This window comes from Pelodiscus sinensis, chromosome 3 (genome assembly GCF_049634645.1).
Source record: "Pelodiscus sinensis isolate JC-2024 chromosome 3, ASM4963464v1, whole genome shotgun sequence".
Lineage (NCBI taxonomy): Eukaryota > Metazoa > Chordata > Testudines > Trionychidae > Pelodiscus > Pelodiscus sinensis.
In genome coordinates this window covers 42,038,906-42,183,084 of record NC_134713.1, presented here as the reverse complement: position 1 = coordinate 42,183,084, position 144,179 = coordinate 42,038,906, and the positions used below count along the sequence as shown (strand labels likewise).

Here is a 144,179-nt window from a genome sequence, read left to right as displayed (position 1 = left end):
TTGCGCAAGAACAGTTGCACAAGAGGGCTTATTCCTAAGCGGGAGCATCAGAGTTCTTGTGCAAGAAAGCACTGATTTCATACATTAGAACGTCAGTGTACTTGCACAAGAACCCGTGGCCAGTGTAGACAGGCAGCAAGTTTTGCGCAAAAGCAGCTGCTTTTGCGCAAGATTGCGCTGATGTAGACACAGCCTCAGGGTGGTTAACCACTGGAATAAATTGCCTAGGAAGATTGTGGAATCTCCATCTCTGAAGATATTTAAAAGCAGGTTAGATAGACATCTACCAAGGATGGTCTAGTGATGCTTGGTCCTCCCTGTCCTTGGGCAGGGGACTGGACTCGATGATCCCTTAAGGTCCCTTCCAGTTCTAGGATTCTATGCGTCTATGATTGTAGAATCTGAACACCTCCCAGTCTCTAATGGATTTAACTTCACAACACTCAGGTAAAGTGGAAGTGGGGAAGTCAGGCACAGAGAGATTCAATGGCTTGCCCATTGTCACATGGGAAGCCTTTGGTAGAGCAATGAACTGAGTCGTAGGTAGTTCCCTAAGTATTAGCTTTCCTCTTGATGGGGTCTTTGCCACTGAGTTGAATGGAGTCAAGCTGTCCCTTAAATCTGTGAAGATGAGTGACTCTTCACAAAAAATGCTTGAGTTCATTGTATGCAGTGGATTTTTTAAAAGGTTAATTTAATTATAATGCAAATTGCTATACTTATATCTTTCATGCTTTAAATAAATATTAAGACAGGGATTTGGTTCAGTAAGAACTCAGGAAAGAGTACCATGTACCTAAACCAGTATTATGTTTGGATGTCTCCCATTTTGGACAGATTGGGATTATAGTAAGGCTATTGCTGATGAGTGTTGATGTACCTCAGGAGGCTCAATACAGAAATAAGACCAAGAGTGGCATTGCAAGCTCCCCTGAACAACTCCCTTCTCAACTGTATGAACCCTGCTCTGGAGATACTTCTTGTGGAAGTGCAAGAATTCTGTGTCCATTCATTATCTGAAAAATGTTAGCTGGTGACATTTGTTTTTGAGATGTGGAGCTGTTCTCTAGGAACGGAACTCAATTTACACAAGTCACTTATAGTAATTGTTCTTGGTCACCACTGCCATGAGGAAGAGATATGTTCCACTGTGAGGTTTGCAAAGAAATCTTCATGTTCTGAGTAAAACTCAGTGACAGAATCATGATCTATGTTTGAACCATTAATCAGTGAAGGGCTCATTATCCCATTACTAGTTCCCCCACCAGGATCCCTTGTCTTGTGGGGAGAAGGTTATTTATATATTTTTGGAATGTCAATACAGTTATGTTATGGGAGTCCACAACACTATTGTGATGACGACGACCTGTATTTACTTAAATTCTTAGTGGCAGAAAGAAACATACACTGTGGATGGTGGAGAGAGGCTGAATCAGGCTGTATTTTGTTCATCTGGGACAAATAATACAGTTATAAACAGTTTCTCTCAGAGAGGCTAGCATGAGGCTGGATGGATGAGAAAGCCCTTTCCAGGAGCTTGCCCAATATTTCCCTTGCACATCTGTGTTTACATTTAAGAGACAAGTTTGTTCCCTTAATTTTAAAAGTCAGGCAAGCAAAGGAAACCTAACCCCCTTAGATGGCAGAGAAAGAGAGAGAGAGGGGAGGAGGAGGAGGAGAAGGAGGGGTCACTTTAAAGGGCCTCAGAGCTCAGATACCAGCCTCTTTTATTCACTGTGACAGCAAAGGGTCACGCTGGAAACCTCACAATTGCTGGGACTTGTCAGGAGGCCTCTGATCTCTCTCTCTCACTCTCTCTTTCTCATTCTCTCTCTCCTCATTCTTCCTAGGAACCAACATTCCTACTAACACCTGGTTGGACAGCTGTAGACAGCGCATTGCTGAGGAAGGTAAGGTTGCTCCTGCTGCTGTACATGCTGGTCATATTCATAGTGTTTCTAAGATAGGGTTTTTTTCTGTATCTAGAACATTTGTCCATTTGGACCTGGACTGTCCTTTGGCGTGAATTATTCCTCAGCTAAACTCAATGTGACCTCTTCTGTCTATGGAAAGGCAAAATGCTGTAGAAAGCAAAGCATCTGAGGCTTGCAAAACTTATAAATAAAATTAGGATATTTTCATGGTATATTGGTTGATATGTTTCTTTGCTTTTACATTAGCTGTAACTTAACTCAGTAGCTGCTTATGAAATAAACTAACTCATTACATTTCTATTGATAGAAAAGTATATGGCAAGGAAAATTGGAGAATTATTTTAATAACAAGCGATATTTAAAATTATTGGATCTAAAATTATTTTCAATTGTTTTCATAAACCAAATGGCACATGTGTTAAAGTTTATGAAGTTTAAGTATCTCTGAAACTGTTTAAAGCAACAGTTATGGTAGCCAAGATAATATTGTCTAACCATCTATAAAGTTTGTGAATAGAGTATGTAAACATATCCAAAGTTTGGTATCTTTTTCAGTATGAAAGAATGAAATATAGAGAGTATTCTCTGTATTTAAATAGGTTGCAAACTGTCATTTGAAACAATAAAGTGTGTCCAAAATGGCAAATACACCTTAAATTGAACCTGTCTTAAAATGGCAAGCTGCTGTGTGAGTGTTACTATTCCTAGAACTGTCTCTGATAGGTTTCAACAGATGCAGCTCTTGGAATGCAGCCGGGTGGGCAGGGAGAAGGGGAGCAGCTGACCCCCCTCTTTGGCAAGGAGACATTTTGGAATCTCAGCTCATTCTGGCATGCAATGACACCGAGACACTGATGTTTTCAGCACACATGGGCCTCTCTCGCACTGCACACGATCATCACACAGCAGGGGGAAATAAGGCTAGTTCGTAGCAGAACTAACCATTGATTTCTATAATTAAAATGCTGACTTATTATAAACTGCACACTTTAGGGGAGTTGGATACAATGATATTTTACAAAGAAATATTATTGGAGAGGTTTAGTTATTTTAAAAAAATCTAGTAAATAATGTCATTTCTTATTTTATCATTACATAGCATTCCTCCATGTTCTGTCCTTGCCTGTGGGGTTAGGATCAGAATTTGAGGAAATTGTGTAAAAATGCAAGAAAATAATGTAACTTAGGTATAATGCTGTATTTCAGTGGTCCCCAACGCGGTGCCCGCGGGCGCCATGGCGCCCGCTGGGGCATTCGTGGGCGCCCGCCGACAACCTGGGCCAGCCCCGCCCCTGGCGCACGGGAGGCGCCATCCCCAGGTGCGCAACACGCACCAGTGCTGGGTGCGCTGCGCTCGGGCGGCCCCAGCCCCGGGGCACATGCAGGCGCTTGGGCGCGCGGTGCTCGAGCGGCGCCGGTGCCGGCCCCAGGCGTGTGAGTGGCCCCCACCTCCCGGGTGCCCGGCGCGTGAGTGGCCCCACCTCCCGGACGCCCGGGAGCCTCTGAAGGTTGGGGACCACTGCTGTATTTGTTTAGAGTCACTGGCTCTTCCGTTCTATTAATCAAGACCACAACCTTTCTTTAATAATGTCTATTTGCATATATTTTGTAACTGAAATAACTCCTCTGAAGGACACACAGGGCCTTCTCCCACTGAATTCTGCCAGAGTTTGAGCACTGACTCTAATGAGAGCAGGAATTTAGCCAAAGTTTATATGCATAATTTAAACAATCTACCATTATGTGAAAGTGAAGAATTATCTTTACACTGAGAAATGGCTTCTTAAAACTAATAATACCTGTTGCTAAATCTGTATCAATTTGCACATGTTCTTTTACAAAACAATGTTAGGCTTTTTTCAGAAAATCCTCAATAATTGATGCTGAAATTATAAGCACCGTAATTTCAAATTATGGACAATATAATATAGAGTTAGGAAAGCTTTCAAAATAAATTATATGTAGTGGGGTATTTGTGAAAATGACATGAAAATAGTATTCCACAAGCCTAATAAATCTAGAGTCCTAGTCCTGGAAGCACTTAGGTTCAAATCCTCAGTTTAAAAATACAGAAAACCATGCCTAAAATACAATTTCCACCAATAAATTTCATACTCTTTATTTGTGGAAAACTTTTCCCATTTTTAATTTCTGTGTGTCAGTCTGAACTCACATCACTCCTAAATTGGGAATAGCACTTCTGAAAGCAATAATAGAATCCGAACTGTGTTTTTTTCCTAAATATATTATAGCTCTGGGTCCTGTCTTTAAAATATTATTCTATTTTTTTAAAGTTTATACTTAGACAAACTCATTTTAGTTCTGAGAAATAGAAACTATTCTAAATTTGGATTTAGGGAACTCTTACAATGCCACTGAATATACCTCCTAAGCACATTATTGGAGAAATTTGATTTTTGTGATCTTGTTATGAACAACAGTTAATTTTAAATGCCTTCTTGATATATAACTATAATTCCAGAAGAATCATATTCAGATTCATTATTAGCAACCACACTCCAATGCAGACTAATAAAACACACAATTTTAAGTCTCCAAGCCGTAGTAAGATATGTTACGTTGTGTTCTGTTCTTAAAGAGGCTTCCATTATCAGTGGGATGTTAAATACTTATCACTGAAATGTAATGCTAAACTTTACCATTGTATTTTTTAGTGAGCACTTGGCTGTGATACTCCATTGCAGTCATGGCGCCTAAAAAGAAGAATGTCAAAAAGAACAAAGGCGATATCAATGAGATGACTATAATTGTGGAGGATGGTCCACTAAGTAAACTAAATGGCTTGAATGGCATCTTAGACGGAGGGAATGGTTTCAGCTGCATCTCAGCTGAGGTGTCTGATTCTTCATATAGCCCAAATCTCTTGGAAGGGCTAAGCAGAATGAGGCAGGAAAATTTTCTTTGTGACTTGATGATTGGTACCAAAACCAAATCGTTCAGTGTTCACAAGGTGGTAATGGCTTCATGCAGCAACTACTTTCATAACATCTTAAAAAAAGATCCATCTACTCAAAGAGTGGATCTCAATGATGTATCCCCATTGGGCCTAGCCACTGTTATCACCTATGCTTATACTGGAAAACTCACTCTCTCTCTCTACACAATAGGCAGTATCATTTCCACAGCAGTCTATCTTCAGGTTCACACCCTTGTAAAGATGTGCTCTGAGTTTTTGATGCAAGAAATCAGTGTTGAGAACTGCATGTATATTGCCAATATTGCAGAGACCTATGGACTAAAAAATACCAAGGAAGCAGCACAGAAATTTATTAGAGACAACTTCATTGAGTTTTCCGAAACAGATCAGTTCTTAAAACTTACTTTTGATCAGATCAATGAACTCCTTGCAGATGACGATTTGCAGTTGCCTTCTGAAATTGTTGCGTTCCAGATTGCAATAAAATGGCTGGAATTTGACCAAAAAAGAGCAAAGTATGCTGCAGATCTCTTGGGCAATATTCGTTTTGGTACCATCTCTGCTCAAGATCTAGTCAATTATGTTCAAAGTATACCAAGAATGATGCAAGATGCAGACTGCCATCGACTTCTGGTAGATGCCATGAACTACCACTTGCTTCCATTTAATCAGAATACACTGCAGTCTAGAAGAACAAGGATTCGAGGAGGTTTCAGAGTCCTAGTCACTGTTGGGGGCCGCCCAGCATTAACAGAAAAGTCCCTTAGCAGAGACATCTTATACAGAGATCCCGAAAATGGATGGAAGAAGCTTACTGAAATGCCTGCTAAAAGTTTTAATCAATGTGTGACTGTAATGGATGGATTTCTCTATGTTGCTGGTGGTGAAGACCAGAATGATGCCAGGAACCAGGCCAAGCATGCTGTCAGCAATTTTTGCAGGTAAATGATTATTTATAAGGGAAGAAGAAGCAGTTTCCTCATTGTGCAGGAGCAAATCCAAGCTTGAGTGCAAAATTTAGCAATACCAAATAGGATTATTAGCAGAGAAGAAAAAGGATGTTAGAGCTATTTAAAATTTTAACTGTTGCAAATGTGTGACTAACATCATGCAAAATTTCCATCCATAATCACAAATTTATAAAGAAAAACACCTCCAAATCAGAAAGTCTACCTCAAGCCAAAATTAAATGAATGATGGTTATTTAAAAATAAAAATACAGGAAAATTGTAAGTAGCATTAATGTTATGACAGAACAAATAAGGCAAGAATTCTTTAAGTTCAAGAGCTATTGATGAGTGTGGAAAACTTTGAAGAACATTTTAAAGAAATAATTCTGTTTCTTTTTTATGTTCAATATTTCATTTATTTTACTTTTTTCACAGCACAGGTTTAGAAGCAGTATCTTTATTTCTTAAATGCTATATTGTTCCTACCTGTGTCAAATACACAAAATACAGCATAGTTTCTAAAGAAGTGCAATTCCAGTGCATTGTCTTCCTAGAACTACATATGTGGCAGCAATGTAGAATACAGAGTTCAACCTAAAGTCCTGGGGTTAAATGATTTTGAAAAGGAATGTTCTACTGATATTAAAAGTGTTCTGCCTAAAAATTAATGGCACATTATAGCCCTATAAATGGACTGGTAATGGAAAAACTCATGGATCTCAGTGTATATCTAATACACTTTAAGCATAATTTGTGTGGCTGTCTTCTCTTTGAGCAGCTTCCCAGCACACACATTTGTTACTTTGCAGCTATCCACGACAGTCCTGACAGTCCCCACCCCCACATTAATGCCTAAATAATCCCTGGTAAGAGAGTGATCAGTGAGTGTACAGAGAGAACTAAATAAGCACTAATTTCCTCTGTTGTTTGGTTCATCATTTATGTGAATTTGCTAGAGCAGAATGTTGCATGTTCCCAACTCCTCCTCCTCATTATAGGCTCTGCCTGACCTTTACACAGCAGAACTCAGCCCACACGTATTTTATGTGGACTGCATGGTGGAAATTAAACAGTGCGATGAAATACCACCACATAGTCACAGGAGTCCGTGTGACCCAACCTGGGTTCTATTCCTAGCTCTGCCATTGACCTTGAGCAAGTCTCTTCACTTCTCTGCACTTGTATAATTGCTTTCAAAGATAAGGGTGAAAAGTATCAGACAAGAGCTAACTCTTATTATTTACATTTCCCCTCCAAGAGGCTATCCCCATCTCCTTCTCTATGTGAGCTCTGCCCATCTGCTGGTCTCTGTACACCTCTGAAGACAGGAACATGCAGGCCTAAGAATTTATCTGCTTCACCTTTTATCCTTCCAGAGAAGTCCTGGTTTTCTATTTGTGACCTCAAAAATTATTGTTGTGGTGATGTTTAAAATTTTGAACTTCCAGTTGGTGCTACCCTGTGTGACTAACTGGGGTGTTAAGAAACAAAGATTCTAATTTCACGTAAATCTTATTTAAACTGAATAGCAGTGAAAGGGAAATGCCTAAAAGATCATGCATATTAATAGGCAGAATCAATCATACATGGAATGTTATTTGGAGATTTTTCATAATGTGAAGCTCAAGCTCTTCCTTGTTTTCCCCTGTCATGGAAAATTAAATATAATATCATAAGTATAAAACAGATTATCATCCCTTGAAATACCCTGCTTTTTCCATCTACATCATGAGCCTAGAGTTATACATAGGGCCCTATCAAATTTATAGTCCATTTTGGTCAATTTCTAAGTCATAGGATTTTACAATTTTTAAATTTCATGATTTCAGATATTTAAATCTGAAATTTCACAGCATTGTAACAATAAGGATCCTGAAACAAAAGTGGGTTGTGGGGCACTCTCAAGACTATTGTGTGCAAGGGAAAGGGGTGTTAATGGTACTACCACCTTTACTTCTGTGCTGCTGCTGGCAGTGATACTTCCTGCAGAGCTGGGTGGCCAAAGACTGGCATCTGTTGGCTGGAAGCCCAGCTCTGAAAGCAGTACTGCTGCCAGCAGCAGTGCTAGGATGACCAGATAGAAAATGTGAAAAATCAGGACAGGGAGGGGGAGAAGAGTGTATAAGAGGTACCTATATAAGAAAAAGCCCCAAATATCAGGGCTATCCCTATAAAATCAGGACATCTGTTCACCTTAAGCAGACATCTATTCACCTTAAGCAGCACAGAAGTAAGAATGGCATGTATATCATTACTTCTGGGCTGCAGTTGGTAGGTCACTGCCTTTAGGGCTTGTAATCTGGCCAGCAGCCTGTGCTCTCCAGCTATCTAGCTCTGAAGGAAATGCAGACGTAAGGATAACAATACTATCACTCCCCTACAATAACTTTGTAATCCCCCTACACTTCCCTTATGGGTTGGGGCCTCCAGTTTGTGAAAAGCTGGTCTCCCATGTGAAATCTGTACAGAATAAGGTAAAAGCACACAAAAGACCAGTTTTCATGGGGGAAACGAACTTTCACAGTCTGAGAGGCATTTTTCATGACCATGAATTTGGTAGGATCCTAGTTATAAATACTTTCTGTGTTTGATCATGTGCAATGATGATTGATAGGCACAGGACTTGCATTGCAGATCAAAGTTACAGATGAGTAGCCGTGTTGGTCTGTATCTGCAAAAACAACGAGGAGTCCTGTGGCACCTTAAACACTAAAAGATTTATTTGAGTATACACTTTTGTGGGTAAAACAACTTCACTACAAGACAGAGCTGGGGGTTAGAGGTGCCTATATAAGTAAAAGACCCAAATATCATGACTGTCTCTATAAAATCAAAAAAGCAGGACTATGCAGCACTTTAAAGACTAACAAGATGGTTTATTAGGTGATGAGCTTTTGTGGGCCAGACCCACTTCCTCAGATCAAATTGTGGAAGAAAATTGGCATGACCATATATACCAAAGGGATACAATCAGAAAAAGTGAACACATATAAAATTGACAAATCAGATTTTAGAACAGAGGGAGGATTGGGGGGGGGGGGAGGTTAGTGTCTATGGGTATGTCTACACTACCACCCTAGTTCAAACTAGGGTAGTAATGTAGGCAACCGGAGTTGTAAATGAAGCCCGGGATTTGAATTTCCCGGGCTTCATTTGCATCTCGCCAGGCGTCGCCATTTTTAAATGTCTGCTAGTGCGGACTCCGTTCCGCGCGGCTACACACGGCACGGACTAGGTAGTTCGGACTAGGCTTCCTAGTCCGAACTACCATTACTCCTCGTTTCACGGACTATGTCGTTTCACGAGGAGTAACGGTAGTTCGGACTAGGAAGCCTAGTCCGAACTACCTAGTCCGTGCCGTGTGTAGCCACGCGGCACGGAGTCCGCACTAGCAGACATTTAAAAATGGCGGCGCCTGGCGAGATGCAAATGAAGCCCGGGAAATTAAAATCCCGGGCTTCATTTGCAACTCCGGTTGCCTACATTAACCACCCTAGTTTGAACTAGGGTGGTAGTGTAGGCATACCCTGTGAGATAATGATATTAGGAGTTAGTCTTTAAATTGCTGCATAGTCTTGTCTTTTGTTTGAGCAAGACCAGACTAACATGGCTACATCTCTACTACTATTTTATAAAATCAGGACATCTGGTGCGCGTCTACACAACAGGACTTAACTTGAAATAAGCTATGCAAATTGAGCTACGTCAATTGCATAACGTATTTTGAAATAGCTTATTTTGAGTTTTGGTGATGACCACACAGCACTTATTTCAAAATAAAACACTCTTCCTCCAACTTCCCTTACTCTTCATATAATGAAAGTTACAGGAGTCAGAGTAAGAAATCCTCCAGCTTGACAGTATTTTGACATTATGTCAAAATAACTGCCTGCTGCGTAGACACGGACTATGTTGTTTCCAAATAATGCTAGCTATTATGAAATAATGTTGCTTTGTAGACATAGCCCTGGTCACTTTAAGCAGTGCACAAGTAAGAATGGCATGTATATGGTACAGGCAGTCCCTGGGTTAAAATAATATAATGGAGATTGCTTATCTCCTAGAGCTGGAAGGGACATGGAGTCCAGCCTGCTGCCTTCACAGCAGGACCAAGTACCATCCCTGACAAATTTTTGCCCCAAATCCTCTGCAAGGATTGAACTCTCAACCCTGGGTTTAGCAGGCCAATGCTCAAACCACTGAGCTATCCCTCCCCCTTATGTTATGTACAAGATAGGGACTGTAGGTTTGTTCTTAAGTTGAATCTGTATGTAAGTCGAAACTGGCGTCCAGATTCAGCCGCTGCTGAAACTGACCAGCGGCTGACTACAGGAAGCCCGAGGCAGAGTTGCTCTGCCCCGGGCTTCCTGGACTCAGCCACTGATCAGTTTCAACAGGCTGAATCTGGACGCCAGTTCCGACTTACATACAGATTCAACTTAAGAACTCCAGGCATCCCCAAGTCAGCTGCTGCTGCTGAAACTGATCAGCGGCTGATTCCAGGAAGCCTGGGGCAGAGCAACTCTGCCTCGGGCTTCCTGTAGTCAGCGCTGGTCAGTTTCAGCAGCGGCTGACTTGGGGACGCCTGGGGCAGAGCAGCTGGGGTGCTGCTGGGTTGCTCCAGTAGCGCCGCTCCTCGGCTGAATCACCTGGGGCAGAGCAGCTTGGGTGCTGCCGGGTTGGTCCAGTAGCGCCCAGAATGGCGCTGAGGGACCAACCGGCAGCGCCCCGGCTGCTCTACCACAGGCCTCCGGAGAAAAGCCTGGTCTGCTGGGGGGGGCGGGGGGGAGGCACACTAGCTGCCCCCCCCCAGCAGACCAGGGAGATGCGGACAGCGGACTGAGATGCACCGTGGTCCCGCCGCCCAGGTCCTCTGCGGCTTTGCTCCGCATCTCCCTGGTCTGCTGGTCTCCAGCAGACCAGCAGACCAGGGAGACGCGGAGCAAAGCCGCGGAGCACGTGGGCAGCGGGACAGCCCAGACACGCCGTGGCTGTCCCGCTGCTGGTGTCCTCCAAGGCTTTGCTCCCCATGTCCCTGGTCTGCTGGAGACAGCAGACCAGGGAGACGGGGAGCAAAGACAGCCGCAGCGTGTCTGGGCTGTCCCGCTGCCCGCGTGCTCTGCGGCTTTGCTCAGCGTCTCCCTGGTCTGCTGGAGACAGCAGACCAGGGAGACGTGGAGCAGCTTTTCTCGGCCTGGAGGACGTGGGCGGCAGGACCGCAGCGCATCTGGGTGTCCCGCCGCTCCCGTCCTCCAGGGTGAGAAAAAACCCATTCGTAACTGCGGATCCGACATAAGTCGGATCCACGTAACTCGGGGACTGCCTGTATTATCATCCTTACTTCTGCACTGCTGCTGGCTGGGAAATTTGGTTTCATCCACAAAAGCTGAGCTGTAGTGTACTTTTACTTTATTCTGTACAGATTTCACAGGGGAGACCAGTGTTTCACAAACTGCGGTCCCAACCCAAAAGGGGAGTGAGAGGAGGAGAACACGGTTATTGTAGGGGAATCATGGTGTTGCTATCCTTACTTCTGTGCTGCCTTTATTGCTGGGTGGCAGGAAAGCACTGAAGTGGTTTTTACCCACTCTTATGAACTCTTATGCCCAAATAAATCTGTTATTCTTCAAGGTGCTACAGGACTCCTCTTTGTTTTTGAAGATCAAAATTAGTTTATGAGCTTTTATGCTTGGGTTTTCGTGTATTCATCAGATCCTTGACAATTTTTAAATACTCGTCTGCATCTTTAATATAATGCACTGTAAAAACTGGTTTGTACAATGACCTGATAGTATCAATAAGAATTTGCAGTAACAGTCAGAATGAAATTAATAAAACTTTCTCTTGAGTAAGGATTTTTTGCTTTAGCAAGTAGTTGCCAGGTTGGCCCTAAATATTTGAAATGCATCTTTTTACTGACATAGCAAATATACAGTTTAAAATGCTTGTATAGAACTCTGAAGATAGAAATACTTGCAAAGTGTCATATAAATTCTTAATTATTACTGCCAAAAGGCACAGTACTGCTTACACTGGCGTGTATGGCAAGATTCTAACTGACTTCAGTGGCGGCAATACTGACCTTAAACGACCACATGACCTTAAACAACCATATGTACAGTACAACATATATTGTGTGTGAACAAATTTAATAAATATATCATTGTATTTATTATGAAGGAGCCTTATGTCACCTTTAAAGGCCAGTCATGCAAAATTTTGAGATGTGTATTACAAGACACATTTGAGGTAAACATAAATAGTAAAAAAAAAAAACTTTTAAAAATATAGATGCTGTACTATAGACACACTAATCACTTTCCAAAGTTCTTAAGAGGTTGATTTTTTAAATTCAAATTACTGAAGGTAATTAGATCAAATTATGCTAGATTTTTTTGACAAAACTATTTTTGACACATTTCTTACCTTCTAAAGAATGAAACCTATTTTATTGAAAGCTAACAAGAACGACATCTTTCAGTTCAAATGAACTGTAATAGTCAGCTAATAAAAATCGACCAGTGATTTAGAAGCCCCACGATTTTAACTATATAGAGCGGCAGATGTGACATTGTAAGGGTAGACCTTCTCATGGAAATATTTGAGTATTTTGAATGCATTAGTTATTCTCTTTTCTTAATGCTTCCAGATATGATCCTCGTTTCAACACATGGATTCACCTGGCCAATATGAATCAGAAGCGCACCCATTTTAGCCTGAGTGTATTCAATGGCCTCCTTTTTGCAGTGGGTGGTCGCAATTCTGAAGGGTGTCTGTCCTCAGTTGAATGCTATGTGCCTGCAGTTAATCAGTGGCAAATGAAGGCACCACTGGAGGTGGCAAGGTGCTGTCATGCCAGTGCAGTCATTGATGGTAGAATCCTGGTCACTGGAGGTTACATAAATAATGCTTACTCCCGCTCTGTGTGTATGTATGACCCTACCATTGACAGCTGGCAGGACAAGTCCAGCCTTAGCACCCCAAGAGGATGGCACTGTGCTGTTTCCCTTGGTGAGAGGGTCTACATCATGGGTGGGTCCCAACTGGGAGGTCGGGGTGAAAGGGTTGATGTCCTCCCTGTTGAGTGCTACAATCCTCATGCTGGCCAGTGGAGCTATGCTGCTCCCCTGCCGACTGGAGTGAGCACTGCAGGTGCTTCAACTCTTAATGGGAAAATTTACTTGGTGGGTGGCTGGAATGAAATAGAAAAGAAATATAAGAAGTGCATTCAGTGCTATAATCCAGATCTTAATGAATGGATTGAGGAAGATGAGTTGCCTGAAGCCACTGTTGGAGTATCTTGTTGTACCATTGCCATGCCCAATAACAAAACAAGGGAATCCAGGGCTAGCTCAGTATCTTCTGTGCCAGTCAGTATCTAAACATTATAATTAGGTTATAACAAGAATAAATATAAAATATTTACTTGCACAGCTATGTGGTTAACCCTTTAAGTAGCCTTCTCTTCTCATGTGGGAGGGAGGGGAGAAATTACAATTGTAAAAAAAAATTATTTTACAAAACTGGCCAATTTTCATGATCTCTACAAGACATGGTATGAAAAAACATCTTTAAGATACAGTGAATTTACTTAGTGGAAATAGAATGTTATGCCACATTTAGAACAGGGACTCATTCCTGTTCCTAGCTTTGCCACAGACTTGCTGTGTTACCTTTTGCAAAACGCTTCCTCGTCCTCCTTTCATCATCTGCAAAATAGGGACAATAATCAGTTAATGTTTTTAAAATGCTTTAAGACCTTGGGATAAAAGGCACAAGGGAAAAGCCAAGTATTATTAATAAATCTCCACAAGTTAGTAATATGCCATAGCATCATAAACTTGGTCAGTTTTGTTCTATTTTATAGATTGTATATATTGCAAAAGATACTTAATGACAATTTATTGCACATATCAAATATGAAATATACATTTTTCCCTTCTGAGCTGTGATGTCCATAAACAAATCTTGAAAACACTCTCTCTCTCTCTCTCTCTCTCTCTCTCTCTCTCTCTTTCCGACACTAAATTAGGGGTGGACATTAAGCGGCCTGTGGGCTGTATGCATTTTGCCAGTCTTATCCCTCAGTGGGCCACCAGATGTTTTATTACCTGCACATCTGCAGGTACGGCCACTTCCAGCACCCATTGGCTGTGGACTGCTATTCCCAGCCAATGGGAGCTGCAGGAAGTGATGTCCTGGTCCATGGCACTTCCCACAGTTCCCATTGGCTGGAAACAGCAATCCACAGTCAATGGGAGCTGCGAGCAGCCATACTTGCAGATGCTCAGGTAAATAAAGCATCTGGAGGCCAACCAGGGGCTAACCCTGACAAACCGAGTCTGGCCCGTGGGCTGTTTATTGCCTGTCCCTGAATTAGATTCTCTGATTTACAATGCAGACATTAAATTATTTATAGGTAGGTCTGTGACAGGGATTTCAAGAGCCAAACTACAAATACATAAGCTTATATCCATTATGGGCCAGTCCTGAGGGCCTTGCTTAGGGCACCAGGCTACTCTGTCCCCCTCCACATACACAGGCAAGTCTATAGCTTCAGAAGGGGAGATTCCACTTCTGTTACATACTCACTGGAAACCACTCCGTGGGGACTCTGCAGGGTACAAGGTCAGCAGGAATGGAAGGGGCAAGCCTATCAATAGTCCTGCTTCTATACATCTCCACCAGCAGAAGAACACACTACACATTTGTATACTCCAAGTTTCACTGTCTTCTGTGCTGTAAAAGAAACCTAGCCTGGAGGGTCCCATATTAAGAACCTAAGGAAACAGAACACTTACTTGGAGCCAGCTGGAGCGACTGGTGTCAAAAGCAGAGTGGATACAAAAATCATCTTTTCTGCTCAGTCCAACAAATTTCCATTGGATTAAGAAATAAGGACTAAGAAGGTTACAGGATTTGGCTCAAAGCACAGATTTGGGTGGGGAACAGTGAGTGTTAAGGTAAAACTCTGGATTGAAATGGAATCCAGACTATTAATGATGGGATGTTTGGATGCCTCCATTACCAGGCACATGCACAGTATCCTGCTTTTCCTGGCCTTACCATTGTATATCATAGAAATATAGAACTGGAAAAGACCTCAATAGGTCATCTTATCCAGTCCCCTTCACTCAAGAGAGGGCTATGTAATAACTAGATCATTCCTAACACTCTCTGTGGTGTCTTGAACACAGCTCTTCTTGGAATGTGACTTTTTACTGCGTTTGGCCAAAGACTTAGGGTGAAATCTTGTGGAAGTCAATGAAGGTGTTGTCATAGGCTTCTGCAAGGCCAGAATTTCATCCTTACTCTCTACAAATTACTCTCAAATTGCTTTCTTAGTTGCATCACTGTGCATAGGCAAGTAAACATGCAACTGCTGTTAGTTTTCATTGCCAATGAGACATGCATACCCAATTTCCTCTGAAATATGCCTCTTATTGACATCTAGACATCCTGTTATTAATAAAGATTTATACACACTTCAGCTAAGATGAATAAGCAATTAAATGACCTAAAATTATTGGGTAAGAATTCACTCAAAACAAGAACACACTCTGTCCATGTCTACACTAGGAAAGTATTTTGAAGTTACTAAATTCAACTTAACTCCTGATTTAACAAATTTAAACTAGCATGTTCACACTAGAGGGAAGTCTCAAAAATTAGTCCAAGGTGGGCTTCATTAATGAGGTTGTACTACATAGGACTTAGAGTCCCAGGAAGCACTGGGAAGTGAGTAGTTCAAATTACTCTGTGAGCGTCCACATTACCTACCGTTAGTTTAAAATAACTATTTCGGAATTAGTGTTATTCCTGATGAAAAGCAGAAGTACAGATTTCAAATTCTGTGGCCCGTTATTTCAAAACAACGATAATGTGGCTGCTGCACTTATAAATTCAACCTTGGTGGGGTTATTTTGAAATAAAGTCCTAGGGTAGACCAGGGCACTTGTACAGATTATTACAGCCTTCACAGACAATTTTTTTCTCAATACAATAAACACCTCAATAGGGCAGTGTCCTTTAGAAAGGAAAGTCAACCAGAAAGCAAGGTTTACTGGTCACCCAAATGCTTTACCCCTATCAAAAAAGGAATCCTTTCAAACTATCTGCAAATGCAGGTGTTCTTCAGCCAAGCATTTGCAGCCCTCTCATAACCTGGGTGTTCTTTGGCAAGTATAGTTATATATTAAGCATTGGCAATTAACCTGATATTGTGTCAGAAATCTGAGTTACATCAAAGTGAGTCATCCAGTCAACTGAGATTAAACTGAGTTTTGCACAGTCTGGTTTTCCATTTGATCTAATACAGTTAAGAATCATGACTACATTTTAAGTAATTCCTAATCCCCACATTCTATTTTTGAGTATTATGCATTATTAGGATATACTGCATTGTACTGACTTAGAGTCAGAAGTCTTATTACAATAGCATTGTGTCTGTAGCACTTGTCACTGTGTTAGCATTGTATATCATTTTGTTTGTCTAATTTAAATATAATTACATTTACACTTTATATTGTATAATTTAAATAAATAACTCAGATCTATAGTGATTTAATCCAACATAATGTAAAATTGAGTAACTGAGTATAATTTTATTTTAATATAAAAATGCTGTTCTTTGCCCCTTTCAGTCAGCAGTAACATTATTTGATTATTTTGATTTTCTCCTGGACACACATTCCACATGAAACCATTTAAATGGCCTTTGTAAAATCTTTGCCTGCTCAATAATTCTCTGTAAAGACTACCATTATCCTTTCCTTTAAAGTGGGTGTTCAGCATCCATGCCAATGCATATAATAATATACACTTATGTATCTGTTAGGTATTTTCTTAAATATTCATAATCATTTTAGTATTCAAGTAAATAACTAAAAATACAAATAAATAATCTTTTTGGCCCCAAATTGTGTTTGAGAGAAAATTGTGCCATGGAAAATATAATTTCACTCTTTTTTCTTTTAGAATATCAATTCCAAAACTATATGTACAATAAAATGTAATGAATTGTTGCAAAGTTTTCTCTCATGAGCAGATTTTGCCATTTACACAAACAATGATCTGCTTTTATTTTGTAAACAAAGTTATTTATGAATTATGGGCTAGGTATATTGGAATTACTGTACGCTATTTGAAGGGTTAATCATTTGAGGTCAAATCTTTTTCATCTTGCTCACACAATTTTGAATAAGGTAAATAGGATTTGACCCGATGAGCCAAATTGTAGCCAAATACTGTGCACTGGTGCCTGACAAAATGATCCATGCCTAGAAGATGCAACATTATCGTAGTCAAAAGTCTGCCTCCACTCTTCCCACCCTCTACAAATCCATAAGTGTTCTGAGGCCTGGATTTTCCAACCCAGCTATGATCCCTATATATACCCCATCCTTGGAGATTATATATGCTGCAGGCCACAGTAAGAAATGCATGTGTGGGTGTGCAATGGCAGTTATCAACATAGAGGTGCACTGCAGTACTCCTTTTGCAGTGCGTACAGCCACTCCCCGAGTTACAACCACCTCCACATACAACCATCCACACTTACGACCAAAGCGGTCGTAAATGCGGATCCGAGTTACAAACGGCGAGCCGCGCTTACAAACAGCGCAGTCGCCATGTAACTCTATGGGATCCGAGTTACGAACACTTTGAGTTACAGACCAAGTGTTGGTCCGTAACTTGTTTGTAACTTGGGGAGCAGCTGTATATCTAAACCTGTTTTGGATACAACTACACACTGAACCTGGATTTGAATCCAAGGATGTGCAAGTATAAAGCTGAGCTTAATTTCATCTCCGTTACACCAAGTTACCTATTGCTTACATTTTGACATTTTTATATAAAATTAATTAGAACTGTGAAAATGATTTGTACATTTCATGTTGTGGAACAATTTTCTATCATTGTCCTGTTTGGTATTTTTAATACCAAAATATAGTAACATATTGAAACTGGAACTATTGTACATCCCTAAAAGGGATTTTAAAGAATTTAGTTCAGGAAATATAGAATAGGATAAAATTATTAAAAGTAATACAGATGATCTTCTGTTTAAATAAAATACAGATTGTTAACTTAATATACTATCAGAATTTGAATTTACTTTAATACTATAAAAGAAAAAAAGCAATTAAAGTAACCAGATGAATTAGAAACTTCTGTTATATGTACTTCCCAAGAATTTAAAAATAGAAATAAGTTTTTCTTCACAGTCTGTAAGGGTGTGTCTACACAGAAGGGCTTAACTCAAAATAAGCTATGCAAATTGTGCTATGTCAATTGCATAGCTTATTTCAAAATAGCTTATTTTGAGTTTTGGTGCTTTCTACACAGCACTTATTTCAAAATAGAGCACTCTTCCTCTGACTTCCCTTACTCCTCATACAATGATGGTTACAGGAGTCGGAGTAAGAAGTCCTCCAGCTTGACAGCATTTCAACATTATTTCAAAATAACTGTGTGTAGACACGGACTAAGTTATTTCAAAATAACACTAGTTATTTCAAAATAATGTGGCTGTGTAGATGTACCCTAAATGAAACAGTTTGATTGTTTTATAATGTTTTGATTAGTTTATCATTCTTCGTTTGCTTAGTTGTCTGTTTATATCTCTTTGAGTAAGTGTTATGGGCCTGTATGTGAGAAGAACTTACTGTGGGAAAACTAAATTAAAGAGGTAAATTTTGCTTTTAATTCTCATCATTATGAGGTCCCTAAGGTCAGATTATCTCTTCCTGGAGTGAGCTCTATATTCTACATTCAATTCCCATGAAACTTCTGTTTCCTGCAGTTCACACACCGCCCGGAATTAGCTAAGAATTTCATTGTTATGTTAGAACACATATGCCAACATCAGTCATGGTCCCAGAAGGAAGAAGAATTTCTGAAGTAGCAGGACTAGTTCTCAGATAGTTAAAGGGCTTGTGTACACTGGCAAGTTTTGTCAAGGAAAAGTGCCTTTTATCAACAAAACTGCATTCATGTTCACACTGCAGTGTGACTTTTATCTTAACAAATGTCCATTTTTGTCAACAAAAAACATCCAGCTCCACAAGGGACTTTTATCTTTTCCCCTCCCTGTGTTATCAACAAACATGCAGTGTGGACACCTCAGAGTGATTTGTCACTGATTCTGTCCTCCAGGAAGTGACTCACAATTCCCAATCAGCTGCTCTAGCCAGCATTTTGAACTCTGCTGCCCTTTAGTCAGGTGATCAGCTACTCACCCTGCCCCCTTGCAAGCCCTACAAAATTAAAAATCCTTTTCCTGCTGCCTGAGCACCTGGAACCTCCCACCCCCCCGTCCACCAATTCCTCCGTGGGATGACTCAGCATGCAGTGCTCTCATGGCATGTTCCCAGGTGCCAGGCCATCAACTCCCCTGCTTGGACTGCCACAAAACAATTGGATCTAACCAATGTATGGGGAGAGGGGTCCCAGCTGCGAGTGACTCACAGGAACTGGGACATGTATGGGCACATTTCCTGAATCTTGTATGAAAGGGATATGAGAGAGACTTGCTGCAGTGCAGAGCAAAGATTAAAGGACTGAGACAAGCCTATCGTAAGTCTCATGAGGCAAACCAACACTTCAGTACTTCACCAAGGACCTGCTGTTTCTATGAGGAACTGAACGCAGTCCTCACACACACACACACACACACACACACACCACCTCTACTGCCAAGAGCCTCATGGATACTTTGAAGGGCAGGGAGGCAGCACATGAAGGACCTAACACAGAGGATGAAATTGTAGATGAAGACCAGGGACTCCTCTGGGGGTCGCCAGTTGTGTCTGGCAGCCAGGAACTGTTCTCCACTGCTGCTGGACGTAGCCAGTCTGATCAGCTGCTTTCCAGGGAACAGGACACAGGGATAAGACGCAGGGTAAATCTGTGTGGCTTGTGGAGTGCAGGGCTGAGGGCATGGAAAAGGGGGAGGCTGGTTGTGTTTCTGTGAGCTGCATGTATCCCTGGGTAGCTAATCCATATGGCCAAAGAGCATGTTGATGCTTGCCATGATCTCAATGGAATCCTGCAGAGATTCCATCCTGTCCATAGCATGAAGTGGGGCAGTTGCCTCAGGCCCCACACGTTTGGGGTCCCGCAGTGGCTGTTCCAACTGTTCTATGAATGGGAGAGACTGGAGGATTACCGGCACTGGTGTAGTGGCAACAGCAGGGGTCACCTCCCAGAAACACTCCCCACATGGGTGGCAGGAACCGAAGCAATCCAATAGCCTGCTCCGCTCCACCCTGCTGTTCTCTCCTGGCCCCTTGTGCAACTATATAATGCACATTAAACTACACATAGCCAAGGCAATGTCTACACTAGCCCCCTAGTTCGATCTAGGGAGGCTAATGAGGGTGACCGAAATTGCAAGTGAAGCGCGGGATTTAAATATCCTGCGCTTCATTAGCATGTTCCCAGCTGGTCGCCATTTTAGAAATTGACTAGCCCAAAGTAACTGCCCGCGTCTACACGCGGCAGTAAAACGGGATTCCGAATTAAAGCCCTAACTCGAATTAGCTGTTATTCCTTCTGCAGTGAGGTTTACCAGCTAATTCGATTTAGGGCTTTAATTCGGAATCTCATTTCACTGCCGTGTGTAGACACGGGCAGTTACTTCGAGATAGTCAATTTCTAAAATGGCGACCGGCTGAGAACATGCTAATGAAGCACAGGATATTTAAATCCCGCGCTTCATTTGCAATTTCAGTTGCCCTCATTAGCCTCCCTAGATCGAACCAGGGGGCTAGTGTAGACATACCCTAACTGTTGTTCTAAATACTTAAGAATTTTTATTTATTTTACTTACTGCTTAACAGTTTCCCATTTAATAATTGTTATATACACTGCTTAAACAAATAGATTAACAAAATACAAATACTGTCAGGGTGGAATGTGATAATTACAAGGGAACACATTTCAGTAAGAAAAGATTGTACAAACTTAATGTGATAATTTTATTACTGGAAAATATAAAAATGTGTAATATGGTGGATGCTAGAAGGAAGAATAGAGTAGTATGTTAATCATTTTTCATTGTTTACTTATAAATTAAGACAGTTAACATACAGAGAAAAGATTGTTCTTATTGTGAAGTCAGTTTCATATGAAACTCAAATGTTCTAATATGGTTAATCTATGACTGAAGTGCAAATGTTTTTTTTTAAATCCCTTGTTAGTTCTATATTTCATACAAAATAATTGGAACATTCATTCAATGTTAATAACTGTAAATTCACCATTGAATTAAATTGTATTGCAAGACAATAGGGGCCAATCATGTCCTACCTTTTCATTTCTTTTCTAACAGAATTTCTTCCCAGTTTTATTTTGTAAATTGCACACACTAACTTATAATACCCAGCATGCCTGACCGAAGATGGCAAATTTCGCTGGATTATAAATTTCAAATGAGAAATATTAGCAATGCATTAGGAATTAAAAATCTAAATTGCCAGAAGATCTGCAGAGCAAATCCAGGAGTCAGTAGAACGTTGCCATTGGTTATTATACATAGTGCCAAAAAAGTATGGTTGGTGCTTTAAAACTAAAATACTTCTGGAATATTTGGCACCTTTGTATTTCAAAGTAGCCTATTTTACTGCCAGTGGCAATTCATTCCTTATTGGATTGAGATTCCATAGTTGGATTTTTAAGCAATGGAAAATGTTAATAAAAGCATTGAGGCCCTAATTCAACAATTGGGGTATGTCTACACAGCAAGCCATTATTTCAAAATAATGTTGAGATGAAGGACTTCTTACTCCAACTCCTGCAATCCTCATTTTACGATGAGTAAGGGAAGTTGAAGGAAGAGTGTTCTTCCTTTGACTTTCTGCTGTGTAGACAGCGCCAAAAGCTGAATTAAGCTATTTCAACTTCAGCTACGCAATTGAAGTAACTAAAGTTACATCAGCATATGTATTTCAGCATATGCATAACTTTGAGACTGTGTAAAGTGTTATGCTGTAAAGACTAACCTGTCTGTTAGATCTCGATGATAAAGTTCAAACTTACTTCTTCTCAATCTGTAAGAAAGTCAAATTCCTAAAATGTAAATATGTAAAATGGCTGTAGGGCCAGTCCTAAATTCTTTTTCCAGCAAAACCAACAGAAGTTTTACCATCGTTGGGCTCATGATCTGACTGTGCATACTCTAGTCTGGTCTGATCTGGTCTATATAGCTTCTGTCATTGATAAATTATTGGCCATCTACTGAACTGCGATGCAATAAGTCCATCCAAAAATTGACAGAGGTACCAAATGAGGAGTTAAAGAATTTTTTATGCTGTAGAAAAAGGACTGATATTAGGAATTTATTTAAATCTAATTTATTTATTTTTTTAAGAGAATCATAGAATAATAGGACTGGAAGGGACCTCGAGAGGTCATCGAGTCCAGCCCCCCGCCCTCAAGGCAGGACCAAGCTCCGTCTACACCATCCCTGACAGATGTCTATCTATCCTGTTCTTAAATATCTCCAGAGAGATATTCCACCACCTCCCTTGGCAATTTATTCCAATATTTGACCACCCTGACAGTTAGGAATTTTTTCCTAATGTCCAATCTAAACCTCCCCTGCTGCACTTTAAGCCCATTACTCCTTGTCCTGTCCTCAGAAACCAAGAGGAACAAATTTTCTCCTTCCTCCTTGTGACACCCTTTTAGATATTTGAAAACCGCTATCATGTCCCCCCTTAATCTTCTTTTTTCCAAACTAAACAAGCCCAGTTCATGAAGCCTGGCTTCATAGGTCATGTTCTCTAAACCTTTAATCATTCTTGTCGCTCTTCTCTGTACCCTTTCCAATTTCTCCACATCTTTCTTGAAATGTGGCACCCAGAACTGGACACAGTACTCCAGCTGAGGCCTAACTAGTGCAGAGCAGAGCGGCAGAATGACTTCACAAGTTTTGCTTACAACACACTTGTTGATACAACCTAGAATCGTATTTGCGCAACAGCATCACACCGTTGACTCATATCCAACTTGTGGTCCACTATGACCCCCAGATCCCTTTCCGCCATGCTCCTTCCTAGAAAGTCGCTTCCCATCTTGTATGTATGGAACTGATTGTTCCTTCCTAAGTGGAGCACTTTGCATTTCTCTTTATTAAACCTCATCCTGTTTACCTCTAACCATTTCTCTAACTTGCTATGGTCATTTTGAATTATGTCCCTATCCTCCAAAGAAGTTGCAACCCCACTCAGTTTGGTATCATCTGCAAACTTAATAAGCGTATTCTCTATCCCAATATCTACATCATTGATGAAGATATTGGACAGTACGGGTCCCAAAACAGACCCTTGAGGAACTCCACTTGTTATCCCTTTCCAGCAGGATTTAGAACCGTTAACAACAACTCTCTGACTACGGTTATTCAGCCAATTATGCACCCACCTTATCGTGGCCCTATCTAAGTTATATTTGCCTAGTTTATCAATAAGAACATCATGCGAGACCGTATCAAATGCCTTACTAAAGTCTAGGTATATGACATCCACCGCTTCTCCCTTATCCACAAGGCTCGTTATCCTATCAAAGAAAGCTATCAGATTAGTTTGGCATGACTTGTTCTTCACAAACCCATGCTGGCTATTCCCTATCACTTTATTACCTTCCAAGTGTTTGCATATGATTTCCTTAATTACCTGCTCCATTATCTTCCCTGGGACATTCGTTAAACTGACCGGTCTGTAGTTTCCTGGGTTGTTCTTATTCCCCTTTTTATAGATGGGCACAATATTTGCCCTTTTCCAGTCTTCTGGAATCTCCCCTGTCTGCCATGATTTTTCAAAGATCATAGCTAAAGGCTCAGATACCTCCTCTATCAGCTCCTTGAGTATCCTGGGATGCATTTCATCAGAATGTTATGGATTTATTTGTAACTGAAGCCATAGGAGTTAGAGGAGAACAACTGAGGTTTAGTGATATTTTTAATACAGGCATTTTTGTAATTATGAGTGTAAATAAGTATGTTTCCCCCTAGAAAGATAAGCGAAAAAAAGAAACATCTTTCTCTATGCACTGACCAATAGTGCTTTTAGACTTCCTTAAACACAAAATTTTTTAGAAAGAATGTTAGAAACCTGTTAAGGCATGTGATGGGTGTGTATATGACTAATATACAAGTATGTATATGTGTTCCGGTTAGATTGTAGAAAATTGGTGTCTGTATATTTCTACAAGGAGAGAAAACTGCAAAGAAAAAAAAATCTTTCAAAGAAACAGAGGGACAAACTCTGCAGTCTTTATTCAGGCAGAATTCCTACAAAAGTCAGTGAAAGTGATGACACAAAGTAAAGAAACAAAACTTGCCAGGGCCTGGACAGAGACAGCCCAAAGGGGCCCGCAGAACCTAACTTGCCATCGCTGTGGGCAACGAGGCCACAAGAGGACTCTTCGCTGGAGTCACTTTCCCCCCCGGTCCAGCAGGCCGAGATCTGAGAGGTGCTGCACTCCCGCCAGCAGCTGTTCTCCGACAAGCCTAGTCTCACCACCCTCTCCACCGAGCACCGACCCAGGACCCTATCAGTGGCAGGCGGCTCCCACCACTGGCTCGGTGCAGGTTCCTTCCCGCAACACGCCGAGCCCGCCAGGGCCTTTCCAGCTCCGTGCCCTGGGTTGCTTCCTACCCCCGTCCCCAGGTCTGCAGCGGCCCCACCTGTTGGCGCGAGTTGGGTGGCTGTAGCGGCACCTCACAAGCCAGCGTCTGGGGTAGCGGTGGCAGGTCCGGCGCCTGGGTCCCGGGTGGCTGGCTGGCTGGCGGCTCTGGCGTTGGGGTCGAGCCCGGCTTGGGCCTGGCAGTGGTGGGTCCAGCAGGCCTGGCGACTCCCTTTCTGGCTGTCGGATCTGTGACTCTGGAGGTTGGGCCCTACCTCCAGCTCCGACGGCTGTCTGCCCCAACTGAGCAGGTCTGCAGCCCTTTATGCCTTGGGTCTCCTGGGAGCATGCCCAGTAGGGCTGCGTGGGTGCGGCCCTTTCAGCCCCCTGAGCCAGGTGGTTTCCCCGGGCTTGAGTGCAGGGCGGGACCGCCCTGTCACAATATGCAAGAGGCATTTTTCAAATGCCCATAGCTTGGTTATTTTTAAACCAAATTGCACCAAATGTCAAAACTACTCCTGCAAGAAAATAAATCTCTCTTAAAGTAGACAGACTCATGATCAGATCATTTAAAAATGGCATAACAGAGTTTTACCAGCTTTCTAAACCAAAACCAAACCAACCCAACCACTACCACCATTTCTCTGCATATTAAAGTGTCACCAATTCTTTTTTCAAGAAGCATAATGCTTGTGAGCAGGGGCACATAGTGAAAACACCTTGTGGACCATAACTACAGTGCCTCTACTCAGATATAGAGTGTTCCTTTTATTAATGTGATACCAAACTGAGAAGCAGATTTTTCTCAATTTAGGTTAACAATAGTTGGAAGCATAAATCCTTTGCTACTGAGGGGAGCATACACCACTTTGTCTAGTGAAAACCACTTTTCCCTAGTCCCAGTATGGTTTTAAGTTAATTTCAGCATTGTTCTAAATATAGTGGTTAATTGTTTTGTTTTGAAGTAGTGCAGAGTTTGATCCTCATTGTTTCCAGACAATGGAATGTTACTTGTGCTATATGTATGTGATCTTTTCCCCCCTTTGCTGCTTTGTTCTACTCAATCATTACCAATATTAAACACTAGAGGACAGAGTGGAATTAATCATGCTCTCTCAAGGCTCTATCTGCTTGTGGGTGGGGAAGGCATGTTCCTATTTTGGATTAGCTAACATGGGTTAAAATATCAGTGAAGACAAGGCAATTCAGTTTTGAATTTAGGAGAGCAGCTCAAATTTAATTCCAGGCAGCCCTATGAGCTTAAATTTGAGCTGTTAACCTGATTAAAAGCCAAGTTGCTGTGTCTTTCCTGCTATTTTATCCAGGGGCGGATGAGAGTTTTGTGGGGCCCAGGCCCCAGGGCCTATTGAAGTGCGGGGCCCGGGGCAGCACAATTTCGTGCATGCGCCACAGCCAACAGGTAGTAGCGTGTGCGGGTCCTATTGAAGTGCGGGGCCTGGAGTAGCCACCCCGCTCACTCTACCCTATATCTGCCACTGATTTTATCCCAAGTTAGCCAATTCGTGTTCTTACGGACATCCTTTTGTGTGGGGGCAGTGTACCTATATTCTAAAGAAAGGAACTTTGGGCCATACTGCAGCTATGGTCTGACTGTATTGGACATGTGAGTCAAGAAATAAGTCTCATGATACTGCATATGAACCAAGATTTCCTCTTTTGATCATGTACTACAGAAACAGAGCAGACTACAAGTTCACCTCTCCATACAATGCCATGTATGGCTGGTGAAAGAACTGGGTTTGTATTTCAACAGAACTTTGATGATAGCACAATGAAGGGGGTTATCCCAAAGCAAAGAGAAAAACATTCTGCTGCCATTTATGTTTCTTTTGAATAGATTAGGGATTTTTTTCTTTCTTCAGATGTCCAGAACAACTCAGAATACAGAAAATCCTGTAAATGCCATACATCAGTATAGCACATCTACACTATAGTTTTTCCAGGATACCCGGGATACCCAGAAAAACTGTTCTGTGTCCAGGGAACATGCTTGCTCTTCTGCTTTTTTTTTTTGCGGAAGAGCAAACAGGCTCTTTCGAAAGCCCCTTATTCCTTGTTTCATGAAGAATAAGGGAGCTTCTGAAAGAGGGTTTTTTTCCGACATTTGGCCCAGTCTAGATGGATCTAGATAAAAAAGGATTGTTTAAAAAAGTGGAATTTAAATCCTAATCTGCAAGCTTCTTTCGGAAGAAGCTTTTCTGGAAGAGATCATTGGATGTTACCTCACATTTAAGTTGTGATTAGTATGGACGGAGTGACCACCAGGACACCTGTGTTATTTCCTGGAGGCATCTTCTTTCGAAAGAAATCCCTCTTCTGCAACCACACATGTCTTCTTCTGAAAAAGTTTTTTTGGAAAAAAGTTTCTTCCTCGTAGAAAGACGTTTACCGTTGTTGGAAAAACCCCTCCGTTCTTTCGACTTTTTGATAAAAGAATGCAATAGCAGTATGGACATAACGGCCATTTTTCCGGAAAAATGCTGCAGTGTAGACATTCCCATAGTGAGGAAAATAGAAAGGAGCATATACTCTGTCAAATGAAATGTAAAAATATTATTAGGAAGGCCGAAAAAAAATTATGAAGAACAGCTAGCCAAAAACTTGAAAATAGCAAACCTTTTGTTTAAAGTACATCAGAAGCAAGAAGCCTGCTAAACAACTAGTGGGGCCATGGGACAATCAAGATGCTAAAGGAGCACTCAAGGACAATAAGATCATTGCAGAGAAATTAAATGAATTCTTTGCATCATTCTTCATGGCTGAGAAAGTTAGGAAGATTTTCAAATCTGAGCCATTCTTTTTTGGTAACAAGTATGTAGACAAGGGGGATCCAATGGATTAGATTTCCAGAAAACCTTTGGCAAGGTCCTTCACCAAAGACTCTTAAGTAAAGTAAGTTGTCATGGGATAAAAGGGAAGGTCCTTTCATGGACTGATAGCTAGTTAAAAGACAGAAAATAAAGCATAGGAATAAACAGTCAGTTTTCAATTTTCAGAAAAGGGCAACAAAAATGATTAGGGGTTTGGAACGGGTCCCATATGAAGAGAGATTAAAAAGTCTTGGACTTTTCATCTTAGAAAAGAGGAGACTAAGGGGGACTATAATAGAGGTCTATAAAAGCATGACTGGTGTGGAGAAAGTGAATAAGGAAAAGTTATTTTCTTTTTCCCATAACTTAAGAACTTGGGGCCACCAAATGAAATTAATAGGTAGCAAGTTTAAAACAAAAGGAAGTATTTATTCATGCAATGCAGAGTCAACCCATGGAACTCCTTGCCAGAGGATGTTGTGAAGACCAGACCTTTAACAGGATTCATAAAAGAACTGGATACATTCATAGAGGATAGATCTATCAATGCTTATTAGCTAAGATAGGTAGGAATGGTGTCCCTGGCCTCTGTTTCTCAGAGGCTGGGAATGGGTGTCAGGGGAGGGATCACTTGATTACCTGCTCTGTTCATTCCCTCTGGGGCACCTTTAATTGGTCACCGTTGGAAGACAGGATACTAGGCTAGATGGACCTTAGGTCTGACCCAGTATAGATGTTATGTTCTTATAGAAAGGTAGAGTTGTGAAGCCATCAAGTCCAGCCCCCTTTGCTAAAGCAGGACAAAGTAAATATTGTTCATCTAGAGTCATGCAGGTTTCTTTAGGATCCACCATTTTGCTTTAACATAGTATCAAGAATGGCTAAACAATCATTATGAAAGAACTAAGACATTTACTGAAGTGTGTTATTGGGCAGTGGCACAGCTGCATACATGCATAACATATGGGCATATGAAGTTTAATCAGTGAATTATAGTTTGCTATAATAAGGATGTTTAGTTTTCCACTGGATCACAATTATTGTAACAGGAGTTAGTACATTGAACCTGCTGGAGCAGCAGTAACTGACATTTTAGTTTCCTCTCTCTGACTTTTTCAGCAAAAGGACACTCGCTCATGTTGGTGGAACTTCACAGCTCACTGTGACGGAGGGAATGAGACATTTAAGGCCAGACTGGTAGCAAGTGCCGTAGGATTTGTCTACGAGAGGAGTTAATCCAGAATAAATATTCCTGATTAAGTCCATGTGAGGGTACGCTTATTCTAGAATAATAACATCCACACAATGGGGAGCTGACAGCTTTCATGGGCCTCTGGGCAAGGTGGTGGGGGTCTGGTTCTGTGCTCTGTAAGGGATGGAGCCTCAGGCGGAAGGGGCAGGGGCAGCTGGCCCTCTGCAGTGCCCGGAGCACGGCATGCCCTACCCTCAGCCCTCACACCCACACGGAGTACACCACTTGGCGCTCCAGCAGTGATTTAAAGGGCCCGGGGCTCCGGCCAGCACTGTTGCCTCAATAGCAGTGGCAGCGTTTGGGAGCCCCAGGTTCCTCTGAATCACTGAGCTCTGGGGCAACTGCCACTTTTGTCCCCTTTTCCCACTAGTAGGCCTGTCCACACACGAAGTTAATCAGAGACGGTTCATACTTTTAAATTCACAGCCTACCTTATTCCAGATTACAGTTCACGTGTAGATAAATGTAAGGAGGAAAAGCAGCTCAGCAGGGGCAGGTCTCACAAGAGAAATAGGGAGTGGTGCACTGTGGAAGCTCTCTCTCAGAAGTTCTGAGTTGAGGCCTGTGGGAGATGAGCCTTAACAACCACTGAGAAATCACCAGAGATGTGGAGGCTCTGCAAGAGGAGCACAGGAGTTGGGGGACAGAAGGGTTGTTGACTTTGTGGGTCTCTGGCGGTGGCGTGGGAAATATTTTTAGGGAGGGAGTGCTGAGCTTATTTGTACAACTTATTTGTACTCCTCACCACTCCACACTGGCGACACACTTAGGGCTGCCAACTCTCCCTGACTGGACAAACCAGATGCCATTTCCATAAATGGCATCTGGTCAGAGAGTTGGCAAACGCAGCCACGGCTGGAGGCAGCTGCAGAGCCCAGGGCAGGACCTGGAACAGCAGCGCAGCCTCCTGGACTCTGGGAGTAATGTACCGCAGGGCTAATGGGGCCAGTGAGGGGGATGCCAAAGCTGGTGCGGCCAGCAGGGCCCCAGAGGGGATGCCCAAAGACCAGCCCTTAGGTTCACGGAAGCCAGGTGGAAAACCTGAGGGGACTGCAGCACCCCCCACACTCCTACTTCCTATAGCTATGGTCAGTGGCCTGGAGATGGTAACCCTGGAGTGGGAAAGAAGAACTTTTGCATTTTAACCTGCCATACTTCTGGGTGGGCAGCAGGGATGACAATGGTCTGACTTTGAGAACTCTGCTGAAGGCTGCACTTATGCTAATACATTTTGCCTGGAAGCAGGGCTTGACTTGGACCCAGTGGAACCACATTCCTTTCTCAGGTGGGGCAGGCAGGGTGATCATCTCTCTGAGCAGTGGTGGAGAAGATGGACAACTCACTTGGGCCTGGGGAATGTACTGTGAGGCAGGATTTGCCTGTCTTGCTATGATCAGCTGCAGGAGAGTATCTGGCCCTGTGCCAAACCCCTTTATGCCACTCTGGCCCTCTTAACAGGTGTAAAGTAGCCCAAATGGGAGTGAGGATCTAAAATTCTTATAACTTTTGTTCTTGTTTTTTTCTTAACAGACATAAAAACATAACAAATAGACACTTTTAAACACTGCACTGTTAAGGTCACCCTTCCAGAACTACAGTGACAAAGCATCTGACAACATGGTTTTTAACCACCAAAACTTAGGCCCAAATAAATCTGTTAGTCTATAAGGGCACATCTACACAGCAGTGTTATTTTAAAATAACTCATGTTATTTCGAAATAACAAAGTGAGCATCTACACAGCAAGCCTGTCTTATTCGGAATTCTGTAGCCCTCATTTTATGAGAAATATGCCTATTTTAAAATAGTTATTTTGAAATAGGATGTGTGTAGATGGGACAACTGGAGTTATTTTGAAATAAGTGGTCTCTAGAGCTTCCCACGGGTGCTCAGGTGGCCACTCTATCCACACTCATCAGAAATTTATAAATCCCCTTCCCCTGCAGCCCTTAAAGCCACAGAGTCAGGGGAAATGGTTAGTGGCACAATGAGAGACCTGTTCACACTGTGCCACACAGCAGCACCCAGCTCTGCATTCCCTGCTGCCATGACAGATCCCAGCACACCACCAGAGCCTCCCCTGGCTTCAAGCACAGCTGCAGACAGCTCCCAAGCACCTGCCTGAAGTTGGAGAGGGGCTCCCTCCTGGACTGGTGTGAAGATCCTGCATCTCCTGGAGATCTGGGGAGATGTGACAAACCTCCAGGATCTCCACACCAGGCACTGGAACGCCGAGATCTATGGCCGGATTGCTGACAGCCTGTGCCAGGGGGGACACATGCACACCCAGGAGCAGATGCACATGAAAGGCATGGAGCTCAGGCAGTCCTATACTAAGGGCAAGGAGTGCAGTTTCTGCTCATGGGTGGCACCCCAGCCTACCCCTACTTTGGCCAGCTCCACCGCATCCTGGGGAGAAGGGTGTCAGTCCCTCCTGCCCCCCTTGTTGTGGACTCTGGGCAGGAGATGCCCATTGTCACCCTACTGGAGGGCATGCCTGTGGCCAAAGAGGAGGAGGAGGAGCAGGCCAGTGAAGCCACAATGTCTGTCAGCCAGGAGCTCAGCCATTCCCTGGAGCTGGTACCACCCTCCCAGGATGTCACCTGTGGATCAGGCAAAGCCAGGGAAGGCCCATCAGGTGAGTTCCATTACTCTCCCTAGACACACACAGTGGGGAGCAATGGGCTGCGTGTTCTTTGCTCCACTTTCTTAGCCTGGGGATCACACAGCAGCCTGTACATGTGGAGCACCAGTCCAAAGCAGACAGCTCCAATGAGGCTGCCTCAGAGGACCCTTGTGTTCCTGCTCACAGGGTTTCTGGAGACGCCTCCTTTACTCCCGACTCTGTGGTGGGACACGCTCCCACCAGAAGGCACCACTAAGGAGGGTGGGATCAGGGACACATACACACACACACACAGCAGTGTCATGCATGGCACACGGGCATGCCCACTCTCTCGAGGATGCATGCACTCCCAAGCAAGTGCAGAGAGGCAGAGGACACTGAGCACCTGCTAAGTTTGCCTGCTGGGAGGGGAAAGAAGTGAAGGGCACCCCACTAGCACCCTCCCCAGCAAGTGGCATCTGCCACTCATACGCATCTCCCCCAGCACCGTCCCCCCCTCCAGCGGGCATGGATAGAAGTCCTCTCCTTGTGGGATGCCACCACTGCCGGACCCAGCATGTGTGTGGCATGGAGGGAAGCTGAGCCGTCCAATTGCCTCCTTACCACCACAGGCTCCTGGCCTGGCTGGCATGCCTGCTTGTTCCCGGGACATTGGGGTAGCGAGGCTCCCCCATGGGACGTCTGTGCCCCTGCAAATAGGGGCCCATTGTGTAGGCCACTGATGGCCTTACTCCAAGCACATCACCTTTGTCAGACCCAAGACCTTTTGGTGTCTCCTCAAAGATGAGGGCTAGGCTTCATACATCCTGTCTCCTGGGATGACTGCCCTTCTCTTTGTTCTTTACAGATGGACGAGCTGCAAGTGAGGCACCTGCAACACCTCCAGTGCCGGCCTCCCAACGCCGAGGGAGCCACCACCACAGACGAACCTGTGAGGACCTAGAGAGGGAAGATGTTGCCTGCTTGCACGGCCTCCGGCAGTCTCTGAAGTGGCAGGACCAACGGTGGGAAGCAGACACTTTATTCTGGTGCTCCAGCCCCATGGGGTGGAGAAGAGGGACAGAGAGGAATAAGGTTCAGGGGGTTCCCATGAGCCAGATTTAATCTTCTGGGATTCTGGGGTTAGTGGATTTTGTGGATCCCCCGGGCTCCGGGGTGAGAACAAAAGTGAGGGGTTAAGTGTGTCGGACAGGGCTGCCAGCGAGTAGGATAGGGATGGGGGTGCAGGATATGGGCGGGAGGTGGAGTGCAGGAGGGGATGAGGGTGCAAAGTCTGGGTGAGAGATGAGATACAGGGAGGATGAGGATGCAAGGTCTGAGTGGGAGGTAGGATGCGGGAGCAGGCTGGGGGAAAGGGTGTCTAATTGGGGGAGGGTGCAAGGGCAAGAGAGGGTGCAGGAGCAGGCTGGACGTGGGTTGTCTGGTCGGGGGGGAGGATGCAGGAGCAGGCTGGATGTGCAGGATCTCAGTGTGGGGCAGGGTCTGGACACGAGGGGGGTGCAGGAGCCACTTACTTGCTTTCGTACCCCATGCCGCTCCCAGGCATCATGCCTCAGGCACAGTCTCCCACCAATGGGAGCAGCAGGGAAAGCCTCCGGGTGGCACATCCATGTGCTGCTGTTTCCCCAGCCAGAGGAGGGAGGAGTTGGCAGCATGCGGAGCCACTTCTAGCTCTGCTTCTTCCATGCGAGCCAGATCCAGCAGAGAGGCTTGGAGCTCCCCACCCCACTCCAGAGGCAGGGAGAGGGAAGGTGGAAGGGAGGGGGGCAGAGCTCAAGCCACAAACCACCTGGAAGGCAGCAGACTACAGTTTGCGAAACACTGGTCTCTAAGGTGCTACAGGACTCTTTGTTGTTCTGGCAGATACAGATTAATACAACTAGCCATCTGACTCCTGTAATTTTGACTCTTCCTTCTCTTTTCTCAATGTATTGTTGTGAAGACTATTCACTTCCCCATTATTCCATTCTTTCTGTACCATCCAGTCACAAGACTGCCATATAGTGCAATACCAACAGGTGGAACCAAACCAGGAATTTCCGGAGCTTAGTGCATGAGCCTCTATCGCATGAAGATAGAGCAAACTCATTCTTCCTCTTTGGAAGTGATCCAAGTGCCACTACATGGGATAGTGAACCACATCCAGTAGGTCTGAGAGTTACAAAAGCACAGCTGGTATTGAACCTGGGCTCCTAGATAACTTCCTTAGCCTTAGTGCCATGGTGTCACATTGACAGCCTTATTGACAAATACCCTTAGTGATAAAGAGAGCACTACCAAATTCATAGCCCATTTTGGTCAATTTCACAGCTGGGTGGGAGGGGATTAAAATTAGACAATTTATAGTTTTCATATGTTTATAAAATTTCATCTGAAATGTTATGGTGACATAACCGTGGGGGTACCAACCCTAAAGGCGGTCAGAGTGAGAGGCCACAAGACTACTGTGGTTAGCACACCTATGACCCCCCCTTACATCTGCGCCACTGCAGTGGATGTTAGGAGTGGATTACCATGTCTGGTTTTCCCATAGGGATGTGAATGTCTCATCAATTAACTGATAAGTAACACCCTTAACGGGTGATGCTTACTGATTCCAGTAAGTTCATTGGGGGGTGGGAGGTCTGGACCAGCTCCCTGCCCACAGCAGACAGGGGGCTGCTGTGGACAAGAGTGCTCCAACTGGGCTGGAGCAGCCCTGCTTGCGGTGCAGGAGCTGCTGCAGCCTGGCCGTGGTGGGTGGGAGAACCAGTCCAGCCCATCCGAACTGGAGCGGCCTCCCTGTCCACTCCTCCTTTAATCCATTAGCCTGTTAAACCATACGCTTAACTGGTTAAACAGTTGAATAGGATTTTACTTCCCTATTTTCCCAGCTGTCTCCTGCCCCATGGGGGATTTTAAAGTTGCAGCCACAGCCTTCCAGCACAGTGCTGGCATTGTAGCAGTTGGGGGAGATCCTGGAGATGGGTTTGACCCACCCTGGGAGCAGCACCTACAGGGGAAGAGGAAGTCGTATCCCTCCCCATCCCCAGCTGGTACTAGCAGCTGGATCCCTGTGCAGGCTAGGAGCCCCCAGCTGTGTGCCAGATTCCACAGTCTGAGACACCTTTTTCACAGTTGTGAATCTGGTAGGTCACTAGTGATAAAGGCTTGCACATTCATAGCAGCCACATCCTAGGTACTGGATTGCTGTCTGTCCAGCAATTCTTTCTGTAGTCCACGTATCCTATAAGACCACAATAGGAAAAGCAAATTGTGGGAGCAAAAGATAGTTACCTGCTGGTTTCTGCCTAGTCTGCCATGCCCAGCATCACCTCCCCTACCCATTGGATTGGATCTTCCAGCTACAGACCCCTCTGAGAACACTGGTCATTGCCCTGGACTGCCTTTGATACCAACTGACCTCCTGGCTGCCTAATGATCTGCACAACCTTGACTACTACTCTGGACTACCTCCTCGCTCTCCTTGGCCATAGGCATCACACACCAGCACAAAGCAGCTCTGCTTCACAGGCTTACATTTGGATTCACTCAATCACGTAAGAATAAATATTATATGAGAGTTGTGCTTCCTTATCCAGTGCTTGTTACTCTTTGTTCAGTTCAAACGTTAGAGGGCTTGTTTCCAGAGTTTAGGCACTTCTGTTCACTTTTTGACACAATGGACAAATCATGCCTTTGCCCATGTGGAACTGCACAGTGCCTTATGGCCTTTCAGCATAAGACTTTTGTTCAGATTCTCAGCAGTGTGACCACCGAATCCCATGGTCCTACTCAACTGTTCTAAGCACTGTTTGGGATTTTGGCTTTTATGTAGAGCAGTGTTTCCCAAATGGTGTTCCGCAGAACCCTGGAGTAAAAATAGGGGTTCTGTGAGAGAATTCCATTATAACCTGAATTATTGTAATGGAATGGAATTTTCATTCATTTATCAATGTTATTGAAAATTTTCATTTGTTTGCCACAATAAGTGTCCCTGTGTAATGCCAGCTTAGCCAGAGAGTAGAGACGATGATGTCATTACTCAGCACTGTGCACCATCAGTCAGTCAGTGGTTCCGCAAAATTATTTCGAGTTCAAAAGGGTTCCATGGCCAAATAAAATTGGGAAACACTGATACAGAGAAATCAAAACTTAAGCAGGCATTTGAACAAATTGGTGCATTGATTACTAGTTCTAATCTCTGCTGAGTCACTGACTTCCTCTTCTGCCATGAGCAAGTAATTTGACCCCACTGCCCTCTAACTTACTTTAGAAACTGGGAAATCATAAGCTACACTTTACTGAGAAGGAACAGAGTGAGTTTGAATGGAATTATCCTCAGAAAATAAATTACAAAACAAGTTAAGAGGAATCTTAAGATGTTTATTGTTAACATTTATGGGAGCAGCTGTATTCTAAGTAAGCCAGGGACTGCAGAAGTCACATGTCACAATGACTAGGTAGTTGATAATGAGTCAAGGCACAAAAAGCTGGGTGACTATGAAGAATTTGCTGTGTCAGTGACAGGGTTTATTAAGAGTCCAGGGGGCCTCAGCTGCTTTCTGAATTTTAGGGCCTCAGTCTCTTGGTTTTGCAAGAGAAAACATGAGGCATGTCTGAACAAAGTGCCTTCAAGTTCCTGAGCTTTATTGACATAGCTTGGTGGAAAGCCCATTTTGACGTCATTCGCACAAGATTTCCCAGGCTCCTAATTTTAAATCCCCACATGAGTCAGAGGAGCAGCACTTGTACACCCATTCAGTCAGGGAACAGAAACCAATTCTTATTTGAACAATACCAGCACAGCTTGAATTTCAAATAGCTACCAATCCACAGAGTAAAAAACGTTACGTATTGACAATGTAACAAAATCACATTATGCTTGCAGATACCTCTAAAGAAAGAGGCTAAATTCTCTGAATAAACTATTCGTTGTGAATTCACTTCTCTAGTTGCTCGTTGTGCTGTTGAACAGATGTGCCTGATTCAAGGCCAGCAGGGACTACTGTCATCATCTAGTCCGAGCTGTTTGACACAGGTCATAGATTTATGGAGTGAAATTCCTTTATCAAATCAAATTAACTTATATCTCTTTGTATAAATGTAAGCTTGACTTTAAGTTTCCTCACTAAAGCAGGTTTTCGACACCTCAAAACATTGTTGTGGCTCTTTCTGAAAGCACCAATACCTCCATGTCCTTTTAAAAGTACAGACACCTAAGCAGAACTCAACATTGCAGTTGTATCACCAATATCTTGCACAGAGGTAGTATCGCCTTCCTGCTTAATCAATACTCCTCATGTGCAAGGATCACGTTGGCCCTCAGACAGTATCACACTATGGCTAGTGCTCCGTAGATTATCTGCTGTGACCCCAAGGACCTTTCCAGAGTCAGGGCTTTCCAAGACACCATCCTCAACTGACATGCATTTCTTACTAGAAATATGAACTTACCTTTGGGCTGCTGAAAACTGACATTGGCTGGTTGCACCCAATTTACCATGTGATCAAGATCACTCTGTATAAATGACCTGTCTTCATTGCTACATAATTAATTGATCTTTATGTCATTTGCTGTCGATGGTAGTAATGTTCTTACAGATCATTGATAATGAAAGGAGCTGAAGGAACCAAGTGAGGCCCTAAACTAACAGGCTAGATCTCCCAGCAGAAGTGCTCTCCTGCTTGTTGTCCAAAGACAATGTAAAGCACCTGATTGATCCCAGGAATGATCTATGCAACCATGTGGCTCTTCCCGTTCTATCTTCTGCCTCCCTGCCCCATCAGCTTTACTGTCCAAACTTCCAGCAAGTAATTGTACACTACATGGCCTACAGCTCCCTTCTCATTGCCACTTCCTCCCTTTATACAAGCCCAATCTACTCCTCCTCAGCTGAACTTCATCTTCCATTTGGGTTTATCAATCTTTGGCTTTTTTTTTTAAGTGGCTATAAGATCAATTGGCCTGATTTAAATGACTCCACCTTGTGTGTGGCATATACATCCTCACAGATCAAACAAGTCAATTGTTTTTAGAGAAAGGTTATATCATGCAAGATAGAATCAGGCCAGAGGGCTACAGGAGAGCGATAGAAGGGAAATATATTAGCCACAAATTAAATTGGTCTCTGTTCCCACAGTAGACTAACAAGGGCTGACCCAAAACCAGCAAGAACCTGCTAGAATCAGGCAGAGCAATCAGGCCAATTAAGAGGCTTCTAGACTGAAGGGAGCCAGGCTAATCAGAACACCTCTGGGCCGATTAGGAACCAGTGTCTGCTACTTCACTGTTTCCTGGGCCACTTCCCCAGGATACTACTCCAGCTGGTCATCTCACAGTTCTGAGGCTAGGTTCTTCATAGACTCTGTCCAGAGTGCTATCAGTTCTCATAGTCAGCTTGAGGCTAGTATTCAGCCACTGGACCTAGGCCTCACCTGGGTCTAAAATTCAGCTTGCACTCAGAGCTGTCTGCAGTGCTCCTATTCTCCCAATCAGTGCATAGGTCCATCTGGGCCAAGCTTTTCTGAGGAACTACCAGACCTTAGCCCCGCCACTTCTTTATTACTGGTCTAATGAGCCCTGATTGGCTGTTGTGGAGGCAGCCACTCTATCCTGCCTGGAGGACTTCTCTTCTGCTCCTCTCATTGGGGTGGGGTGTGGCAAGGTCTCCAGCCTCCTGTAGGGGCATCAGGGCTTGGTCCACCCCATCACACAGAGACATTACAGATAGCTGTTATCAGAGGGTTCCTGAGCTGGGATTGGAATAGTGGGTGGGCCTAGGTTCCCCCCATTGCAGATTCCCTATTTCAGTATTAGAAAGAGACTGGCTTTGGTACAAGGGTTTGTCCTAGCCTATATCACTTGGAGAGACCACAAAGACTATGAAGTTTGGTTTCCCCTCTTTTTCCCATGCTGGCTAATGATGAGAGTAGCTCAACAAACAGCAAGCTGGTGTCTAAATTGAGGGCTGCTGTGAGCCTCTGATGCAAGTAATCCCTCTGAAAGTGCAGGACCCACCAAGGTTGAGAAGGAGCTTTGTCACACCTGGTGGGGTTTTTTCTTTTTTGATTTTTGCACTCCCTTTGCTGACTCCCAGTTCATGTGTGTGACAATTAGTATTTCCAGTGTTCCCAAATTAAGGTAATTTTGGCCCCCACTGCAGAATCTCTCATCTCTACAACTGCTTATCTGCCTGCCCAGCATCTATTCTGTCCTTCAATCTTCCCATCAATTCTGGCCCATATTTGCCCAGCCTGCCCTCTGCAAAAGAAAATGTTGTGGTGCACCTGGCCCATTCATTGTCACAACTGGGGTTCTTTGTTTGTCTTTCTATTCATTAATCCCTGCTCCAGAGTAAATGGCCTGCAAAGAAACAAACATGATGGCAGAAACATGATCTTTGTAAAGTTAGTTTAGGCCAAGCAATTGTGATACCTTAAGGACAGCATTATAAAAGGTCACTAAGTGAGTTTTTGGATTGTTTACCTGTTTACCGTAAGATTTCTGAACTAGACTCAGGTGGTGAGTGAAAGGCTATTCTGCCATTGTTTTAAACAGAGGGAAGTTAATTTTCTAAAACAAGCTGACAGAGTCATAAATAATGAAGTAACTTAACGTAACTGAAGTGAAAAGTTGGCAGAGTGGTGATTCTCCTACATGTTGTCATTAGTGCAAAGACTTCTCACTGACTGAGGAGCACAGAGAAAAGTAGAATTAAAAAGAATGTCCACACATGAAAAAGTTGACCCAGTTTATAAATATTAACACTAATTAATGAAGAGGAAAGTCTGGACTCTTAACAGCTCCTAACTGATGTAGCTGTTCAGTGGATGTCTTGCCTTTGTCTACAATGGAAGAATGAATGGAATAAACCTGAGAAGATCTTCAAAAGGGTGATTTACTCTCTGCTAATAACATTTAGCTTCTTATCTTTCTCCTGCTAACTCATGATTTTGCCTTGCCTCTTTCAGAGAAAGAACACTTCAGCACCATATATTTATTTGCTGCTTAGTGGAGCCATTATACCAGGAATGAGTAGGAAAGCTTCTCCAAAGCCTTTGAAGCTGTCAGAGAAGAAAAGATAAAATCTTTTTCTTGAGAAATTATGGTGCAAAGGTTTCAGATTTAAAGAAGTCTACCATGGCCTCAGTGGGAAGAAGGTAAAATGGAGTTAGATTAATTGTGACAATTTTTGGTCTTATGACATTTTTGCTTGACTCTAGGCATCTGACATGGAACTGTACCTATGCAGAAACTGAAGGTAGAGTAGAATGTTCTAGCTTGCTCCTAAAAGTCTGGTGTACACTACAAAGTTAGAGTGATGCAAGGCAGCTTATGGCGACTTATGGTGCGTGTGTTTGTGTCAGGTCAGATCACAGAATTCCCCTTGGGGATGTACCTGGTGTGCTGATAATGCTATTGAGCCCACCCATCTGCTCTCTGGAGAGCCCCACCACCCTGTCCTGCTGGGCTAGGAGCTTTAGTCTCCCCCATCAAGACATGGGGTTGCAGTAAGAATCCCCGAGCAGAGCAACAGAGACACTGAACCAGCTCTGCTCTCGGAGGGCTCAGCTACAGGGCCTTGACAACATCCAGGAACACAACTCTCAAAAGGCACCAAAATACCAAATAAATCCACCTTACGTTGTAGAAAGTCTTACACAGAGAGAGCTTGTAAGGCTCACTCTCTTTATCCAAGAAAGAGATGCACAGCTGTGGTTTCCCCCACCATCGCCTCCATGTAACAATTGTTTACACTGGCTTGATAATAAGCAAAAGTGTTTTTATTTTATTAATATTATTATTATTTAAGTGATTGCAAGAGAAAACAGACAGATCACAGTGAGTTACTAAGCCAAAATTAACAAAATTCACCAGCTAATCCTAATACACTAAGAGACTTGTTACATAGACATTTTTACCGTAACAGTTGTTCTAATCATCTCTATCACAAGTTAGGAAGCCTCCTTGATTGGGGCCAATTCTTCCTCCTGTTCAGACTTAGATGTTTCCAGCAGGCATCTTGGGTGGTATGTGGGGTTGTCTGGCAACTGCCCCATTGTTTTGTTTCCTACCTTTATATCTGCTTTGCCCAAGGTGGGAATCCTTTGCATTCACTTCATACTTTTCTCACCCTGAGTGGAAAATTACAAGATCCAAAATGGGTTCTAGCACCCAGTGGCCTGGCCACATGTCCTGGCATGGCCAAACACGATCCAGGATAACAGGAAAAAGACTAGTCACAGGTCATTGTTTGAGTACTGAGCCATTATTATATTTCTGGAATTCACTAATGGCCTTTATTAGCACATATAGATTTTTTTAAAACAGATTCATACTCTTATTTCTAACTTTACACATGTACCAAACTAGACTATACACATTCAGAAGATTGTAACTTTAAAAATGACATATCACAGGATGCATTTTTCTCAAAGTGTCTTTGAGTTATGCATATTCATAAGTCAATGTTCATGTAGCATGGGGGGGGGGGCATGTCACTGTCTACACTTAAATTGGTCTCCCACATCTGTAAGGCACTGTTATGTCAACACAGTAACACCACCTTCCTGTGTGCGTAGATACACATTGTATTTAGGTCAATGCAGTGCATGCATAGACTCTATGTCACTTATGTTGCCCCAAACTATCCTCCAGTAGCTGTCCCACAATGCCCCATGCTGCTCTGGTCTCCATTGTGAAGTCCCCTACACAGGGCTCCCAGAGACTTAAAACCCTGTGAATTTTTGCAATTCCTTCCCCTGATTGCCTATTTGTCAAGAATACCTAGCAACTCTTTACTGATGAGGGCAACTGATCAGACCAACTTCATGCTCCAGATATCTACTGAAGTAGACGGGAGATATTAGATCTCTTAGGCCTGTTGGGAGAAATACTATGCAGACACAACTCTGAACCTCCCATAGAAACATCAACATTTATAAAAAGATAGGGTATGACTAGTACACAGCAACAGAACTTCATGAAAGTTAAGGAGCCGCAGTTGGCATACCAGAAAACCAGGAAGGCCAACAATAATCTGATGCTGAGCAGCAGATCTGTCGCTTTTATCTAAGTGTTGCCATATACCATGGAGATATTTCCCACACACACACCCTGACACCTCCCCCCCCCCACCCATGGATACCTACAAGGAGACAAAGTCACAGGTGCTGCCATGAAAATCAAGGATGGGGAGGTGGAAATGAGGAGTATGGGGGACAGATGACTGGAAGATCCAGCTGCTCAGTGAGCCAAGACCTGTCTGCAGTGCACCCAGTCTCACAAGTTGAACATCAGTGAGTCCAGTGCAGAGGAAGGAACCTCAGGTAAGTATCCAGATAAATGTTCAGTTTTAGGGATGGCACCCCTTGAATATCAGGTCACATCTTCTGATTCTTCATGAATTTACTCATACTAGAAAAGAGTGATACAACCAAGAGAAATAGAGTCGCTAGCTGAGTTAAGCAGTGGGGTGGAGGAGAGGAGTCCCTTGAACCCTCTTGAGTGGTGTCAATGAAAATTTCATGGACATATGCCAATCCTCTGATGGAGGGATGCTTTATTTCTTTTCCCCCCCTCCACCGGTAGGTCACTTTCCCACCCCCGTCCACACCTGCAGAATGCCTGAGCCAGATGAGGAAGAAAAGGAAGGCTCTGGATGACATGTCCAGTAAGATACTTTAAGCCAGTTCTGCATTAGACCATTCATTCTTCAGCACAGGGCTAGAAGAATGAACATGGTGGAAACCTTAAGAAAGAAAGAGTGGAGAGTAGAACGGCCCAGGAATTCCAACAAGAGAAGGAGGAAATGTACCAAGAGAAGGAGCGTGTTGTCAACCTGTGGAACTCCTTGCCAGAGGAGGCTGTGAAGGCTAGGACTATAATAGAGTTTAAAGAGAAGCTGGATAAATTCATGGAGGTTAGGTCCATAAAAGGCTATTAGCCAGGGGATAAAATGGTGTCCTTGGCCTCTGTTTGTCAGAGGCTGGAGAGGGATGGCAGGAGACAAATCGCTTGATCATTGTCTTCGGTCCACCCTCTCTGGGGCACCTGGTGCTGGCCACTGTTGGCAGACAGGATACTGGGCTAGATGGACCTTTGGTCTGACCCAGTACGGCTGTTCTTATGTTCTTATGTACCAGGACATAACAGGGCTTTTCTGGCAGCAAACACAGAGGCTACGTCTACACTGGCCCCTTTTCCGGAAGGGGCATGTAAATTTCACGAGTCGTCGTAGGGAAATCCGCGGGGGATTTAAATATCCCCCGCGGCATTTAAATAAAAATGTCCGCCGCTTTTTTCCGGCTTTTAAAAAAGCCGGAAAAGAGCGTCTAGACTGGCCCCGATCCTCCGGAAAAAGTGCCCTTTTCCGGAGGCTCTTATTCCTACTTCAAAGTAAGAATAAGAGCCTCCGGAAAAGGGCACTTTTTCCGGAGGATCGGGGCCAGTCTAGACGCTCTTTTCCGGCTTTTTTAAAAGCCGGAAAAAAGCGGCGGACATTTTTATTTAAATGCCGCGGGGGATATTTAAATCCCCCGCGGATTTCCCTACGACGACTCGTGAAATTTACATGCCCCTTCCGGAAGAGGGGCCAGTGTAGACGTAGCCAGAGCCTGCAAACTCTGGTGGACCTACAGGTTCAACATTCCCAGGATCACTTCTTTCTGCAGCCCACTGGGAACTCAATATCAGAACCTCCCTCTACTTTTCAACATTCCATGTGGTATCAGAGGTTGCTGCAATACTTCCACTTCTGCCTTCTACCCCAGCAGAAACTTTTCTCTCTTTGCTTCACATACATAATGTATGTCATAGCAGGCAGCAATAACCAGTGGGAGATTTTTCTCACTGAGATTCAGTCTTGTGAATAAGGAATGCCAGAAATCCTTCAGACAATTGTTAACAGATATGCTTATTACTTCGGGGTATGCTCATTTATTAGGGCTACTCTTTGGGGGGGGGGAGTGCGATGGACTCAATAATTATATTAATGTACTGCTTATATCATTTGTGTTTTCAAACAGATCTTTACTTTTCTCTTCTGCAAGTTCCCTCCCAATGGAGCTATTCTGGAGGACCTAAGATCCCCAGGGCAGGGTCCTTCCTGCCCCAGAATTAGATAAAATGCACAAACACTTTAACAGAGCACATCTGAGAGGACCAGGTTAATCAGCACTCACAAACTAACTCCTTATATGTCCCTGAACTCAGTAGGATAGGTTAAACAGCACCTCAAATTGTTACCCTTATATGCACCAAGTTTCAGCATGTTTCTGCCCCTGCTATCATTTGTTACAATTGTTCTAGTAAAATCCCAGTTGATGAGCAAACCCCACAGGAGTTTTGGGTGCTGCAGGGATCTTTAGCTTAAGTACAAGAATTGTTGTTGCAGAGCGAATGGGGAAGCCAAAAACACCCACTAGGGAAGAGAGAGATCTTACTACTCTGTGGTGCTTGCATAGATTGGCGTTCCCAGATGTCTTGGTTCCGCAAGAACACAGAAGTTAATAAGTAACACAATCAAAAGTATATTCAACTGTTATTCTGCACTTGAACCAGTAACTGAATCATTATTTGGTGCTGTGCAAGTTGCCAGTGTGTTGCTTCAAGAGCCATGGGAGCAAAGTTTAGGCTGGGTCACTACTGAAATTTCAACATTTCACTACTGAAATTTCAGGATCACTACTGAAATTTCAACATTCCTAATGGCAATCTACTAGTCAGGAAGAAATTCTCTACTCACAGCTTTCTCAAAAGTCCTGTGTTCTTAAAGATGTGAAGGTTATGCACTTTCCCTTAGCAGGAAAACAGTGGTGTCAGTGAAGCATCCCTGGTGATCCACCAATGCTTGCATAACCATAGAAAAGTAGCTCTTTCTATTGATGTACTCAGTAGCAAGGTAGTCTGGTGCCAAAAGAGGGATATTCTTGCCAACTGTCTTTCTGCTGCAGTCTGGAAACTCCATTGCTACAAATTCATCCACTTTTCATACACATCACAAAGAGTAACAGGAGGTAGCAAGAGGTGATTAATGGCGCAGCATATTTGCATAACAACAGCCCCAGTAATGGATTTGCTGACACCAAACTAATTCAGGACTGACCAGTAACAACCTGGTACTGCAAGTTTCCATAGTGCAATTTCCATGTGTTTCTCTGCAGGCAATGCAGGTCTCCTTCTGGTGTCCCTGTGCTGAGGGGTGGGGTGAGCCTAGTGCAAAGATCCAGGAATGTGGCCTTGCACATCTGAAAGTTGTGCAGCCACTGCTCATCATCCCAAACCTGCATTATGATGCAATTCCATCAGTCAGTGCTCGTTTCTCAGGCCCAGAAGCAGCACTCCATCATCTGCAGTTGCTTCATGAATGCCACCAAATCCTTGAATTAATTCTCACTATGTCCCACAGCAATCTGACCTCCAAGAGTCCTCACTCATTTGGGTCCTTTTGAGACTCTGCAAATACTCCAGGATCACATGTCCTGTGCTTACAATATTCATGACAATAGTGCAGAGCTGTGCAGGCTACATGCTTCCACAGAGATGGTGGACAGCAAAGAAGGCCACATGGGCCCATGGGATTTAGGGGGGAAAAAAGACACAAAAACTATGAAATATAGATAACTTCATGAGATGGAGACAGTGGCAGAAAGGGAATTTGACACTATGCTCTCCGTCACCATTGTGTGACTCATTTTGGTCCCATCATGTATTGCCAAAACAGCCAAAAGACAGTACACTGAATGATAGTATCTTACCTGGTGATGGCAGGATGCCTGCATGTGGTGCATCACACTCTGCAACAATGCTAGCACTCTTGGTTAGTATGTGCATTGCTGATATGAAAAGCCAAGTGTGCACACACATAAGCAATGTACTAACTGCAGTGGCTATATGGCAACATAATTTGAGTCGACATAATTTTATTGTGTAGACATATCCTAAATTGGGGGTGGGCAAATTCTAGCCCACTGGCCAGATCTGGTCCACAGGGTAAATCCCTAGTGAACCTCTACCACTAAGTTTATCTGGGCTTCTGTGGGTAGTGGACAATTGCAGCTCTCATTGGCTGTGGATTGCTGTTTGAGGTCAAAGCAAGTGGCGGGAAAGGACGTGGACCAGGACATTGCTTCCTGCCACTCGCATTGGCTGCGAATGGTAATCCGTGACCAAGGCAAGCTGCAATCATCTGATACTTGCAGAGGCACAGGTAAACATAGTGGCAGTGGCCTGCCAGGGACTAGCCCTGATGGGCTGCTGGTTTTTTATTGCCCACACCTGTCCTAAGTGGTACATCACATGGAGTTGCAGTATCACTACATGACAGCATTTCGCCACATGCTGACTGCCTTCTGGATTCTCAGGTTCTTTGGAAGAAATGTGCTTTAGGAAAGGATATGAAGGAAAGGAGGACATGGCATAACGGGTTGTAAAGAAAGGAGGCTACATAGAAAGGTATAAAGGTAAGAGTGGGAGGACATGAAGGAGAGCTCTTGCAAGGAAGAAAGGGGTAAAATAGGAGAGAAGAGACATGGATGCAGAGAAATAATTAGGAGCTAAACTGTTCAGGGACCTGAAAACAAGGAGAAGGATTTTAAATTAGTACCTAGAGTTGCTTTATAAAAAGATAGCTTAGGAAAGTGACTGAAATAACTTGTGAGAGCCCAAAAGCATCAAAGCTGAACACTATCTAAAAGGTTCAAGTGACCTAAAAATAGTCAGAATGTTTGTTTATTAAAGGGACACTAAAACAAGAACAGATTAACTGGGTAAAACATTATTTTTAGGAAATCCTGGCTCATGCTTTGCTGTTCTGAAGAATGCAATCGACATCATGAGCCAAACTCTGCCAGTCAGTACTTGCACAGAAACTGCAATTGCTTCAATAGGCACTGTGTGCACAAACCTGAGGGTAGGCTTTGGCTCCCAGTTTACAATTCCAGATAACAGAGTTTCCCACTTCAATACAGTGCATAAATTACAAAATCAAGGGACATGAAAAAATTGGAGTTATCAGATAAAAAGCAGGCTACAGGGCAGGAAATACCGTGTGCAGATGAAACAGAGCTTTCTCTTTCGATTGGTGTTCCCGTGGGTACTCCACTCTGGGTGCTGGTGCATCCTCGTGCCGGCAACCGGAGACTTTTCCAGCAGTTTCCACCATGCCGCGCACCTGTCGTGGTGCCCCCTTGTGCCATTGGTGTCCGTTAGGTGCGCACGTGGCGCAGCCCCTCACTTCCTTCTCTACCGTCCTCAGCAGCAGATGGAGCCTCTCTTTCTCTTCGTATTCTATCAAAAAAAAAAAAAAACCATCAAAACCCAGTTAATCCCATCAGTTACCTCCACCCCAATCTAAAAAAGTTAAAAAAAAATTTTTTTTTCATTACGGCTTGCCACCTTTCCCCCTGTGCCTCATGCTGGGATCTCTCGACTTTAAAAGGTGCGAGTCATGCCAAGATGCTATGCCCATTTCAGACGGGCATTCTAAGTGTATAAAGTGCTTGCGGGAGTCGCATCAGACACAAAAGTGCCCCCACTGCTCTAAACTCATGGCTAGAGCATGCCATGATAGAGCCAACAGGCCTGAAGACACTCAGCTATGAAAAATCGCTTCAACCGTCATCAGAGGACATGCCAGTGGTCACAAAACTGGCCTCTCAGAGCAAGGGTATGGATAAATCTCGTCCCTCTGCCCCCTTCGGCTCTACGGTCTTGAAAACGGGTCCCTCTCCAGCCCATTCGCTACCTTCTGCACCAACAGCTACAAAGGTCAGCACTGTGGATAGGCCTGGCACTTGTGGTACGGCACCGTCCAAGACACCAGCACCGCAGAAGAGGGCCCACTCGGAACCGAAACAGAAATAATCGGCACTGCCTGAACCAACAGCACTGACCTCACCAAAGGCACTGGCCGCACTGGTGGGCCATCACAGGGACCGCTTGGCACCAACATACCAACCTCAAGCGGCCTCCGTGCCTAAGAGGCCAGATCACACGGCACCAGCTGCACCATTGGTACCGAGCAAACCACACACCTCAGCACCATCCCAGGAACACACACGCTACCAATAACGGCACTGATTTCACCAAGATCCTCTATTCAGTCAGTGCACTCGCGCAGATCATCAAACATCTCCCCATCTCCGAGCGCGGTGGGCACTGAACCCAGGAGTAGATTCTATTCGCAACACTCCAGTCCTGCTCACAGACCTCCCTCTTGGCAACCTGGCCCCATGGCATACACATACCCCCCACCTCCACCTCCACAGAAACAGCCCGACACACATCTCGAAGAACCACTGCACAAGGTGAATAACTCCTTTTACACTTAGAATTATCTTCTGTATCTATCCTTGGCTCAAGGCTCTTTGCAATAATTAAAATATGCCAGACAAATCACATTTAAATCCTTAAAACATTTATTAGCATCCCCATCCCTACCATAAAAATACTGGCCTTCCATAATGAATATCGCTCCACAATATGTCAAGCTACATTCTTTTGCATCCCACTATTCAAATGCCTGGGTGAAATGTGCATTGCAACATGTCTGGAAGATTAACAAAAACAGATTGTAATAGATTAAGACTGCAGCCAAGGATTCTGTGCTGGCAACATCTTCCCTTTTAAATCAGAACCATGAGTCCCTCCACAGACCGCTAGTGCAAGTGCGAGAGGTTATCACTAAGGTAACCAAAGCATTTAGATCTCTATTTGTTAAAATGAACCCCTGATAACGTATCGGTCGCAAGTACAAATTGTAGAGCCCCAGTGTACTATGTGTTCTGCTTATGGCTCTGCTTACTAAATGGATAGCTGCATTTTGTATTAGCTTCACCTTTAAAATTAACTCAAGAAGAATTAACCAGCATACAGTAATCAAGTGGCAAAGGCATGGATAACAACAACAACAACAGTCAGAGCCATGGCTGCTTCCTAACCATCACCAGTGTAAAAGACACTTCCTGCCTTTGTTACAAATTGCAGAGGCACTCCCCTCAGTTAGGGTGCCAGTAAAATGGCCCCTTTCTGGTTGCTAGGGAAGGCAGGGAGGAACTTTAGAGGAACTTCCAACCGCACATAGGTTGGAAAACGGGAACATGATGGCAAATAAAGTTCAGTATTGACAATGCAAAGGCACTGGTCATTGAAAGGATAACATTAATTACTCATACACCTTCCAGGGTTCTAAATCAACTGAGGAGAGGATCCTGTGAATCACTGTAGACAGCTCAGTGAAGACCTCAGATCACTATACAGCTATGACTTTAAAATAAAAATCAAACAAGATACTAGGATCATAAAGAAAGGAAGGGTGAATATTCTAATGTCATTATATCAATCAGCAGGGTGGCCTCCTCTGGAGTGCAGTTAACCCCCCCACCCCACCGCCCAATAAAAAGTATACTGCAGAGGCAGGCATAGAGGGGAGCATATGCTGCCCCTCTCAGGAAATGATGTAAACACTCCAGCTCTTTATGCTTTATTCTTCTCCCTCCCTGTCCCTGCCTTTGCCCTGTGAAGTATCCTGATTACATCTGTCCCCCTCCCATGAAAAGAATGACTATCTCAAGGCAAACCTGCAGCTGTGCACCTCCCTGTGTGCCTCAAAGGGGAGCAAAAGCACAATTAGCCCCTATGATTCTATGAAAATCTGTACTCACTCAGGTTTATGCCGGTAATGGCACAGCTAGTTAATAACTGCCAAGCTAGTGAGCAAGATATCAACAACACTGATGTCAGGACCTCTACACATGAAAGCAGTGGGATTTGGCAGGGAAAGCCGTTTCCTTTTTACACAACAGTGCAAAGTACAGTTCAGTGTGACAGAAGCTGATGGCGGTTCCTAACAGGTTGTTAGGAGCAAGGGTCAGATTTGCTTTGGTCTTATCTACGTTTGGCATACACAGGAATGCACTGGCAATTGTGAGAATTTGGACAAAGATTAAATAGGATGTAAATGTGAATAAGTGAGATGACCATGTGGACCATTATTCCCAGGGCAAAACAGATGTATTAGTTGGCATTAGACTCGGAAGCAAATAATCATTTGGCAGCAATGAGAAGACATAGGACTTTGTTAAAACCCTAAATACTAGAACAATGATGCCAAATTAGGGAGTTAATAATGCAGTGCAGGGTTTGGTTTCAAACCTTTACCTACCATATTAAGTTTAGCCCATTTCAATACACTGCAGGGGAAAAAAATTCCATATCCATGGCTTCTACTTAAAGGGCACTATAGCAGGGCAGCTGCCCTACCTGGACATGGAAGGGGTTAAAGCAGACTAGAGAGGCTGCACAGAGCTCTAGTCAACCAGGAAATGGTTTATTAAGAGCCATAAAGTGGAGGCTTGAAAGCTGCCAGTCAGGGCAGAGTTGGGTCCTACTACAAGAAGGCTTCAGGGTAGTGAGGAATTCAGTCTCTCCTCAGAGAGGAAAGAGAGAAGAACTGGCTCTTAGAGATGCATCCAGGACAGGACAGGATCAGGTCGGGCCGGGTTGGGTCAGGTCAGATCAGCAGAGTCTGGGAGAGCTCTAGGCTGATGACCGCCAGACAGGGCCCTGACTCAAAGGGCAGAGAAGGTGCTGAGGCTGTGGGGAAGTGCCCCCGGGAAGCAGGCAGTAGAGGGAAGTTGGAGGCGGGTAGTAAGTGGTTGCTGCTAGAGAGTTTATGGGTCAGGGCCCAGATTAGTAGACCAACCTGGGACCTCCTTTCCCTTCTTCTCTCCCCCCACTTGCCAGTGATGAGAGCGGCTAAGCCAGACTTCAGTTTACCTTGAAGGAAGGAGCTAGATCAAGGACTGCAATGAGCCACTGAGGCAAGTGATAGAACAGGACACCTATGGTTCCCCAGAAGGGAGGAGAGAAGAGCCATAGGAGTGGGCACAACCAGAGTGGAGGCTCCAGAAGTGGACACCGCAGTTCAGGAGTGAGGTGAATCTGACTGTGAGGACAAGGTGATCGAGGGAATGTAATGGTGAGCAAGACACCACTAGCAAAGGCGCACTGCTGAAAACTAATTCCTAAAACAAGGAGCAGGAGATGCTGCTGTGGCGAGTTTGACCCATTATAGGCGCATATAAATTTTATGAGAGTCAGAGCTTACCTAGTGACCCTTGTAACATGCACAGTAAACACATTACCCAGAAAGCAACCGTGAAAAAAGTGGACTTCCCGTGGAGTGTCTCGTCATGAGTGCATGTGGTATATCAACTGTCGCCCCTTCTGGCTCATCTCATCCACCTGTGGTCCACCCCTTCCTGTGACCCTGCTCTCTGGCCCAGTCACAATTTTGGTCACCAAAATGTCCCAAAATAGAAGAACACTATGAAGTCAAGATGAGGGCTGTCCAAGGAGTCTATGGTAGGATCCCATCTTTCTACTCAGGGCATGCCTATGTGAAGCCAGTCCTTTTAGTCAGACTTCCTGGACTGAGTCTTTCCATTCACCCAGAAGCCCTAAGCTCATTCAGACAGCAAACTGACTCAGACTCTTGGTTGAAATCAAGCTTCCCTCACTGAATGAGAAACAGCTCTATTCTCCTCTTTAGTCAGCCCAAAACTGACCCGGATCTCTTTCGTTTAACTCCATTGTCTGCTCCTGCCATCTGCTACAGGTGTAACAGGGTGGAGACTATTGGGTCCTCAAGCCCTCACTAACCCCCTGCATGCTAGTGTGGAGCCTATATGCCCCATCATATGCCCTCCTGCTCAAGACTGGGCTTGGGGTATCCCACCCCATCAGCTCCCCTCCATCTTATAGATGAGGGAAATTGCTGTTGTGATGAGCAGTCTTTGGCCTATGCTGATTTCAGAATGAGAGGGATTGCAGGTTCCTTCGCATTGAGTCAGTGGTTGGTGCCTTCCTGACTTTAAGCCATGATAAAGGGCATAGTCAGTAACCAGAGTAAATGCCTCAAGAAGATAGTGCCAGAGTGCCTCCACAGATCACTTTACTCTCTCAGGGAAGGTTTCCACTCAGTCCCAGAAGCCTCCTGGGACAAAAGAGCTCCCATCCCAACTTCCAGGGCATCTATTTGGAGGATAGCTCTTCTGTAAAGTCTGGGCTGTATAAAACAGATTCCCTGCAGAGGTGAGCCTTAAGGGTTAGGGAGAGCTTTTCACAGGCTTCCACCCACTACACCTTTCTATTGACGCTGTCTTTAAGATCTGGGAGAGGGTTTCAATTAATGAGAACTTAGATACAAATCAATGTATTTAGGGGACCCACTTCGAAGACCTGGTTGTTATGGGAGGCCTCAAGAGGACCACCACTCAATATACAAATTGCTGTTGCAACAGTCACTGTTGAACAAACCATTTGAATTTTGTCCATCACAATGACACTGTTATTATTGTTATTATTATTTATTAATTTGTTTTCAGTAAGCAGCTGTTGCAGGACTGCATTTAACAGAAACATTCTGCCCCTTAGCAGGCTACTTTTTGTGTATGGAGCATCAACTTACAGAATTCTAGGGTGCCCAGGACAGTAATTTCTGAGAACCTTTTAAAGTCTTTTGCTGTCCTTGGTGTCCTCTTGAGGTGGTGGCATCTGTAATGTAACCATAGCAACCACTGCATTCACAGTCTACACACTGTTGCAATATTTATACAAAATATGCCTTATGAGGTATCATTTGAAATAGCCGTCACTCTAGTCAAAAGATATAATTGTGTTGAATGACGAGCATCAACAATTTTCTTCAACTGGGTTGTGAGGAAACAAGTTTGAAAACCACTGGTTAATTTCTAGCAAAGCTCACTCTTGCTGTGGCAAAGAGGTAACACGGTGGCTCACAGTTCTGGGTGCTCCCAGCATGTACACACTGTCATTTCAGCCCTTTTCCTCTTTGGTTGGTTGGTTTGTGATTGACAATCTAAACCCAAGAGAGCTTATGAGCATTAACAGTCCCCACTGCAAACTATTCTCAAATGTAAACCACAGTAAGACTATTAAAAGGCTAAAGGAGACAAACTGCAAAACACAAAAGGCTGTTACATAAATGAATTAAATAAACACAAAGGAAAACAACAGAGCAAATCCCAGCTCTCAGGAAGTCTCTATTTCAGACTACACAGGAAATTCCCTATCGCTTTAGATACAACACCATCTTGATTTGGAACTGACCCATATCCACACACATCAGAACTCTGGGGCTGGGGAGAGGCCTGAAACTGAGTTCCAAATATGATCTCTCTAACATCCCCCAAAGTATACAAAAGTTACTCCATCTTCTTCACTTCTGTTGTCATTTTCTGATTTTATTCACAAAGGCAGGAAAATTAACAGTTGCCCCAACAGTTAAATGATCAGTTAATCCCCTGAAACAGGCACCTGGAATTTGAGAATATATTCTCATCCTAGTAGCAATGCAGATGAGGAGAAAAGAAATATTAAACAGTTTCTTCAGTGCAACTTCCAAAACACAGGTATTGTCTCCTATCTTGGAAAATGATTAGATTGAGACAGAGCTGGAGTTGAGAACCTGAGAACTAATTAGCACAATTAGTAATGTCCCTTTATTCTGCATTTAACATTAGCACTTTTTCATGCTGTTTGTTTAAACTTCTTTCTGAAATCACCTTGTACAAAATAAATGTCACAATATAGTTAGTTAGTGTGTGTGTGTGTGTGTGTGTGTGTGTGTGTGTGTGTGTGTGTGTGTGTGTGTGTAAGGTAGAGCAAATGGAACATTTACTATACAGAAAAAACATGCATTCTGTATACAGCTGCACAAGTATTGTCTTGAAGCAGGTGGATGGTTTTCAAGAATCCTGTCTGGAGTTCTAAAGAAGCCATCTCATGCAGGAACTTTCTTCACTGCAAGTTTTTATTAACACACAAAGGGCCAGATCATGAAGTCAATGCCCGTTGAATGAATGCATCACATTGAAAGAGGTGGATAAATCTATGCATGATTGAGCCTGAAGAGTCCAGTAAACAACAAAGGGCCCATTGACATTAATGGGAGTTTTGTCTGAATAGGGATGGCAGAATCAGGCCACAAGTAGATTAAAGCCAAAACCACATAATATCTCAGGCACCAGGCTGCCTCTTAGTGTCCTTGAAGAGTTGTGAGCCTTATGCTGCTCTGAATTCTCTCTGTAATGGAGCAACAGAACTTTGCAAGTGTAAAGTGAAATGGCAGCATAACAATCCAACTTCTATTAGACTTTAATTCCTGTCATAATCAAACATCTCTCTTTGCATGGTATAGGGACTCTTTAAAGTTAACACATTTATCCCAAACTTGGTCTAAATAAAAAATCAGACCTAAAAATCACATACTTACCAGTATCAGATGATGAAATAATTAAAATAAATGATTGAACAATAAGGCCAAAGTTCAGCCTGTTTAACTCAGTTTCCTAATACAGTACTTCTTTCATTGAAGATTTAGAGTGTGCATGGATTTCAGTGATCTCTCAGAGTCACAGGGCTTCTGCCCTACCTCTTAGCCTCCTAGAAAGTACAGTTCCTGCTGAAGACATGCTTCCAGGGTGGGTCTTCCCTGACTGAAGACACTCCCTCTGATGGGGCTTTCCAGTGACTTGGGAAAGCTGACCCCATTGGCCTGGGAAGTGAATCTGCCCCTCTCAACTTGAAGAACTGGAACCCTCCAGCACCTCTGCAAGCAGGGCTATGCAGGTGTGGGGCCTGAGGCAATCCCCCCTCTGCCTTGGGTCCCAACCCTGCCCCATCTCTTCCCACCACTGCCCCCACTCCATGCCTTTCCCCAGGTTCTGCCTCTGCTCTGCCCCCATTCCACCTCTGCTCTGCCCTCTTCTCTCCATTGCACCCATTCCCCAAAGCCTCCTCCTACGAGTGACAACTCAGATGGATTAGCAAGGGGCCTAGTGGGTAGTGACAGCAGGGGTAGGAACAGCCCCCCTGCACTCACCATGGCAGCAAGAGCTGTGGGAAGTGGGGTGATGCACAGCCTGCTCCTTTCTCCCTACTGGGTTGCTCTGCTTCACCTTGGAGTGTAAAGCGGAGTGAGCCGACCCCAGCCAACTCCACTCCCCAAAGCCCTGTGTCACTCAGAACAAGCAGTGAGCTGGGGCCAGGTCACTCTGCTTCCTGTCACTGTGGTGAAGTGAAGTGACCCAGCTGGAAGATGGCAGAGTGGATCAGGCTGCTGCATCACTCTGCTGCCCACGGAGCCTACTATTGTAATAAGTGCAGGGAGCAGGAGGAGCAGCAGCAACCCCTGCTGCTGGCCCAAGGTAATCCCCCAAGCTGGGCCCTGAGGCTAGCCTAATACAGGGGAGCATCCTGTCCATAGGATGGTTTGGGCAGCCACCACGGGGCTCCCCGAAGTCTGGGTTCTGGGATGGCTGCCTTGAACTGTTCTACAGATTCTGCCTGCGACATACTTTGTGTTGACTAGTCAAAGAGAGGGTATGTCTACACTACAGCGCTAATTCGAACTAACTTAGTTCGAATTAGTTAATTCGAACTAAGCTAATTCGAACTAACGCATCTAGAACTAAAAACTAGTTCGAATTAGCGTTTTGCTAATTCGAACTAGCGCATCCACATTAAGTGGACCCTGAAGCGGGCTTAAGGATGGCCGGAAGCAGTGCCGGCAGGGCATCAGAGGAGGACTTAGAGCGTGGAGCTGCTGTCTCAGGCTAGCCGAGGGCTGTGCTTAAAGGGTCCCGACCCCCACCCCGGACAGACAGTTCTCAGGGGTGCCCCGCTTGCAAAGCAGTCCTGGCTTGGATTGCCCGGAGTACCCACACTGGGCACATCACAACACTCGGCCATCAGCCCGGCTGCACTTGCCGCAGGCTGCCATCTGGGGAGAGAGGGCAATTGGGGGGCTGCAGGAGAGCTTCCACCCCCAGAAGCCCGCAGAGCCAGCCCAGTCCTCCCCATCGGGGGCGCGTACCCCATTCCTCCCTCACCTCCTTCCACTTACCCTTCCCTAGCCCCTCTTCTTGATGTACAAAATAAAGATAATGTGTCTTCCAAAATGGAATCTGTCTTTATTGAACAAAACTGGGGGAGACTGGGAAAAGGAGGTGGAAGAGGGGAAGAGAGAGGCTGGGAGAGGGGAGGGCAACTAAAATGATCAGGGGTTGAGAACAGGTCCCATATGAAGAGAGGCTAAAGAGACTGGGACTTTTCAGCTTAGAAAAGAGGAGACGGATGGGGGACAGGATAGAGGCTTCTAAAAGCAGGAGTTGGGTGGAGAGGGTGCATACAGAAAAGTTCTTCATTAATTCCCATAAAGAAGGACTAGAGGACACCAAAGGAAAGGAATGGGTAGCAGGCTTCAAACTAATAACAGAAAGTTGTTTTTCACAAAGCAAAGAGTCAACCTGTGGAACTCCTTGCTGCAGGAGGCTGTGAAGGCTAGAACTAGAACAGAGTTTAAAGAGAAGTGAGATCAAGTCATGGAGGTTGGGTCCATGGAGTGGTATTAGCCAGGGGGTAGGAGTGGTGTCCCTGCCCAAGGTTTGTGGAAGGCTGGAGAGGGATGGCACGAGACAAATGGCTTGGTCACTGTCTTCGGTCCATCCCCTCCAGGGTCCCTAGGGTTGGCTGCTGTCGGCAGACAGGCTACTGGGCTAGATGGACCTTTGGTCTGATCCAGGATGGCCATTGTAAGCTCAGGGCTTAGGGTCGGGGGTCTCAGTGGACCCCCTTGATTCTCTTGCACACCTGTTCCTGGGTGGCCAGGCTGGCAGCTCTCCTGCCCAAGCCGGCCACTTTCCTGTGCCTAGTGCGGAGGTCGTGGACGAGGTCCACGATGTCCACACTAGCCCAGGCGGGTGCCCGCCTCTTGCGGTCCCGGGCAAGCTCCCGGGAGCCGCCAGCCTGGTCCTGGGAAGAGGGGGAGGGCTGAGGGGCATCGGGTGGGTGGCTCGATCCATGCCAGATGCAGGGTCTGCTGGCTGGGTGCTGGCAGGCTTGCACCTGGCACGGGCACCGTAGCCAGCCCGTGCCCCTTTAAGGGGTCCAGGGCCGGGAGGGGGGCAGTAGAGTTTCCCTGGTGTTGGCCAGAGTGGCCACCAGGGAAACCTGGGGAGGGCTAGCCTCCCACTAGTTCGAATTAAGGGGCTACACACCCCTTAATTCGAACTAGCTAGTTCGAACTAGGCTTAATCCTCGTGGAATGAGGTTTTCCTAGTTCGAAGTAAGCGCTAGTGTAGCACCTATGAAAGTTAGTTCGAACTAATGTCCATTAGTTCGAACTAACTTTGTAGTGTAGACATACCCTCACTGACTCTGTGGGTGGAGGTGATAGCGAGTAGGAACACCAACTTCTTGGTTAGCAGCTGAAGAAGTATTGGGGCTAGCGGCTTGAAAGGTGGGGCCGTAAGAGTTCATAGGACTAGGTCCAAATCCTATAGTAGGGGGAGGGTTCAAATTTATTAGCCCCTTGAAGAATCTTTTTGTGAGGGGATGAGCAAATACAGAGAATCCTTCAATTGGTTGTTGAAAAGCTGCCATTGCCGTGAGATGTACTCTAAGCGATGCTAAGGCCAGTCCTGTTTGTTTCGGCTCCATGATATAGTCCAGTATGTTGTGGATAGGGGTAGTGAGAGGGTTGATGCAGTGTTCAGAGCACCAGCTGGTGAACCTTCTCCATTTTGCGTGGTAGGTATTTCTTGTATTTTGTCATCTACTGTGTATCAGGACATCTTTGACATGATCCGAGCATAATGTTTTGGCAGCATTTAGCCAGCGAGGTACCACACTGTGAGATGCAGTATTTGAAGTTGTGGGTGAAGGTGGTGGCCGTCGTCCTGAGTGGCTAGATCCGGGAACAGTGGTAACTGATTTGAAGGATACCAGGACAGTTGTAGGAAGAGAGGGAACCGGTGTTTCCTCACCCATGCTGGAGCTACCAATATTATTGTGGCCTGGTCCATCGTGACCTTCTGAAGCACTCTTGGAATGAGTGGTATGAGGGGGAAGGTGTACATCAGGGGACCATTCCAGCTAACAAGAAATGCATCTCCAGGGGAGTGGCAACCATGACCTGCTCTGGAACAATAACTGCAACATTTCCTGTTGTTGTAGGTCGCAAATAGGTCGATGAGTGGCGAGCCCCATCAGTAAAAAAGGGAGTGGAGGACTTCGCGGTGAAGCTCCCATTCATAATCTGGCGCAAAGTTCCTGCTGAGGGAATCCGCTGTTGTGTTGTTGATGCCAGGTAAGTATGATACCACAAGAGTGCTGCAGTTGGTGATGCACCAATTCCAGAGTCAGACTGCCTCTGCACATAGAGATTGTGAACGTGCACCTCCTTGACGAGTCACGTAGTACACTGTTGTTACATTGTCTGTCAGGATCTTTACTATGCAGTTGCGTATGTGGTTGTGGAAATGATTGCAAGCATTGGCGATGGCCTTGAGCTTGAGAAGATTTATGTGAAGTAATGTCTCTTGGGGTGCCCAGCGGCCCTGTATCGAGACTCCATCCATGTGTGCGCCCCAGCCATAAGGGAAGTGTCTGTAGTAATCTGATATCGTGGCAGTTGTTGGTGGAAGGGCACGCCTGACAGCAAATGCTTGTCTATGGTCCACCACTGTAGGGAGGCGATGACCTTGAGTGGAACACTCACTATTCTGTGCATGTCTCGAGTGGTATGATTGTGAACACTGGCCAACGAATGTTGTAGGGTGCAGAAATGTAGTGTGGAGTGAGAGACTATGAAAATGGTCGCGGCCATATAACCCATAAAGTTGAGAGCTGTAAGTACCTGTAACATGCGCTTGGCTCAGAAGGTATCTATCAATAGCTGGATTGAATGAAATCTGGCCAATGGTAGAAATGCTCTTGCTACCATGTATCAGAGGGGTAGCCATGTTCGTCTGAATCTGCAAAAGTGGCAAGGAGTCCTGTGGCACCTTATAGGCTAACCGAACTTCGATTAGTCTATAAGGTGCCACAGGACTCCTTGCTACCATGGAGTCTAGTCACGCTCCAATGAACTCCTAGTCTTGGGTAGGCTGTAGTGTGGATTTGTCCTCATTCATGAGTAGGCCTAGGGACTGGAAAGTTTGTCTGGTGATGTTGAGCATCGTGCATACTTGCAGGAGGTCAGACCTTTTATGAGGCAGTCATCTAGATAGGGGAATATAACAACTCCATTGCGTCAGAGATGAGCGGCTACTACTGAGAGCGTTTTCATAAATACTCTGTGCGCAGCGGCGAGCCCGAATGGTAGGACGCGATATTGGTAGTGGTCTTTGCCAACAGTGAATCGGAGAAACCGTCTATGCATGGGATGGATTGTAATATGAAAATATGCATCCTGCAAGTCGAGAGCAGCAAACCAGTCACTTTGATCCAAGGATGGAATTATTGATGCCAGGATTACCATCTTGAAACGTTGTTTTTGGAGGTATTTGTTTAATTGCCTGAGGTCCAATATCGGTCTCCATCCCCTAGTTTTCTTCTGCACCCGGAAATAATGGGAGTAAAACCCTTTCCCTCTGAAGTCGTCCGGTACTCTTTCCACTGTACTGATCTGTAGTAGATGGTTGATCTCGGTATGGAGTAAATCTTCGTGAGGGAGGTCCCTGAAGAGGGATGGGTTTGGTGGGGTTATAGGTGGAATGGATTGGAAGGGTATGGCATAACCGAGTTGGATTATCTCCAGCACCCATTTGTCATTTGTGATATCTTCCCATTGAGGGTAAAATGGGCGCAGGCGATGATGAAACAAAAGGGTGGTAATGAGTGGTTGAGGAGTTGGTGAGACTGGTTGCTTACTCCTGACCAAACAGTCAAACCTGCTGTTTGGCATTGGTTTGGTTCTGTGGGCGATTATTTTGGTTGCGGCATGTAGGAGGCCGGTGATGTTGGTCTGACTGGTCTAAAGGCCGATGCTGTTGCTGCCCCTGTTGCCTGGTGTGGGTGTAGTTGTAGCGCCTCTAGAATGAATTGTAGCGCCTTCTCCTATATGGCGGAGTGTACATCCTGAGCATTTGGAGAGTTGACCTGGAGTCTTTACTGAAATGTAAAACCGTGTCAGTCTTTTCTGCAAACAGGTTATATTTCTCGAAAGGTGAGTCCTCTACTTTTGCTTTCAGGTCTTTGGGGACTGTTGCCAACTGAATGTATAAAGCCCTTCTCATGATGACCACAGTGGCTGTGGCTCGCGCTGCAGTGTCTGCTATGCCCATTGCTATCTGCAAGCTGGTCCTGATGGAAGCATAATGCTCTTGGACAACAGCTTTTAAGATGGGCCTTTTGGACTCGGGTAACGACTCCATAAGAGTTATAAGTTTAGTATAATTATTGAAGTTGTGGTTAGATAAATGTGCCAAATAGTTGTCTATTCAGAGAAGCAGCGTTGATGATGTGTAGACATTCTTTCCAAATAAATCAAGTCTTTTTGAGTCCTTGTCCGATGTTTGATTCCTGTATTGTGGCATTCTTGCTCTTTGTTGCGCCGCATCCACTACCAGTGAATTGGTATGCGGGTGGATGAATAAAAATTCTGATCCTTTAGGTGGCACAAAATATTTCTTCTCAGCTCATTTATTGGTTGGGAGTGCGGATGCTGGAGTTTGCCATAATTTGCTGGTGACCTCTAATATGGTCTCATCCAAGGAGATGACCAGTTTAGAAGTATGAGGTGTCTGGAGATTCTTGAGGAGACAATGTTGTTTCTCCTTTATCTCAGTGAGCTGAATCTCCTGGGAGACTGCCACTCTTTTAAAAAAAATCTTGAAATTGCCTGAGATTGTCTTGGGGAGAAGTATCCCCCAGAATGACAGCCTCATCCGACGAGGATGATGATGGGTCTGTAGGCAATCTCTCAGGCTGGTGTACCTTCACTACAACGGGCTGTTCCTCCTCCAGCTCTGATTGGGAAGAGGGTGGAGACGTCTGCCCCTGAACCGAATGAGGTAGATTGGTTACAGGTGAGTGTCTAGAAGACGAGTAGTCCACCACCGACTTACGGGCTGAGCTGGCAGTGTGATGGTAAGAAAGGTGGTATGGTGAATATCCCTTGTAGTATGTGCGACTGTCATAATGGTCATGGTAGTAATATGAAGAGATGGATGGGGAGCGATCATAATGGTGCAATCTGCTATATCCTGCACTGTAAGAGTAATCCAGAGAGCGAGGTGATAGTGATGGATAGTAAGATCTCTGTGGTAGAGGGGAAGGAGAGGCAGAGAAACGCTGATGGTAATGGTGGTGTTGCTCCTTTGGTGGATTAAGGAAGGGAGATGGAAGGTGCTCCAGAGATGAGAAGCGTCTGACTGGTGATTGTCTGGGTGACTGAGGTGGAAGTGGAGACGAAGGCACCGGTGAAAACTTTGGGAATGGGGAGTGTAGTGACAGGCTCCGATGTCAGCATGTTTTGGCACTAGCTTTTCCAAGCTTTGACCACCACGGTGCTGTGTTCAGTGCCGGCACATCCAAAGCGAGAGTCGGTGCTGTTGGGATTGGTGCTGAAGGCGGTGCTGCTGGAATCGGTGCCGCGTGATCTGGCTGTTCTTCAGACCAGTCTGGCACTCAAATCAGTGCTGGGTGAAGCTCGGTGAACTTCAGTGCCGGCTTTGGAGTCGGTGCCGATGGTGCCGAAGGGTTGCAGATGGAGCTTGTCAGTACCAGGGCCGTCATCGGTGCCGATGAATGATGTGCAGACAGCACTGTGGAGGCTGGTTTTCTTGGTCTGGATGGTGCCATTACAGTAGTGCGCACTGTAGACACTCCAGATGTGCCTGGTTTGCTGCCTACACTCAATCTGCTGTGTGAAGTAGCTGGCAGAGAGTGGGTTGGAGACGGTTTACTTTTTCTTGGAGGGGCTGCAGTCGGAGAAGAGGCTCTTTGTTTCTGAGTCTGTTGTGACGGCTGCAGGGTGCGGGGAGGCTGATTCTTCAGGCTGAAGAGCCTTATCAAAGAGGATCATGCAGAGCCTCATTTCTCTGTCTCATGGAGCTCTAGCTGTGAGCTTAGAGCAGTGAGGGCACTTTTGTGTAACATGGTTGAATGCAGGCCGAATGGCCTTCAGAGGCAGGCTTGACCTCACGGCAGGCCTCGCATTTTTGGAACCCTGGCGATCCTGGCATTTTGACAGGTTGAAAGTTGTTTTCGTCTTTTTTTTTTTTTTTTTAAAAGAGAGGGGTGTTAACTATATACAATTGGGGAGTTAACAGAAATTTATATAACTCTAAGCTAAATAAGTATTTATGAAACAATATCTTTAACTTTTTTTTTAACAGGAGAATGAACTAACGATAGCAGAAAGAAGACTATATATATATATATATATATATATATATATATATAAACAGGATTATGTAGCACTTAGTTTTTTGTTTCAGCTACACCAGACTAACACGGCTACATTTCTATCATATATATATAGAGAGAGAGAGAGAGCAAACAACTATTAAACAAGAACGACTTTGAATTGTCTCATGAACAAGACGATCTGAGGAAACCAGTTCACTCCATCTGCAGCCTGAGGTGGTTAAGAGGAACTGGCTGAAACCGGACCGAGCAGCACGAAAGGGCGTGAATGCCGCAAGATGCTCTCTGAGCATGCGCGGTCCGGCCAAACTGCTGCTGTGAAAAATCTCCATACTGCGGCACCAGGGCAAGCCCAGCCTATAGTGGAGCACCCACGGAGACATCACTCGAAGAAGAATCTGTATTTATTCATTTCAAAGGTAATGGGTGGGCCTTATAAGAAACTAGAAGTACAAGTTCTCTGCTGAATGAACATGTTAATTTGAGACAATTATACTGAAAAATCTTCTTAATACTTATCTTGTACATACATGTATATGACTTTTATGAATTGAAATGCTTGGCTTAATTTTTGGTTATACCTAGAATAAAAAACAAACAAACAAAAATCCTCAATAGCAACAATAACAAATAACACTATTTTCTTCTAATTCTTCATACCCTTTGAAAAAAACTGAGCCTGCTGCTGACTTTATCCTGGAGCGAATCAGCTATAACTACTGAATGTATTAGAGTTACAGCCCTCTAGAACTGTCTTAAGATCAGAATCAGACCTGTCTCCAAGGACCTAATCCAAAGACAACTGATGTCAATGATTTCAGTTCAGGCCCTCGGGGTATGTCTACACTACAGAGTTATTTTGAAATAACTCATGTTATTTTGAAATAAAAAGATGTGCATCCACACAGCAAGCCCATTATTTCTCTGTTATTTCAAAACAACAGGCTTCTTATTCTGAAAGAGTAAACCCTCATTTCACAAGGAATAATGCCTATTTCGAAATAGGGTGTGTGTGGAAGGCGCAGCTGTAATTGTTCCAAAATAATTGGCCTCCAAGGCTTCTCACAGCTGCCTTGGTGGCCACTCTGTCCACCCCCCTCAAAACTCTACAGTTTCCTTTCCCCTGCAGCCTTCTGAGGTACAGGCAGAAGGGGAAAATGCTTGTGTGCTCACACCATGCCACACAGAAGCACCCTGCCCAATGTTCCCTACTGCCATGGCAGAGCCCAGCACTCCCACTGAAACCCCACAGCTGCAAGCATGTCTGCAGCCAGCTCTTAAGAGGCAGGCACCCTGGTGGACTGATGCAGAGATTCTGGATCTGATCGAGGTCGGGGGGGGGGGGGGGGCGGGAATCAAACCTCCAGGATCTCCAAACCAGAGAGCACTGTGGGGCCTATTAGTAGACATCAATAGAAAAGGGTACTTTTCCACGGACCACCAGGGCCGCTACACAGGTATTAACATTGGGCGGTTATGGAAGGTGCACAATGTCCAGGGCTGGCCTTAAGCCGATTCGGCTGATTCAGGCCCCGCGCCTCAGGGGGCCCCATGCCCCTGAACCCGGAAGTGCCGGTGAGTTACAGAGCCAGGGGCCCTGCTCCACCAATATGTGGAGCTGGGTCTCTCCCCCGGCTCTGCCTGAAGCTGGCCCCAGCCCCCTCCCCCCCCCTGCCGGCCTCCCCCGTGCATCCTCCCACTCCACCCCCAGAACGTCCCCCTCGGCCCCGGTCTGTCCCTGGCGTGCGCGGCTCAGCACGGCTCCCCCTTGCTGGCTGCTGCTGCTGCTTCCATGTGCATTGCGGGTGGGCAGGGTGGACTCCCGGGCGTGACGTGATGTCACGGCCCGGGATTTTAAAACTCTTCGGAGGCACGTTGAGGGGCTGCCTCCGGGTTCGGCCTCCGGGACCTGAGCGCAGACTCTGGTCCTGCAATGTGGAAGGCAGAAGGTAGGGAAGGGGAAGGGGGCGGGGGCCAGAGTGAGGGTGCAGGGAAGGGGAAAGGAAAGGAAGGGGCTGATGGGGAGGGGAAGGTGAAGGTGCTTGGGGAAAGGTGCTTGGAGGGAGGGGGAAGAAAGGAGAAAGGTATCAAGAAACAGGGTGGAGGAGAGACAAATGGCAGGGGGCCAAGTGCAGACAATGAGGGAAAGGACAGGAGGAGAGGTGTCAGTGGGAGGGGGGACAGGGTGATGCTGGGAGAGGAGAGGGGAAGGGCATTGGGAGCTGGAGGGGGGAGGTGCTGGGAGAAGGCTTGAAAGAAGGGATGGGCATGAGAAAGATGGGGATGGAGCAAGTCATGTGTGAGGGCACAGAGGGGCAGGAGGGGAATGGGACAGAGAGTGGTGAGGGGGTGGGCATCAGGGAAAAAGAGGGCAAAGGGGGCAGGGGCAGTAAGGGAAGGGGGAGGCACCAGAAGGGTGCAGGGATAAGGGAAGGTGCAGGTGCCAGGGGATTCTGGGGTGAAGCAGAAGGGCAGACACCTGCAGGGGAGGGACCAGCACCAGAGGAGAGAGGCAGGGCAGGTGTGTAGAGGGAGGTGTTAGGAGAGGGGACAAGGAGGGGTAGCTCACATGATCAGAGTGGGGTTACTGGAGGAGTGGACACAGGGGGGAGAGAACGGCTGATGGAGGGGGGCAGGTCGCAGGAGGGCTGAGGGCAGTGAGAAAGGCAGGAGTCAGGACAGCAGAGGAGGGTGAGGAGTTGGGGGGCAGCAGGCACCAGGGGAGATGATAGAGCAAGGGGAGGAGACATGGCAGCAGAGAGAAAAGGTAATGGTTTATAAAATATTTATTAATATCTTGGTATGCTGCCCATGGCCAGTTTGAGCCCCGTGGTGCTGTTTGGGTTTATGTGGGGATCAACACATGGCCGGCAAGTATGAGCCAAAACAAAAAAGTAGTCAGTGTAATGATCCTCTGTTGATATGTGTTTGAATAGTTAAATTCTTGGACTGTCATTGCTCATAAAAAGTGCTGTCACATGGGTAGAAATTGGGTAAATATTGCATGTTATTAATATCAGCAGAACTGACTTAAATGGGGCCTGTGTGTTGTGTAGTCTTGCCTTAATCTTTGTATTCATGCCTGTCAGTGTGAGAGAAGCTATTTGTATATAGTTGCTTGCATATGCAACCACACTTAAGTTGAGGCCCTCAGCATGTTCTGTAAGTATCAGTGTGGCCCCTGGGGCTTCCAAAGTTGAGTTGCCCTAGCTCATTGCTGACAGGTGACTGTCTAACCTGGTCTTAAATATCTCCAGTGATGGAGATTCCACAATCTCCCTAGGCAATTTATTCCAGTGTTTAACCACCCTGACAGGCAGGAAGTTTTTCCTAATGTCCAATCTAAACCTCCCTTGCTGCAATTTAAGCCCATTGCTTCTCATCCTAACCTCAGAGGCTAAGCAGAACAATTTTTCTTTTTCTTCCTTTTGATACTCTTTTAGATACAGTACTTGAAAGCTGTTCTCATGTCCCTTTTTGGTCTTCTCTTTTCCAAGGTAAACAAGGCCAATTTCTTCAGCCTGGCCTCGTATCTCATGTTCCCTGAACCTTTCATCATTTGTGTTGATCTTCTCTGGACTTTCTCTAGTTTCTCCACGTTTCCTGAAATGTGGTGCCCAGAACTGGACATGATACTCCAGCTGGGGCCTAATGTAGATGGCTCATTCCCTGCCTAGGGGACGTAAGACTGGGTGGGTTAATTTCCAATATTCCTGTTTATTCTTTTCCTAAGCCAGGAGGGCATGGTAGTTCTGATGGGGGCTCTGTAGGAAGGCAGCCCGCACTGCCCCCTGCCTGAAACCTTGTGCAGGTGTTAAACAGCTGTCCAGCCCACCCTAGAAGTGACTGCATTTCAGCGTGTGTGAAGCAACACTGCACCAGCTATGGACAGGAGAATGGCTCCCAGGCATGGCTTGCTCATGACAGTTTCAGTCCCTTTGATGGGCCTCAGCCTCTTTCCTTCCACTCCCCCGCTTTGCAATGGGGCTGTAGACTCTGGGAGAGTGGGGTGGAGGCAGGAAGAGGTGTCTCCCTATAGCAGATGTAGACATGTCTCTGTATTAATCGTTCTCTCATTGAAGTTTTTAAGCTTTGTAGTGAGTCCTTTTACATGGAAACTTTGTATTACGTCTTGGTAGAATAGTCCCTAGGACAAGTGAGGCAGAGACTGTCCCTGTGGGGTGAATGAGGTGGGAATGGATAAGATGGAACATGAGCACCTCTGGGCAGTTGCAAAGGTTGGAGAGCGGATGGAAGCCAGATCCAAGATCAATGAGCCCGGGGAAGTGGGCCCATTGAAAGGAGACTGGATCCATGGACGTCTTGGGGGTCTGCAGCAAGGGCCTGCTCTGGGAAACCCCCTCTTTGGAGGTGAATGTGGCAGCATTGAGAGAACACCCAGAAGCAGGCACCACAGACACTAACTGCAGATTCATGGGACAGCTCTCACAGGTCTTGCACATGCATAAGATGATAGATCTGCAGGGAAGTGGGGGGGACGGTGTAGTGAGGGGGCCGGAGGGGTCAGTTGCCCCTGGGAGAAAAACAATATAAAATTTAGTTAAAAATAGATGTCATACATTTTTTAAAGGAATACCATATCTCCTGCCTTTTGTCTATTTTTGTCTCCTTAGGCCCCCAATTAAAATTTTCAAAAGCACTTGAGTGACTAAAGTCATTTTTGAAAATTGGACTTGGAAATCTAAGCTCAGATTTTCAAAGGTAATTAAGCTCCTAAAGAGACAGTTGCCAACTCGGATCTTCAAAGATATCCATCTGATCTTCACACACCTTTGAAAATCTGGTCATAGTCAGTTCTGAACATGAGATGTAGGAGCCCAGTCCTAATTCCTTCAGGCTTTTTTTTTTTCTTTAATTTGAACATTTATCTATACTAATTCCCCTCCTTTCTCTTTCACTATCCAATAAATGCATGGATCAAAATTATAGGTGCTTTGTGAATATGCTGATTTGAGAGTGGAAAGATTTCATATTGTCTTGTATGATTCCTGGTAACCCATGTCAAATGTGAAAAACTAGGTTGATACCTGTTCATATCAGGAGGTGTTGAATTCCGTTCACCATTTGAAGTATCTCATTAGGATGTTTAGTGGAGAAGATATTGTGTTTTTTTTATTTATACTGTGGGCAAAGCAAGAGCTCACAAGAATTCCTCCATTGTTTTACCATGAGTCTCAAAATATTTAGTGTTTTTCTAAAGGCCTGAAGTCAGTTGATTATGTAGGAATCTCAGCTTTCATTTAAAAAAAGTTCTCTATACTTCTGGGCCTTACAGCTAAGGAGGAAAGCTTTAAAACATGATCCCTAAATACTCAAGAAACAAAAGGCCAATAAAAATCCAACATGTTTTATTTTTAAAAAATCTTATGATTTGTAGACCATTATCATAACTTTGTGTAGGTGTTCCTTGTGATGTTTGGGTTGGCAATACTGCTCTTTGGTGAATTTAGAGAGGTCTCTCCCTTCAGTTTCCCTTTCTACCTTCCTTTTTTGTCACAGGTGATCAGAGAATCATAGAGACAATGGAGAGTGGGGTGAGTCCATGACTATGGTTAATGATTGGTCAGGGTGACTAGCTATTATCAGCCAGTGGTCTGAATGAGCTAACTACTGCCGTCTGTTAATCAACTGTAGGAAAAGGCTTCACGAGCAGACCTTATTTATATAGACATACCTACTTTGCCACAGAGATCAGTAGACACACTTGCTGTGTTAAGGTGATCAATTTTGGCTCTTTTGGGTTGAAATTCACTTAAGACTTGGAGCTGGGAGAATGAAATGTTATCCATATTGTATGATTAAAAGGTAAAAGACCTGAACTTAATATGACCTGGCTTAGGATCTACCATAACTTGAACACTAAGCAGAGGATAGTGAGTCACATCTAACTGAAAGTCACAGAAGATGGAAACAGGTTTTATTTCTGGTGGTGTAGAGTCTATTTGGGAGTCCTCAATTATATCTGACACTTTACTTTAAGGCTGTGTCTACATGGGCAAGATTTTGCGCAAAAGCACGTGCTTTTGCACAAAAACTTGCCACCTGTCTACACTGGCCACGAGTTCTTGTGCAAGGACACTGACATTCTAATATAAGAAATCAGTGCTTCTTGTGCAAGACCTATGACGCTCCCACTCAGGAATAAGCCCTCTTGCGCAAGTGTTCTTGCGCAAGAGGCCAGTGTAGACAGGCAAAATGAATTTCTTGTGCAAGAAAGCCCGATGGCTAAAATGGCCATCGGAGCTTTCTTGCGCAAGACAGCGTCTACACTGGCATGGATGCTTTTGCGCAAAAGCACATGCCAGTTTAGATGCGCTCTTGCGCAAATACTTTAACGCAAAAACTCTTGTGTTAAAAGTATTTGCGCAAAATCTTGCCAATGTAGACGTAGCCCCAGTGTTTAAAGGTAGAGCTGACTAGAATCAATTGAGAGTCCTTGTAATGTCTCAAAAGCGGCGAGGAGTCCTGTAGCACCTTATAGACTAACTGAAGTGTAGGAGCATAAGCTTTCATGGACAAAGACCCACTTCGTCAGATGCATGACGAAGATAGACTTCAGTTAATCTATAAGGCGCCACAGGACTCCTCACCGCTTTTGCAGATTCAGACTAACACAGCTACCTCGCTGAAACTTGTAATGTCTCAGTGATTGCTAGAGCAAAAATCATTGATAAAATCTTGTGTAGACTGACCTTGGACTCAACATGCAGGCAGTGTGTTGAAGGGCAGTGCAAAGGAGGCAATGGTGGTGAGGTACCATATTACCTAGTGAAATCATTGGTGCTGAAATCACTAGGGACTGGAAGTAGACCACAGAACTGACACTTTCTTAACAAAGACTCCATTTTTGCTATTTAAAAAGTAAATCAATGTAACAGAAAACTGCAACGCTCTCAGGTAACTTTTTAAAAATCAAACTTTAAACTTTATTGAAAAAATTGGATAGTTTGCAATTGAAAATATTTGACCTACACTTAAGGCAACTGATTTAATTTTGTGTAAAATTTTGCATAAAATTTTGCATAATAAAGGATGGCATTTTTTGAAAACGTTCAACTATATTGATATACATTTTGATCAGATCTACTTCTGATGTGATATTTGTGTGTGGTTGTAGTTTGTTGTGTGGGTATTTTTTTTTTCTTGCTCAACAAAAAATCCTGGGGACCGGGGGGGGGGGCACCAAAATGGTTTGAATTGGGCCCCGCACTTCCTAAAGCCGCCCCTGGTGCTGCATCATGGTGGAGGGTGCCTTTGGCTACCGCAAAGGAAGGTTCCATTGTCTCCTCACCCACCTGGACTTCGGTGAGCAGAATAGCCCTGTGGTGGCAGTGGCCTGCTGTGTCCTACACAACCTTTGCGAAAATAAGAGGGAGACTTTCCTGCCAGGGTTGGGGGCAGAGGCTGAGCAGCTGGCAAGGACTTCTGAGCAGCCATATACCGCTGCCATCCGGCAAGCCCATCAGGGGCTGTGTGCATCCGGGAGGCCCTGTGGGAGAGTTTTTTCGGACAAGGCCAGCTGTGTGACTCCCTGGGCCTCCCCACAAGGGACCTCTGCATAGCCCCTGTGTGCCTTTCTTCCCCCACCTCTCCCTTCCCCATTCCCCTGCAGACCAAATAAACCAGACTTTTTGTTTGAAACAATAAATTCTCTGATGGGGGGGGGGGGAGGAATCTAGAACTGGGGAGGGACTGGAGAAAGAACCCAGGAGGGGAGAGGTGGGGGAAGGAGGGGCTTAGGGTTGGGGCTAGGAGTTGTGTTTGCCTAGGATGGTCCCATGTGCGGGGTCCTCAGCAGCCCCAGGAGGCTGGGTGGCTAGGAGGAGAAGCCCAGGGGCTAGGGGTAGGGGAGGGTGCTGGGAGGTCTTGGGAAAGAGCATATGCAGGGGGGTGGCTGCTGGACCACTGCATGGCAGCGACCATGTGCTCGACAGCATTGGTATAAGCCATACACATACTTTTATGCTGCCGTAACAGCTGCTCCCAGATGGTGCAGCGTAGCTCCTGGTCAGCATAGCACTCCTGGCAGCCCTTCTCAAAATTTCAGTTAAGGGAATGGATGCTTCTGGGCATCCCCACCCCCAGACCATGATTGGTCTGGGGGTGGGGGAGCCACTTTGTCCCCACTTCCCACTAAGCACCCATGACCCTGGCAGTGGGAGAAGACTTCCCATGCTCCCCCCCCCCTCTCCCAGGCCAATGAGGGAGTGGGGGCGGGGAAGCACACGAAGTCTCCTCCCACCCTTCCAGGAGCAAGCCAGACTTCTAAGTGCCGCGTGTTTCTCACAGGGTGGGGGCAGGGCGGAGGAAACTGCGTGTTGTCCCACACCCAGGCCCTGATTGGCTTGGGGGAAGGGGAGCATGGAAAGCCTCCTCCCATACAGTCAGGAGCGCGGGGCACTTCAAAGCACTGCTCCAGGCAGGGTGGAGGAAAATTTGTGCGCTTCCCCCCCACTCCCAGGCCCTAATTGGCCTCGGAGCAGAGGAGCAGCAGGGCCTCCGCAGGCTAGATCAACCCACTTGGTGGGCTGGATCTGGCCCACAGAAGCCCTTTCGCCCACCCCTGTACTATGCTATATTTGCTTGTACATATGTTTTGTAGACCTATTTAATATTGTGCTAAAATTGGTCACTCACGAAAAAACTCTAAGTATAGACAAAGTGGCACAATTTAGTAACATAAATGTAACTAAGAAATAGGATGTGTTTTCCAGAGATCTAAATTAACCTTATATTTAGTATTTAAAATCATCTAAGTAACTAGGGATGTTATAATGTATTCATTTACACGATTAACCCTAACAACTACATGGACTCCCCCCTTGCTGTATCAGAGGCAGCAAGCAGGGGAGGGAAGGTGGGAGCCAGTGCCTGTGGGGAGCTGGCTTTTAAGCTGCCTCCCTGCTACCCCCCCCCACCCTCCACTTCCACAGATGCAGCAGCGCATTGGGAGGGAAATAGGAGCCAGTCCCCCGCAAGGACCAAGAAGAGCTCCCACAGAGCTGCCTTCCCGACTTAAAAGCTGGCTCCACATGAGCACCGGCTCCTGCCTGTTCCCCTGCATATAAATGTGCAAACAGTGAAAAATTCAGCGGATACACGTTTACAAAAATAAACATTTGGTAACATGGGTAAGTAGCCCATTTGGAGTACCAAATTTAGGAGGGTTTTTTTTTTCTACATAACAAAGAACATGTTGTAACTAAGTCTAAACAACAGATGAATAAGCAGATGCAGGGTAACTGTACCTGTAACCCTGCCTCTGTTGTTAACACCAGCAGTGCCCAGTCAGGTCTCAGGTCTACAGATATCACCTGTCTCTGGACAAGAAGCCTTCTACTACTCCCTTGTGACAGGGTTTTTTAAGGCTGCATAGGTCCTTCTTTAAATAATAATATCCCTAGCTAGTCATCCTCTCAGCCAAATGACCAGTACTTGTGTGCTGCTTTCTCTCTGAGGTCTAAATATGATGTCTCACCAGCAGTTTCAAGTTATCACACAACTCTTTCTAAGCAAGCTCATTTATTCATAAGGTAAAACCATGTCAGCCGATGTTCAGGGCAGTGTGTGTGTGTGTGTGTGTTACACCCAAGTCTTCAAATGCTGGGACGCAAGGTCCCGTCACAGCAGGCAGTCTAGGAGAGACTGACGGGCACCCTGAGGAGTTTAACGTCCATGTCTTAGTCTGCTAGGATCGGGATCCCTTCGCGGAGGGCAGCCAAACAGCTGACAGATGCCCCAGAGTTTATAGGAAGAGCTTATTACATCTCAGATTTTAACTGCTAGGACACAGGACCTCTTTGCAGTGGGCAGCCTAGGGAAGACTGAGACATGACCCTATGGATCTGTCCTCTGGAAGTGACACAATCCAAATGTCCAAGCTCTCCCTATACCTGTCCCTTATGACCGGCTGAAGTTCTTTTAAATTGTGCTTGGTTCTGTTTCAGCAACTGAAGGAGTCAGGTTAAAGCTTAAACAGTTACAGGTTTATTAAAGAAGCTTATAAATCATATGGTTACAATGGCTATTGCTCTATTTCTTAACTGCTAGCAAATATAGATCTTAAAAATGGTTACAAAGAAAATAAAGATAGAAAATAGAAATAATGGTACCAAGTGACAACTTAATCTTTAAAGAGCTCTAAGTCTATGTATACACTTAAGACAAAGGACCACATCCAGGTACAATTTTTACCCCTTCTGTGCCTCTCGACTCCAGAGTATCAGGCCAGGGCCGGTCCCTCAATTTGTAGGAAAGACGAATACGAGGTGGGCGTCCCCGTGGAATCTCGGGAGGCCAATCACCTAACCCGACCAGCAGATAGATGGTAGATTGACACTCAGAGGAAGTGTGCTACTGGACCCATCTTTATACCCATAGGGGCCAGTATCCGCTTTCTTATCTAAGATGCCAAATTGTGTTGGTCTGTCTTTGTGTCGCCAGTTATTACAAGGGAGTTTCAAGTTAATTTACACTTGCAAGAGAGATAACTAAATTGTTAGTACTGGACATTTTTTTACTGGGCGGGAGATTCCTCCCCCCCGGACAATGTGTGTTCATATCAATATAGGTTTCAGTCAAGGGCACTCCTTGGCAGCCTCTTGATTAGCAATTGGCGTATCTCTGTTTACAGCCATCCAGGGTCACTAGGTGAGCTAGCATATCTGGGTCTCCTGTTCAAGGCTTACTGCTCTGTGTACCCTGTATGCTCCAGGCAAGCAAAAATGGATGTTACAGGGGGGTTCCTGTCTGGCTACAAACCACTGCAGAGAAAATATAGGAAATCATTTCCTGTACATGGGCTAAAAGCTTGCCCATACAAGACCCTAACAGACCAACATTTTTTCAACTCTACCACAAGGCTGCAAACCTGCTTAGACAAGTCCTGTCCATTTGCTGGATCAGAAAGAAGGCCATGAGTCAGTGAAAGCAAAAATACTGTGGGGGTTGCAATGTCTGTCGCAGCTAAGGCTGTGTCTACGCTGCAGGGAAAAGTCGGAAAAGGACTTTTCCCCCTTTTCTTCTGAAAGAGGCTTTTCTGACATTTGGCCCATCTACATGGGGCCAAACGTTGGAAAAAAACTCTTTGGATCGTCCCTTCTTCCTCATAGAATGAGGTTTACAGGAATGCCGAAAAACGCATCTGCGTTTCCGATTTTTTTTTTCAGAAAAGCAGACACATTTGTTGGATGTGACAGAGCTTTTCCGGGCTAACAGTGTAGACATAGCCTTAGTCTAAAGAAAGAGAGGAACAAGTAAATGCAATGCATAGGCACCCTGCAGTTTAATAGCTCCAGGTGCCACTTAATTCTTCTCTGTCTGGTTTTAAACTTCTGCAGAGTTGACAAGGAAAATGGAAGTCCTAGTTTACCAGAATGATCACAGAATGAAGAGGAGTAGCATATCCTACAGATCCAACATAAATAACACTAGTTGGCTCTCCAATATGAAGCAGAAAAAATAAAGATGGTGACATGTAATTTTTGGTTAGGCAGAAGCACAGAAGTCTCAAGTCGCCTTTACATGATTCTCTTCTCACCTTAATCAATATTACCAGGACCTTTTTCAGATTGTGGCAGGCGTCTGCCAGATGGTTTTTGCTGAGCTTCATTCTTGGGGATAGCAAGTTTGGCATGTGGAGAACCATGAAGTATGTTTGTCAACTTGTGCTGGGTCTCTGGCATGGCTGAAAGAGAGATTTCTAAAGTGTCCACCATTCTCTGAAAAAGCTCTTGGAATGACTTAAAATCATCCCGATGTTGGAGGTGAGAACATGATTGTGTCATATGGAGACAATGATGATATATGGGTGGGTGGGGGTGACTCAAGTGTCTGGTCATTACCGGTTACATCAAGGGTGGGAAATAATTTTTGGTGGGAGGCCACTCCAAGAGTATGTCTACACTACAGCGCTAATTCGAACTAACTTAGTTCAAATTAGTTAATTCGAAGTAAGCTAATTCGAACTAGTGCATCTAGAAATAAAAACTAGTTTGAATTAGCGTTTTGCTAATTCGAACTAGCGCGTCCACACTGATTGGACGCAGGGGGGCATTTAAAGGCGGCTGAAACCGGTTCCAGCAGGGCATCAGGTCAGTAGTTGCTTTATGTGGCTGCTGTCTGAGGCTATCTGAGGCTCGTGCTTAAAGGGACCCCCCTGGACAGCCGGTTCTCAGTTTTTCCGCTTGCTTGCCTACCTCGCCGCGGGACAGCAAAGCGTTTTTCTCTGCACCCGTCTGTGTTGGTGCTTCCCTTCGGGGACACCACCGCAGGTAGCAACATGGAGCCAGAGCTCGCCCTGCACTTTCTGGTGCAGTTTATGGACTTGCTGCTGCAAGCCTGCCAGCAATGGCTGGAGGCTGCCAGGTGCACGTCAGCCCCCTGCCTCTCCGCCTGGCCACCCTGGGGGCCATGGAGCAGCTGCGGCGGCGCCCGGGCATTGCGTGCCCCGCCGCATCTGGCATCTGGACACCAGCAGCGACTGGTGGGACCACATCGTCCTGGAGCGCTGGGGAGACCAACAGTGGACCCAGAACTTCAGGATGAAGAGGGACGCCTTCCTGGAACTCTGCGAGTGGCTCACCCCTGCTCTGCGCAGAAGGGACACTTGCATGAGGCCCGCCATCCCCCTCCAGAAGCGTGTGGCCATCGCACTCTGGAAGCTCTCCACGCCAGACAGCTACTGATCCGTCGGGAACCAGTTCGGCGTGGGGAGATCCACCGTCGGGAGCGGTGCTCATGCAGGTACGGCACTCACCGGCCACTGGGCCGGGGGTGAGGGGTGCTGCAAGGAGGGGATGGGCCGCCCCAGGGAAAACGGGGGATCGGGGGGGAGGCACCACACTGGGGACCACTGGTATAAACAATAATAAAGTCCTCTTCATCAGCTCTATTACTCTGGACTCCTCTGCAAACACCATGAAACAATGAATTACTTTAAAACCAAGCAATATGCAAAGATAGGATGTAACCATTCACAGGTGTAAATTCTTATTTATCAGCAAATAGTGTAAGTGCCTTCTCAATTATATGCTTTACTCAGACTACATTTTCCCTTACATAATTAAAAAACCTAAGAAGTAGACTGTAGCAATATGCCTACACACCATTTTGCTGTTTAGCAAGGGTAGCAACGAAAAAAAGACAGTGTAGCTACACACAATGTTCACAGACTACATACACATTACCTGTGCATCTTCTTCACCTAGTCCTTTTACACTTGTTCCTTCTATTCTGGTGATACTGAGATTGATGTTACAGGTGACTCTTCAATGTGTCTGCTGGAGGGCTTTGCAGCGCATATTAAACACCCATTTCCTTATTATTCAATCTAACCTATCAACCAACCATGAAGCTTTGACAGTCAACCAATTAAGTTATGAATTGGCACATCATTATTAACTTATTTCTTCTGATACAATATATAACCTATGCTATGTGTAGGTAAACAGTAGGATGGGAATTAATTTCATATAAATATCTCCCATTCTACTGTTTACTTATGCATAGCAAAGTTTCTCTCTCTTCTTGGAACAAACAAGTGCACTGCCCATGCCGCAGGGACACTGCGCCTGTCAGCCCGGGGAGGCTCTTTATTTAAGAACGTTTTAAATTTTGCTTCCAGGAGGGCTTGTGGGAGCCGTGCCCTAGTCAAGCTAAGATCAGTGGGCGGGGGGCGCACCCCAGAGCGCGCTGGCTCGACGGGGGCAGGTGAAGAAACCCATTTTCCCGAGGAGGGGGACGGGCGACACTGGAAACCTGTTAACTCCCGTGACCCCAGGGGGGACGCCCCAGCCCAGCGGGTGACTTGCAGAGGCGCCCCCACCTGCAGGGCAGCAGCCTAGGGCTCGGCTGCGAAGCGGGGGCGGGAAGCTCTGAGGGCAGCAGGTGCCCGCCGCCAAGGCCCAGGCCCCTCCCTCCCGGCGGGGGCGGGGCTGGCCCGGCGGAAAGTGCTGAGTCACGGCCTGACGCGCCGCCGCCCGCCCCCGTCACGTGCTACGCCGGGACCCTGACTCCTGCGGCCGCCGGCGCTTCCGCGCAGTGCGTCCGCCGCCGAGCCCCGTCCGTCTGGGGGCATCTGCCGCTGGGCTGCGTCGGCATCGGCATGGGGCTGCTGTCGCAGGGCTCCCCGCTGGGCTGGGGGGAGACGCAGCGGCACGCGGAGCACGTGCGCAGACACGGCATCCTCCAGTTCCTGCACATCTACCGCGCCGTGGCCGAGCGCCACAAGGACGTGCTCAAGTGGGGGGACGAGGTGAGCCGCGGCCGCGCGCCGCCTGGCAGCTTCCCCCTGCGCCCTTGGCCAGCGGCGTGGGGCGGGCTTGGCGCCGGCGGCCCCGCGTGGGGCCATGGCACGTCGCCCGGTGCCTGCTTCCCGTGTGGGGCGCCCCGGAGGAGGTGGGGCGGGAGCGCGGGGCTGCCGGCCGGGGAGAGCGTGTGGAGCGGCCGGTGGGAGAAACTCTTCCTCGATGTTTTCACAGCTTCTGTCTGCGGCGTGGGTCCGGACGCAGCCCGCTGTTTAACCGCTGGCCTATGGCATCCCGAGTAACTAGGGATGGCTGGGGCGCTCCTGCCTCCCAGCAACTGCTGCTGGTCGCTTCTCAGTCCTTGCGGAGCCCAAGCCCTGTCTGCTCAGGACTTGCTGTATGTGCTTTAGACATGTGCATCTGTCTCTCTGAGTGATTCCTAAGCAGTAAGAGCTAGGACCACCAAATCGGGTAGGCAGCTGCTTCTTACCCTCACTTAAAACAAGGCAAGGGTTTGGTGGTGTCAGGACAATGGGATGTGCTGGAGTTGAATTGTTTCTCATAAAATGGAAAGGGGAGGGGTCTGGCCAGAGAAATACTTATACTGTGCAATGATCACAGGGGGGCAGCTAGTGCCCCAGCCAGAAGCCACTGGCCAGCAGCATCTGACATCCCAGCCTCCCCTGGGGAGCAGCTACAGGTGGTTGTATGGCCCTTGCCACCCATGGGCCAGCTTGAGGAGCACCTGCATGAGGTCTGTGCCCCAGGCCAGGCCTGGGGAGCACTGGTAGGAGGATTGCCTGCCCCTGGATTGGCCCAGTGACCCTCCTTCTATATTCCATGCCCTGCCTTCCCACCCACACATTTTGTCCTGACCGGGTGAGAAGCTGGTAATCAGGGTTACTAGTAGGTTACAGTTTGAACTAAGATATTATCTATAGTTCTTTAGTACACTTCCATGTGAGATAGCTTTAGAAGACCCAGAGATCCCAGCAGGCAGCAAGATAAACAAGGCACTCTTGTGTTACACTTCAAGGTCCGTTCATGGATCATTTTCAGACTTGGGAGATCACATCTGCAATTAAGAATAGAGTTTCAAAAACTTTTCTTTCGAAGCACAGTAACTACAAGTATATCCAAACTGGGAGGTTCTCCATTATGAAAGAACTTAGTCTTTAACAGCTTATAAATGCTCTGGAGATGAGGGCAACCCTGTTAACTCTTGAGAGGAGATGGGGGCCTGATACCCAAAAAGGTGGCCATGGAGCAAATGCAGTTTTGGATCTTCATGTTCTATACAAACAGTCCAGGAAGGCTTTTGATTGAGATCTCTGTTTGGGAAACTCTGAAAATATGGGAGTGAGCTCTTCAGCCCTGTGAAGGTAGTTGGGCAAAGACATTGCCCTCTCTGCTGAGGAATGTAGGTCTCTTCTTTTCTCTAATCTTGGCTGTAGCTCTTCTTAAATATTCTTTCTCTGATGACCAGGCCCAAGGTACACAATTTGACCTGAAAAGAGAGCACTACTGCAAGACAGACTTTGAATCCTTTTGAGCAGTCTTAGGATCAAGGATTGGCAAAGCAGAACTCCTGCCCTTCTTAGTATGAAAATTAACTCTTTAAAATTGTCTTGTACGTCGTGTGTGTGTGTCTTAAATTGGCTTTTCCTTCTGGTGGTAGTTCTTTGTGGGAGAGGAAACTGACTATAACATTTTTTTTACTTGGCAGAGGCAATGTGTGGTGACCAATAGAGGGAATGGCTTGCCCTCTTCTTGACTCCTGATATTTTCAAGGGTCAGAATCATAAAATCTAGAATTCTACCAACTTCATGCTAAAATGCAGGTGTGAGAAGCCTCTATACCTTCAGAGAAGGAGATTTAGTGATATCACCAGTGAGTATCATCTTATTGCGTGATGGTTATTGATTAACTGGTGGCCCAGCTGGGCAGGAGGTTGCTACAGCCCAGTCTCTCACCCACAAGACCCTATTCTGTCAGTTAACTGGTTAAATGTAATGTTTAGCCGGTTAACTGATTAAATGGGGTATTACATCTCTAAGCAGACGACCTGGCCATGTTTCCAAAATTAGGGCAGTGCAGTGTAAACTCTATTTTTCATCACATTTGTGGACAAGCTTCTGTCCTCCCTATGATCCATGGAGTGCTCCTGCCCACAAGGAGATTTTTACATTGCTACTTGCCTTGGCAAAACTTTTTTGGGGCAAGACAGAGAAGTGTTTAAGCACCTGTGAATGACAAAAGTTATGCAATTGACAATGTAAACAAAGCCTTGTTGGCAACAAACTTTCCCTCCCTTTTTTTTTAAACTGGCCTGTTGCCTCAGATGTAGTAATATAGATTTGTGTATTGTATTATCCTTGTACCTTTCAGAGAGCAGATTAACACTTGCAACTCTTAAAAATGTTTTTATAGAGTAAGCAGGAGTTGTCTCAACTCAGTCAGAAAACATGATTCATTATTTCATTTTTGCTGTTTCCCATTGCTACATAATGCATTGCATTGACACTGACTCTTTTGCTTGTCAGACTAGTATCAGTCTATGTTGAGAGTCCTATCTTGACGTATAGTAAGTTGCTATTTCAGTGCGTCTTAGGGGCTGTCAAACGTCAGTTGGTGAAATTTGTGATTGGGACATGTTGTACACCCACAGAACAGTAACTTATATTGCTTCCATATTTTTCTTCAACCTGTAAAACAGTTCATTTGTATTAGAAACTGACTAGTTGAAAAAGATATTTGACTTGGATTTTTCTAATCACATAGCTAGAAGGATTGTGGAAAGCATTGTGTTATGAGTTTAATTCAGAATTAACCCTGTATTAAATTAACACCCCTCCCCCCAAACAAACAAAAACCCTGCTGTGGACTTGGACTTTATATATCAAGTTATGAATTGAAGAAAAAATTATTGACTTGGATGTAAAGGCTTAAAGATTAGAAATTAATAATGGAGAAGGTAATTCTCAGTTACACTAGTCCTGACTCTCACTAGAGTTAATAAAACTGATACAAAATACATTTCTGAGATAGTCGGGTAATAGGTTTTGGGGTTTTTTTTGTTTGACAGTATTCTTAAAAACAAAGTTGTATTTGCTTGCCCAGCTCTGTCTGGAACTCTGAGCGTGCATCTACACTGTGGGCTAAAGTCAAGTTGAAATGATCTGCAGTTTCAGTTATGTTAATTGCATTGCTAAAATCAAAGTACTTTAACTTGACTTTTGCTGCTGTCTATGGAGCAGGAAGTCAAAGGAAAAACAGTGATAGAAATGTAGCCGTGTTAGTCTGGGGTAGTTGAAGCAAAATGCAGGACAATATAGCACTTTAAAGACTAACAAGATGGTTTATTAGATGATGAGCTTTCGTGGGCCAGACCCACTTCCTCAGATCTCTTCTTTTGACTTCCCTTAGTCCTGGTGAAATGAGGGTTACAGAAGTCAGAGTAAGAAGCCCATTATTTTGAAGTTACTTTGAAATAACGGGGTTGTTGTGTAGACACACACTCTGTTATTTCAAAATAGCATGACTTATTTCAAAATAAGTGTGCAGTGTACACAGCCTCAGGTGGCTATACCGTGAGATGCTTACCTACAGATCTTCTGTTCTGGTCCACAGGCAGATGGAAATATTTAAAAGATGCTTTCTCCCTTCACCTCGCAAATTTCTTTTCACAAAGTGGAGTCACTGTGTTTGCCTTGTACATGCAGAGAGAAGTTGTAGCCTGGGGTTGTAGAGCTCTCCAGTATCTTTTCCATTCTTAGAACGTTGTCATAATAATCCTCTGACAAAGCATCCCCTGAAGTCAGCTCCCCTGACCTCACCTGGCACCGCAAGTGATTTCTACCTGTGAAAATCAAGCAGAAGGTATTCGGACATGAAACAGTGTTCAGACTACCATTGTGATCCAAGGCTTTATCTATGGTTGGAAGTTTAAAGTGCATCTGTGGCAAGCGCTTTAAGGTGGCAGTATAGTAATAGTGCTGCCTTATATGCCAGTGGGCATGAAGGACAATGACGACGATAATGGTAATAGCACCAGCACTGGGAAAGAGCTAGAAAACTACCATACAATAAAGTGGAAGTGTAGATAAGCCCCAAGTATTAGGCTCAAAGCTAAGCGTACTTAATGTAGTTTTATATCCCTCCCAGTGTAATTCTACAGCAGCTGTGGCCAACCCGTGGCTCGTGAGCTGCGTGTGACTCTTCCTCCTCCAGGGTGTGCCTTGCAAAGCCCTCTTGCCCCGTGGCTCGTAAAGCCGCACCCACACCCCCAAACACGGCCTTCTCCTCCCAGCTCCCTGTGCTGACCTGGGCGGGGGAGCTGTCTGGCATGGCTGTTAAAGATGGTGTCGGCCAGCAGGGGCCTGATGTGGCCAAAAAGCCTCTAAACGTGTTTTCTTAAAGGGGGAGAGCATTTTTGTTTTTGTTTTGGCTCGACAACTTTGCCCCAGCTCTTCACCCTGGATCCCCTGATATCTTGGCTCTTTGCCCAGAATGGGTTGGCCACCCCTGTTCTATAGTGTTCCTGCCTGCCTTTAAGTAGCAAGTTTGAAAGATCAAAACATTGGCTCTGTGACTCCTTGGCTACGTCTACACTGGCCCATTCTTCGGAAGGGGCATGCTAATTTTGAACTTGTGAATAGGGAAATCCACGGGGGATTTAAATATCCCCCGCGGGATTTAAATAAACATGACCGTCGCTTTTTTCCCGGCTTGGGGAAAAGCCGGAAAAAAGCGTCTAGACTGGCGCGATCCTCCGGAATAAAGCCCTTTTCCGGAGGATCTCTTATTCCTTCCTTGGAAGTAGGAATAAGAGATCCTCCGGAAAAGGGCTTTATTCCGGAGGATCGGGCCAGTCTAAATGCTTTTTTCCGGCTTTTCCCCAAGCCGGAAAAAAAGCGGCGGCCATGTTTATTTAAATCCCGCAGGGGATATTTAAATCCCCTGCGGATTTCCCTATTCTGAAGTTCAAAATTAGCATGCCCCTTCCGAAGAAGGGGCCAGTGTAGATGTAGCCCTTGAGTCGCTAATCTACTATCTTGCCCACAAGTGTGGGAGATGCTAAGATAATACTTAGTTATGTCTTTACGATGCTGCTCCTCTTTTATTGCTCCATCTTTCCCAAAAATCCCATTGCTTCAGTAGCCGAGCCCCCACAATATCAAAGATATACACACAAGAATAACCATAAATACAACTTTTTATTTAGAATGGCAGAAACAAACTTAATATATGTGTGTGGGGGGGGGGAGGCACTGAAAGAGAGGGGTGTGTACAAGAGAGGCGTTTGTGTAAGGTGCACTTGGGGTAACATTTTTCATCAAAACGAAAGCTGCAGAAAAATAATCTACTATATAGTTGAGAGAGGTAGGGTTGAACTAGTCCTCTCTCCTCTGGGCAGCCTGCATACTTAACCTCCTCCAGTCCTCACCCCAGTACAGAGATTAAAATGAAGGACATAAGTTTTCATTTTATTTTTCCAAAAACAAAATTGAGATGACCTAGCACTGCCAGTAAATCTTGTAGTCATTTTATCTACAACAGTGTGAATGGCATGGCAATCTACCTTATAATTTTTATTCTGTCCTTGTTTTGTGAAATTAGACACTGTGACCCTCTTTATTGAATACAAGTTATGCTACTGTCAGTTGAGGCATACAATACAATGAGTGGATTCAGTTTTCACAGGATCATTTTCCTTTAAGAAAAGATGAAGGAATTTTCATGGCTTGAAAACTTGACTCTCATCTAAGTATATTATCCACAGTGAAGCTCCTTAAAATTTAATAAATCTGCTATATATTTGAGAGAGATGCCAGTCTGAGAGTCTTTTTGTTCAAGAACTCCTCAACAGTAACAGCTAGACCACCAAATTTGGTATGTAGCTTCTTATCATAACTTAAAGCAAGGTCAGGGGTTGGTTGTACTGGGGCAATGGGATATGTATGGAATGCAATTGTTTCCTGTCACATGGAAAGGCTAGCATGGACAATTACACTCACTAATGCCCATAGGGGGATGGTTACACCTTGGAATGGCTACTGGGGGCAGCAAGCACCCTGGCTTATCCTGGTGAGCAGCTGTGGGCTAGCCAATATGGGCCCTCCTGCCCCAAGCCAATTCCAGGGAGAAGCTAGTGGGTGGGTTGTGTGGCTCCTCCCCCTCATGCTGGCTCTGGGGAGAACCCCCCCTCCCGGCCAGGTCCCCTGCCCTCACTCCTGCACCCTTCCCACCTCCTGCCCCCAATAACTCGAACAATGCTGGTTAAGTCTTCTAGTGAATAATAAACAGTTGTGTATTCTTTGTGCATTGCACCTAATTATAATGTTATCAGCCAACTCTTTTTAAGCTGTAAAAAAGTAGTGTGCTCTTCTGATTTTGTTGTACCCCTCTCTTCTTCATGGTATGTTTTTTCCTACCTGGTCTTTCATCTTAATCCTTATTTTTTCTCTGCAACTTCATCTATTTCTTCTGTACCAGATGACTGGGGAAGCTAATGTGGCATCAGTGGGTTTGTGTGGCTTGTTTGTTTGTTTTTGTTTTAAAGCTTCAGAGGCAATCTTGGCAATTACAGGATAAGTCTAACTTCAGCTCCAGGCAGATCCATGGGAATGGTAGTAAAGAACAGAATTATCAGATAACTAGATGAAAATGATTTATTGGGGAAGAGTTTACATGAGTTTTGTGAGGGGAGGCATGATTTCCCCCACTGATTAGAATTTTTTGAGGAGGTGGTCAAGCATATGGGCAATGGTGATCCACTATGTATAGATTACTTAGATTTTCAGAAAACCTTTAACAAGGTCCCCTCAACAAAAGTTGTTAGCAAAGCAAGCTGTCATGGGATAAGAGGGAAGGTCCTTTCGTGGATCAATAACTAGCTGGATGATAGCAAATAAAGGGTAGGAATAAATGGTCAGTTTTCAGAGTGGAGAAGGATACTGTTGTTCCTCATGGGTCTGTACTGGGACCGGTACTGTTGAACATATTCATAATGATCTGAAATAAAAAATAAATTTTGCAGTGAGTCTGCAAAATTAGCAAATAATACAAAATTACTCAAGATACTTAAGTCCCAAGCAGTATGCTAAGTGTTACAAGGAGATCGTGCAAAATTAGGTGATTGGGCAACAAAAATGGCAGATTGAATTCCATGTTTATAACTGCAAAGTAATGCACGTTGGAAATATCCCAACTAAACCTATAAAATGAAAGGATCTAAATTAGTTGATACCACTCAAGAAATATCGGCCTGGTTGTGGATGAGTCTCTGAAAACATCTGCTCAATATTCAATTGTAATAAAAATGCTAACAGTATTTGGAGTCATTAGGAAAGGGATAGATAAAATAGAAAACATGTTGCCTCTACATAAATCCATGATATGACCACATCTTGAATACTGTGGGCAGATACCCTGGGAAACTGTAACAAATTATTAGGGGTATGGATCAGCTTCCATGTGAGGAGGGATAAGACTGGGACTTTGCATCTTGGAAAAACAGTGACTGACAGGGAGGATGTGCTAGAGGTGTATAAAATCATGTCTGGTGTGGAAAAGTAAATAAGGGAGTGCTATTTACTCCTCACCACAAGAATTAGGGGTCACCAAATTAATTTGAAGAGGCAGCAGTTTTAAGATGAAAGGTTTTTGTTTTTTTTTTCCCCACCCAATGAACACCTGAATTGTGGAACTTAATCAGCGTGTTGGGAAGGCCAAGAGTGTTATAGGGTTTAAAAACAGAACTAGGTAAGTTCATGGGGATTATTAGCCAGGATGGTCAGGAATGCAAAACCGTGCTCTGAAGTGCCTTTTGCCTGTGTGTTTCAGTACCTGGGAATATGACATTGCATGGATGAATTGATTACCTGTTCTATTCATTTCCCCTGAAGCACCTGGTATTGGCCACTGCTGAAAGACAGGATACTGGGCTTAGAGGGGACCATAGGTTTGACTGAGTATGGTTGCTGTTATGCTAGGACCTTACCTGGTGATGCTTACCAATTACTGTTAACTGGCTGCTCTGACCTGACTGGTGCCTGGCCTAGCTGGAACAGCCCAGAGCAGCCTGCACTTGTGGCAGGCGCAGAGAGCAGCCTTTACCCATGGTGGAGAGGCTGCCAGGCTGCTCCTGTCCCTGTTTAAGCTGTTAAACATGTTTAAGTAGTTAACTGATTAAATGGGATTTTACATCCCTAAATCATACAAAAAGGTTATTCCATAATGGTGACCTGCAGAGTGTCTTTAATGTTCCTCTGGAGCATCTGGTACTCTTGGTTGTCAAAAACCATGTATGAATGGTTGCGTATGTGAACTGTTATCTAATCTGGTATAGCATAGGTTACTAGCAACATAGGCAATCTCTTTAAAACTTCAGCCAGGTGAAGATGCAGATTGATACTGTCACCTTAAATGTGTTGGTTTTTTATCCATCAAGTATCAGAGGGGTAGCTCTGTTAGTCTGAATCTGCAAAAGTGACGAGGAGTCCTGTGGTACCTTATAGACTAACCGAAGTGTAGGAGCATAAGCTTTCGTGGGCAAAGACCCACTTCGTCAGATGCATGTGACATGCATCTGACGAAGTGGGTCTTTGCCCACGAAAGCTTATGCTCCTACACTTCGGTTAGTCTATAAGGTGCCACAGGACTCCTTGTCACTTTTTTATCCATGTTACTAATGCTACTAGAAGTGAGCATTGTAAAAATTCAGTGTTTATCACTGGTATGCTCTTTATTTTTTGTGTATTTTTTCTCAATGTGGAGAATGATGATGAATGAACTGACTCTGTAGTCTACTTATTGCTGCAGTGCATTGGTTTCATATGCTACAGAAGAATGCCATTTTAAATCATTTCCTTGGCATCTAAATTTGTAGAAATGCTTATATTGCTTTCAGTTTTGTAAAAGCTTGTTTTTTAACAAAACTTAAACATAGGTTCAGGTAAACTTTGTCCCTTTTTAATCCTATGCAAATTTATCCTTCCAGATAGTAAAATTCCGAAAATAAGGCTGTATTTTTAAAAACTTTTCCTTCATGCAAAATTTCACTGTATTGGCCCCCAGCCAAATTTAGCATGACTGGCTGCATTTGAATGATGGTTGGATTTGAATAGTGTTTGAATGGGGGCTGTTTTAATCACTACTTGCCTGTGTGACACATGAGAAAAGCAGCACTCATGAATGATTAGGTTAATTGCCACAGGACTGCTTGTTCATGCTTTTTCCTGAGAGTACAATTTGACTGAATACAAAAAGTAGGACAGTGGCATTATTTGATACAAACAGAAGATTTGACATGTCCGTAACATTTGTATAGTTGTATTGATCATGTTGCCCTCTTTTAGGCCAGGATGTGTTAGCTGGTGTTTTGAAAAACCTAAGGTCTTTTTTTTTTTTTTTTTTTTTTAAATGCATGATAGTATTATTACAACTTAAATCTTAATCTAGACATGGCTACTATTTTGCTTGCCTTGTGGTGTTTCCAAGTCCATCTCTCTGCCTTAATGTGACTTTCAGGCTCATCAATTCCTTTCTGTCTTTAATATCCTTACCAAAACCCACTTCAGAGGAGAGCTTAAACTAAATAGTTCACATAATTTTTTTAAAAAGCTTCAATCCTCAAGATGGGTATATAATAATCTTTCAAATGACTCTGTGATCACCTAGCCTCTGCCTCCATCTTTCCCTTCATTTCCTCTGTGGGCCTTGTCTTATGCTAAGTGCTTTGAAGGATAGGTGTCATAATCTAAAATGATCTGCAGAAATGGTCTGAGGTCAATAGGATGAAATTCAATAAGAATGAATGCAAGTACTACACTTAGGAAGGAACAATCAATTTTACACATACAAAATGGGAAGTGACTGTCTAGGAAGGTGTACTGCAGAAACGGATCTAGGGGTCATATAAGTCAGCAGGGTGACACTATTACAAAAGGAAGTAAACATTCTAGGATATATTAACATGAGTGTTGTAAAACACGAGACATAATTTCTTCTACACTACTCTATGCTGATTAAGCCTCAACTGGATTGTTGTTCAGTTCTGGGCACCACATTTCAGGGAAGATGACAAATTAGAGAGGATCCAGAGAAGAGAAACAAAAATGATTAAAGGTCTAGAAAATATGACCTATGAGAGAGGACTGAAAGAATTGGATTTGTTTAGTTTTGGAAGAGAAGACATGATAGGTACTTGAAAGCTGCTAAAACATCTTAACATCTGTCTGGGATGATAGGTGGTGCATGGTCCCTCCGTGGGGACGGAGGACTGGACTGATGAGCTCTTGAAGTCTCTTCCAGTTCTTTGATTCTATGTCTACACTAAAGACCTCACTGCATGACAGTTGTACCAGTGCCACTGGCACTGCATTGCTGTCTTATATGGCTTCTGTCTGAGCGGGAGAGAGCTCTCATGCCTACTTAACACTGAGCACACTACCACTGGTTCTGACTAAACTTCAGTTGACTTGCATGGACACCTCCTGGGCGACAAGTTCTGTTGACTTATGGCAGTGTAAATAGGGCCTTACACTGTGAGCTCCTGGGGGATGGCACTCTGTCTTGATAGATATAGCCAGGGCTCAACAAATCGCTGAGGCAAGTAGATTTCAGCTGGTTGCTCTGTTCACGGGCATTGCACACATGCACAGTGCCAGTCTGGCGCAGCGCAGTGCGGGACTGGCAGGTAGATCTCACCATGGTTTGTCGAGCCTTGGATATAGGTATAATTTTTGTAAGATTCAGTGCGCACTTGTTGTGTTTATAGACGTAGTTCATCAAATGGAAATAACATCTTATTACTGTACAAGGTGGAAACTTTGAGGTTGCTGATCTTTGCTATATTTCTGTATTGCCAGTCCACTGCAGAGTTTTAGGTTGGTATAAATTGCCTCCTGAACTCTAAACTGTCAGGCCAGTTTTGAAGTATTTACTAGATACCTGATATACGGAAGATTTGAGCTATTAGGTGGTTGAAGATATGAAAGATGGTGGTTGAGTCAGGGACGCCAAAGGCCATGGCAATGCCTTCATGCGAAGCCCAGCCCTTCATTACCATGTGAGGGGAAGCTGCCACTTTTGAATCTTGCTTGGGAGATGGAAGGAGGTTCTGAATCTCATAGCAGCTTCTTGTTAGGAGATTATAATTTTGATATGATAAATTTGATACTGTTTCCCTTCTGCCTTCTTGGTATCCACTCAAGTACTGGAAGAGAAAAAGGGTGGCTTATCTCTTCTCCCATTGAGAGCCTCTTCACTGATAGGAAAAGAAAGGGGTTCATTACTTTTTCTTTTCTCATCTGTACTATTTTGGGTTCCCCCTGTGCTTGCTTTTGCTCCTGATTTTATGCTGCTGCTTTTTGGGAGAGCGGAAGGAACAAAAACTCTGATTCCTGAGGCTTTCACTGATGTCCACATGGCTGTGAATGACATCAATGAAATTGACGAGTTTTGTTAATTTCTGAGTGCTGCTGCTTGTCTTGGATAAGAGCTTCAGCAGGTGAATGGTTTATAATGGTTCACTTCTAAACAGTTATTTTTGCAAGCCATAAAGGTTATAACTTTTTAGCTCTCATTGGAGAAAAAAAATGATCAAAAATGGATGTAGGTTCTCTAACCAATGAATGGCTTTTTCAAGTCTTGCTCAGACTTTAATGGTAGGTTTGACTATCCAATATTTGAGGCTCTTGTGGTAATGGACCATTCTGATTACTGAACTTCCTTGCTGTAAAATTTAATATTGAATAAGACTTTATTTGAAAAAGGAATCAGAGTTATGACATTCTATGGCACTCTACCCATGTCAGTGCTATGAAGAGCTTTTATCACAAAATAGGATGCTTTTACTCTGTTTTTCCCTGTGGAAAAGGTTGCTTCCTCTACTTTTCACTGTTCAGATATATAATTCTTTAGTAGTGTTTTCTTAGTAAATAGTATTTAGCAAAAGTTTGAGCAAGGAAGATAAGCATGGTGGTGCCCCATATCCCCACTGTGTGATGTAAAGGGCAATTTCAGAGTCCTCCACTTCTTTCATTGCAATCCAACAATAAACATTTTTTGTAAGAAAGACCTAGTGTAAACCCAATGCAATTCATAGGTAAGGTCTTTTATGTTAGACTTGTAAATGTAACTGGTATCTTTTTATGGTATCGAACCTATCTATATGGTACAAAGTCAAAAAAGGAATTCTTTATTTTTAATGTTCCACATTTTTTCTATACCTGTATACAAATTACAGTAAACTTCCGATAGGACCTTTAGGACCCAGGGGGTGCTGGATTATCAGATATGCCGGACTATCAGAAGGGGGGGCTATGAGGGGTGTGGGGTGGGAGGGAATGCCACCCCAGACCCCTCATAGCCCCTCCTTACAATAGTCCGGCTCTGCCCCAGGCGTCCCTGATTCAGCCGCTGCTGGTCAGTTTCAGCAGCAGCTGAATCGGGGATGCCTGCAATAGAGCAGCTGGGGTGCTGCCGGGTTGGTCCCGTAGTGCTGCCCCTCGGGGCTGCGGGACCAACCCGGCAACACCCCCGCTGCTCTTGGGGACGCCTGGGGCAGAGCAGCGGGAGTGCTGCCGGGTTAGTCCCACAGCGCCAAAGGACGGCGCTGTGGGCCAACCCAGCAGGACCGCAGCTGCTCTGTCCCAAAGGTCCCCAATTCAGACGCTGCTCAAACAGATCAGCAGCTGATTCCAGGATGCCCAGCCGCTGATCTGTTTCAGCAGCGGCTGACTTGGGGACCCCTGGGGCAGAGCAGCTGGAGTGCTGCCGGGTTGGTCCCGCAGCGCCGAGGGGCGGCACTACGAGACCAACCCGGCAGCACCCCAGCTGCTCTGCTCCCGGCTTCCCCGATTCAGCTGCTGGTCAGTTTTTCAGCAGCAGCTGAATGGGGGAAGCCTGTCCGGCTGCCCCAGCACTTCCGGGTTCCTGATGGTGCCGGACCATCAGGAGTCCCGGAGCATTGGATGCCGGACTAATGGAGTTTTACTGTACCATCATCTCTAGTTTAGAGTTCAATAATCCTTCTTCCAGGTTTGTGGGATGTGCATCACAGGACATCCTTTAGCCATATAACGCCACTTGCAAAAGATAAATACTCTGTACTGGTTTGTCTAGAGAGAGGGAGGCAAACAAGCACAACTGAGTTTGGTTTTTGTTATCTAAAACATGAACTGCCCCACAGCCCCCTGCATTATCACTTGAATTTTGTCTGCAGTGGCATGAACTCGAAAATACCAACATATTTTTTTCTCATTTTATTTGTGAACCTAAATTGGGGTCTGTCTAAAACCTTTCACAGGTGCTTTTTTGGGGAGTTTAGCACTTATCATTTAGAAGTTTATATTAATGTAAATGAAGAAACCCAGGGAATTAATGTAAGCAGTTTGTTTTACAACTGCAAGTTTTTATTACTTTAGACCAAAGCTATGCATCTTTGGATATACATGAGAATGTTGCTTTCAAAATATCATTCCCCATATTGCTCTGATCCAATAGATGCAAGCAATTCTATAGTAGGATGTTCTCTTCTGAGCTCTCATAAGCATAGATACCACTTGTGTGAATAAAATCGTTTGTTCTTACTCTATGCTGGAATTTCAATAACTAAAGCTGGAAAAACTACTCATGCTCTGCTTCCACACAAAGGATATGTCTGCATTGCAGTAAAACACCCAGAGCTGGCCTACATCAGGTGCCTTGGATTTCGCGGGTATGGAGGTATAAAATTGCAATGTAAATGGTTGGGCTCAGGTTGGTGCCCAGATTCTGGGATGCTGCAAGAGGGGAGGGTCTCAGATTCACAATCTACCATTAAATCCACACTACTCACTGAGCATTACTGTGACCCATTACACACCTTCCCTGGCATGCTTACATTCAGCATAGAAATGACGGCAAAACAGTTGAATTAAAAACATGCTGATCACCACAAAATGTTAGCATGAAGGATAATTTTTATATTTTCATTCATTATTTACAATAGGTGGAATATATGTTGGTAGCTTTTGATCATGAACATAAGAAAGTACGTTTGTCCCTAACTGGAGAAGAAGTTCTTCATATGCTTCAAGAGAAGGGGGAAAGAGTAAATCCCAAGTAAGTCATAGCTGTTTGTTTGTTTTTTGTTTTGTTTTTAATCCCCTTGCACAGTCTTTAATTACATAATTATGTAAGGTTTTTTTGTTCTTGTTTGTTTTTTTTAATACCCTGTTCTCCCTCTTCCCCCAGAACAACTGCCCTGTTCATTACACAGGATGAGTGGTACTATGGTCAGGAATCAAGTTTGCATATGATCGATTTTGCCTATAGGACTGCTGTGTTAGTAGTTTCAGAAGTTGGAGGTTGTGTAATTAATTAGGCAGGGTGTTGCAAGAAGGGGAAAGAAAAGGTAACAGTTTGGTGTTACCCTGGAAAACTGGATTCTGTCTCTGTGTAAGGATGTTAAGAGGTGGGTAATTGACTAATCGTGTAGTCAATACAATTTGTATCGACTACACAATTAGTTGATAAGGGAAGGCGCTCTGTTGCGGCTTGCGCTGGTTCAGGAGATGCCCCCGCTGCAGCTCTGCAGTTTAAATGTAGTAGGAGCTGGGTGCATAGGCAGCCCTGCTCCTACTACATTTAAACTGCAGAGCCGCCGTGGGTGGTGAGCCCTGGATTGGTGCAAGCTGCGACAGAGCACTTTCCATTATTGGCTAATTGTGCAAGAGTCAAGTGGCTCTTACTACATTTAAAATGCAGAGCCGCAGCAGTCCCTAACCAGAGCGAGCCAGAACTGAGCCGGGCTTGCTTGGTTGGTTATGGCTCGCACCGGCCAGCCCCTGCTGCCGAGAACAGGTGCTGCTACCAGAGCAGGCTCTGCCCACAGCCGACCCTAGCCAGCTGTGGACTGGGGCTGCTTTGTGACAGCTTCTGATAGCAGCTTTGTGGGGGGGCACCAGGTGCCACAGCAGAGACGGTGCTGAGGGGAACTGGTTTTTAAGCTGTCTCCTTCCAGCATTGGTTCCTCCTTTCCCTGTCCCTTGCTGCCTCTGATAAAACTTTGGGGTGGGGAGCGAGTAGTGGAGTACTCAACTCAACTACCCAATAAGCTTAGGCTTTTTGGGTAGTTAACTATTTGCTTACATCCCTATTTCTGCCTTGGCATTTCTATGATACTGGGGCAGTCATTTACCTTTTCTGGTAAACAGAAGATTTCGGCATGTGTATACATTTCCCTTCTCTTCCCCCCTCATCCCCCCCAAGAAAAAAATCTCCCTAAACTCTGTGGCAATGAGTTTCAGAGCCTAGGTCTGTAGGGTTGAATTTATGCTATAGCACTTAAAAATCATTTAGACTTTGAGACTTGGTCTCTGAAGCTTTGGGGACAAGAGGAGTTTCAGAGCCCAAGCTCTAGCCTGAGTCCGAACATCTATATAGCTCTTTTTAGTTCCATAGTGAGCCTCATGAGCTCATGTCTGAAGCTCTAGATCTGTGTTCTGAGATTCACTGCTACAGGTATGGGTTTTTATTTGGGTGCCTTTTTGCCATGTGAACATGCTCATAAGTGCATGTACCCTGTCTTCTCAGTGACCTCTGAGATCCTGTGGCTGACAAAGGGGAGGAGGGATAGCTCAGTGGTTTGAGAATTGGCCAGCTTAAAACTAGGGTTGTGAGTTCAATCCTTGAGGGGGCCATTTAGGGATCTGGGGCAAATCTGTCGGGGTGGTACTTGGTCCTGCTGTAAGGGCAGGGGACTGGACTTGATGATCTCTCAAGGTCCCTACCAGTTCTATGAGAGAGGTATAACTATAGTCACTGGGAGTTGTCTTGAACATAAGTGCTATAAAAATGCTAAGTGCTCTGACACATCAGGCTTTGTGTGTGTCAAGTTGGGCACCTAAAATTAGTGGACACTTGACAATTTTGGCTTTTTAGGGAAACTGCTGTGCCTTCGTTCTCCATCTGTAATAGTGAGGATAACACCTAATTCCAGAGGTGTTGTGAAGACGAGTATTTGAAACGTTCAGATACTGTAAGAGCACAAGACATGCCTGTGAGAAAATCAGATAATTTTGTGTTCATAGAAAATATATATGGTATGTATTAAATTGGGTCTGGGGGCTCATGCTGAGTGAGGATGAGAAGGAATATTGAATGATTGTTCACTGAATGAGGCAGAGGTCTTGGGATCGGCTGGAGGAGAGAATTATCTTTAAAAGACTGCATCATATGCATACGTGACAAGGGGCTCAAATTACAGCTATATATGCAACCTTAATTCTGACACTTCCTGTCTTTTTTTGAGTGCTTAACTTGCAACATTGTTCTTTTTAATAAATGTTTAATGTATTTTCCTGTGGGGGGTGGGTGGGAAAGCAGAGAACTATTGTATATTCAAACTACATGGATCCCACCAGTATGAGCTGTCAGATTTGGTCCTTTACAGTTATAGCCTCTACCACTTGAGCTAAGAGTAACTGCTAGTAAGTATAAGAATACACTCTAGGTTCTGGAGCGAGATGTTTTCTAATGTTTACAGATCCTCACACCCCGACTCCCTTCACCCCTTTCCCCCCCACTTTCCACCCATGCCCTGTTGCACAGTTTGCTACTCTCTGCGTTTTAGTCAGGTGTTATGCTCCCTGTCTGGGTGCCAGAAGGGGGATATTAGAAGGCACAAAAGAGAGTCTCCCTGTTCTTTGTTCTGTGCCCAGGAACTTGTGAACCAGAAGAAGCAATTGCAAGCAAAGTCCTGGCCATGCATACCTGGGAGCATAATCGGTAGATGGGCGCCTTTGGATAATATAGTTGCAATACTCAGTTATCTTTGTGCATGTGCAAATGGATGTTCTCAAAGGCTTAGAACTTGTCCAGATTGCGTCAAATTTTCACAGGAAAGGTATCATGGAATGTCACTGGGATGGATTAAAGTAAAACTCGGGTGGTCCAAGTGATCTGGTCTTCCTAGTTACCACAGCAGCCCTGGCATTGCTTAATGGTTAGTGTGACATAGTGCGGGTGCTGTCTACTTTTATAATCCTGTGTTCACTCTTTACTCTGGTGTTATGTGGAATTCGTGATGACTCGCTGCAGATGTGTATTGGGCCCAGACACCTGAAGGTCAGACTTGGATCACAACTCCTGCCCAGGAAGAGAGACGAAAGGAGAGGTGGGGATGCACCAGGCTGGGGGGCTAGGGCCTGTGGGAAGAGTCAGTCTCAGTCTGGGCTAGGATGAATGAAGAGGCTGAGAGCAAGAAAAGAGGATAAGGGGCCCAGGAGCCCCTTCCCCCTGAGAGGAATAATATTGTCTGCTCTGGCTCCTGTGTTAACATGGATCCTAAGCTATGCTGTGTGTCTGAACAAATAAACCTTCTGTTCTACCTGCCGGCTTAATCACATCTGGCTGCAGATGGGGGTGCAGGGTCAGGGACCCCCTGACACACCGTCAGTATAAGTGCGGCAGCCCTCCATGTGCTGGTAGCTCTACATGTAAGAGTCCCTTAGTCAAATAGCAAGTATGTTATTCCAAAAGGTAATAGTCTTCCATGTAATTCATACTGAATAATCCATCTTTTGTAGTTGTATAAACATATTTAAACTACATTGTTCTTTCATTTCAGCCACCCAACACTTTGGCGCCCAGAATATGGAAGTTATATGATTGAAGGGACACCTGGGCAGCCATATGGAGGAACCATGTCTGAATTTAACACTGTACAAGACAACATGAGGAAACGACGGCAGGAGGCTGCTTCTGAACTGAAAGAAAATGAAGCTGTTTGTACTGTGACATCATTTCCAAGGTTAGTGCTGTATATTGTTTTGAGGAGTACATATGTAAGACTGTGGGCTGAGTGGCCTCCTGTTTTACTGTGCAATAAGATTTTTTTTTACCCATTATTTAACACAATTCTCCCATTACTGACTTGATGTGTTAACTAAAGTTAATAGGCTGTTAATTAAATTTAATATGCTAATTTTCCACGTGAAAATATCATTTCTCTCCTTGGAAGATTATGAAGCATGAATGTTTCTTCTGGTTGAAAATTCTGTCGCTCTATTTCCACTTATTGGCGTACTTAAATTTGTTATGTCTGCACTAATATGAAGTGTATAAATTCATGCACTTCATCTGTCCAGTGCATTATAGTCTTGTTAAAAGGTTACATAAATTTACAGCTTAATTAAAAAATCTGCAGTCCCACCCTCATCATGAAGAATTAAAATACAATTTTAATCCTAGGAAAGCAGGCAAAATAGAATTGGGCAAGGCTTGGATAGTATGAGGCAGAGTTTGTTGAATTTAGCACTGTTCTAGCATAGTATAAATTACTTAGACTGGTTTGGTCCATTTAAGCTGATATTTCTTAACACCTTTAAAGTCTTATTTGGTGGAACAAAGTCCAGATAATTTTTTGTTGATGAGGTGTTATACATTGGGTGCAGCCCTTAAACTGCAGACACTTGTAAAGTTTGAGAAACAATAAAAGCTGTTATACATCTCCCAGGCAGAAATAGTACGGTGTATGTGTATGGAGGGGTGGTGTTATAGAAATGTGTTCATTAAAATAAATGAGTGGTGCTTGTAGGATAGTCCAATTGTAAATCTCAAAACACTTGTGAAAAGTGAGTATGCGTTATTACGCCCATTTTACAGATCCTGAAACACAGATTAGAATTTGACTGAAGTTTCACAGCAAATCATTGGCCAAGCTAAAAATAAACCGGAATAGTTTTTGGTCAGATCAGTAGGCTTCTCTCAAGGATCAGAGTAGTGATGTTTGTTTGGTCATGTAGATTTTATGTGACTTATGCCAGTTAGTGAGAAATGTTATATTTTTTATCTAATAAGGCAGCATATAATGTCTTGAAGTTAATTGTAACAAATGCTACGTTACATGAAATATACCAAAACATCCAAAAATATTTTCTTTGAGTGTCTTGGGGTATGCTGACTTGCTTGCTTTTGTATTCAGCCAGATTTTATTTTACAATACTGGTGGTTGCTCTAACGAGCATAGCCTTCCTTGATCATACATAGCATGTGATGTGGTGTAAGTCACTCATTCACTTTTCACTACTGTTTGACTTTATTAAAAACTAGAAATGTATTTTTAACAATTTCTGATAGTGTAAAAAAGCATTAGTAGAGTATATAGAGATGGTCATATAAAATATGTACATATCATTGGCTTTAAGAGTTGCTATTAGAATACTAAACATGAAATGTAGGTTTCCCTAGAGCAGTACAAATGTCAAATTCAAAAAATGAATATACCATTGCTAAGGTATATGGAATGCACATAGACACATCAAAGGCATCTGTAAAGAAGACCTGTTCAGCTACCAAAAGGGCAAGACAGTGATGCAGGCAAGACTCGGATACCTTTTTACAAAGGAGTTAGGACAACAATGCCTGAGCCATCAGTTGGTAAAAGAACTGCTACTTTCTGAAACTGACTAGTTTTTTCAGGTTGACTTTATACTTTTAACAATGACAAGTAAAATATTGTGAGCACTATTGGACATATCCCTGAAGTAATCTAAATTAAACAGCACCATAAAAAGGAGCAATTGAGGGTAGCGAATGTCATTGTGTTTCCCTTTTAATATTCAGTAGTTTTAATGCATGCTAAGACATACACGAGGACTATTTTCTAAAGCTTCTTCTAGCATTTGCCGTTAAAATGCAAGCATTTGCTATCCATTGACATACAGTGGTATGAAATTCCTTTTTACTGTAACCACAGTCCTAAAACTATTCTAATTGTTGGCAAATGCTGACCTTTTAATAGTGATTGCCATAAGGCCCCTCTCTGTGTCAATGACTACAGGGCTGCATCTAGACTGGCTGCTTGATTTTGCGCAAAAGCGCTGACATTCTACTGTCTGAAATCAGTGCTTCTTGCGCAAATGCTTTGACGTTCCCATTCGGGCAAATGCCCTTTTCCGGAAATGTTTTTGCTCAAGAGGGCCAGTGTAGACAGCTAAAAACTGTTTTGCGCAAAAAAGCCCTGAAGGCGAAAATGGCGATCGGGGCTTTCTTGTGCAAAATCACGTCTAGATTGGCACGGATGCTTTTCCGCAAAAAGTGCTTTTGCGGAAAAGCGTATATGCCAATCTAGCTGCTCTTTTCCGCAAATGCATTTAACAGTAAAACTTTTCTGTTTAAAAGCTTTTGAGGAAAATCATGCCAGTCTAGACGTAACCCTGGTGTTTAAGTTACACTGAAAAGTGTCTTAGAAATACTGATTCATTTTTTTCACTTTTTTTATTCCTTTGTCTTTTAAGACCATAGTCTAACGCTGACATTTAATAACAAACTTATCTGTTTAATTTATAACTTATATTGTTATCGCTAGATTAGGGTGTCCAGGCTTTACGCTGCCAGAATGTGAGCCAACGCCCGTAGAAGGAGGAGCTTCAAAGTCTCTCTTCTTTCCAGATGAAGCCATCAACAAACATCCTAGATTTAGGTAAGAGTGAGTGTGGAGGAAGGAGAGCAACTCTTGTTCGTGCATAATTTAATATACTATGATAAAGTTGTATAAGTGGTATGCAAAGCTGCATGAATAATTGCTGTACAAGTCCCTGGGACATAGACAAAGAGGTAATGTTGCATATTAACTATAAAGGTGACCAGTAAAGTTGTATAATGCAATTTCAACAAGTTTAGATTGATACTGGCATAACCCATCACATAATCAATTTTAAGGTAATGTACTCAATATTAACTGCTTCCCTTAAGTGCTGGTGTAACCAACACACCTAGCGGGTATGGATCACTATCCCGTGTATTAAGCATATAGACCACTTACAGTGAGAGACAGAATGAGTTTTCTCTACAGGGTTAGCTGAGAGCCAGCTGGCTTTTGGCTCATGCCGCAGAGGCACATGCACTAAGCTCCAGAGGTTCCAGCTTTGATTCCTCCTGTTGGTGTTACACTGACTCAGTCATCCAATTTCTGCTGCAAATGATGTTGCAGCATTTGTTTGGGAAATATCACAACCATCCTGGAGTTGAGCTGGAGCCTAGCCTATTTGAGGTGGATAATGTTGTCTAGCTTCCAGAAGCTTTTATTACAGTATGAGATTTAACCTTTGTAAAACTATATCGTGTACTTATTTTTCCAATATAACTTCTTGTCCCATTCTAGATTATGGGCTTTTTTTGTTCTGCTTGTGATATGTAACACCTTGCAACAAAAAATAAATTGACTTCAGTGAAGGACCAAATCTGCTACAGTACAAATGAGAGGGGCTAAATGGACAAATATTTAGAAGTTTCTCCTAGTAAAAGCATTTCATCCTAAACTCTTTACGTTCTAGTACTCTGACAAGAAACATTCGACACCGAAGAGGAGAGAAAGTGGTGATAAATGTACCAAGTGAGTAAATGCCAGTGGTTTCTTCAAGTAATCAATGTCTGGTACTTTACTTATTGAATTCTTGTATCTTCCTTACAGTATTTAAAGATAAGAATACTCCATCGCCATTTGTAGAAACATTTCCTAAGGATGATGGAGAAGCAGCAAAAGCAGCCAAACCAGACCATATATATATGGATGCCATGGGTTTTGGAATGGGCAACTGCTGCCTTCAGGTAAAATGCATCTGAGTCTCAGAATGATCAAAGATAAATGCAATTACATTCTCTATTCTAAATTGCTCTATTCTTTAGATATGCTGTCCTTAAAGAAATCTATTTCTCTATTTCCTCAGGGCTAGGTCTTTTAATCAACTCATAAAGCTTATTAAAACAGTGTGATGTTTTCTCAAAATGCAGTTGAGGCTTGTCAGCAATTCACCATTGTCTAATTTTATGTTATAACATGATAATTTGCCAATATTTAACTTATTTACAAAAGGCTATATTAAATTTATCACTGGTATGGCCTACTGTTGGCCTTCATTGGTAGGGAGAGCAAGATTTGGAGGCCAGGGTTTAAATGTCTTGTGAACTGTGCTGAACAGGACCCTTTATTTGGCCAAGCACCTTGTCTTAGAACTGCATGTTAAGATGTGGAAGACCTGCAAATAAGGACTGACTTATATTTTTGGACTGGTGAAAAATCTTAAGCAGAATTTCACTTTAGTCCATAGCAGGCCACACTTTGTGGAAATAGGTGAGGTTCGTTACCAGGTTATCTAGCCTGCAGGTAGGCTTTTCAGAGAGGGATCAAAGAAATAAGAACAGTGTTAGGGAAAACTCTCAAACATCTTAAATTACTGAGCACCTTTTAAATAGTGCCATTTAAAAATTGAAAACAATGAAAACTTCAGATATATTTTGGTGTATTCTTTTCTTAGTTCATCCTATGAACTTCCTAATTAATTCTGCTGTTTACTGATGGGCACATAATCCCTGCAAAAGCAGATCTTCCCCTCTGTATCTTTCTGTCTCTCTTCCCTACTTACTAATTGATTTTACGTAAGATACTATAACCGTTTGACATTCCACAAGGCCTAAGTATCTGGTTATTCTGAGTGTCACTCTACGGTAGCAATTTTGTATAAGGGGCAGATGGCTGAGGTAGTTCCTGTGTGTTTGACTTTGTGATGATAGCTTCTGCCTTTGTTACTACTGCTTCCTTGGTAACCAGGAAGAGATCATTATGTTATGCCTCCATAGACTTAAATAGAATCTTCTAAATGCTGCTTGTTTCACAGCATTTTGTAGGTTGCACTTGTAATAATCCATTTCAAAGCACCTTTGTTCCAGATTAAGACTCTGAATGAATGAACAAAAACTAACATCAAGTCACATGACGTGAAGGGGAGAAAGCTCACTACAAATCTGGCTAGGGAGGATTCATGAAGTAATACAATCAGACTCCTTTTGCAGCATCAATAATTGTTCAAATCTGTCCATACTTTCTACTATTGTGTATGTATTGTTTGTAAATATCAAATATACAATAATTTTTGTAGTCTTATCTAAAATTATATAAAATCCAGCTTACTGAGATCTATATAGACACTCAATGTCTTTATAATAGTCTGGGAGAATAATATAGTAAAATCTCATGCCATAGGCAACTTAGTGATGAAAAGGTCAAGGAGATGATACTGGATATGCATGACCATCCCAGACCCATTCCTTTGTTTGATAATTTGCCCTGTAGTAGCAGATGTAAAGTGCCCCATGTCGATGACTTTTTTTTTTTTCCCCACAAACATTGTGCTTTTTGGAAAAGCATCCAACAGTGTAGCTCTGCAAATGTCCTAATATTGGTCTTCAAATGGTAAACTCGGTATATGAATGTTTTCAGTTGCCATAAACTTAATGGAGGTGTCCATTCCAAGCACTTTTAAAGGAGAGTATCTTTGGAAGATGAATCTCAATGCCTTCTAGTAAGATAATTTGATATATCCATAAAGATTTTCAGTAGTGTCTCATCCTAAGAGAGAGTGGAAACCTGGCAACGTAGTTAGTGGTTTTTAATGGTCTGAGTGATAGGAACACATCTGAGGGTATATCTACACAGTGGCGTTATTTCAGGATAACGAAATAGCATTCTTTGTGTCTTAACAGCACACTTGTTGTTTCGAAATAGATTTGAAATAATGTTCATCTTATTCATCTAGCTTTTTGTAAACCTCCTTGTACGAGGAATAAGGAAGATGCTGGAGTAGCGCTCTATTTCAAAATTTGGTGCTTTGTAGACAGCACAAAATTTTGAAATCTCGGAATAGGCTATCTCGAAATAAGTCATGCAATTTGCGTAGTTGAAATTGCATAGCTTATTTCGAGCTATGCGCGACAGTGTAGAGGTTCCTTAAGTATTTATACAGCAATTGTGTTCCTCAAAACCAGAAACTTGAAGAAGTCTTGGTTACCATCTGACTACTAGAACATGTTTCTTGCGCAAAAATCTGTAGTTCAGTAGTGCTACTGCATGTTAAATTGACGACATGCAAAATAATTTCGTTAGCCTATAATTTTACAAAGAAATGTGATTAAATAGTGCAAGGCAGCAGCTTCATTATGTCAATTGATTTTTTTTTGAGCAATTCTTTTATATGCTGAAGCATTTTTCTTACAAGATATGCATGGAAGTACGTGACATTTGCTTCATCGATGTGACATTGGAGATGTTTGTGGTGTCAGGGATTTGAATTGGATAGAAGCAATACCAAGGAGTCCTTTCTGGTAATATTTTTAAGTGATTCCTCTGCATATGTGTCAGAGATGAGACTGACTTAGTCAAAGGTCTGTTTTTTTTTTTTTCTTCGTAAACATCCCCAACATCTTCAGTGTCCTGTTCAAGCTTGCCAAATTTAGTTTGTGTATGCCCTTATTGCATGTAAGGTACCTCTGAGCATTGTGTTTAACTGGATCCTCCATAGTGTTAGTGCTCAAAGATTCAGCAGTTAGTACTTTCCATCTCCCCTTTTATGCCTAAATGATCAAAACCAAAGTAAGAATAAGGATTTTGTCATCAATTACTTTGAGGGTAGTTATTGTCATATAATGGATCTTTTGTAGCTATGGTCCACAAAATGCTGCTCTTTTAACCAGTGCCTCAGTACATTTCTTGAAATAATAACGATAATCAGTATTAGTGAATTTTCTTTTTTACTGCTGCCTTTTTTCAAATCAACATGAAGCACTTTTCAAGTATATAGCCACTTAATTATTCAATGTTTGTTGTTTTTATCATTGTATTCAGAGGGCATTTGAATAATATCCAACCTAATCCACTTCCAATAACATTGTATTACCACAGCTTCTACCAGCCAGAGGACCTGCAGCTGGGAGCTTGGGTGAATAAGTTCCTGGTTCCCTTGTCTCTGAAATGATGATTTTGGAGCTTTTTTACAAATCTGCATTTACATATCATTTTCTATCATAAACTTGCTTGCAGAATTACCCATGATCCCAGACTATCATCATATTCAGCAAATACTACATACTGCCCCCACAAAGGAAAACCAAGTAACTAAAATTACTGTGGGTGATTTAAGATACTCATCAAGAATTTACAGCTTAATCTTGATTGAAGCAACTCAGATTAGGTGTATACTGGCTTATAGAAACTAGAATATAAATTTATCTTCGTGCTTCCAGACTGGTACGTCGTTCTCACAAGGGACTCAGGAAGTGCATTTGCTATGGTATTGAAGACAAATCCACCTAGAAGACAGACGGTTCTTTGCACTCGACCATTCACCAAGGCTTGTTTGCTGGTTACCCATCAGTATGTTCCTTAGGCATCCCTGCTTAGCTCTACTTGCTCCAGGGCTGTTAACTGTATGAAGCGCTTTCAAGCAGTCTTGTGTTACTCTGGTTTCTGGAAGAGCTCAGACAAATTTAATTTGATTTGCTCTAGGCCAGAGAGAGAGGTGGAGTTATAAACCAAAGCAGCATTATTTTTTTTATTTCAGATTTAGAAGTCAAGAATAAAAACAGACTTAATGACTGAAACTATGTGGCTGTGTCTACACTGGCCGCCTATTACGAAATAGGCATGCTAATGTAGAACTTTGGAAGAGGCAAATGCACTGGGGATTTAAATATCCCCCGCGGCATTTGCATTTTCATGGCTGCCGCTTTTTTCCGGCTTGGAGATAAGCCGGAGAAAAGCGTCCAGACTGGCGCGATCCTCCGGAATAAAGCCCTCAGTTTGGACGCTTTTCTCCGGCTTATCTCCAAGCCAGAAAAAAGCGGCGGCCATGAAAATGAAAATGCCGCGGGGGATATTTAAATCCCCCGCGGATTTGCCTTTTCCCAAGTGCTACATTAGCATGCCTATTCCGTAATAGGGGCCAACGTAGACGTAGCCTGTCTGTTCAGGCTTACTGAAAGTGGGTTTCTTGCTCCTCATTCACATAATCATCAAAATAGACAAAAGAAATATGTAAGCAGGGCCGCCAACAAGAGGGGCTAAGAGCACAGCTGCTGTTGGGCCTGGCGATTTAAAAGTGAAAAGAATTCCTTCATTTCAGTTTACAGGCAGTCCCCGGGTTACGTACAAGATAGGGACTGTAGGTTTGTTCTTAAGTTGAATTTGTATGCAAGTCGGAACTGGTACATATTGTAGGGGAAACTCTAGCCAAACATTTCTCCAGAGCTCAGTTTTATTCTCCCACACCTCACTTCCCTCAGTCCTTTATTCTGAAGCTGAGGTGTCGGCTGAGAAAAGCCGCTCCGCGTCTCCCTGGTCTGCTGGGGGGAAGCAGCTAGTGCGGGGTTGCCTCACCCCGTTTGTAAGTAGGGATCCGATGTAAGTCGGATCCATGTAACCCGGGGACTGCCTGTATTTGGGTATATCTACACAGCAGAGAAACATGACTGGCTAGTGCCACTGACTTGGGCTCAGAGAGCAGGAAAATCACTGCTGTGTAGACTTAGCCTAGGAGTCTACACAGAAATGAGACATTCCTACAGCTTGAACTGGCTGGCTGGACAAGCTGTGGGTTTTTCTGTGTGTAGATATACTTTTCAATTTTTTTTTCTTTCCGATATATTCAGGGTATTTTAATTATATTTTAAAATACTGTTTCAGCATATTTTTAATTTGAATTTCCATCCAAATAGAGCTAGACACCAATGACAAGCAAATTAATCTAGTAAAATATATATCATTCACCATTTTCTGAAATAAGAAAGGGATATCAACTACAGAGTTGCTTAAATGTATACTGTTATAGTCTCCTGGTTAGTAAAAAGAAGCACCAAATTTAGTGCAACTGATGTACATTTAGTTCCAAATCAACGTTTTAATGGCCATCTGCAGTGAGAATCAGCTTTGCTTTAGGATAGTTAACTAATGAATGCCAAATAAGATGAAAAATTGATTGGTAAAAATTATAATTAAAATGATTATTTTAAATACATTATTTAAATCACTTGAATTCAGTCTACCCTGTTAAATTGGTTGTGAGCAAAACTGGACTAGAGAAGATCCCTTTGAGTGCTCCTCTTAAATTTAAGAGGCAGGAATAAAGCTATGTTTTGTCTTGTTCCATTGCTAAACTGTTCTTTTGAAAGCAGTTATAAACCTTTCAAAGTATTTACATTTTCCTTCAGGGAACTGTAGTGGGATTTAGTATTAGGGGTCAGGTGTCTGAAGATGTCTATATTTTATGCCATTTCAGTTGTAATTTCTTCATTAGGAAAACTAACAACTTGTACTCTCAATGTTTTTATTAATGTTTGTGGTGGTATTGCCTAAAAACCAATGTAGAGGGGTGCCCAGATATCTTAGGCATTGTACAGAGTAGTAGACTGCCCTGTCCTGAAGAGTTCACAACCTAAATGGACAAGGCGGGCAAAGGGCAGGGTTGAGTTGGTTTCACGATTGTTATTGAATAGTTAGAGGTTTTTAGGGAAGGGGATAAGATAAATGAGAGAGGAGGGGGATAGAACGGGGAAGAAAGTCAGAGGCATATGTAGCATGAAGCTGAAATGAGGAGACTGTGCAGAAGGGGAATTTGAGAAGGTGGAAGCAAACAGCCAATCAGTACAGGATTGAAGTAGGGATGTCAAATTTCAATTGACTAATCGAATAGTCAATGCTAATTAGTCTATAAGGGTGCCTCTGCCATTTGAAGTGTAGCATCAGACCCAGGGCTGTTACTACACTTCAAAGGCGCAAAGGCTGCAGGGAGCACAGGGCCAGCCAGGCAGTCCCCCATTGGCCCTGAGCTCCCCACCGCATTTCAAAGCAGCAGCACCCCATGGATCCCGGGATCAGCTTGGGACTCCCCCGCTGACCCTGGGCTCCATGCAGCGCTACCGCTTTGAAATGCTGCATAGAGCCTGACACTCCACTCCACTTGGCATTTCAAAGCAGCAGTGCTACATGGAGCCCAGGGTCAGCAAGGGAGTCCCCTGGTGATCCCGGACTCTACATGGCGCTGATGCTCTGAAACACCCCCTCGTCTTTCCCACCACCCCTTGCTGCCTCTTTCTGATAAGAGACAGCAAGGAGGTGGGGAGGAACAACTACTCAACTACAGTGTTGACTATCCAGTAAGCATTTGCTCGACTAATTGTTCACATCCCTAGATTGAAGCAATTCAATGAAAACTGCAGAAATTTCTCCCAGTGTCCAAAGGTCCCAGCTTTGCTGCTGCTTCCCGTGCCAGCTAGAAGTTCTGGTGGCTGCCTCTCTGCAGTTTTTTCTTGAGCCCTCTGTCCTAGTGTCTCCAGTGTTGGGATGATCTTGCCTACACACTACTGGATCTAGTTGAGCTCTGGGGGAGGTATCACCCCACTGTGGATCCCATTTCATTCTCTATCTCTTGGTACAGCAGTCTCTGCTGCTTGAATTCAAGTGGTAACAAGGAAAGTACAGTTCTCTCGGGGATGGCTTCTGTTTTGTTATGCTGCAAAGTTTAAAATGGAGAAATGAGGGGTAAAAAGCCTTTTAATTAACTCAGGATTTATCTACATGGATACTTAGTGCATGGCAAGTAGAGCTGTGAGTTTGTAGCATGCTAGTGTACAACAGGCTAACTGACCGTATGAACTGTGCTACTGTGCCCTAAAAGTGTTATAGTGACTTTTTTCTTACAATTTTATCTTGGCCTCTCTCCCGTTCAGACTAACCTAAATTTACAGGCACAAGGCACTTACACTTTCCCAAAATGTAATTAGCCTATAATTCGGTTCGAGACCACAAAAGAATCGTGGGTTAAAGGCTTCTTTTTTTTTTTTTTTTTTTAAAGAAATTACCTCTATTGTCAAATGCTATACAGGCAGTCCCCGGGTTACATGGATCCGACTTGCATCGGATCCCTACTTACAAACGGGGTGAGGCAACCCTGCACTAGCTGCTTCCCCCAGCAGACCAGGGAGACGCGAAGCTAGCGCCGCCCCCCCCCCCCCCCAGCAGACCAGGGAGACGTGGAGTGGCTTTTCTCAGCAGACACCTCAGCTTGAGAATAAAGGACTGAGGGAAGTGAGGTGTGGGAGAATAAAACTGAGCTCTGGAGAAATGTTTGGCTAGAGTTTCCCCTACAATATGTACCAGTTCTGACTTACATACAAATTCAACTTAAGAACAAACCTACAGTCCCTATCTTGTACGTAACCCAGGGACTGCCTGTACTTTGTAATTCTTGCTGATTGTTTCTTTAGGGGAGTTGACTCCTGCTTGAAAGGCAAATTATCAGTTCATGTTAATTTAGTCCTCAGTTTCTCTTGGTTCTGACTAACATTTTGAGTGATATCTACACCATCTAAGGTCGACTTTTTCTACTGGAGAAAGTCAACCTAAGATAGCAACTCTGGGTATGTGAATAGCATAGCTGGTGTCGACATACCGTAGGTAAAATTTCTACAGCATCCCCACTGTGGGAGGTGAATGGGAGAAACTCTTCTGTTATCTTCCCTTCCTCTCATGATCTGGTGGAGAACCAGAGTCGATGGGGCACCATCAGTGGTCAATTTAGCGGAGGGGTGGGGGAACCTTTTTTGGGTTGGGAGCTGCTGACCCACAGAAAAAGCAGTTGGGAGCCGCACACAAGTGAGAAGTGCGAAAAAGAATCCTCACTCATGTGTCCCCCACTGAGGAGAAACACTCCCCACATTTGCCTCTTCCGTCACACACCAGAGCCCAGTGGGATCCAGGCCAATGTTCCCTCAAAGCTGCGTGGCAACACAGCTTCACAGGTGATTAGTCAGTCCTACCCAGTCAGGGGCTCAGGGCTTCATGCATGGAAACTCATTGACTTCTGATTAATCACCTGTAAAGCTGGGCTGCTGCCCAGTGTAGAGGGAACACTGGTCCAGACTAGTAGATTTTGTGCACTCTCGTTCCGCAGAGGAACGGTGGGGGGCTGGAGCACTAGGGTGAATTTCCCAATGGTGTGGGGGAAGCCCTGTGCCTTAGGGGCTGAATCCTGGGGCCACAGGTTCCCCATCCCTGATTTAGCAGGTCTTTCTGGACCTGCGTTATCAAACCCTAGGAGATCAGTCTCCACAGCATCACTTTCCCAATAAGTGGAGACCAGCCCTTTGTGCCCTTGAATTGCAATTTAAAATCTGTAATGAACATTTAAATGTTGATGTTTGTGACACGGTTTACTGGAAACACTGGCAGCAAAGATCAGTTTTCTTCAGTACATGGATACATTAAAATGCAAAGTGGAAGTGAATTTCAGAATATTGGTTCCATTAAGTGGTCTGATGCTATCAACAAAGCCTACTGACCTGCTTTTATGTAAGAATCCTACTTCTTTTAACAGGTAACATTCCAGGCTTGCAGCATTTCTGAAGCAAGATGCCTTTATGATCAGCTAGCCACAATCTGTCCTATTGTGGTGAGTAAAAACTTTATCACCAAACATAATTTTTTTGTACAGAAAATAGCAAGGTTTAAAATGTCCTGTTTAAAAAAAAAAAAAACCTTTAAAATCTTGTAACACTAATTTTACTCAGGTTTGTATCAGACAAGGTTCCCTGTAAGTTGTGTGTCCATGTGGATGAGCAGCCCTTTTCTGATCCCAGTGCCAGAGGTTCAGAGCTCCCGCACAGGCAGGGAGCTCAGCTGATCAGCTGGAGAAGGTGGGGGGCGGTGGTATACTTTCCTTCTCAAAGGAACAGAAGTGGCAGCTACTGCTGCCTGCTATAAATGGAGAAACTGGCGCTAGCCTGGGCTGGGCACAAAAGATGGTCTGCAGGCTGCATCTGGCCACAAGAGCCCCAGCTGGCTCCCTGCCTGCCATGGCCCCACCTGGCACTCTGGAAAACTGGGTGCAGGGGTGTGTGTGAATGCTGAGAACCTGGAGGGGGAGGGAACACTTAGATAGGGCCACGATAAGGTGGGTGCATAATTGGCTGGATAACCGTAGTCAGAGTTGTTGTTAACGGTGCTAAATCATGCTGGAAAGGGATAACAAATGGAGTTCCGCAAGGGTCTGTTTTGGGACCCGTACTGTTCAATACCTTCATCAATGATGTAGATATTGGGATAGAGAGTACGCTTATTAAGTTTGCAGATTATACCAAATTGGGTGGGGTTGCAACTTCTTTGGTGGATAGGGACATAATTCAAAATGACCTTAGCAAGTTAGAGAAATGGTCAGAGGTAAACAGGATGAAGTTTAATAAAGAGAAATGCAAAGTGCTCCACTTAGGAAGGAACAATCAGTTCCTAAGATGGGAAGCGTCTGTCTAGGAAGGAGCATGGCAGAAAGGAATCTAGGGGTCATAGTGGACCACAAGTTGAATGAGTCAACAGTGTGATGCTGTTGCAAAAAAAGCAAATATGATTCTAGGTTGTATCAACAGGTGTGTTGTAAGCAAAACTTGTGAAGTCATTCTGCCGTGCTACTCTGCACTAGTTAGGCCTCAGCTGGAGTACTGTGTCCAGTTCTGGGCGCCACATTTCAAGAAAGATGTGGAGAAATTGGAAAGGGTACAGAGAAGAGCGACAAGAATGATTAAAGGTCTAGAGAACATGACCTATGAAGCCAGGCTTAATGAACTGGGCTTGTTTAGTTTGGAAAAAAGAAGATTAAGGGGGGACATGATAGCGGTTTTCAAATATCTAAAAGGGTGTCAAAGGAGGAAGGAGAAAATTTGTTCCTCTTGGTTTCTGAGGACAGGACAAGGAGTGATGGGCTTAAAGTGCAGCAAGGGAGGTTTAGATTGGACATTAGGAAAAAAATCCTAACTGTCAGGGTGGTCAAATATTGGAATAAATTGCCAAGGGAGGTGGTGGAATCTTCCTCTCTGGAGATATTTAAGAACAGGTTAGATAGACATCTGTCAGGGATGGTGTAGACAGAGCTTGGTCCTGCCTTGAGGGCGGGAGGCTGGACTCTGATCTCTCGAGGTCCCTTCCGGTTCTATGATTCTCATGCTGCCCCCGTCTCCAGTAGTTCCTACTGTCTGGTTTCGGCCAATAGCAGCTGCTTGTTTGCAGGACAGGCAGCATGTCAAGTGCCCCTCATCCCCTAGGCTCACAGCATTCGGTTTAGGGTAGTAAACATGGCTCCTACAACTTCTCTGAGCATTTACAGTGGCTGGAATGCAGGGACCCCCGCTAAGGAACCTGCTAGGCTGCTGGCTTGGAGCCAGGTAAGGTCTCGCAGCCAGAGCCTGTGTCGGGTCTGGGGTGCCCTCCTTCCTTCCCCCAACCCTCTGCCCCTCTTCTGCCCTCCTACCCCATGTAAAGCAAACCTGCAACCCCCATACACCTTCCCAGACACTGCATCCCCTCCTCAGGTCACAACTCCCTCTCAGACCTTGCACCCCAATCTGCTATCCCTGTCACAACCCAAATTCCTGCCCCCCTGCCCCAGGTCACAACCCTCTTCCAGGCCCTGCAACCCCTCCTCATGCCAGTCCGTCGCCCCAGGTCACAATACCCTACTTCACCAAAGCTCCCTTCAGCACCCAACCTCCATCCCAGAGCCCTGCACTTCTTTCATTTAATGTAATGGTAGAGTGCGGCCTTCAACTGCTTACCAAATTCTTTAAGTGGTCCCCTATCAAAAATTATCTATGGTTTTTGTTTGTACTGGTCAGTGCACATCCACACTACCTCAGTATTAGTGGTGCACACAAATTTCATCCCCATGGATGGAAAATCTGAGGGGGAACACTGGTATCAGGTAAAGTCATGTCTTCTACCAATGTTTTTTGAAGATGTCATCAGCAAAAATGGAAGGTGCTGCCTTAGATGGTGGTTCCGCAACTGTAGTATATCAATAACCAATATGCTATTTGCTGTAGTATACATGTGCCTTCTATTCTGCTAGTAGGCAGAAATTAACAAAACAATTTACAGTAAACATGTCAATGAAATTATTTTTGGTTTTGAGTAATTTTTAGCAAATTGTAATTGTCTGCTCTCATAATCTTGTAACATACAGTACTTTTAAAAAGAAAAATAAAAGTATAAACTCTTATAGCATCAAAGTTTTATAGAACAGGCAAGGCTCCTTCCCCAAGTTTTGATTTAGGTATTACATGAGAGGGGTAACAGTAAAGGTGAAGGGGGGTGAGAGGACAAATATTGGGAGCTTTATTTCCATTTTCAAAAGTGAGTTGAGTCTATTTTCAAAAGCTCAATTAAACTGATTTTTCCCCCGAAGGCAAACTTGAACATTTTTTCACAGGATTAGCAAAAAAAAAAAAGCACATCCCTGACATTAGTACAATGCACTTGCCAAATTTCCAGTCTTATTTCAAAGGAAACACTAGATTTTCTCAATGAAATGGTTGCAAGGGTTTTGTGTGTGTGGAAATGTATTTTTTCTTTATCTTTTTCATGAGAAATGTCTGAACTGTTTTTGCTGAAACTTTCAAAAAAATTAACTTGTAGCAGTCCCTACATGAAAAATTTCAACCCATATGATTTAGTTCTGGTAAAATTTGAATAAAGACCCTGTTTTCAATCATTGTAATAGGGAATAGTAATAGAGAGGTAGCTGTGTTAGACTGATCTTGCTAAAACAAAAGGAAAAACTAACAAGATGGTTTAATAGGTGATGAGCTTTTTTGGGCCAGACCCACTTCCTCAGATTGTATTCTGGAAGAGAATTGGCATAACCATATATACCACAGGAATACAATGAAAAAAGTGAACACATTAAACTGACAAATCAGATTTAGTACAGAAGGTGGGGTGAGGGAGGAAGGGAATAGCTATTTGAGTCAATGAATGGCTAATCAGGGGTAATAAGTAGGGAAGCATTTTTGTAATGGTTAAGGTACTTAGCATCTTTGTTAAGGCCCATTTGTAAAGTGTCAAATTTAAGGATGAAAGAGTTCTGAAGTTTCCCTCTGTAATCTGGTGTTCAAGTCTCTTTGAAGTAAGGTGCATGTAGTAAGGTTAAGATTATGTCCAGGTAGGCTGAAATGAAAAGCAACTGGCTTTTCCTTGTGAAGATGTCTGATTTGTGGCATTAATTCTTTCACAAAGTGCCTGAGAAGTCTGTCCAGTATACATAGCAGAACGACTCTGTTGGCACAGGATGGCATACATTTTATTTCTGAATGAACAGGAATATGCATTCTTGATCATATAACTGACATGGTTAGGGCCAGTGATGGTTGTCACCAGAGTAAATATGTGGACAAATGGGGTTTGTTGCAAGGGAAAGTTCCAGGGTTGGTATTAATATGGTATGTGCTGTAATAGTTGGTAAGAATCTTCCTGAGGTTAGGTGGTTGTCTATAGGAGACTATGGGTCTGTCCCCCAGAGCCTCTAGGAGTGTAGTATCCTGTTCCAGTAGAGGTTGTAGGTTATTGATAATGGGTTAGAGGGGTTTAAGTTGGGGCTATAGGTGATAAGTGGTGTTCTATTGATGGTTTTCTTGAACCTATCTTGAAGTAGATGGTTTCTGGGTATTCGTCTGGCTCTTTCAATTTGTTTTTTTTTATTTCCCCGGTGGGTAATTGAGATTGACAAATGCTTGGAAGAGATCTTGAAGTTTCTGGTCTCTGTCAGTGGGATTAGAGCAGATGCCGTTGTATTGAAGGGCTATAGATGATGGATCGTATGATGTGTCCTTGATGGGAGCTGGAGGCATGTAGGTAAGTATAGCTGTCAGTGGGTTTTCTGTAGAAAGTGGTATTTAATTTTCCATTAGTGATTTGTACTGTGGTGTCCAGGAAATGGATCTCTTGTGTTGAATGGTCTAGGCTGAGATTGATGGTGGAGTGTAGGTTGTTAAAGTCTCTGTGGAATGCGTCCAGTGTTTCTTGGCCATGGGTCCAGATCATAAAGATGTCATCGATGTGGCGTAAGTAAAGGAGGAGTAAAAGGGGATGGGATCTGAGGAAATGTTGTTCTAAGTCACCCATAAAGATGTTAGTGTACTGTGGGGCCATGCGGGTACCCATGGCTGTGCCGCTGATCTGGAGGTAAAAGTTGTCCCCAAATTGGAAATAATTGTGGGTGAGAACAAAGTTACATAGGTCTGCTATCAGATTGGCTGTGATATCCTCTGGGATAGTGTTTCTAATCACTTGTAATCCGTCATGTGGAATATTGGTGTAGAGAGCTTCTACATCCATGGTGGCAAGGATGGTGTTATCAGGGAGGTTATCGATGTTTTGTAGCTTTCTCAAAATTTGTACTGCACTACCAGTGAAGTTGCCGCACCTCTAGCAGATCTAACTAGGAAAAACCAACCCAATGGAGTCAAGTGGACTGACCAGTGCCAGGAAGCTTTTAATCAGCTCAAGGCATCTTTTATGTCTGATCCTGTACTGAGGGTCCCAAACTATGACAAGCCTTTCATTGTCACCACAGACACATCCGAGCAAGGTGTGGGGGCAGTTCTGATGCAGGAAGGACCAGATCAACAAGTGTTTCTCAGCAAAAAATTGTCTGAAAGAGAAAGTCACTGCTCTGTCTCAGAAGGAGCGCTATGCGATTGTTTATGCTCTAGAGAAGTTAAGACTGCATGTGTGGGGGCAACGCTTCCATCTACAGACTGACTGCTCTGCTCTTCAGTGGCTTCATTCGGTCAAAACAACCGATAAGAAACTCCTTTGGTGGAGTTTGGCACTCGAAGATTTTGTCTTTGATGTACAGCACATTTCGGGAGCCTCTAACAAGGTGGCCGATGCCCTCTCCTGGGAGGCATTTCTGAACTCAGGTGCTTAGGATGCTCTCAGTATATCCAGCATGGTACTCCACAGATGTGGAGGGGTTTTGTTTACTTTTCATGTATTCAATGGTCTAGTAAGGTGTGCATGTACTTATTTACTATGTTTTATCTCAGACCTCCAGGAAGAAATCACAGCTGGTGTGGCCAGAAGCTGTCCAGCACCATCTGCGGTTTGGGGGCGTGTCATGATCATGAGGGTTAGCCAGCATCCTGGGGACTGTGGGGTTACATATGTCCCTTACCTAAACCAGGTGGCAGGCAGCCGATAGAAATGTAGGCAGGAATTTCAAACTGGGACAAAAGAATTTTGGGGTTTTACCCTCCTTTGTTGTGCGTAGTTTCTCTCCAGCTATTGAAGGGGGCAGGATGTCTCCCTCTAAGAAAATACTCTTCACAGTCTGTAAGTAGGATAAAGTTTAGATAAATCCACTAGGTTTTATCGTTTGGAAAATGGGATCTAGTCTGTGCATTTTTAAATGGGGTTTGCTCTCCTTTGTAACTAAGCTCTTGGCCCATGGTAGATTTCTCCTCCATGAGTATATTATTTTGTTACTTTTCCATCTAGTCATTATGCTTGCAACAGGAATATTGTGGTGATAAAAGTTCTTTCTCTTTCCTTTTTATTAACCTGGTATTGGTTAATGGTTGTGTCCTGGTTTGTACTTTAGGGGTGAGATTTCCCAAGTGATTTTTTTCCCCCTGATTTTTGTATCAATATGTGGGTGGTGGCAGCGGAGATTGTATTCCCAAAATCTAGGTTAAGATTTTTGGGGGGAAGTTTTACACCAAAGCCTGGTAGATAAGATTTTGGGGTACTTTTGCTGGCCTACACTCCTGCATTTATCATGCCAGAGTGGGGAAGGAGCCATGACATAGGCTCCAACTACCAGCTTGGACTATAGGTACAGCTACAGTAGGTTGTGAATTTATCACTTCAGTGATAATTGGACCTTGAGCTTTAAATAAAAGGCTGGTCAAATTAAGGTTGCTGATGGGACTGGAAGTATGGTAGCACAATATCTGTCCATCATGAAATTACTTCTGCAGATCACAAGGTGTAGCTCCTTCACTGTGGATCTCTAGAGGCAATATATTTGGAGATGTAAATAAATACTAAGTAAATAAACCATTTTTCTGTGTGTGCAGTTCATATGACTACTTTTGAGGGGGAAAAAATGTGCTGTCCTGCATCAGCAGAGGGTTGCTGGAGCAGCAGCATAAGTTGAACAAAAACCCCTCTCCCAATTCTACCCCCCAATAACAGTTTGGTCTTTGAGTACATAATTTTTGTGTAAGTGTGTGAAGTCTTGCTGGTCCAAAAGTAAACTTTCTGTGGAGTTACATTGTGGTGTTGGTGTTCATTTTGTTTTGTCCTGTGTTCTCATGTGTGACTTTGTATTATTTTAGATGGCATTAAGTGCTGCAGCTCCATTCTACAGAGGCTACGTGTCAGATATTGATTGTCGATGGGGAGTAATATCTGCATCAGTAGATGACCGAACACGAGAGGAGAGAGGATTGGAGGCAAGTTAAATTAGTGTTAAAGTAAAAGTTAACTTCCTGGGGCTTTTTAGTTAAAGTTCAAATATTCTTTGAATATCACAGGTGGAGTACTCAGAGATTGGGGTCTTTATGGCATACCATTCAGTAGGTGTAACTTTCACCCTAATTATTGTTATAGCATCCACAGCAGAAAATGTTTGTTATAACTAAGTATAGAATTCCATTTAAACTCCACTTCCACTCATTCACAATTTCCTGAGAAGTTCTTCATTTGGTGATACAGCTTCACTTTCTCTGCCTCAGTCAAAAAGTAAGATTTCTTTTAAAAAAAATCAGCATATATTGTAATCCTGTGTTATGTGACATGTACTTTTGTAGATGGTCCCTGCTGTCATGGTTTACAGTATTATAAATGCTATATCACCTGGTCAGCAGAACTTAGAATCGTAGGATTGGAAGGGAACTCGAAATCAAGTCTGGCCCCATGCATGTAGGCAGGACCAACTTAAACTTCAGAGAATGGACACCAGAGACCATCTAGAGAATTACAGAATTTAAAAACTAAATTTATAAAAATGTTCCAGTAGAAAATTCTAGTAACATATTCTGACAAATATGTTTGTTTATAGCAATACCAATATAACCATGATGTCACAGTAGATTTTGGCAAACCACCCATTTTGAAATGTACCAGGTTATCCCAATGAAATCCTTTCATACTGTCATAATAGAATAGTCAATATATATAGCAAGACTGACTTTTATTCAAAATTATCCTAAATGAGGATACAAAGTTGGGTTTTTATTGACACCCACTTTCATTAAGCTTTTTAATTATATACCCTCTAACCTGTTATAGGTGTCTAAGCCCCATGAGTTTCTTATTTGTTAGATCTCTCATGTATATGCCACTACCATTTTCCTTATTTTTTGAAGACCTGTGAATTTAGTTTAATAACTTTAATTTAGATTGTTTAAAAGCAACATCTGTTTATTTTTTTTACTTGGAATAACAGTTCTCCAAGAATTGTTTAATTAGTAAGGTAACATTGTTTACAAGCTCTTAAAATATTCTATTTTTAAATTATATAGCCACTGAAGAACAACCATTATAGAATCAGTAAATCCAGATATGATTCCATAGACAGTTATCTATCTGAATGTGGTGAAAAATACAATGACATTGATTTGACAATAGATAAAGAAATCTACGAGCACCTAGTAAAGGAAGGTAAGTGTTTGACTCGTTGTGAGTCAATTTAGTCTTATGCTTGTAGTTTTCTTCAGTTTCTTTTTAAAATCCACCATATTTTTGCATTGACTCTGCATGCGTAGCGGAGATGTCTATTCATTCCATGTGGTAGTCTGTCCTTGAGGTTATGCCATTGATCTGCAGGGGAAAATGTACTTCAGTTCCAAATTGAACAGCTGGCTTCTTAAGAATCATTAATACCTTACCATTCTGTATCGAGCAAAACTGTCAAAGTCAGCAGGAGACAGAAGTGGAAGAGAAAGCAGAGGAAGAATGGCAGCTATACCGATTTTTCAGCTGGTGCTTCCAACCAGAAAACAGAATATCTTCTTGTTCTTTGTCATCATCTTACCTATTTTTGTGGTGATCACTTTTACTTCACCTTAGGATGTGTTTGTGATAGCCTCAAGCAGTATGGCGTTTCCTGGGTCTTGAGTCATCATGGCATTTAATGAGGCCTACTTTACCATCTTTAGTGTCTGTTGGTGAATTTGATCTTTGAACTTTTGTTTATAGGAATCGATCATCTTTTGGCACAACATATTGCACACTTATTTATTCGAGACCCATTGACATTGTTTGAAGAGAAAATACATCTAGATGATGCAAATGAATCTGACCATTTTGAGGTTGTATCTTGCTTCATACCAATTTAAATACTGTGATTATAATTGATCCATATTTTATTGCTTAATCTTGTAATGCTGAGTATTCGGTAGTTGAGGATATTGCCAGAATTTAGGAACGAGGAACAAAAGCAGCTAGTTTCACATGTTCTAAATTAGTTCTTTACAGCATGCAGTTTTTACTATTGCACTGACAAATACCTGTTGCTATGAACTTGGAAAATGTTTCTTTCCTCATTCCAGAGAAATAGCTCACACTTTAAACCTAGTGAAACACAGACCACCACTAGAAACAGCAGTGAAAAGAACCAAGGGAAATATTAGAGACTGTCCAGGCACAGACAGTAGTTAACTAAGTAAGGAAAACTATCAAGGTCATTTACCATCTTTCATAAAATATCTTTCTATCAGAATACAACACATTGTACAGCAACTATATGTTGTGTAGTATATTTGATAAATTTTTTATCTTGAATCATTTTATAAGTAGTTGAGCAATAGTTCTAATCTATTTTAATCATGTCAGTGCAGATCTTCAATTTTGTCGTCAAGAACTGATTATAAAAGGCCTACTAAATCTGTATATGTAATGTCTCATCTATAAGTGTTAGCTATGGGTATTTTTATTAAAAGTCATGGGTAGATTACAGGCAATAAACAAATTCTTGGCCTGTAACCTGACCATGACTTTTACTAGAAATACCTCTCAACAAATCTTAGCTTCTCTTGGGGGTCATCATTGCTCTGGGTGGTCCTAGGGGCCTGCTCCAAAGGTAAGGGCTGATCTGATGCCCCCAGGAACTACTGCCTCTCTGGAACGGCCTCAGGTCAACTGTGGAAATCATGGAAGTTCCAGAAAGACACAGAATGCATGACTTGCGTATCTTTGACAGACTTGAAGCCTCACTCATATGCAGCCCTAAATTTCATGGGTAGTATGGCATAGTATCATTGGAGTGGTAACACTTCATTCCACCATTAAATAGGTCAAGTCTCTGTAAGTATTACTTGGTAATTTGCATGTATGTTGATTGTGAGATGGAAGAGCATTTAGTGTTGTTTTTACAGATGTGCATTATGGAAATGTGCTTGTCTGTAACAGTATATCTTACTTGTGATTTTGCAGAATATTCAGTCCACAAATTGGCAGACAATGAGATTTAAACCACCTCCTCCAAATTCAGATATTGGATGGAGAGTAGAATTCAGGCCCATGGAGGTAAGTAGTAAAGATGCTTAACAGCATATCCTATTACTGATAGAAAGTATGAGGCGTTCTCTTATCTAGCATCAACATTATTCGTAGTGTGAGTTGTCCCTTCTGAATTGCTAATCTCCTGAAGTGAAATGGACAGCAGCATTTAAGTAAATATGCCCGGAAATTATTGGACTGAAACTAGCAGGAGAATTTGCATTAGCAAACTAAAGAACACTAATGAAAGCAACTCTAAACAAGGCTCTAATATTGTATTGAGTTTCTCATGGCCTTGTTCTTTTTGAGTGCATCTAGACTGGCAAAAACTTGCCAGATGTCTATACTGTCCTCTTGAACTTGCGCAAGAGCACTGACTTTGTACTGTACAAAATCAGTGCTTCTTAGGCAAATACTTTCACACTCCCGCTCATGGGAAAAGTATTCTTGCCCAAGAGGGCCAGTGTAGATAGGGAAGAACTGTTTTGTGCAAAAAAGCCCCAGTGGTTAAAATGGCGATTGGGGCTTTCTTGCATAAAACCGCGTCTAGACTGGCCACGGATGCTTTTGCGCAAAAGCACTTTTTGCGCAAAAGCATCCGTGCCAATCTAGATGAGTTTTGCGGAAATACTTTTAACGGAAAAACTTTTCCGTTAAAAGTATTTCCGCAAAATCATGCCATTCTAGACGCAGCCTTTCTGTTTAATACTGATGGAAGCATGTGTTAATGCATTCCTTTGTTTCATATGTGCTTGTATTTTATAGGTGTCTGTCACTCTAAATTAACACTTTTTTAAAATGAAATATCAAAGTTTTTAATTACATATTAGTTCGGATTCTCCATGATTAGCCATTCTTTTCAAGTTCAGGACACTGATTTTGCTTTTATATTATAGTGTTGAATATACAGACATGCATGCATATTTGGCATATAGTTGACTTGGACTCTGTTAAAAATTTGAGCATCAAAGGGCATGAATATTTCATGCATATTTTGCAAGCACCTGTTTGAAAAATTGACCCAAACGGCATAAACTTACTCTGCTGCTTTTTATTTTTATCAGTTCTATTTCACTAAAGTCACTATTTTTTAATGTCTAGGTTCAGTTAACAGACTTTGAAAACTCTGCATATGTTGTGTTTGTGGTATTGCTAACCAGAGTGATTCTGTCATATAAACTGGATTTTCTCATTCCTTTGTCCAAGGTAAGAGTGAAACTGTACATTTATTTTTACATCTGTACGCTAGCTAGAAAGCCTAGTGTTTCAGTGAAAGTCTAAGGATAGTATTTCTGTGTTACTAAATCCCTCTTCATCTAGATGTGCATATAGAGGAGCGGGGACTGATAATGAAATACAGGTAAATGCAATTTAACTCTATATACTATATAGATTGGGTAAAAAATAAAACCAATGTCTTCAAGTGAGTTGTTTGCTTATATGAATACATTATTTTTCATATTATGTGGTCTTTCCTAAGACCAGCTATGCCATTAATAGCATGTAGAATATTAATAGAAATATGTCTAATTTTAATTACTCTATAGAAGAGGCCACTTCAAAGCTTTAAGCACCACTTTCGTGAATTACATAAAATAAAATAAAATTGTCCACAGAGTGTCAAACTCCCCTCTCCCTATCACAGTTGATTTTTCCCTAAAGGTCAAACTGCAGTAGCTCAGATATATACATGCTTCTTGTAATGTGTTCCAAAAGTCAGTAGGCTTGGGACTATCGAGGGCAAAGAGTAAAGCTTGTCCCAGACCCTTCACAGGAAACTTCCTTCTGTCCCCTCTAGGTTGTGTATATTTAGAGTTGCTGCTTTTTATCTTTAACCAATAAATACTGGTAAAACTTCTCTGGTGGTAAAATAAATTGATTATCCAATAACCATTGTTGAACTGTAGCTGAGTTTGTGTACATGAAACAGTAGTCCAGACTACAATGATGTGATTTCTAAATCACACTAGTTGATCTATGTAGACCCTGCTGTTGAATTCAAAATTCCCTTGTTTTTACTTAAAACAATACTATATTAAAATGTTTAGGAAACATTACAGAGGTTAATTTATTTTAGCCTTGTATTGCTTACATTAAAATTTTACCACTTAATTTTTAACTAAATGTTATATATTTTTAAAGTTTTTGCTTCAGGCTTGAAAGGGTGAGCTCCTTCTCTTTATGGAGTTGGCCTTCAGTTTTCACAAGTAAGGAGCAGAAAGAAATTTTGCATCAAACATGGGAATTTAAAATTACCCAAAGCAGGGGTATGTAGTTTTCTGCAGAGAGAAATGTACACACATTATGCAAGCCAGCAATACATAAAGTACCACCAAACACATGAAATGCCTAGTAAATCACGGGCAAAAATATTAGTTAATGAAAGCTGGTTATGACTACAGATGAGGCACGGAGTGACTCTAGATCTAGTCAAACAAATCTGAGCAATTTTGCAGACATTGTTACAGAGAATTACTAGACTTCAGTAACTTGCCTTTGCTACTTGTAAGAACAAGAATGTTATGGGAGTAATCTTGAACTGATCTCTTCAATTGGGTTATGTGGGATTTATATTTTAGCCACCTAGAATGCTTTTATTCTTTCAAAATAGCCTCCAGACATCCTGTAGAACATCTGTAAATTGATTAATAAAAGATATGATAAAATGAGTAAGAGGACAAAAGATTTTTCTCCCTAGTGTTTAAAATATTTTTAAAAATCACTTAATTTTGCTGAAAGCTTTTTGCATCACGAAAGGAAAAACAGTGTAGCAAATCCTCTTCCCAGAAACCATAGTAATTTTTGCTGCTTGAAAGTGGACTACTGTTAACTCCCCAATTTACTTTATTTCTTTAAGAATTTGGACAATCCAGAGGCAAGATAAGTGTCACCCAAGATTTTAGTTGCTTATACATGACAAAAATCTTAGCTTCATGGTTATTTTTAGCAAAAGTCATAGAAGATGCAGGCAGCAAATTCACAGAAAGCCATGATCTGTGTCTGACTTTGTAAAGATTACCACTAGGGACTGACTGCCGCCACTCTAGTCCTATGGCAAGGGCAGACAGATGGTCCAGCCCTACCATTCTGGTGAGGGCTGAAGCCAAAGAAGTGACAGAGGTCCATTAAAGTCTCAGAATTTGATTTTGGTGACAACCGTATTATTAACTATGCAGTTGCTAAAATTCTCTGCCTCCCTTTTTTTGAGGAGGCACCATGGTGAGACAGTGATTTTTCTACCACCTTGAATGACCCTATTAATGACCTTTAGTTCTAATGGCTGATTTACTCCATTTAAACAAAATAAGCAAATTTATTTCTGAAGACCATGAAACGGGAAATGCCAATTTTAGAAACAATACTGATTAAATTACATCTTCATAGCAAAATAAGCTTGCCTAAGAAGACACATGTTCCTTTGCTTCTGTTTACAACTGACAAATTAGCACAGCTTGTATCTAAAATTACAGGTTTGTACTAGTGGCATCTACTTTACTGACTGTTATACTTTCATGGATGAGAGACTCTGTGGTTCTGTGCAGAATGCTAACCTTTGAGAAATTTAAATAAAACTTGTGGGTGATGCAGTGAAATTAACAAGAAATATCTAGAAATACTAACTTCTAAAATCAGAATATTCTAGTACGTGAAGTACCCATTTTCTAGCATCTGATAAGTAATCTTTTTGGGATTTTTCCCTTACTAGGTTGATGAAAATATGAAGGTAGCCCAGAAGCGAGATGCTGTTCGGCAGGGAATGTTTTATTTCAGAAAAGATATTTGTAAAGGTACTGTCCTTACTGATTTCAGACTATTTGCTAAGGATCAGTTCAAGAGATGCACAGAATTAATTGCCTTGCCTTTTTTTCCCTTCTCCTTCGGTAAGGGGGAAATGCTGTTGTAGATGGATGTGGCCCAGCACAAAATGGGAAAGAGACAGATGCAGAAGAGTACACCTTGATGAGCATAGATACAATCATCAATGGGAAGGTGTGGTGGTAACATACACTTGGAATACTGACCTGTTTTCCTTACTCACAAATTAAATCATATGAGTTTATACTGGACATGTGTTGTTTCATGCAGGATGGTGTCTTTCCTGGCTTAATTCCAATTCTAAACTCTTACCTTGAAAATATGGAAGTGGACGTGGACACAAGATGCACCATTCTGAACTACCTGAAGTTAATAAAAAAGAGAGCCTCTGGTATGACTAATACTTATGTGTAGTGCAGGAAAAACTTCACTCAGAATTTCATTTTTTTTTCCCCCATTGTATAATGCCGTGGTCACCAACAGGTCAATTGCGATCGACTAGTCGATCGTAAGGCCTCGACCAGTCGATCGCGAGGTGTCCTGTCTGCCTCACCCCTATTTCCCTTCCACCCCTGAGAAGCCCCACTACCTACCTCTGTGAAAATGGAGGTAGTGTAGGCTTCCTAGGGATGGACAGAAGGTCCCGCAGCTTAGTGCCACTTCCGGCGATTCCAGAAGTAGCGCTAGCTGCTCTGCCAGGTGTTCTGCGGGAGGGAGTATCGGCTCCCTGCACTGCATGGGAGGGGTGAGTCAGCCCCAGGGGAGGCGCGCGCACACGGGGTTTCCTTGCGCCGGGGTGGTCGGCCCTGGGGCGGGCGCGCGCGGGGTTTCTTTGCGCCGGGGTGGTCGGCCCTGGGGCAGGCGTGCGCGGGGTTTTCCTGTGCCGGGAGGTCAGCCCCGGGAAAGGCATGCACTGGTTTCTCTCTGGGGGAGGGGAATCCTGGGAGGAGGCAGATACAGGGGACTCTCTGCCTCCGCTGGCACCCCACTCTCCTGTCCCCAGCCACAGAATTCTGTTCCCCACTCTCCTGTCCCCAGCCACAGAACTCTGTCCCTATTCCTGTCCCCACTGGCACCCTGTCCCCAGCTGCAGAAACCTGTCCCCACTGGCACTCTGTCCCCTGCTGCACACTGTCCCCTCTGCCCTCCCAGCACCCTGTTCTCTCTCCCCTGTCCCCAGCCACAGAACTCGGTCCCCACAAAATGTATAATTATAAATGCTTCACTTTAGATTTAAATAGCATAAATAAAAAACAGACCATTTATTTCATAACTATAAACATGTGATTTTAATTTTATACATCGTATAATTTAAAAATAAACTGTTTAAGGGCTGGGGATAGCAAATGATGGACAGAAGGAGAACAGAGAGGGCGGGGCTTCAAGGAAGGGGCGGGGCGATAGATCTTCACCTGTTCGGAGATTTAAAAAGTGATCTTGGGTGTAAAAAGGTTGGAGACCACTGGTATAATGTGTAAACAAAACTTAGAAAATGTCTAATGTAAAGGGGCACTAAATCTACTGTAGCTACTCTGAATATTATTCATCTATTACTTTTCTGCATCTGTTAAATCACAAGTAGGGTCTGTGGGTAGTGCTGCATAATTCTGGTGTCATACTGGTTTTGCTAAACATGTTTCTATGACTTTAAGATGTGGGTGTTTTTTGATACTGGAATGACAGTGAATGTTTGCTGTTACACTTATGTACAAAAATTAAAATTTTATAACAGGAAAAACATTAGATGTATTAACGTGTCTCGGCAGTTTTGTGGGCATAAGCTCTGGAATTTCCTAGTTATCTAGTACCTCCTTAGGGATCTTTGTGTCTGAAGTTCCGGAACAGTGGGCCATGGAGCACTTGCTTCTGCCCTTGGACAGTTGCCTGGTCATTAATGTTGTCTACCCCAGTCTGTCTTAAATTTCTTACTGTTTCTGCTAGTGTGCAGCTCCAGCAGAGATAGCAACATCGTGAGTACTAGCATAGATTAAAAATTGACAGTCACTGTGTCCTTTAGTCCTCTTCTGATATTGTTAAACAGTTTTTCTAGTGCCAAGACTTCACTTACCTCAGCACTCTCACTAATGGGGCAGTACCAGTGGGGAAAACTGAGGAAATAGCTAATACAGTGGAGCCAAACTAAAGAGTCGTCTTGTTTCTAGGAGCTGAGCTGTATTAAGACAGATAATTCCTGTAGCGACATATGGTAACATTTGGTCTGAGACAATTTCTCTAATAAAATGTGCCTCATGTAAAGAGTTGAAGAATTACTGCCTTGTACTGTCTGCTTTTGTCATTGATGCACTCTGATTTTTTTTAAGGTTTTGTTAGTTTGTTATGCAGGTTTAGAAATGTATCCTAGCATTTTACTTCTAAAACTGAAAGTAAAACTTGTAGGATGTAGATCGTTCTAGATAAGTGGAATTTCTAGTGTCTGCATCTGTGTGTGCTTGGTGTCTGTCCTTTGAGATGCATCTGTAGTGAGTTCATAATATTTTTTAAAATGTAGCTACATTATTATGATGCATATATGGTACTCATTAATATAAAGGGAGTAAGTAATTAGAAATACTTGCAAGTATGTAATATATTAAAGTAGATGCTAAATGTGGTGTTTAAATGTCTGTAATTTGATGTTTATGTACTATTTTCTCCTTTCAGGAGAATTAATGACAGTTGCTCGGTGGATGAGGGAGTTTATTGCAAAGCATCCTGACTACAAGCAAGATAGTGTGATCACTGATGAAATGAATTATAGCCTTATTTGGAAATGCAACCAAATTGCACAAGAACAAGCAGAGTGTCCTGAATTACTTGGAGTAGGATTTAACAAAATAAAACACAGTGGCAACAAAACTGGTTCTTTTTAATGAAATGCTTTAAATACCTAGTAGAAAGTGTAAACATTCTAGTGAAGAATGAGTTACAGTACTGTATATCCAGTAGTTTCAAGTTTTGAAGACCAAAACAGGTTATACTGCACTTAAGATGGGCCAATCTGCCTAACTATTCCTTTAAGACTTCCTAAAATGGGCATATTCTTATTGTTAAGGTTTATACATTGTACATGTAAATAGTAAAATATTTTTATGACTAACAGCATCAGTGTATTTTAATAACATTGTGCCTAAAGTTATTGTGAACCAGCTTGTAACTTTTTTATGCTTATTCTGGAAATAAAAGTACTGTCCTGAGCAACTTCATATATGTAATATAATGGTACTTGTATATTTTATGCATTCCAGATATTGAATGTTCACTGTAATTTTTTGTTACTGGAATGTACTGATCTACCTATTGTTAAAGGAAATCTTGGGACCTGATTCACAGAACTTTTCTCCATCCTGTGAATATATAAAACAGAATAAATTGGCAGTTCCCTATTTTTTTTCATTTGTGCCAGTCCCTTGACTACCACAAGCCCCACATACATTCATCAATAAGCCCCACATACATTCATCAACCACAGACCAATAGAATCTGCTCAAAGTCTTCAATCAAATATGCAAAATCTGTTCATTTCCAGATGGCCAGAGCCTAAATGGATATCCTGACTTGCATATCTCAAAACTCTCTTGGAAAACCACACATCATATACACAAAAGCTTCAGAAATAAATGTATCCCTCATTGGAGGTTTTTCAATTCTGGTAAATTCCTGTGCTTTTAATTTCAGAAATAGATTTTACCATAGGTGAAAGACTTTGTTTAACTTGTGGAAAGGAGAGAATGTAAGAACTAGAATGTTAAAGGAATGCTTATGTGAAAGGCAGGTGAAATGGCTGAGAAGTCTACTCTATTTTTGTGCTGCTCTTAGCTTTGTTTTTCCAATGTCTGCTGTTCCTAAAGTCTACTAGTTAAAGTGCAACACAAAATCAAGACGAGAATGTATATTCATTCCTTTTCTAGGCTAGGCTCTCCGCCATCCTGATTTTGCCAACTCATTCCTTTGTCAGCATGCAAACTTACTATATAAACTGTTACCCAGCATTATGGGCACAGGTTAATCCCCATGTAAAATGAATCTAAGGAGAAATCATGGAATGCACTAATCCTTTTGTGAATTGAGAACCTGAAGTTTAAAGAGATTGTAAATATCTTAGTTTGATTATTATAACTGTATATAATCTAAATTTATAGGGACTCTTAAATTGAATTTACTGAATGGCTTCTAAAAGTGACTTCCTGTATGGTAGATTATGCATAAGCATATATAAATATTTAAAGTGTAATTTTTAAAAGGAACTAATGGCGAAATTGTAATGAAGCTGCACCAGAAAAAGTTTTTATGTATCAATGTTAGAACTTGTGCTGCTGTGTTCATAGGTGTGCTTTGGAGAATTAAAGAATGCCTGTTTCTGCTTTGGGTGAGATTGTTTTAATCAAGGTGTAGATGGCAGGTGATATGCTCATTTGTGGAATAAGGAAATAAAGTGAAATTTGCAGTATATAGTGGTGGTTTGGATGTATATAAAGATCCAGCTCTCAGTGGAAACCTTTTCATGCCACCAGTGCAAAAGATAACTACTTTCCATAAAATTCTCCTTCATTTATAGTCATTTCTAGCAATTTAAGCAGCCATGAAAGTCATGAGTACTTGGATGTAAGATTTCTAAGGAATGCTGGAGCACACTAGGAAAGCATGTTTGTTGTTTCTTCTTTGAGTGCCTGCTTATGTCCATTCCACTCAGGTGCACGCATGCTACATGCACGAATCCTGGGACTATTTTACCTTTAGCAGTACCTGTTGGGCCAGTCAGGAAGACCCCAGAGTGGCACCGGTATGGCTGCACTTATATGTCCCTGCTAGCCCCAACCCCCCTCAGTTCCTTCTTACTGCCTGTGATTGTCGAGGGAATGCTTGTTTGCCTTGCAAGACAACCCTTAGTAATTAGCTTATCTAGTGTAAATAGTTGGTATCTCAGTTTTTGTTACTTTTTTGTTGTAGACAGGAGTAGTATTCCCCCCATGGAGAGGCATGGGGGGGGGAGGACGCCTCAAGGCTTCAAATTGTGCTGGTGTTGTTCCAAGCCTCTGCCCTGCAGAGACCTATACAAAGAGTGCTTAGGAGAGGGGCACTTTACAGACCCCTGTAAGACTTGTAAGGCGTTCAAGCTGTGAATGGGGAGAGAGCGTGACTCGAGACTTAAACTTCTCTTGATGGAATTTGGTGCTACAATCCCAGGCACAGGAGCAGCTGTTGGTATGGAGTCTACCAGAGGCCTGGTTATATGCCCATGGGGTCCAGACGGGCCACTGGTGAGTGATGTGCCCTTGACTGGTGCTGTCTGCACTGGCTCCAGCACTGCATAACCCAACCGCATGGGCGGCCTGACCCTGGCAGTACAGAACCTGGCATGTGCCAGACCACAGGTGGCCCCAGCACCGCATCCACCAGCACCAGACAGTGAAACCATGCCCCCACCGGCCCAACACACCCAGTAGGATCTCAAAAGGCTGACCCAGAATCTAGGGGTACAGGCTGAGGCAGTTAAAGAGGAGGCGGATCCAGCGGTGGACATCATCCCTGTAGATGGCCCCACTAAGATTGCCTTCCCCTTGAATAAAATGGTCACAAAAATCACCAAATGCCTCTGGAAGACCCCAACATCCATACTACCTATGCAGAAAGGGGTTGAGAGATTGTACTACATCCCTCAAGTGGGTCATGAGCACCTGTTTACACACCCAGCGCTGGGCTCTGCAGTGGTGCATGCTGCCTGTCAGATGAAGAGGCAAGGGCAGATGGGCCCCATGCCCAAGAGCAAAGAGCCAAGAAAGTTTGATTTATTGAGCAGAAAAGCATATGTGATGGCTGGGCTCCAGCTGAGGATAGTCAACCAGCAAGTTATGCTCAGTAGATATGCCTACAGCTCCTGGGTGGCTGTTGACAAGTTCAAAGCCCAACTACTCCAGGACTCCTAGCAGGAGTTTACAGCTGTCACGGAGGAAGGCAGAGTGGCCAGATCGGCCCTTCCAGCTGCTCTCAACATGGTGGACTCTGCGGTGCAAGCTATGGTCGCGGGCATAGTTATGCACTGAAGCTCCGGGTTTTGGGCATTCCCCTGGCCGTACAGACAACATTCCGGGACTTGCCCTTTGAAGGGTCAGGCCTCTTCTTGGAGCAGACAGATAGTAGGCTACATAGCCTAAAAGAGTCTAGGGTGACACAAATCCTTAGGGATTCATACCTCGGCCCCACAGCATCGACCACTGAACCCACAGAGACGGGGGCTATAATCGGGCCCAGATTTGACAGGAGTAGAAATTGGGGTAATAACAGGAACCCCAGAGATGCTCCTGCTTGGGCTCAGACCAGAATCAGGGACCCCCATGTAAGACCCAGGACTTGAGGTCAGGAATTTGAAGATACAGCTGAGGATGATGCACCAGCCCCAGTACTAAATCGCCCTTTCTTGGACAAGCTATCCCCTTTCCAGCATGCCTGGAGAGCTATATCACTTCAGACTGCTGGGTCCTAGCCGTTAGGAATGGAACAGAATAACCCCTTGCCCCATCTCTCCCTTCCTTCTGCCCCCTCCCCCCCTTCCCCATCCCTCTTCAGGGATGCCAGCTGGGAAGCCCACCTTGTGGAACTACGAATACAAGGTATGTGGTCCGAGGCTGAGAGAAAATTGCATATCAATGTCAGGGAACTGAGGGCAGTGTGGCTTGGTTGCCTAATATTCCTCCCCTGTTTGAGGGGCAACTGTGCTTCTGTCCAGATGGACAACACAGCAGCAATGTGCTATATCAACAGAGAGTGTTGCTCGCTCCTCTTCCCTCTGCCGGAAGGCAATAGACCTCTGGGAGCTATGCATTACACACAGTATACATCTACAGGCAACCCACCTTCGAGGATCCTGAAACACTCTGGCTGATTGGCTCAGCAGAGTGTTCTCTGCTCATGAGTGGTCTCTCAAGAGGGAGGCAGTTGGCACCCTTTTCCACAGGTGGGGTACTCCCCCCAGCCTCTTTACATTGAGGGGCAACAAAGTGCCCCAGGTTCTGCTTGTACCACGGGATGGAACTGGGGTCAGTGGGGGATGCTGAAGTGATTTGGTGGCCGAAGGACCTTCTATACCTCCTCCCCCCCCCCCTTTTGATTCACGAGGTACTCTGAAGGGTCAGAAGAGACAGGGCAACACTGATCCTCATTGCTCCAGCATGGCTCAGGCAACACTGGTACACCACCCTGCGGAATCTCTTGGTGGAAGACCCTATCCTGGAAGGTGGCTTTCTTGGTGGCCATCACCTCAGCTAGAAGGGTTTTGGAGCCACGTGTCCTCTCTTCGGAGCCACCATATACAGTGCTTTCAAAGGACTGGGTGATCCTATACCCACACTCAGTCTTTCTGCCCAAGGTAGTGTCCCTGTTTCACATGTCCCAGTAAATTATCCTCACAGTATTCTACCCCAAACCTCATGCAGATGGGAAAGAACAAGCATTACACACGCTGGACGTTAGGAGGGCACTCGCCTTTTATTTGGAAAGAACAAGACAATTCCGTAAATATGTAGCTATTTGTCTCTATAGCAGACAGGATGAAAGGTTGCCCAGTGTCAGCTCAGTGTCTGTCCTCTTGGATTACTGCTTGCATCAGGGCATGCTATGACCTGAAGGGGAAACTAGTGCCTCATCTCACAGCCCATTCCACCAGAGCCTTGACATCATCCATGGTGTTCTTAGCACAAGTGCCAATTCTAGACACCTGTAGGGTGGCCATGTGGTCCTGGGTCCACAAATTCATTACCCACTATGCAATCATGCAACAGGCTAGGCAAGATCCAACTGTGGGCTGCAGTCCGTTTCTCTTTAGGCTTCTGACCCCACCTTGGCGGAGGGGCTTGGGAATCACTGAAGTGGAATGGACATAAGCAAGCACTCGCAGAAAAGACAGTTACTTATCTTATAACTCTTCTTCGAGATGTCTATTCCAATTTCGCCCACCTCTCCTTAGTTGGACTGTCCAGCAAGCAGGAACTGAGGGCAGTTGGGGCCAGCAGGGACATATAAGCGCAGCCATACTGGTGCCACTCTAGGGGGCTCCCTGGGTGGCCCAACGGGTACTGCTAAGGGTAAAAAAGTTCTGGGATTCATGCATGCGGCCAATGCACACCTAAGTGGAATGGACATAAGCAACACATCGAAGAACAAGAGTTATGAGGTAACAGTCTTTTTATGTGGCTCTCCTCTCTTGAGTTCATACTGAAGAAATATTCTAGCCTGACACTGGACCATGGAGCTCTTGGAAAAAAATGTTTAATGCTTAAAACAAAATGTTGTTTAGATACAATCTATTCCATAGTATACCACAGTGGTCCCCAACCTTTCGGGCCTGCTGGGCGTCTGGGGGCGGGGCTGCTCACGTGCCGTGCGGCCGGGGCAGGGTCTGACGATGGCCGGCATCATGCATGTGCTACACGCCCAGGGGCGGGGCCAGCCCAGATCATTCTGTGGGCACACATAAATGCCCCGGCGGGTGCCGCGTTGGGGACCACTGGTATACCATTATATAAATGGTATGTAATTTTAAGCAAACTCTCCCCAAACTCATGTATGTACAACTCATACCTTACATTCCAGGCATGATAAAGCATTACATGTACTGACAGGCTCTAAACTGTATGGGTATGTCTACACTACAGCATTATTTCAAAATAACTTAGTTCAAGTTAACTATTTTGAAATAAGCTATTTCAAAATAATGCATCCACACAGTGGACGCTGAATCGCGTTTAAGATCGGCCGCAACCAGGTCTGGCAGGGTATCAGGTCAGGAGTTACTTTGTATGGCTGCTGCCTGAGGCTATCTGAGGCCTGTGCTTAAAGAGACCCCTCCTGTACAGCCGCTTCTCAGCTTTCCCTGCTTGCTTGCCTACCTCGATGAGGGACAGCAAAGCATTTTGTGTCTGCGTGCTGTGGTTGCCCTCACTCGGGACACTATAGCAGTTGGCAACATGGAGCCAGAGCTGCCCCTGGGCACTCTGGTGCTTCTTGTGGACGTGTTGCTACGAGCCTGGCTGCACTTTCTGCAGGCTGCCACCCGGGAGGTCCATCGGGGGGCTGTCAGTATCCAGGAGGCACTGTGCGAGAGCTTCCACCCTCAGGAGCACTAAGAGCCTCCCTGGTCTGCCCCACTGGGGGCTTGTGTCTCATTCCTCCCTCACGTCCTTCCACTTACCTCTCCCTAACTCCTCTTCCTGATGTCAAATAAAATGCACACATTTTCATGAACACAAACTCTCTTTAACAAAACTAGCGGGGGAGGGGGCAATGAAACTCTGGTGAGACTGGGGAAAGGAGGCGGGAGAGGGGAGGGGGAACTGGAAGGAGGAAGCAGAGGCTACCTCAGGGTTCGGTTGGGGGTCTCACCAGCCCAACTTGATTTTCATGCAAACCTGCTCCTGGGTTCGCATGTGGCTTTTGGCTGCCAGGTTGGCAGCTATCCTGCCATAGACAGCCGCGTTCCTCCATTTAGTGTGGAGATCATGGACATTGGGAGAATCCTCTTCCCCCCCCCCCCCACCCTGAATAAGGTCCATGATCTCCACCCTGGACCAGGAAGGCACTTGCCTTCTCTGGGCCCTGGCAGGCTCCTGGGAGCTGGCAGACTGCTCCTGGGGAGCGGTTGGCTGCCAGTGGTTTTCTGGCTCATGTTTTGGGGCCACTGGGTCGGGGCAGTGACTGCTGGCTCTTGCCTGGCAGGCCTGGAGCTGGCACAGGCACTGTGGCCAGAGTCTACCCCTTTAAAGGAAGGGGGGAGGGAGAGGAGTGTTCTTGGTTGAGGCTGGAGTGGCCACCAGGGCACCCTGGGAAGTCTTGAGGCCCCCTATTTCGATATAAGGGCCTACACAGCACTTATTTTGAAATAGGCATTATTCTTTGTGGAATGAGGTTTACCAAATTTGAAATAAGCTCTCCACTATTATGAATTAATTTTGAAATAGCAGTTTGGCTGTGTAGACGCTAGTAAAGTTATTTCGAAATAACGGCTGCTGTTTTGAAATAACTTTGCTGTGTAGACATACCCTCCTAGAAAAGGTGTCAAGGAAAAGATACCTATACACAGGGCTCGACAATCTATTGAATCTACTTGCCCGTGGCGAGTAGATTTCAGCCCGGCGCCCCATTTACCGGCAGCGAGCGCATGTTCAATGTGGCTCTTGCACATGTGCAGTGCGGGGCTGGCGAGCGGCTTTTGTCATGGTTCATCAAGCCCTGCCTCTACAAGTCATATGACTGACAGGGAAGATGTTGCCTTAAGGAAGTTTAAGACTGTTCCTGCTAGAATTTGAATCTACGTGAAAGCTTTTTTTCAACTGAGACTGCCTTGTGAGAGATGGAGTGTGCTGAAAACAATTCTCTTAGTTAAAAACATTACACAGAATACATATTAAAAACAATGAAAGAATCTACACATATTACAAAGCTTATCAACTATCACTCCACCTTCAGCCTTAGCTCTAGTTGGTAGGAGTCAGTGCTTCAAAGTCCATAAATGGGTTTTCCTCATGTTTACAAATTCATAATGGACTCAGAATCAGACCCTAGGCAGTGTTATATAAAGCAATGGCTGAACATCTCAGAAGTAATTGAAGGTTCAGTTTTTCCCAGGGCTTGTCTACACTGATTTTCCTGTGTAACTTTCACTCTCAGGGCTGTGGAAAAAACACAGCAAGTTAGTGTTGTAAAGCTACTCACCTTTTGGAGATAGCTTACCTACAGCACTCGGAGAGAGCTCTCCCAATGCTGGCGCCACGACCATGCTTCTGTGTTCAAAGTGCTGCTGTGGCTGTGCTTCCAACTTAGACAAAACCTGGAGTAAAATAAGAGATGCAGGGATTTCCTTTCTCTTTCCTTTTCTTGTTCCATAATACAAATCTAAGAGGCCAGGAAGTATAGAAAAGGTCCTTACAGCCATCTTCCTGGGAACCAGGGCAGCTTTTTTTTTTTTTTTGGACATGGGGCTAGAGCCGAAACAAGTTTTTTGGGGTACTAATTTGAAACCATTCTCAGGAGTATCATGCACACTAAGATTTTCCTTCGAAATAGCTGTTGTGAGAGACTGTCATCCTACTTCAAACAGATTGAATGGCTGTCTCTCTAGCTTTTCCTTGAGCCATAGACATTCTATTCCTAGGCAAAACCAGTATGGGTACGTCTACACTACAGCGCTAATTAGAACTAACTTAGTTCGAATTAGTTAATTCGAACTAAGCTAATTCGAACTAACGCGTCTAGAACTAAAAACTAGTTCGAATTAGCATTTTGCTAATTCGAACTAGCATGTCCACATTAAGTGGACCCTGAACCGGGCTTAAGGATGGCCAGAAACAGTGCCGGCAGGGCATCAGATGAGGACTTAGAGCGTGGAGATGCTATCTCAGGCTAGCCGAGGGCTGCGCATAAAGGGTCCTGACCCCCACCCCGGACAGACAGTTCTCAGGGGTGCCCTGCTTGCAAAGCAGTCCTGGCTTGGAGTGCCCGGAGTACCCACACTGGGCACATCACACCACTCGGCCATCAGCCCGGCTGCACTTGCCGCAGGCTGCCATCTGGAGAGAGGGGGCAATTGGGGGGCTGATGGAGAGCTTTCACCCCCAGAAGCCCGCAGAGCCAGCCCAGTCCTCCCCATCGGGGGTGCATACCCCATTCCTCCCTCACCTCCTTCCACTTACCCTTCCCTAGCCCCTTTTCTTGATGTACAAAATAAAGGACAGTTGTGTTCAAAAATGGAATCTGTCTTTATTGAACAAAACTGTGGGAGAGTGGGAAAAGGAGGTGGGAGAGGGGAAGAGAGAGGCTGGGAGAGGAGAGGGCAACTACAATGATCAGGGGTTGGGAACAGGTCCCATATGAAGAGAGGCTAAAGATACTGGGACTTTTCAGCTTAGAAAAGAGGAGACGGAGGGGGGACAGGATAGAGGTCTCTAAAAGCAGGAGTTGGGTGGAGACGGTGCATACAGAAAAGTTTTTCATTAGTTCCCATAAAGAAGGGCTAGAGGACACCAAAGGAAAGGAATGGGTAGCAGGCTTCAAACTAGTAACAGAAAGTTGTTCTTCACAAAGCAAAGAGTCAACCTGTGGAACTCCTTGCTGCAGGAGGCTGCAGAAGACTAGAACTAGAACAGAGTTTAAAGGGACGTGAGATCAAGTCATGGAGGTTGGGTCCATGGAGTGCTATTAGCCAGGGGATAGGAGTGGTGTCCCTGCCCAAGGTTTGTGGAAGGCTGGAGAGGGATGGCACGAGACAAATGGCTTGGTCACTGTCTTCGGTCCATCCCCTCCAGGGTCCCTAGGGTTAGCCGCTGTCGGCAGACAGGCTACTGGGCTAGATGGACCTTTGGTCTGACCCAGGACGGCCATTGTAAGCTCAGGGCTCAGTGTCGGGGGTCTCAGTGGACCACCTTGATTTTCATGCACACCTGCTCCTGGGTGGCCAGGCTGGCAGCTCTCCTGCCCTAGACGGCCACTTTCCTGTGCCTAGTGCGGAGATCGTGGAAGAGGTCCACGATGTCTGCACTAGCCCAGGTGGGTGCCCGCCTCTTGCGGTCCCGGACAAGCTCCCGGGAGCCGCCAGCCTGGTCCAGGAAGAGGGGGAGGGCTGGGGGGCATCGGGTGGGTGGCTCAATCCGTGCCAGGTGCAGGGTCTGCTAGCTGGGTGCTGGCAGGCTTGCACCTGACACGGGCACCGTAGCCAGCCTGTGGCCCTTTAAGGGGTCCGGGGCAGGGAGGGGGGCAGACGAGTTTCCCTGGTGTTGGCCAGAGTGGCCACCAGGGAAACCTGGGCTAGCCTCCCACTAGTTCGAATTAAGGGTCTATACAGCCCTTAATTCGAACTAGTAAATTCGAACTAGGCTTAATCCTCGTGGAATGAGGATTACCTAGTTCGAACTAAGCGCTCCGTTAGTTCGAATTAAATTCGAACTAGCGGAGCGCTAGTGTAGCGCCTATGAAAGTTAGTTCGAACTAACGTCCGTTAGTTCGAACTAACTTTGTAGTGTAGACATACCCTATGTTATTTCTAGGTACTCCAGGGGCCTCACCACCTCACTGGTGAAATTCACCAACATTGACAAAGAAAATATTGCAGGAAACCCTGCTGCATCTTTCAAGCAAGCATGATGACAGGCTAATTCTGCATGATGTGGTTCCACAACTAGAGAACAAATGGCAGGAAATGTTGTCATGTTGGGACAATACATTAGAATGATGAGAGAGAGCGCCAGCCTTACACTTTAAAAATGAAAGCAATGTCAAAAAAAGTTATTGCTATCCCCTTTTCCTCCTAAAACACCAGAGTAGGAAGAGTGCAATATATCATCCGCTTCAAGTTGGAGTACTTTATCTCCAGGGCCATCCCTAGGCATATGCAACATGTGCAGTTGAGTAGGGTAATGGAAATTTGGGACACCAAATTTTCAAGTGCCCCTACACAGCTGCATGTGCTGTGTATGTAATGGGCTGCTCAGCTGGTCTCCAGTCCAGGAGTTTCTGGCTTCTGCATTTTGTGGAAAGCTAGGCTTCCCCATGGCAAGGCTCCCATCTCCTTTCTGTGTGTTCCCATGCAGCTCCCCCGCAACCCTGTGTGCCCTCCCCAGTCCTTCCACTATTCAATTGCAGAGGCCATGGAGTGTGGAGAGTGCACGGGGGAAAGAAGGACCAGAATCTGGACCACCCTAGTCAGGAAGAGGACCAGCATTCTGTGGACAGATCCTGGGCCGCTGTGTCCCCTACTCCTTGGTCTGGGCCCCGCAAAGCAACTGGAGCCCCAGTTCCCAGTTTCCTCCCATCAGAGCCCCAGGGGGAGCCCCATTTCTCCCCCCTTCCCACCAGAACCCCCTGTCCTTATTTTTCCAGTCCCAGCAGCACCACGAAGGGGACCCCAGTTCACTGCCTCATTCCTTCCCACACCCTATCAGCACCCCGTGGGGAGCCCCGGTTGCCACTGCCCTGTTTCCCCCATCTCATCAGCGCTCCGGGGGCCAGCCCCAAATCCCTCTGCACCATTTCCTCAGGGCCATCCTTAGTATCTATGGGACCCGATGCAGGGTTATTAAACTGGTGCCACACTAACTCCAATGCATGGAGGGGGCACGGAGGGGACACAGCTCCTACACAAAGCCTGCTTGGTGCCCAGGTTGCTCCACATTAGCCCACCACTCGCCCGCCCCACAGGCAGTGCCCCTCATATGAACTACCAGGGTTTGAATTAAATTTTTGTATGATATTGGGGCAAATTTAATAACTGTTTAAACGTTGTAAAAATAAAAATCTGAAAAGTTAATTTGTTTTATTTATAGTGTCATTTGTCACTGAAATGGACCCAACCCACATCCTGCCCTTCCCCATGGGTGTTGGTAGGAGGAGATGAGACAGGTGAAACTGGTCTCCTCCAACCACTCCTTCCTGCAAGCAGGAGGAAACCAGGGCCAGCCACACTTTAAAAAAATAATTAGTAAGCTAGTACCTTTAAAAAACATAATACACTAGCACCCTCTAGTGGTCAAATCCAGAGCAGTACAGTAGTATCATGCACATCAATAGCAAAAATAGCAATTCAATTCCCATCTAGAAAAAGGGAAATAAAAACAACCCAGGAAACTACAGTCAGTTTAACTTCTGTGTCAGGAAAGATAATGGAGCAAGTAATTAAGGAAATCATCTGCAAACACTTGGAAGATAATAAGGTGATAGGGAACAGCCAGCATGGATTTGTAAAAAACAAATCATGTCAAACCAATCTGATAGCTTTCTTTGATAGGATAATGAGTCTTGTGGATAAGGGAGAAGTTGTGGATGTGGTATACCTAGACTTGATATGGTCTCACATGATATTCTTATCAATAAACTAGGTAAATACAACTTAGATGGGGCTACTATAAGGTGGGTGCATAATTGGCTGAATAACCATTTCCAGAGAGTAGTTATTAACGGTTCACAATCCTGCTAGAAAGGTAAAACAAGTGAGGTTCCACAGGGGTCTGTTTTGGGACCGGTTCTGTTCAATATCTTCATCAATGATTTAGATATTGGCATAGAGAGTACACTTATTAAGTTTGCAGATGATACCAAGCTGAGAGGGGTTGCAACTGCTTTGGAGGATAGGGTCATAATTCAAAATGATCTGGACAAATTGGAGAAATGGTCTGAGGTAAATAGGATGAAGTTTAGTAAGGACAAATGCAAAACGCTCCACTTAGGAAGGAACAATCAGTTTCACACATACAGAATGGGAAGTGACTGTCTAGGAAGGAGTACAGCAGAAAAGGATCTAGGGGTTATAGTGGACCACAAGCTAAATACGAGTCAACAGTGTGACACTGTTGCAAAAAAACCAAACATGATTCTGGGATGCATTAACAGGTGTGTTGTGAGCAAGACACAAGAAGTCCTTCTTCCACTTTACTCTGTGCTGTTTAGGCCTCAGTTGGAGTATTGTGTCCAGTTCTGGGCACCACATTTCAAGAAAGATGTGGAGAAACTGGAGAAGGTCCAGAGAAGAGCAACAAGAATGATTAAAGGTCTAGAGAACATGACCTATGAAGGAAGACTGAAAGAACTGGGTTTGTTCAGTTTGAAAAAGAGAAGATTGAGGGGGGACATGATAGCAGTTTTCAGGTATCTAAAAGGATGTCACAAGGAGGAAGGAGAAAATTTGTTCTTCCTGGCCTCTGAGGATAGAACAAGAAGCAATGGGCTTAAACTGCAGCGAGGGAGGTTTAAGTTGGACATTAGGAAAAACTTCCTAACTGTCAGGATGGTTAAACACTGGAATAAATTGCCCAGGGAGGTTGTGGAATCTCCATCTCTGGAGATATTTAAGAGTAAGTTAGATAAATGTCTATCAGGGATGGTCTAGAACTGTGGTCCCCAACACGGTGCCTACAGGCGCCATGGTGCCCGCAGGGGCATTTTTGTGTGCCCACGCCAGCATTGTAAAACTACTCACATTCACCCCTGCTTAGAGCAGGGTCGGCAGCCTGGGGCTCGCAAGGGAGCCTGACGCAGCACTTTAGAGGCTTGAGCCCTGCCCCCACCGCAGCAGGCAGCCCATGCAGGCGCTTCAGTAGCTGGAGCAAACCCCACGCTGGTTGGGTCCGGCTGCGAGGCAGCAACAGCCCCCACTCCCCCACGCAAAACAGCCGTGGCGGGGCCCTTTGTGGTGCAGGAGCTGCGAGCCAGCAGAGGAGGGTCCCTCATGGCTGCTTCCACCCCCCACACAAGCCCATTGGCCAGACCTGGACAATGGCAGCTGTGGGAACCTACCAATCCCCAAGCACATGGCCAGGCAGGTCCTGTAGGAGAAACAGGAGAGCAGCGCGTCTCGCTGGTAAGTGTCCAGCCCCCCAGCTACTCCCACTCTGATATCTTCACCCACAGAACTCTCCTCCCAGACCCTGCACCTCAATCCCCTGCCCTGAGGCACAATCCAAACCCCTGGCCTGACACCCCCACCCCCAGTAAAATGTCTGGTATTTTCAGTTTCTCAGCTGGAAAGCCACTTGGGACATTCTTCCCCTGCCATGTAGAAGGGAGTGTGAAATTTAAAGGTGCCATGATTTGGGGGGAGGGAGGGGCGGAGAGGGTGCTTTTTTTGCTCAACATTTAGACATCCCCCCTTTTTATTAATGCAGAATTTTGTTTAAAAATTAACTACAATACAATTAAAATAAAAATTATCCAATTAAATTAAGTTTCTATCAAATTTACGCAATTCACATTTAATATGAAAATAGCCTTCCATTTCACATTTGACAGCTTTTTTTGGTGGCGCCTGCCACACACTTCTGAAAACATGAATGTGCTATTGGCCACAAAAAGGTTGGGGACCACTGGTCTAGACAGTACTGGGTCCCGTCATGAGGGCAGGGGACTGGACTCGACCTCTCAAGGTCCCTTCCAGTCCTAGTATCTATGATTCTAACTCAGGGGTGTCCAAACTTTTTTCAAAGAGGGCCAGATTTGAAGAAGTGAACATGCGTGAGGGCCGTCCCCGCACTCTCAGCCCCAAGGCGGAGGGCCCGCAGGGTCGGAGGCGGGCAGAGAGCGCAGGGCATGCCGGCCTCACGGCGGCCCGGGGGCAGGGCGAACCCGCAGCTGAGCGGGGGAGCGGGGCTGCAGACGTGCCCTACAGGGCAGGCTCTAGGACCGCGGAGGCCATGGGCGGCGGCGGCGGCAGCGCGGCCGGAAGCGGCGCGCTGGGCGCGCCAGTTCAAAAGAGCACCGGGGAGCCAGGAGAGGGGGAGGAAGCGGGGGCCGTTTTAAATCGGAACATGGGCCGCAATTGGCCCGCGGGCCGGACTTTGGACATGCCTGCTCTAGTGGATAAGGTGCAAGCGGTCCGCAATTATCCTTTCCCGACCATGAAACAACAGGTACGCCAGTTCCTAGGATTAGCTGGCTATTATAGATGATTTATAGCAAATTTCTCTTCCTTAGCGGCTCCCCTTACGGATTTAACGCGGAAAGGGCAACCTGAGAAGGTGAGATGGATGACACAGTGTGACACAGCCTTCCGGGAGCTTAAAGAAAGCCTGGTGCGCGCCCCTGTATTAGCCCAACCAGACTTTACTAAGCCTTTCACATTACAAACAGACGCCTCGGAGGTAGGGTTGGGAGCCGTATTGACACAAAGAAGGAAGGCGAAGAACACCCAATATTGTATTTAAGCCGCAAACTTTTCCCTAGGGAAAAAGGATACTCAACAATCAAAAAGGAGGCATTAGCCTTAAAATGGGCAATTGACTCGTTACGATATTTTCTTTTAGGCGACCAATTTACCCTGATAACCGACCATGCCCCTCTGCAATGGATCCAGAATATGAAGGATACGAACCCACGAATATTGCGATGGTACCTCAGACTACAGCCGTACCAATTTAAAGTGATACACCATCCAGGAGCCGCGAATGGGAACGCAGATTGCCTATCACATATACCAGAAACCCAGGGGGAGGTGATAGCAAGTATGACGGGAAACCTAATGGAGAAGGTGTGTGGCGGGGCGCCGTGCCCCCCACTGGAACTTCCGTGCCCCACCGAGGCAGGAAAGTGGAGGGGGGTGATGGAGCGGAGGCCGGGTGCTGCAGAGAACCCCAAGACAAGTGCGGCAGAGCCTGGAAGGAGCGGCGGACCCGCGGGGGCATCCCAGCGGAACCCGGAGACTCACGGGAGTGACGTCCATAGTGACGTCATTCCCCGGAGCCCGGAAGAAACGCGAGGGGGGGGCAGCGAGGGTGACATCAATCCCAGGAGCCGGGGTGGGACGCCGACAAATGACATCAGGGAGAATGTCATTTGTAAGGGCCCAGTGGGAGGTTTAAAAGGAAAAGGGGAGCAGAGAGGGAGGGGGATCCACCGGGAGTCGGAGCCCAGAGTCGGAGGCAGTTGTGGCCTATAGCCTGGGGTCCCTTGGTGAATTTCAACCCAGAGTAACCTCGAGGCAGACACTGGGGAAGAAGCGGCCCAGGGCTGGGGCGTGGAACCCGAGAGCGAGGGAGTTTAGGGGTTCTGACTCCCTCCCCTAGGTGGGGACATACGTCCCGACCTTAGGGCTCTGGGTCAGGGTTCGGAGTGAGGGTGAACCCAAACCCCCTTCCCTGACCACCGAAGGTCCCTACCCGGCCAAGGGAGCGAGATTAGCCTCCCAAGGGGTAGCGCAAGCGACCAGACTAGATAAAACTGGAACTAGGGTACTACACAAAGGGGGAAGCGGGGTTAACTGGGGATCCCGACTATGGGGATACCGTACAGAGGGTTTACAGCATGGGCTTTAATTATTTATTTTTTTTACTTTCACTTTCAATCAAGGTTAAACTCAAAGGTCCCTATGATCCCAAGATTGTCCTGGAGGTGGCAATAGCAGTTCTTCTAAACTTGTATGCAGCTATATGCCCTCTAAAGCGGGGATGAGCAGGGGGTTGGGGCAGAGTCTGGGAGAGGATGTGAATGCAGGAGAGGATTCTGACCTGGAAGAGGGGTTGGACTGGAGCATGCCCTGTCCCTCATGGGGCTAGAGTAGCCCCCTGCCCATGGTAAGCGGGGAGCTGCTCCAGCCCCAACTGATTAACTGGAAGGGTGTAGCTTAGTGATTAACCAGTTAATTTGTGCAGGCTTTTGCCAGGAGGCACTTAGTTTTGGTGGCTCCTAGCCAGCAGCCCAGCCAATCAAATTGGCTGGCTGCAGGGCCAGGCACACCTCTGTGCGTCATGTGCCCCTTGGGGGACACCTCTGTGCATTGCCTGCACTACAAACATGACTCAAGCAGCTCCCATTGTCTGGAAGCTGTGAGACTGTGCTGGGGGTGGGAGCTGTGCACGAAGCTACCCCACCTCCGGGGCATTCTATCCCAGTATACTGCCTGTCAACAGTGGCCAATGCCAGATGACTCAGTGGGAGTGAAAAGAACAGATAATCATCATGTGATCCCTCTCCTGTTATCTATTTCCAGACAAACAGAGACTAGGGATACCATTCCTACGCATCCTGGCTAATAGTTCATTGATAAACTTAACCTCCGTGAATTTATTTATCTCTTTTTTTAACCCTGTTAAAGTTCTGATCTTCACAACATCAAGGAGTTCCACAGATTGATTGTGGACTGAGTGAAGAAAACTTCCTTCTGTTTGTTTGAAACCTGCTACCTATTCATTTCATTTGGTGATCCCCTAATTCTTATATTATGGGAACAAGTAAATAACTTTTTCCTGTTCACTCTTTCCACACCACTCATGATTTTATAGACCTATATCATATCCCCTGTTTTCTAAGATGAAAAGTCGAGGTCTTTTTAATCTCTCTTCATATATGATCTGTTCCAAACCCTTAATCATTTAGTTGCCCTTTTCTGAATCTTTTCCAATGCCAGTATATCTTTTTTGAGATGAGGCGACCACATCCGTACACAGTATTCATATGGTTTTATATAGAGGAAAAAAGATATTTTCTGTCTTATTCTCTATCCCTTTTTTTATGACTCCTAACATTCTGTTTATCTACAACCGTGGTCCCCAACCATGTAACAAAGTAGTTCAGCACAGGGAACACATGGCAGATGATTGTACTGTTTCTTCCTTGCTGTGTTATACAGATTTGTGTATCTATATATTTTGGTAGCAATTTTAACTGTAGAAAAGGAAAAGCAGATCTCAAGCTAGAGAAAGGACTCCCCTCCCCAAGACTGTGCTATGCTGCAAGTAGTGTGGTGTAGCAGTAGGGATAGGGACCAAGAAGTCAAAAGACATGGGTTCTGTTTCTTGCTCTTTTGTGACTGTCAGCAGTTTCTTTATCCTCTTTGTGCCTGTTTCTCTGCTATAAAAGGGGCTTGTGATCCTACCTCTGAAAAGTGTTTAGAGGACCTCAGATGAAAAGCACTCTGTTAGTGCATACCACACACTGATTTAACATGATATCATACAGGGTCATTGCATTATAGGGTGTCTTTGCTTTCTTCTGAAACCTCAGGCATTTGCTACTGCCAAAGCTAGCCTGGATACCTGACTGGAAGACCCAGGGCTAATGTGGAAAGGTGAAGTTCACATTCCTTATTGAATACATTACACGATATTTGATTGATTTGTTCAATTGTACTGTTGTCTTTATGACTGTCAAACAATAGCACTCAGCAATGCCCACTCTCTGGAGCACCAAGATGTGCACTGGTGACATCCAGGGCTGCAAAGACTGCCCCAAATTGGCATATACATTTACATATATTTTCCTAGAAATAAATGCATTGTCATTTCCTTGCAGGGGTGCTTTGGGGAGGCCCATACGCAGAGCATTGCTTGCATCTATTGAAGCCAATCTCCGCCCCATAGAATTCATGATCTCACCTTGCTGCTGCTGGTATTTCAGTCTCCCGGGCCACAATACTAATACATACTGGAAAAGAGTGTCTTTCACACAGGAACTCAGGGTTAGTCATTTGAAATCTGCCTGCAGGGAAGGAAACTCTCCCCAGGATAGAGGAATTTTAAGGCTCCGGGGTGCGGAGCTATCCTCACTAGTACATTTCCCTCTCCAAACTCAAGCTGCATTTCACAGCTGTGGAGGATGGTCAAACCTGACAGTTCTAGCAAATGGACAAAGCCTGAGAGGCTTAGGCTTGGACTCTATGGACGATGTTTGGCTCTGAGTATGACAAGTTCATTTGGTCAGGGTTCTGCCCATTTATGTCTGGCTATCCACAAAAGACCTGAAAAGTAGCCTTTGTGCCTGAACATGACAATTTTCATGCCTCAGGCGTGTCTTGTGTCTCTGGGAGGGACAGCAGCAGCCATTCTCTCTGACTGGAAAACCAGCTGCACAGTGAAAGTGAAAAAACAAAAACAGCTTTCTGTTCTTCCAGCAACATAGCATTCAGCTGACTTTCCTGGGGGTTCTCACACTGCCAGATGACCAACAGCACCATTTGGGGGACTCACAGAATCATAGACCATTAGGATTGGAAGAGACTCCAGAAGGTCATGGAGTCCAAATCCCTGCTCAAAGCAGGACCAACCCCAATGAATCATCCCAGCCAGGGCCTTGTCAAGCTTGGCCTTAAAAACCTCTAAGGATGGAGATTCTACCACCTCCATGGGCAATTCATTGCCATGCATCACCATCCTTCTAGTGAAATAGTTTTTTCCTAATATCCAACCTAGATCTCCTCCCTCTAGCCACCTGAGACCATTGCTTCTTGTTCTGTCATTTCCCACCACTGAAAATAACCTGACTGCATCCTTCTTTAGAATCCCTCTTCAGGTAGTTGAAGGCTGCTATCAAATTCCCCCTAATCCCCCCACTTGCCTCTTCTGCACATTAAGGCTATGTCTACACTGTAGCGCTATTTCGGGATACTGGAGCTATCCTGAAAAAGCTATCCCACGTCTTAATACCAAGCCGGTTATTTTGAAATATAACAGGCTCACTATTCCAATGTCCCTGTAAATCTCATTCCACAAGGAGTAAGGGACGTTTCAGAATAGTAGGTTATTTTGAAATTTGGGCAACTAAAATGATTAGGGGTTTGGAACGGGTCCCATAAGAGGAGAGATTAAAGCGACTGGGATTCTTCAATTTAGAAAAGAGGAGACTGAGGGGGGATATGATAGAGGTATATAAAATCATGAGTGGTGTGGAGAGGGCCGATAAAGAAAAGTTATTTATTAGTTCCCATAATAGAAGAACTAGAGGACACCAAATGAAATTAATGGGTAGCAGGTTTAAAACTAATAAAAGAAAGTTCTTCTTCACACAGCGTGTAATCAACCTGTGGAACTCCTTGCCAGAGGAGGCTGTGAAGGCTAGGACTATAACTGAGTTTAAGGAGAAGCTGGATAATTTCACGGAGGTTAGGTCCATAAAAGGCTATTAGCCAGGGGATAGAATTGGTGTCCCTGGCCTCTGTTTGTCAGAGGCTGGAGAGGGATGGCAGGAGACAAATCGCTTGATCATTGTCTTCAGTCCACCCTCTCTGGGGGAACCTGGTGGTGGCCACTGTCGGCAGACAGGATACTGGGCTAGATGGACCTTTGGTCTGACCCAGTATGGCTGTTCTTATGTTGGTGCTGTGTATGCTCAAATTGCGTAGCTTATTTCGAGCTATGAGTGCAATGTAGACACATCCTAAATAAACCCCGTTCCTCCAGCCTCTCCTCATAAGTCATGTGTCCCAGCCTCCTAATAATTTTTGTTGCCCTCTGCTGGACACTCGAAATTGTTCACATCCTTTTTGTAGTAGGCGGAAGGGGGACAAAACTGGATTTAGTACTCCAGATGTGGCCTGACCAGTGCTGAATAGAAGGAAATAATCACTCTTGTTGACAATGCTCCTACTAATGCAGCCCAATCAGGGTCATCCTTAGGTATATGTAGGGCACCTGAAAATTCAGGGCACCAAATTTTCAAGTGCTCCTACACAGCTGTGTGTGCTGTTGTGTCTACTGATTACCCTGACCGCTGTCTGCCAGTTCCTCTCTGGTCCAGCCCTTCCCCGCCAATGCTCTCTCAGCCACTGGCAGCAGGGTTGCCTTCTCTCTGCCCCTCCCCCAGCCCACATGTTCCTTTTGGCTAGCCAGCTGCTGAGCTGAGGGCTCCCTCCTGCCACACTGAGGTGGGGGGTGAGTCCTCAATCTTTGTGTCTCTGTGCTGCCCCAAGCCCTGTCAGGAGCCACCTGAGGGAGTTGAGGGTTAGGGACACAAGGGAAGACCCAAGCCCTGGCATAAGCCCTGGGGAGGGGGGCTCAGGTAATTTGCATAGGGCCCCATAAATAGTAAAGACAGCCCTAAGCCCAATATGCCATTAGTCTTCTTGGCAACAAGGGCAAACTGTTGACTCACACCCAACTTCCCACCCCCTTCCATTTTTCCTCCCCCCCCTTTCCCTTCTCCCCTATTTGTTTTGGGTCTCAACATCCTAAACTCAAAACTCCAGACATCTGAAGAAGTGGGCTGTGCCCACGAAAGCTCATGATACCATCTACATGTTTTGTTAGTCTATAAAGTGCTACCAGATCATTTGTAGTTTAAGTTTACCCAGCTTCTGATCCACTGTAATCCCCCAGTTCCTTTTCTGTAGAACTGCTGCTTAGTTAGTTGGTCCCCAGCCTATAGTATTGCTTGGGATTCTTCCATCCTAAGCACATAAAGTACAACTGAAACTGTCATCAGTATGGCTGAGTAAACTGTGGCAAAGTAGTGAAAGGGGAATAATAACACTTTCTGCGTACATGCTGGATGTGAGATGTTGCTCTGTACAAGAGAGTCTAGTAAGGCCTCCAAAATAAAGCATTAGAAAAAAACCTGACCACCACCCAGGAGGATTTACTCAGCTAATGCAACTACGAGTCTTCTCCAAGGAACCACAATGCCTGGGTATGAGTGCTGGGCGTGAATCATCTGGTGAGTTTATCCCATATGATCAGCTTGCTGTGACTGCTGGGAGATGGCCATTGGCAGGTGCCAGTCTCCCTTGTCTCCAATTTCTCTGATGAGCTAAATCAGTGCAACCGCAGCTTCGAAACTCTCAGTGAAACTAGTGCTGGGTGGAAAGAATGTGCAAACGGCTCCAGTATCCTCTTGCTCAGTGTGACCCATCACAGCCAAAGCACCACTTCAGGAAGAAGCTGGAAAAAGGTGACAGTAGCAAGAGCCTCCTGGGTGTGAAAGCAGGCTCTTTGCTGGCCAGGCCACTCGCGCATATTGCCATCCAAGCAAAAGGTCAACTTCCCCTTGATGAAAAACCCTTACACTATGTAACTTAAAGATCAGCAACAAACAGGAGCCAAAACCAGACCTGAAAAGTTTATGTAAAGTTCGTGCTGGTTGTGCTGACTGTGCCATGCCCAATAAGGCAGAAAAGGAAAAACAGGAAACCATCTCACCAGCCCCTTACTCCTGTCACTTAACAGACAGGGTCTGCTAGCCTATCACAAAAAGTGTGCAAAAGCTTTCTCTAACAGCTTCCCCTCCTGTATCAAATTGAGGAATCCCGAATAAACATTGGATGGCAGAATATGAGCCAGGTCTGAGGACTGATCACCCAAGGGCCACCTCCCGCTCACCGAACTAAACGAG

The 144,179-nt window shown here is 44.4% G+C and overlaps 2 protein-coding genes and 1 long non-coding RNA gene across 6 annotated transcripts; 2 read left to right on the top strand and 1 right to left on the bottom strand.

Moving 5' to 3' along the window:
* Nucleotides 1-1,717: 1,717 nt before the first annotated feature.
* KLHL31 (kelch like family member 31) lies at nt 1,718-14,518 on the top strand. The gene is made up of 3 exons (XM_006137739.4): nt 1,718-1,910; nt 4,610-5,813; nt 12,472-14,518. The coding sequence occupies exons 2-3, from the start codon at nt 4,642-4,644 to the stop codon at nt 13,202-13,204; spliced, it is 1,905 nt and encodes a 634-aa protein (XP_006137801.1). The 5' UTR covers nt 1,718-1,910; nt 4,610-4,641; the 3' UTR covers nt 13,205-14,518.
* A 60,854-nt stretch (nt 14,519-75,372) lies between these two features.
* GCLC (glutamate-cysteine ligase catalytic subunit) lies at nt 75,373-123,999 on the top strand. Of its 4 annotated transcripts, none has more exons than XM_075923609.1 (17): nt 75,521-75,653; nt 75,880-76,042; nt 89,643-89,755; nt 93,264-93,446; nt 96,006-96,119; nt 96,973-97,031; nt 97,110-97,246; nt 105,841-105,915; nt 112,631-112,747; nt 113,819-113,957; nt 114,495-114,607; nt 115,731-115,823; nt 116,898-117,002; nt 119,503-119,584; nt 119,683-119,786; nt 119,883-120,003; nt 122,274-123,999. In XM_075923609.1, exons 2-17 carry the CDS (start codon nt 75,932-75,934, stop codon nt 122,480-122,482), a joined length of 1,875 nt encoding a protein of 624 aa, XP_075779724.1. In that variant the 5' UTR covers nt 75,521-75,653; nt 75,880-75,931; the 3' UTR covers nt 122,483-123,999. The 4 variants fall into 4 exon arrangements, with proteins under 4 accessions (XP_075779723.1, XP_075779724.1, XP_075779725.1 ...); XM_075923610.1 differs by lacking the exon at nt 75,880-76,042 and adding an exon at nt 77,372-77,536 and having other exon boundaries at nt 75,533-75,653; XM_075923608.1 differs by lacking the exon at nt 75,880-76,042 and having other exon boundaries at nt 75,373-75,653.
* LOC142827793 (uncharacterized) lies at nt 77,868-82,528 on the bottom strand. Its single transcript, XR_012902552.1, has 3 exons — nt 82,081-82,528; nt 79,250-79,505; nt 77,868-78,351 (listed from the first exon to the last, which is right to left on the bottom strand). It is a non-coding gene; the product is annotated as an uncharacterized LOC142827793 (long non-coding RNA).
* Nucleotides 124,000-144,179: the final 20,180 nt, after the last annotated feature.

Excerpts from the sequence above, each read along its gene's own strand:
- KLHL31 (XM_006137739.4), top strand. The coding sequence starts at position 4,642 with ATGGCGCCTAAAAAGAAGAATGTCAAAAAGAACAAAGGCGATATCAAT. Across the intron at positions 5,814-12,471 it reads GCTGTCAGCAATTTTTGCAG|ATATGATCCTCGTTTCAACA; the intron begins GTAAATGATTAT and ends TAATGCTTCCAG.
- GCLC (XM_075923608.1), top strand. The coding sequence starts at position 75,504 with ATGGGGCTGCTGTCGCAGGGCTCCCCGCTGGGCTGGGGGGAGACGCAG. Across the intron at positions 93,447-96,005 it reads ACTGTGACATCATTTCCAAG|ATTAGGGTGTCCAGGCTTTA; the intron begins GTTAGTGCTGTA and ends TGTTATCGCTAG. Across the intron at positions 114,608-115,730 it reads ATGAATCTGACCATTTTGAG|AATATTCAGTCCACAAATTG; the intron begins GTTGTATCTTGC and ends GTGATTTTGCAG.